This window comes from Paramisgurnus dabryanus, chromosome 22, assembly GCF_030506205.2.
Source record: "Paramisgurnus dabryanus chromosome 22, PD_genome_1.1, whole genome shotgun sequence".
Taxonomy (NCBI): Eukaryota; Metazoa; Chordata; class Actinopteri; order Cypriniformes; family Cobitidae; genus Paramisgurnus; species Paramisgurnus dabryanus.
The window spans coordinates 30,691,102-30,812,658 of record NC_133358.1 but is presented as its reverse complement, the minus strand read 5'-3'; the positions used below and the strand labels follow the sequence as shown (position 1 = coordinate 30,812,658).

General features: G+C 38.2%; 10 protein-coding genes and 1 gene segment (V, D, J or C); 4 read left to right on the top strand and 7 right to left on the bottom strand.

Annotated features, from left to right (window-relative positions):
* The first annotated feature begins 1,554 nt into the window (after window positions 1-1,554).
* Window positions 1,555-2,012, top strand: LOC141281394 (immunoglobulin kappa variable 1-9-like). The segment is given in 2 exon segments: window positions 1,555-1,603; window positions 1,675-2,012. Coding segments are annotated over 2 exon segments (387 nt in total).
* A 1,502-nt stretch (window positions 2,013-3,514) lies between these two features.
* On the bottom strand, window positions 3,515-5,431 carry LOC135740634 (Ig lambda-2 chain C region). Its single transcript, XM_073813135.1, has 2 exons — window positions 5,275-5,431; window positions 3,515-3,964 (listed from the first exon to the last, which is right to left on the bottom strand). Exons 1-2 carry the CDS (start codon window positions 5,429-5,431, stop codon window positions 3,645-3,647), a joined length of 477 nt encoding a protein of 158 aa, XP_073669236.1. The 3' UTR covers window positions 3,515-3,644.
* Window positions 5,432-10,639: 5,208 nt separating this feature from the next.
* stub1 (STIP1 homology and U-Box containing protein 1) lies at window positions 10,640-16,482 on the bottom strand. Of its 2 annotated transcripts, none has more exons than XM_065258858.1 (8): window positions 16,346-16,482; window positions 15,536-15,770; window positions 13,827-14,025; window positions 13,562-13,727; window positions 13,401-13,479; window positions 13,251-13,307; window positions 12,309-12,425; window positions 10,640-11,704 (listed from the first exon to the last, which is right to left on the bottom strand). In XM_065258858.1, exons 1-8 carry the CDS (start codon window positions 16,348-16,350, stop codon window positions 11,579-11,581), a joined length of 984 nt encoding a protein of 327 aa, XP_065114930.1. In that variant the 5' UTR covers window positions 16,351-16,482; the 3' UTR covers window positions 10,640-11,578. The 2 variants fall into 2 exon arrangements, with proteins under 2 accessions (XP_065114930.1, XP_065114931.1); XM_065258859.1 differs by having other exon boundaries at window positions 16,222-16,475.
* Window positions 16,483-18,530: 2,048 nt separating this feature from the next.
* Window positions 18,531-21,145, bottom strand: LOC135740486 (kelch-like protein 10). Its single transcript, XM_065258873.1, has 8 exons — window positions 20,935-21,145; window positions 20,331-20,820; window positions 19,847-20,290; window positions 19,547-19,744; window positions 19,264-19,413; window positions 19,028-19,144; window positions 18,858-18,949; window positions 18,531-18,734 (listed from the first exon to the last, which is right to left on the bottom strand). The coding sequence occupies exons 1-8, from the start codon at window positions 21,078-21,080 to the stop codon at window positions 18,611-18,613; spliced, it is 1,761 nt and encodes a 586-aa protein (XP_065114945.1). The 5' UTR covers window positions 21,081-21,145; the 3' UTR covers window positions 18,531-18,610.
* A 2,301-nt stretch (window positions 21,146-23,446) lies between these two features.
* Window positions 23,447-29,639, bottom strand: luc7l (LUC7-like (S. cerevisiae)). 3 transcript variants are annotated; one of them, XM_065258857.2, is made up of 12 exons: window positions 29,440-29,501; window positions 28,156-28,222; window positions 27,785-27,866; window positions 26,255-26,349; window positions 26,059-26,157; window positions 25,867-25,977; window positions 25,559-25,702; window positions 25,305-25,481; window positions 25,132-25,220; window positions 25,004-25,033; window positions 24,438-24,602; window positions 23,447-24,108 (listed from the first exon to the last, which is right to left on the bottom strand). In XM_065258857.2, the coding sequence occupies exons 5-12, from the start codon at window positions 26,152-26,154 to the stop codon at window positions 23,985-23,987; spliced, it is 936 nt and encodes a 311-aa protein (XP_065114929.1). In that variant the 5' UTR covers window positions 26,155-26,157; window positions 26,255-26,349; window positions 27,785-27,866; window positions 28,156-28,222; window positions 29,440-29,501; the 3' UTR covers window positions 23,447-23,984. The 3 variants fall into 3 exon arrangements, with proteins under 3 accessions (XP_065114929.1, XP_065114927.1, XP_065114928.1); XM_065258855.1 differs by lacking the exon at window positions 27,785-27,866 and having other exon boundaries at window positions 29,440-29,592; XM_065258856.2 differs by lacking the exons at window positions 27,785-27,866; window positions 28,156-28,222 and having other exon boundaries at window positions 29,440-29,639.
* Window positions 29,640-30,280: 641 nt separating this feature from the next.
* fam234a (family with sequence similarity 234 member A) lies at window positions 30,281-38,462 on the top strand. 2 transcript variants are annotated; one of them, XM_065258841.2, is made up of 13 exons: window positions 30,359-30,379; window positions 30,874-31,019; window positions 32,155-32,429; window positions 32,506-32,613; window positions 32,715-32,882; window positions 33,226-33,371; window positions 33,486-33,618; window positions 34,600-34,732; window positions 34,825-34,965; window positions 35,042-35,123; window positions 35,205-35,351; window positions 35,514-35,601; window positions 36,956-38,462. In XM_065258841.2, the coding sequence occupies exons 3-13, from the start codon at window positions 32,180-32,182 to the stop codon at window positions 37,192-37,194; spliced, it is 1,635 nt and encodes a 544-aa protein (XP_065114913.1). In that variant the 5' UTR covers window positions 30,359-30,379; window positions 30,874-31,019; window positions 32,155-32,179; the 3' UTR covers window positions 37,195-38,462. The 2 variants fall into 2 exon arrangements, with proteins under 2 accessions (XP_065114912.1, XP_065114913.1); XM_065258840.1 differs by lacking the exon at window positions 30,874-31,019 and having other exon boundaries at window positions 30,281-30,379.
* A 2,348-nt stretch (window positions 38,463-40,810) lies between these two features.
* On the top strand, window positions 40,811-42,838 carry cox6b1 (cytochrome c oxidase subunit 6B1). Of its 2 annotated transcripts, none has more exons than XM_065258871.1 (4): window positions 40,811-40,961; window positions 41,494-41,612; window positions 42,389-42,489; window positions 42,579-42,838. In XM_065258871.1, the coding sequence occupies exons 2-4, from the start codon at window positions 41,507-41,509 to the stop codon at window positions 42,630-42,632; spliced, it is 261 nt and encodes an 86-aa protein (XP_065114943.1). In that variant the 5' UTR covers window positions 40,811-40,961; window positions 41,494-41,506; the 3' UTR covers window positions 42,633-42,838. The 2 variants fall into 2 exon arrangements, with proteins under 2 accessions (XP_065114943.1, XP_065114944.1); XM_065258872.1 differs by having other exon boundaries at window positions 40,945-41,074.
* Window positions 42,839-43,250: 412 nt separating this feature from the next.
* katnip (katanin interacting protein) lies at window positions 43,251-63,658 on the bottom strand. Of its 4 annotated transcripts, none has more exons than XM_073813165.1 (27): window positions 63,528-63,658; window positions 61,309-61,433; window positions 60,522-60,685; window positions 60,344-60,441; window positions 57,268-57,369; window positions 55,829-55,918; window positions 55,526-55,745; window positions 55,298-55,426; window positions 55,030-55,223; window positions 54,380-54,456; window positions 53,843-53,930; window positions 51,560-51,769; window positions 51,344-51,481; window positions 49,730-50,618; window positions 48,415-49,134; window positions 48,045-48,253; window positions 47,609-47,687; window positions 47,338-47,515; window positions 47,062-47,227; window positions 45,783-45,988; window positions 45,639-45,691; window positions 45,353-45,463; window positions 45,112-45,251; window positions 44,926-45,027; window positions 44,501-44,661; window positions 43,954-44,039; window positions 43,251-43,771 (listed from the first exon to the last, which is right to left on the bottom strand). In XM_073813165.1, the coding sequence occupies exons 1-27, from the start codon at window positions 63,537-63,539 to the stop codon at window positions 43,713-43,715; spliced, it is 4,806 nt and encodes a 1,601-aa protein (XP_073669266.1). In that variant the 5' UTR covers window positions 63,540-63,658; the 3' UTR covers window positions 43,251-43,712. The 4 variants fall into 4 exon arrangements, with proteins under 4 accessions (XP_073669266.1, XP_073669267.1, XP_073669268.1 ...); XM_073813166.1 differs by having other exon boundaries at window positions 51,560-51,766; XM_073813167.1 differs by having other exon boundaries at window positions 55,042-55,223.
* A 1,865-nt stretch (window positions 63,659-65,523) lies between these two features.
* Window positions 65,524-72,093, bottom strand: dcun1d3 (defective in cullin neddylation 1 domain containing 3). The gene is made up of 4 exons (XM_065258861.2): window positions 71,691-72,093; window positions 70,362-70,433; window positions 66,954-67,518; window positions 65,524-66,878 (listed from the first exon to the last, which is right to left on the bottom strand). The coding sequence occupies exons 3-4, from the start codon at window positions 67,388-67,390 to the stop codon at window positions 66,380-66,382; spliced, it is 936 nt and encodes a 311-aa protein (XP_065114933.1). The 5' UTR covers window positions 67,391-67,518; window positions 70,362-70,433; window positions 71,691-72,093; the 3' UTR covers window positions 65,524-66,379.
* A 70-nt stretch (window positions 72,094-72,163) lies between these two features.
* lyrm1 (LYR motif containing 1) lies at window positions 72,164-74,899 on the top strand. 3 transcript variants are annotated; one of them, XM_065258867.1, is made up of 5 exons: window positions 72,164-72,284; window positions 74,053-74,210; window positions 74,287-74,347; window positions 74,440-74,471; window positions 74,589-74,899. In XM_065258867.1, exons 2-5 carry the CDS (start codon window positions 74,061-74,063, stop codon window positions 74,700-74,702), a joined length of 357 nt encoding a protein of 118 aa, XP_065114939.1. In that variant the 5' UTR covers window positions 72,164-72,284; window positions 74,053-74,060; the 3' UTR covers window positions 74,703-74,899. The 3 variants fall into 3 exon arrangements, with proteins under 3 accessions (XP_065114939.1, XP_065114942.1, XP_065114941.1); XM_065258870.2 differs by lacking the exon at window positions 72,164-72,284 and adding an exon at window positions 73,731-73,859; XM_065258869.1 differs by lacking the exon at window positions 72,164-72,284 and adding an exon at window positions 73,889-73,971.
* A 127-nt stretch (window positions 74,900-75,026) lies between these two features.
* On the bottom strand, window positions 75,027-106,339 carry dnah3 (dynein axonemal heavy chain 3). Its single transcript, XM_065259094.1, has 61 exons — window positions 106,221-106,339; window positions 105,785-105,883; window positions 104,516-104,730; window positions 104,336-104,452; window positions 104,141-104,252; window positions 103,872-104,064; window positions 101,904-102,099; window positions 101,698-101,820; window positions 100,566-100,761; window positions 98,570-98,749; window positions 98,135-98,268; window positions 97,615-97,711; window positions 97,339-97,517; window positions 97,058-97,242; window positions 95,901-96,024; window positions 95,671-95,827; window positions 95,353-95,497; window positions 95,033-95,244; window positions 94,840-94,931; window positions 94,650-94,764; window positions 94,192-94,308; window positions 93,862-94,041; window positions 93,645-93,781; window positions 93,148-93,349; window positions 92,934-93,026; window positions 92,747-92,857; window positions 92,513-92,627; window positions 91,267-91,465; window positions 90,803-90,911; window positions 90,563-90,676; window positions 90,294-90,470; window positions 89,846-89,937; window positions 89,546-89,765; window positions 89,316-89,450; window positions 89,124-89,235; window positions 88,791-89,032; window positions 88,611-88,711; window positions 88,359-88,464; window positions 88,134-88,263; window positions 87,739-87,975; window positions 86,649-86,752; window positions 86,238-86,532; window positions 85,909-86,088; window positions 85,704-85,827; window positions 85,461-85,617; window positions 85,228-85,371; window positions 84,482-85,148; window positions 84,203-84,368; window positions 82,594-82,810; window positions 81,280-81,462; window positions 81,005-81,203; window positions 78,790-80,931; window positions 78,423-78,648; window positions 77,418-77,662; window positions 77,194-77,310; window positions 76,972-77,129; window positions 76,695-76,862; window positions 76,162-76,304; window positions 75,878-76,082; window positions 75,596-75,733; window positions 75,027-75,489 (listed from the first exon to the last, which is right to left on the bottom strand). The coding sequence occupies exons 2-61, from the start codon at window positions 105,881-105,883 to the stop codon at window positions 75,136-75,138; spliced, it is 12,132 nt and encodes a 4,043-aa protein (XP_065115166.1). The 5' UTR covers window positions 106,221-106,339; the 3' UTR covers window positions 75,027-75,135.
* Window positions 106,340-121,557: the final 15,218 nt, after the last annotated feature.

The following is a 121,557-nucleotide window of genomic DNA, read 5'->3' as shown; positions in this document are numbered from 1 at the left end:
GAAAGCGGAAGTTACCTGTGGCGCGCGGCCGGCGAGCTCCGTCCGTGTCGTATTTGTAAACGGCGGGTTATGACTTAATATCCACGGTCCGTATTTTGTTGTTTTCACATCTGTGGCAAACGGTCGTGAAGTTGCTCGTGACCAAACAACGGCGGCGTCAAACGGAACCTGCGCGGTTGCACATTAGGCTTCACAGATGGTGTGCTAAGGACGTCGGCAATTTGGCAATTAGATGGTAAGCTGTTTTAAACAACTTTGGTGAAGAAATGTGGATGTTAACTTCAGGTGTGCTCGACTTTTAAGCAACATGTGTGTGGAAACGTCCGTAAACAGTCTGGGGGAAACCGCGTCACCTGTATAAAAAACTTTCTGATTGGCCCGCCCGATCTGTCAGCGCGGTCTGACGTCATCTAAATGCCGGTAATGCTATATTTTCCGTTCACACACAGCGCTTACCGGCAAATTACCGTTAATCTTACAACCTATCTTACTGGTAAATTGGGAGCACTGATTTACCGGAAAGGTTCTGTTCACACATGACATGTTAACTGCAATTTACCAGTAAATTACCAGTAAAGACTGTATGTGTGAAAGGGACTTATGTCGTACAATGAGAGAGGTTCAAAGACGGCCGTTTTCCTGGTAGTGATGGGCAGTCCGGCTCTTTCCATTGATTCGGCTCTTTCGGCTCAAGCTCCGGCTCTACATTTTAGTGATGGCAGTCCGGCTCTTTTCATAGATTCGGCTCTTCTGGCTCGGCTCCCTTAGAAGAGCTGGCTCCCCTGCCTGCGTCTGAAGATTCGGCTCTGCTCGTTCGCTACAAAGAATCAGCTCTTAGAGCCGCTCGTTTGCGAACGACCCATCACTATTTCCTGGTCTTGCGTCCAAAGATAACCTACGATAGTTTTCTGGCAGTGTCAGAAATTCGGCATGATCACCGCACAGTGTGTTTGCTGCTACGACCTGCACGCCGGTATTTGTTTACTACGAGCGCATGATGGTGACGTTGCGCAACGTGTGACGCAGCCGCCGAAGCTTCCGTGTCATCATCGTACAGTCTACATGCTCTCGTACCCGAGTTTAAACTATACATGTCGCACAGTGTGATAAGTTAATGATCTTATAAGAGGACAAAAATCGTGCGGTGTATTCCGTTCTTTAAATATTCTGGGGGGGGGCATGAGGACTGGAATTGAGAACCACTGGTGTAGTAGATACACAATAGATATGATATATAAATGAAGGTAATCAACTTCTCAATTATTTTATTTCTTATAAGAAAAAATCTACTCTAGAAGGATGATGTATTGATCTATGACAGGACGATAATTAATTCAAATATTGTAAGACAAGAATCCACATAAATATCATTGGAAAATAATAAACACGAACACTCAGTGTATAAAGTTGTGTTGTGATGTCATGAGATAAATATTTAAATCAGTGCGAGTCTGTTTGTATATCAGATGAGATGCTTCAGATCTCTGAGAGTTTATAGTGCTGTGAGTTTAACACTTCATAACTCAACACAACACACAAAACTAAACATCAACAATGACCTTCACCATCATCTTCATCTGGACACTTTTATTCTCATTACAAGGTAGAATCATACATATTTACTTTATTTATAAAATGTGAAAGTATTTAATATAATATTTTTATTTCTTTCAGGGTGTAAATCACAGATCACAGTAACTCAAAGTCCTTCAGTGAAACTTGCAGCACGAGGAGACTCTGTTACTCTGAGATGTTCTCTATCACATGATACTTCAAGCTGTAGTCCACCCTGTGTGTCTTGGTACTTACAGAAACCTGGAGAAGCTCCTAAACTCCTGATATATCGGACCAAAACCCTTCAGTCTGGAACTCCATCAAGATTCAGTGGCAGTGGATCATCTGGTGGTACAGATTTTACTCTGAGCATCAGTGGAGTTCAGACTGAAGATGCAGGAGATTATTACTGTATGAGTGCAAATGTCGTCAGTGGTAGCTGGATGTTTACACAGTGATAAAGAGTCGTACAAAAACCTCCTTCATTTAGACTGCACAGATACACCTGACAGATACTGCAGCTGTACACACACACACACACACACACACACACACGCACACACACGCAAACACACACATAGTTGTTATTCATTGTCTCAGTGTCTAGTGTAGCTTGAATGTTCAAAGAATATACAGTTTGTAAAAAAAAGAAGATAGAGACAGAATTGCTGTAGTTAAGACTTTACAGTATTTACAACACAACATCACTGCAAGATAACAAACATATTCAATATTGCTGCCATTTACAGTATTACAGTATGTAAAAACAATACAAACAGAAAAGCCACAGATGAATACAGTAAAAAAGAAAATCTCATCATCTAATCTCTATAGTCTTTCTATTTGGCCACATTTTCTCATCCACATCACACCTGATATCTTCTCTGACACAGCATCTTGGAAAGAATCTTTTGCCATTTCTGACATTGTTCATTTGTTATGTCTGGGAATGCATGATATACTGCATGAGACTGGAGGAAAACCTCTCCTTTGTCCTGGTGGTCTTCCACTGACTCGTGCAGGCGTTTCTCTAACTTTTTGTGTTGCTCATTTTACAAGATTGACCCAAACAGGTCCTCTTTTACTGTATTGTATACCATGTCATGCAATTGAAATAACCTGAGTGTGTTAGATGAAAATAAACTGTGATTTATATATTTGCATACTGTAAGTTCAATCCGCTGTTTCAATCCCAATGGAAGTAAATACGGGGGATATATTTGTGTTTCAATTCATCATATGAACAGCTGTTTACTTTGACTATAAGTCAGGTTTAGCACATGATGTTATCTGTTTTGATATGCTGTGAAAGCATTTGTAAATTTGAAATTAAAAATGGATTGTTTGGGCTTGTTTGAGCTTGTGTGTAAAATAATTTTAGTACTTAATTTTTTGTAGCTTACACAGACAGATGTAGTGCTAACTGTGTTAAGTATTATAAGTATTGAAAAATCAGTCATCAGCAGTCGTAAAAAAACTGTAAAGCTTCAGTGAGCGGTGAAAGATGACTGATGAGAAGAAAATTGCTCAAGATGTTTAGAGAAGAAAAACATTGAGAAGAGTTGAACACAACTGAATGAGTCTGTGATCATCATATAAATAATACAGGTCAAGTGTTCATTGAATGAATTAAATGATTCAGTTATTCAATGTGTTCATTGTCAGTGAAAACTGAACCGATTCATTTCAGAGAGTCAAGAGTCAAAGAGTGAAACTGAGAGTTCAACTCATATTTACATCATCAGATTTCTGTTCCTCTCTGTACAGAGCAGATGTTCATACACTTACATGAGTCTGATGTCTCTGTTACACCACAAACATCAAATAAAGCACTTGTTTCATCATTTATCTGCAGGTGTCTTCATGCTTCATTGAGTGAAGTTTATTTAGAAACAAACACACGAGCCAATGATCAATATACTCATTGTTCAAATTCAAAAGAAATCACAAGACAAAGAAGCAATATTTAATATTTCTTTATTGAAAAGCAGACAGAATGAATAAAGCAGAGCCCCAGACTGTTGTATGAATAGTTGTCCACTGTTGATGTGAGACATGAATGAGAAGAAGAGATGAGAAGAAGAGAGGATCTACTCAGAACACAGATCTTTCTTCACTTCTCCAGTGACTGTCTGACCTTCCCGACTGATCTCACAGATCACTGAGTCTCTGTTGATCCATTCTTGTTCAGTGAGAGTCAGACTGCTGCTCCAGCTGTACAGACCGCCGTCTTTCTGTAGGACTCCAGCTCTGTTCTCCTGAGATCCTGACATCTTCCCATTCACTTTCCAGCTCAGACTCCAGTCTGAAGGGAAACCATTGCTGGCCACACACATCAGTGTTGCTGTCTTCTTGCTGGAAATCTCTTCACTGGACGGCGGCAGGACGATCACTTTAGGAGCAGACACACCTGACATACAGAGATACACAAAGCAAAAGATGAAGAGATTAAAAGAAATCAAATAAATCCATAATAAAATATAGATTCTGTTTTTGAGTTTAATATCATCTCATCAGTTAATATCATTTACTCTGTTAATGCACTACACTTATTATAATACAAACACAGTAATAATAAAACAATATTTTATATGAATATTTGTTTCCTGTGATTCAAGTAGCAGCAACAACAAGGTCATGGGTTTGATTCCCAAAATCTGTACAATATCTTCACTGCATTGTAAATCACTTCATATTAAAGCATCTCGTCAAAATACCATAATTTCTTGTCAGTAGTGTTTAAAGGTATAATATTTTTAATGTGATTTTATCCTATAATATTGAATCTTATAAAGGTTTATAAAAGAAGTTTGTGTATTCATTTGGGTCTCACTGCGCTTGCGTGGCGTTCTGTGATAAGCGGATTAATTGCAGTTTCATCTCTTGTTGTTTTGTTATGCGCTGACTTTAATTTGTGGAAACATCAAAGCCAAAGAGATTTGCTCAACTTTTTAATCAAACAAATCTCACTTTGGAGATCTGATAAATCAGCAAAGCAATATAATGAACAATATAACACACATTATTTATAAATATTATAAAGTTACCTTTATCTCAGTTTTTTGTTCGAGCAATGTTTTTAATTTCTTTATCATTAAAATGAATACTGAATTTATTTGGACAGTAGCAGAGACTTAAGATGTCTTTTGTTAACACGTGTTTATATGAAGCGAGTCTGCGGCACCAGACAAAAAAATGTTATAGCCCGGATCTCGAAATGTGTTAATAATGATTAATCAAATGTAAAATTTTATAAAAAAAAAATGTATTTGACCATGTTCTTAAAATTCAGCATTTTTTTTCTCAAGAGTTCAGTCTAGAAAAAATCATAATACAACACTTTTAAATGTAAAACCCATTAACATTAAACATTTGGAATGACCTCAGTGTATGAAATAAACTTGCCTTTAATAAATTTTCCATGTGAGAAATTATAATTTATAAATTCTTCTTATTTAGACTTTTTTTCTGAAAGACTAACACATTTAATACTGCATGATAATTATTTTAATATTGAGGTGATTTTTCCCCTCAATCAATGAATTTAAACAATATTATGTTTTATCACTAAATTACATGCAGACATCAAAAGAAATCCCGATTGAAAACGCTCTTACTGAGAACTAAAAATAATAAATTTAAGAGAAATAAATGCTTCATAATATAACTGCATACTAAAAATCAATTTAAAGAAAGTTATTTTATATTTTTTGTACTCACTGCCAAATTCCAGTCTCGTGCCGGTGCCGAACGTCCACCACAGTGATAGAAACAAACCAAACAGCTGTACAAAAACCTCTGAACGCTTCAATAACTCTGACTCTATAACAAACACATTTAACACAATGATTAAACTCTTTATAAATTGAGCTCTCATATGATCTAATATTTATGAAAAGGTTTCACTACAAAAGTTGATTGTGGATTCTGAATTAAAATTCTTGTAGATGACAAAGTCCATTAAGAAACTTATGATAGCTGATGACTCAATGTGTCAATAACATGGACAAACATTTTATTAATTGAATAAAGTTTTTAGCTAAACAACAAAAGAAATGACTGAAAATAATAATTTAATACTTTTTTTTTTTTATTAAACTCTGTTTTTTATTGAAAGGTCTGCATTCAAGTTCTTTCGTAAAATGTCACTAAAGGTAAAATAAGAGCAAACTGTTCAGTCTGTAGTTTCCCTTCAAAAAGTGTAAAAGAAGTGAAAATAATAAATGAAATGAGTGTTATTGTTAAAAGTTATCAGTCATATTCCTAACATATGAAACCGATTGAGTTTATTAAAATGTTGTGTGTAGAGGAAGTGATTTTGAATAAAGAGAGGAAATGTTGAGAGGTTTAAAGTCTGGATGACTCTGTGATAAACTTCATGAGCTGTTTTACACACAAACACACAACCATGACTTCATTCATCTTCATCTGGACACTGCTGATCTTTATTCAAGGTATATCATTATTATACTCTCTGATCATATTAATTCATGTGATGATTTAAATGTAGATGTTATAACTGTGATGAATGTTTGTATCAGTTACAGATTGTCAAGCTGAGATCACAGTGAATCAATCTCCATCAGTGACGACTGTTAAAGTAGGAGAGAAAGTCACTCTGAACTGCAGGACAAACACAGATGTTCACTGTTGTTATAGTGAAGGTAATTCATATTTGAGTTGGTATCATCAGAAACCTGGAGAAGCTCCTAAACTCCTGATATATGCTACAAGCCACCTCGAGTCTGGAACTCCATCAAGATTCAGTGGCAGTGGATCAAACACAGATTTTACTCTGAGCATCAGTGGAGTTCAGACTGAAGATACAGGAGATTATTACTGTAAGAGTGGACACTGGATCAGTAGTAGCTATGTGTTCACACAGTGATAAAGAGTCGTACAAAAACCTCCATCAGTCAGACTGCACAGATACACCTGACAGATACTGCAGCTGTACACACACACACACACGCACATGCACGCACGCACACGCACACACACACGCACGCACACACACGTATTCCCTTTTATATTCTAAAAGCTCTCTTGAAATCTTTAACTTCATAGATAACTAAAGTCCCCAAGTGAAAGTGTTCAGGTCCACAGCATTAAACAAACAGTAAATGTGAGATGTGAAAATCAGATTTGCATTGGTAGTGTTGAGTGATTCTGATCCTCTCAGCTCTGTCTCCTGTTAACATCTTCAAACCACATCACCTTTAGTTTACTTTCATCTGGAAATCCACTTCTTCTGTAGTAAAGGTTAACACTTCAGCAAAGAGCTTTGATGAATGACACTGATTAATGAAACACTTCAACACAAATGTGACATGTTAGGACATCATCTTCAGGAGAGAGCTCAGATCAAACATCACAGATCATATGAAGCGCTTCATCATGACTGATTCTCATTTCTTCTCTCTTCTGTCTGAAGGACGAATCAAACATCATGAAAATCACATACAGGCATTTTAAGATTTTTGCCTTTTTGTTTGATGCTATTAACACCGAATTAAAGACTGAATATCCTGTAGAGTCTCACCTGATCATCACCCTAACATCTGACCTGAGATCAGTGGACTGATGCTTTCTGATCAGAAACTGCTGTCACATCTTTAAAGTTCTCACATGAGTCTCATCTACTGAATCTCATCATTACTGTAAACTCTTATTATCTGTCTCTTATCTGTCCTGTTATATTCATCAGTGATGAGTTTATCTGCTGTTTACTGCCCTCTAGTGACAAACTTTATACACTAATGTTATCATTGATGACCTCTCAGCCATTCCCAAACTGTGGTCCGTGAGGGTACTGCAGGTGGTCCGTGTAAAGGCAAAATAAAATATAAAATAATATATTTTTTAAGAATATGTAGGCCTATATTTATATATTGGCAAATGGACTCCAATGGCTTTTCCTTTTGACAACATGTTTTTATTTTTATATATTTTATTTTATTGATGGATATTTCATGTCTTGCTGTCTTTTGTTTTTCATTCATTTTTAATTGCTCGAAATAAAGAATTCATTCATTAATTCATTCACAGCCTTCACTCTAAAAAAACAAACGGTGCTATATAGCACCAAAACAGTTGCTTTGGATCGTAACGATAGAAGAACCATTTTAGTGCCATATAGCACCGGTGAATAACCAGTGAAGCACCAGTGAAGCACCAGTGAAGCACCAGTGTAGAACCATATAGGGGCCATATAGCACCACATATGGTTCTACATAGCACTATATGGTTCTACACAGGTGCTTCACTGGTGCTTCACTGGTTCTTCACCGGTGCTATATGGCACTAAAAATGGTTCTTCTATCGTTACGATCCAAAGTAACTGTTTTGGTGCTATATAGCACCGTTTGTTTTTTAGAGTGTATATCCAAGTGCTAGTAAGCCTATTTAGAGGTGTAGATTAATTCAGGACTTTGTGTAGACATATTTTATTTAGAGTTTATAAGGTGGTCCGCAAAAATGTTTGATTACACATAGTGGTCCACACACACACAAAGTTTGAAAACCCCTACACTCTAAAAAAACAAACGGTGCTATATAGCACCAAAACAATTGCTTTGGATCGTAACGATAGAAGAACCATTTTAGTGCCATATAGCACCGGTGAATAACCAGTGAAGCACCAGTGAAGCACCAGTGAAGCACCAGTGTAGAACCATATAGGGGCCATATAGCACCACATATGGTTCTACATAGCACTATATGGTTCTACACAGGTGCTTCACTGGTGCTTCACTGGTGCTTCACTGGTTCTTCACCGGTGCTATATGGCACTAAAAATGGTTCTTCTATCGTTACGATCCAAAGCAACTGTTTTGGTGCTATATAGCACCGTTTGTTTTTTGGATGGGTTCATATGTGGTTTACAGGGGTTTTTGATAGCACACAGACACCAAAATGATAAATAACACAAATGTGCTTTACCCCCAGGGTATCTTCATTCTAAACACTGCTTTTACCCCGGGGGTAAGGAGCGTTTGTAATTTAGAAGTGGTGTTATCTCTGAAATAAAGGGTTATAATTAAAGCAGGGTTAACCCCACATTACCGTGTCAAACATGTACAGTGTGAAATAAAGCAGGGTTATAATGTTATTATGACTCAATGATCATTTTTGTGAACCTGGCCCTGCTGCACTAACAGCTCCTAAAAAGATTACAGCTTTAAAGCATTTCTCAGATAAGAAATTATTTTTTTAAACACTTTGTGCACCTCCATCAAGTCAGTTGTGCACAACATCAAAGCAAATTCTCATTGTTTTGGTACAATCATGCAGATTATTATGTACAGTTGTCAGCTGATGTCATTTTCATCCAAATACATTATACTGGTTTCTAATCTTACACCTCAAAACATTTAGAAATTAATTCAGCATACAAGGCAAAATTGTTGATCTTTGCGTTACAATCTGTTACTGTAAGCATTTTGTCCATTTTTTGTAATCTTTAGTAAATGTGAACTGAATTGATAAATTCAGTCAAGTGGATTTTAAAATTTTGAGTTACGGAAATTTCTTACAGTGTACAGTGATCCTTTCTAATTTTGTAATTTTTGATTTATACTGTAAAATATGATTTCTTTTTTTTAAATCACATGTGTGCAATTTTTTACAGAAAAAAGTGAACATGTGAATCCGTCCACATATAATAACTGTGAACACTTCTTATATTGACAACAAGGCTAAACATTTACTTGTCCATGAACAATGACACAAGGACTTGCCATTTTGATTGGACTGACATAAAAATGTACTTTTGATAGATAAACTATGAGAAGATTTTAAAACAAATTACAGGCTTTTGCAGGACACCCATGATATTGTGCAGTTGGTACAAATTGAGAAATGCATTCATTATTTTGCAAATTTTAAAAATGATTTGAGAAATCCTCCAAAGAGGCTGAGAAAAAGTGTAAATGATTAAAATGCAGAACAACAAAGTGTTTTCTTTTTCATATCTGCAGACAAAAGCTGTAAAGAACACACAATCAAATTAAAACCATAAACAAGGACAGAAAAGCAAGGGCAGTGAATGTTTAGGACTTTTAGAGCTTTTAAAGACTTTTTAGGGTTTTGTCAGATATGTGACCACTCACCATTTATATCTTGTCCAGGATTTTTTGTTGCTGAGCTAACCAGTGTTTTTTTCTGTCAGAATTTAATAATTGTTGATCTGGCGTCTACTTATGTTCCTCTGTCTGTCTGATGGATTTGTTGTGTTTTTGGATGTGGTCTTTATCCCTTGCATGGAGATCTCTCTGAACCGCATGCTTTCAAATGCAAATGCCACACTTAAAATCAACTCCAGACCTTTACCCTCCTTCATTTATGAGGAAATTATTTAACAAATAGACAATACCCGTATATAAAATAGCTTTAACGTTAACTGTCCCATTACTTTTGGCCGCTTTAAAAGGGGGGTCTCCCAATACCCTCATCCAACTTTGTAACAAAACTTGTGTCATTGTCCAAATATATATGCGCCTAACTGTAATACTAATATAATATATTACTTGGCAGTATATCAAATGAGCACTACAGTATATCAGAGTATGCTGTATTCATAAAAAAGTTGATGAAAATGTTAACACTGACAAGTACATCATCGAAACATACAGTAGTGCCAACTCTTACACAATGGCTATGTTTGGAATAGCATATTACAATATTAATCCTGCAATATGTCGTATTCAGTAACATAAAAAATAGCATATCAGCAAGACCAGCATATGATGTGTTTTGGTGATGCTGGTGACCACCAGCTAAACCAGCACCAGACCAGCATGGGAATTATGCTGGTCTATGCTGTTTTTTTTCAGCATGGATTTCTCTTTCTCTTGGATTAAGTATTTTTATTTCAGGAATGATAACTGGATGCCACTTACCAAATTATTCATTGTCTGAGGTCATGATTTGTTAATTGTTGCCCATATGCAATTTTTAATTTTCAATATTTTTACATCTTAATATTTTATAATTAGCATTTCTGAGGACTAGGTGTAATTGACTAAGAATAATCTAAACTCAACAAAGCAGACCATGGATATCTTATAAGAATAAATAAGACCAGTTTTGGTGTCATAACTATAATTCTGTATCACCACTAATAACTCAAAGAAACGTTTTACAAAAGAAACAACACATTTATTAACATGCATTCAAACTAAACTTGTTATGATTCAGTATTTGAACTGAATCTGATGGACAGTATAGGAACCGTAATATTCGGTTACTACTAACAAACTAAAAAATACTGCTACTAAACAAGAAATGTGTGTTTGCACGTGTGACAGATAAAGAACATTCAAAACAAAAAATAAAGTCAGAAATAATCACTTACCCCTCTCGCAAATACACACGCACACAAAGTGAGACGACACATACGATGATGATGATGATGTAAGCGTGAATGTGAGAGATTCTCAGTTCATTTCGAATGATTGGCAGCCATAGATGAATGTCTAAATATACGTGGATTATACGCTGATTACAAACCTCTATAATCAACATCCAACTCATATAAGAAATCTTATATTAGAAACAATCGACGTGACTTGCATATATCTCATTCATTCTGCATCTAGACCTCTATTGTGACATCTAAACAACACACAAACACATCAGCCTGTGTAACGTCTTCTCTTTTCTTAATGATTATTAGTGATGTCTTTCAATAATGAAATTACACCACTGAACAGCAGGATTACTCAACTGTTCAACTATTATCATGACCGCAGCGCTGCAAACATTATCCGATGTTCAGATCGAGAGCAAAACCAAATCTGATCCTCAGTAAAATCCCATGAAGTCTGTTAAAGAGAGGAAAGCGCTTGTGTGTTTGTAATCTTGAGTCAAAGGGTTGGAGACGGAGGGTACGAGTAGACCTGAGGGTGCTGACGGTCCTGTCGGTGAGATCTTCCACAACAAAGCTCCACTGATTAAAGTGCATGAAAATAATCTGTGTGTCAGACATCTCTGCTGTCCACTCGTATGTGTACACGATGTGTGTTTAGTAGTCCTCCACCCAACCGTTCTCCTGGATGAAAGCGTCGATCACCTCCTTCATGGCCAGATTGGGGATCAGCTGATCTTGGGTCAGTGGGCTGCGGGTTACTGGGTCAAAATGACCAACACGCTGCAAAGAGAAGGAGAATATTAAAGATCAATAAAAGAAAGATGAAAGTTGCTATTAACAATGGTGAAACAAACAGATTACACAATCACAATCTCGTGTCGGAAAAGTGAAAACTTGTATCTTCGAATAAGCACCTTTTGTAATATTGCCTACCTATGACATATTGCCTTATTGTTTTATAATCCTTGTAAGTTGCTTTGGATAAAAGTGTCTGCTAAATGCCTAAATGTAAGTGACCAATCAGAATAGAGATCAGAATATCTAATCATCTCTAGAAGTCAGAGCCGATGGTGCAGTGCTCCAACATATGGTGGACTTTTGGCAACCCGAGTTCAAATCCCGGCTCCAGGTCCTTTGCAGATCCCATACCCCTCTCTCCACATCGTACATTTCTAACATAATGACTTTTAAATAAAGGCAATAATGGCCCAAAAAACTAAAAAAATCATCTGTAGAATAAGAAAAGGTTTTGAAGAATTGATTGATGAAGAATACACAGGCATCACTAGGACAAGCATTTCTCTCCTGTGATTTCTTAAGTCATGTTTGGTACAGATTTGTTGTCATTGTTTTTTTTGTGATTGTGTTTGGAGAGTGTGTGTACCTGTAGATGTTCCTCTATGTCCTTGCGGTCGTATGTTATGCCGCTGGGTGTAATGCAGGGCTCTCTCATGAGTTCAAAGCTGATCTTCCCACACAAGTAATCTGGAATCTCTCGCTTCTGCACACGGACACATCGTATCATACAACTTATATGAATGTTGTTCTCAAATGATTAGAGACAAACTATTACAGAATTGTGTAGTCTAACAGTAACCTAGTTGCAGAAAACTTTTTTTTTATTGTGAAATGGTGACTTTCCATTAAAGGTCCACTGTGTAGATTTTAGCAGCATCTAGTGGTAAGACGGTGAATTGCAACCAACAACAGAACAGCTCACTCCACAGCTCACCACTCTCTTACGAAACACATAAAGAAGCTACGGTAGCCTCCTCAGGACAATGTCATCATCTGAGACAACGATTTTATAACTTTATTAAAGACTTTTACACACGTCAGGTGACCTATAAATGTGGTTTTGCAATACATTGCCTGAAAACCACCTCATAAGAGTGTGAAAACTTTTGTTTGTGGTATATGGGGGTTTTTGCGCATTTGATGTGTATCAAATTGAAGGGTAAAAGAAATGCAACTAGAGTGTCAACTTTTGGACACTAAACCACACTTAAAATGTCTTAATTTCAATTAAAATATCAAACCAAGTGGAATAGCTTGACAATCAGTCAAGCCAGCGATTATAAACAGCTTTTATGCATTAAAGGATTTTAAATCGGCTTCTTTGCCTCTGCCGTCATGCATTTAAAATCCTTTAATGCACGGAAAGCCGTTGATTATCCTTTATTTAGTGAACGGCAAATTTCCAAAAGCAATATAAACATTAAGCAGATAAACATATAAACCGTGAAATAAAATTACTCATTTCATGATTTCCATTTTTGATCAAGCACCCCTGTAAATCATTTTTTTCTAGATTATTTCTCCATACCTTTCTCTTTTCATCTACTTGAGAGAAGAGTTCATCCATGTCCATCAAATATTTATCCTACACAAAGCACAAATAATTACATCATTTAATTAATCAGACACATTTCGAAGATGCCTCTTTAACCTATATATTTATATGCACATGTCTCACATGTTTGGATTTGTTCTTGCTAATTTCACATCCGTTCTGACTGTCTTCTGTCTGTTTTACTTGGCATTCATCTGTCTCTCTGAAAACACACATAAGAGATGAATATTAAAACACAGCTTTATTTAGACGATCATAATGACATAAAATGATTCAAGCGTCACCTCTCTTTCTCTGCCAGTATGAGTTTAGTGAGATACGCGTGGAGTTCGTTCTCTTGGTTGATTCGCTTTTCTTCGATGCTGTTCCAGCGTTTCTTCTTAGCAATGCGAAGGGCACTTGGGATATCATCTCCAAAATTCAATCGCTGTTCCTTGGCCAGGTTATATGCTGAAAACAGCAGTTAGAAAGTCAGACATGATTTCAATCTTAACCTTACTATCTATACAAAACAATTGAATTTATGTTTAAAGATAGATGTGTGTTTACCTCTCTGTAGATTGCCAATAGCCTCTTCATAATTCTCCAGTTCTAATTGACACTGGCCCAGAAAAAAGTGCGCCTTCACTGATTGGCTGTCAAGTTCAAGGGCGTGTTTACAGTCAGCCAATGCTTTATCATGCTGTTGTAGCTTCACGTAGCACAGCGCTCGGTTAGTGTAGTACACGGCCACTGATGGATTTCGATTCTGCACGCATCAACAACAAACACGTTCAGTAAAGTGAAGAGGATGTCTATGGATATGTACTGGTAACTCAAATGCCACATAATGGAAACATAACATACATCATTTAATAATGAAATTGCCATGCCCACAAAATAGTTACATCAAGAGTTATAATAAAGGTACAGTATGTGAAATATTTTTATTGAAATATCTGAAAATTATGTGTTATATATTTTTCACATGCATGCTTACATTATCCCAAATATTTTAAATTCAGACAATTTGTAGATTTAACCCTGGTCATATGATCGCATGTCAATGGTTTCATATCCAGTTTATAAGGGCTGCACAATATCTAAAAAATTTTCATTACTTTGATAACAGTATATGCGATAACTTCAACTTCTTTTACAGGTCGGTCATTTGTGTGTTGCATGCTTAGATTGTCCAAATTAGACCAATCAGAAGGGCCCTTACTAAATACCCACAAAGTAGATCTAATACTGTTATACTATTAGCTAGACGCAAAGAGCGGAAAATAAATACCGGTATGGCAGTAGTAGAGACAAGGGAGGAAAACGATAGCTGAATAGACATCTGAAATATTTTTTTTTAATCTGAATTAGATTTAATTACAATCGAAGAATATGTAACTACCTGTCTTTTTCAATATGATAATTACATATCTAAATGATTTTTTAAATAGCTAAAAAATAGCATTTCTCTAGGGCAGTGCTTCTCAAATCCAGTCCTCAGCCACCCCCACTCCCAGAACATTTTAGATGTCTCCATGTATAAAACACCTGAATTAGTTTATCAGCTTGTTAGTGTGTTAAGGAAAAATTTCAAACATTCTGAAAAGAGCCGGATGAGTGTTTCATATAAGGAGACATCTAAAACATTCTGGGAATGGGGGCCCGAGGACTGGAGTTGAGAACCACTGCCTAGGGAATACAGGAAAAATATTTTTAGCGAAATATTCAACAGAAGAATTGCATATTGTCTCAATATCGTGCAGCCCTACAGGTTATCCTCGGTTTCTGCCATAAAAACCATACTGCACTGAGCGATCCGCCATTGACATTAAAGTATCGTAAAAGCGATTCAAAAGCACTACCGTTGCTTCACTTTCGTCTTGTGATACTTTGATGTCATGCACCAATCAATCTGTGCAGCGTATATAAGAATCACTTTTATTAAGCGACACGTTGGGCTTAAATTATAATTTGACGTTTATAGAACTTTTGATTTTTGTTTATAAAACGATTCCTATCCTCAGGTCCTTGCTCTTTAATGGCGTCAACAAGCTACACCATTCTTGTTGTTTAGTGACCTCTAAGTGGTGAAAATGACATATTGTGCCTTTAAGCAACATTTATTCAAAACTGACTAAAATGTATTTGAATATAGAAAAAGTTGATATTTTGACAAAGCTTGTGACACAAGATGTAAAGACCACTCTCCAAATCTGGCAATCAAATACATTTATGGGTTTAATTTGTCAGTGTGTCATCTGTGATTCTTAACTCACAATGGCTTTACTGTAGCAGGTGGCGGCCTCCTGGTATTTCCGGCTGAGGAACAATCGGTTCCCCTGCTCCTTGAGCTCCTGTGCGGAGGAGCTTTTCTCCGGGCTGCTCGCCATCTTCTCCACTGGCTCTATGGTGGCCTCTCCCCCCTGCTTACCAATCCTGTTCCCCGTTTCTTCAGCGAACACCGGCCTCTCCCGGGGATCCAAATATCTGCCTGGGCCAAAACCGGTTACACTGCAGAGAAACGACACACATTACATATAAACACATGACTTCAATAACACACATGAAAACGACCGGACCACACATAACACACACACAGTGGCACAAAAATGTGTACTTGTGTACATTATACACATATTAAACACTAAAATAACTTACACAAATTTACAGTCAAACATACCACACAAGTACCACACATCTGACAGCTGTGCCAGGTGATTCATAACTACACCAGCAAGACTGTAAACATACAACTCGTGATTTTATCAAAATCAAAAGTCTATTATTACAAATTATATGTAAATTCATCATGACTAATAAAGAAACTCAACAGTATTGTAACTGACAAATATGGAGATCGACAATGACTTATACGTTACCAGTTAGTTTGACATAAACAATGAACACTATATAATCACAGATGTTATATTTTAAGTTCCATTTAAACTTAAATCACGCGTACCGGGTCTGATTGCTGGACTGACGCCTGTCGTTAGCAAACCGGTAGCGACACTGATGCTTATGCGAGTATTTTTATCCTTTATCGCAATTAAAACGCTGCCAAACTCCCAGTCCTGCACACTCACGGCATCAGGATGAATAAGGTGTGACGTTTTCGTCGGAGATTGTTAAAAGTGCGACATTTTATTCGGGCTGGCGACAAGCTAGCATGATGTTTGGGTTGTTTTGACTAGGCTGTCACTGTGACGTCACCGGAGATGACGATCAACAGACTCAGAACACCGCCCATTTTCCGGTGACGCAAGAAATTACGACTGGTATATTTTTTGTGATAAACAATAATTAAGGGCATTTAAACCAAATAACTCGAGTGCACGTATTACTTTGTAAAATGGCTTTTTTTTAGAAAACAATTTAAAAGTTTGATATTTATATTTTCATTGAAACCATGGCCGCCCATTTAAAAAAAAAATGTGACGTTCCCTAAATGGATAATTAGTTTTTCAAAAAGACTCATTTTGTCATCCGCGTATATAATTAAGTTTTGACAGTTTAGATTTAACGTTACTCAAAGCCGCGAGACCGCTGATGCAGAATTGACAGTGTTGCCAGATCCAATTACTAAAAATCCTCTTTAGAGGTAGTGTTTTAGCAATCAATGGGACACTTGGGATATTTATAAAGTGACGATTAGGTGTATGTTTCTAATATTTATTTCTGAAAGATACGGTTTGAACTTACTTTGTTATTTATGGCTTTTTTTGTTTTGTTTTTTGTACTAATATCTGGCAACTCTGTGTGACCAGCGCCTTAACTGACAGTTATGATGTGATGGTTAATTAAATCAAAGAAGGTGGAGTTTTTGTTTACATAAGCCGGAGCGCGAGCTGCAAACTACAGAGGAGAACATCTGAGCGATGCTTCAGGTTGTTAGCAGTGGTGAAAGAGCAACATGCGATGTAAGTAGCTACTGGCACTTTAATATTTTAAGGCTTCCAAGCGTACCTCCACTTTCTCATGTTGCTGGTCGATTAAGGCTCAAAGGGCGTTTCACTTTATGCAACGCTGCACAGAACGATTGCGTTTATTACGTCAGAGTATCGCGAGAGCAAGTCGACATGTAACAAAATGGCCCGCCTTTACATTGCTCTCGCGATACTTATCAGCATACCACGCAGCGCAGCACCACATAAAGTCGATCACAGAAAGCGTCAAGGTCTGGATGAAAAGCACACAGACACCCTAAGAAAACTGCAAATTTAAGTACCCGTCATTAATAAGTATTCATACCCTGTAATGTTTGCCCTACTGAAAAATCCAGCTAAGACCAGCATAAGCTGGTAGCTGGTTTAAGTTGGCAGTAGCTGGTTTAAGCAGATTTTCTCAGCCTGGCAAAGCTGGTCAAGCTGGATCAGCTGGTCTTCCACCCTGACCAGCTAAGTCCAGCTAGACCAGCTTAAAAAGTGACCAAAACACAGCTAGACCAGCTTTTTTACACCAGCAAAACCACCTAAAACCAAGCTGGGAGACTAGCTAAAACCAGCTCACCAGTTTATGCTGGTCTTAGCTGGATTTTTCAGTAGGGTGTACAAGCCTGCATGACTCATGAGGTTTGCTGTGACAGTTTTTAATAAAAGAGAGTAAAACCATTGGATATTTAACATAAACAATAATATATTTATAAACAGAATATAATTATATGGTCTTGACATGCACATCATCTGCAGTTATATATTTTGTAAATAATAGTAATAATTTAATAACCAATACAAGATGCCAACCTTCTAAGCACCCCTGAATCTCACTCCAAACCTAACTCAAAAACTGGCAGACCTGGATTAACCATTTGGATGGATGGTAACAGCCTCTGACTCTAATCTATGGGCTGATAACCACTGATAATGCCCATTCAATCAAGTGATAACATTGTGATCTGGGCCAAATATTACCAACAAACCATACGTCAGTGGAAGGCTTATTTATTCAGCTTTCAGATGATGTATAAATCTCAATTTCAAAACTGTACCTGTATTTCCCAAATCACATAAATTAAGGTAACAAGATTATCAATATTTCTCAATTTTAACACATTTCATGGTGTCTGGCATTGAGAGTTTTAAAAGCATTGCTTTGGCTTGTTGACCATCTGATTCAGACATGATTTTAAAAAAGTGATCCAAAATCTTTTACACTAAACTTATTTCAAACAGCAGTCAGTGTTTGAACTCGTAACCATCTGATGATCCACCATGACCTTAAACCACCATAGCACATCATCCCTAAAAAGATTCGTATTTATAACATGTGTCCTCTTTTTAATGCATTTATTTTTGTCCTTCAGCACATCATTGATGGCGAAATATTTCTGTCCATTGCCGATGCTGGGTCAATCACTGACAGACTCCTGTCGGAAGTGAGTCCCGATTGGCGGTGTACTTGATCACTTCAGGTAACCCTGATAATATACAGCAACTCAGAGCACTGCGGCTTATTGTCATGTCACATACCTCATACCTGTGTGCACCAAAAAAGAAAAAAGTATAATTGACATTTGCACAAATGAAGTCAAAGACAAAAAATTTGGTCTTTCAAGGCATCACATCAAGCTAGATCATCTCTAGTGTTTGTGTATGTTACCAGTAATTTGTCTCCCAGTTGAAACACTCCACATTATCAGTGGTGCTTGATCCATTAAAGCCTCCAACAGCGTAGATCCGATCTTCCAGCACCTGGAGAAATCAGGTAAAAATCTCAGCTCAGGTTCAGAAACACAGCAGACCGCAGAGAAGTCTTTAGACACGTCTTACCTCAAGGCCAAAGTTGCTTCGCGGCGTTATCATTGGTTCAATGGCCCGCCAACTATCTGTGTCAGGGTTGTAACGCTCTACACTACGCAAACGATCAGCGCCATCAAAACCACCAACCTGCAAACAATAAATAGGGATTTAGATACACAAATAACATAAACCATATTGTTTCATGCATTCATTTATAAATATCTTCCTGTGTGCAGTCTATAATATGTGCAACAGATAAGACTCACAGCATAAACTCGATTCCCATATGAGATCACACCGAGACCACTGCGGCGGTTCATCATTGGGGCGATGAAACTCCACTGGTTGGTCTTGGGATCGAAGACTTCTGCTGTGAAGTGACAGTCATTGCCAGAAAACCCTCCACAGATATACACCTGCCACACAAACACAGAATACATAATAGATTTCAGCTTGCCCTTAAAATCACTGAATGCCATTCAGAAGTAAGTGTCTCAATATTAGACCAAAATCTCTTTTGAAGAAGTACATCTTTGGTGCATGTCTTACTTTGCCATGTAGAGTTACGGCGGCAGCATCACTACGGTGTTCGTTCATGGATGCTATGTGACTCCACTGGTTGGTCTTTGGGTCATACCGTTCGGCTGAGTTCAACCGTATATTTCCATCGTAGCCACCCATGGCATATATGTGACCGTCCAAAACAGTAACGCTTACATAGCAACGCCGCTCATACATTGGAGCCACCTACAACACACATATACAGTTTTATCTGCTTATGTCTCCTGCGTAACATGACTGTGTTTCAAATCCAACTTTACTTATACATAAAAGACCAACAATACCCACCTCATGCCATGTCTGATTGGTGATATCAAATTTCCTGACGCTGTTGAAATAATTCACACCATCGAAGCCGCCGATGCAGTAGACAAAGCCGTCCAAGACAACTGTGCCATGATAGGCTTTGGGTGTATCGACCTCTGGGGTTAGATTAACCCAGCAGTCTGCCCTAACATCATATGCCTCGATCTTATTGGTTGGACCACCAGTGCTCCATCCTCCGATCGCCAGCAACACTGTTGGAGGCAGACGCGGGCGCATAAGCTGTTTACGAAGGTATTGGCTGGAGAGTTCAGATATGTTAAGGTTATACAGGGCCTTTGTTGCACTGTCGATGACATGTGAGCAGAATTCATTATCTGTTACTAGTGGATTGCTCTTCACGTTATTTTCGTAATAATCCGATGTCATCAACCCCATCCGAACCTGAAACAAAAGCGAGACGGTTTGCTTAAAGCTTGATGCTCGTATAGTAGTAACAATGTCTTACCTTTGGCAGAAGTGTGGCGATGTGTATTTTTCTCTCTTGAGGGTCGTGCTCAATCCAGCGCAGGATGGCTTCGAAAACAATCTCCTCCTCTTGAATGTTTAACTCATCCTGTCCAATGAACTCCTCGAGATGTTTTAGTGGAAGCTCCTGAAGTTCTTGAGACAAAACCACCACGTTCTTAAAGTGCTCCAGGATGTAAAACATTGCTTTTTCGTGAAGTTTGGAGCAAGACTGGAAATGCTCGGTAAACATAAAGATGCCAATGCAGTTTTCTGGGCATAACTGCGACTCCAGAAACCCACAACAGGCGTCTACCAGATCCTTTATTAAAATCCTGTCCGCCACCACCAGGAGCTCCTGGACATTTTCTTCAGTGATGGGAACGGATCTTGTGTATGCGTGTTGAATAATAAGGGACATTATCTGTGGAGACACATCTGATATCTCATAGAAATGTTGACCATTGGACCACTTGGTAGAGAAAAGTGCCCTGTGGAGGAATTTTAATGGTGACAAACTTGTTACAGATAAACAAACAGTTCAATCATATTAAATAATAAAGTTTTTCCCAAATGCATTTGTGTGTTTAAATGTCTGTCCTCACCTAAAATATGGGCTGCAGCCACATAAAATGATCTTATGCACTTTAAACTCTGTGTCTTTCACCCTGATGATCGCATCAGTGTGCTCGCCCTCCAAACGCACTTCATCAAAGACGCTAAAAGCTGTAAAATTTATTTCATTCTCCATTTTGCTGACACTAACTGAACTTATTGACTCAATCTAAACTCTCTATAGTAAAGTCTGTAGTGACATAGTTCATTTAACTCTCTATTATGATGTCATAGTTATAGAATATACAAACATTCTATGATCAGTTTGTGTTTATTTTCTGTTTGTATTTTTTTCTTATTTGTAGTTTTATTTAAGTTTTGGGATTTATTGAAGACTTTTTATTTAGCTTACTTATAAATCATTGGAGTATTGGATGTCATTACCTTTATCTGTATATAATTAGCATGTTCACCACTTAACCCTCCTAATATGTTTGGGGTCAAAAATTAACCTCAAAGCAGACATCTCTGAAAAAATATGCTAATTGTATTTTTAAACATTTAAATCTACTTTTTGACTTGAAGTTACTTTTGGGGTGGTTTCCCGGGCAGGGATTATCTTAAGCCAGAACTAGGTCTTAGTTTAATTAGGAAATATAACTAGTTTTAACAAACATGGCTTACACTCTAAAAAAACAAACGGTGCTATATAGCACCAAAACAATTGCTTTGGATCGTAACGATAGAAGAACCATTTTAGTGCCATATAGCACCGGTGAAGAACCAGTGAAGCACCAGTGAAGCACCAGTGAAGCACCAGTGTAGAACCATATAGGGGCCATATAGCACCACATATGGTTCTACATAGCACTATATGGTTCTACACAGGTGCTTCACTGGTGCTTCACTGGTTCTTCACCGGTGCTATATGGCACTAAAAATGGTTCTTCTATCGTTACGATCCAAAGCAACTGTTTTGGTGCTATATAGCACCGTTTGTTTTTTAGAGTGTACTACAAACATGACTTTTTGTGCATTTTGAGGCAAAACAAAGGGCATTGATGTATTTTAAGATATGTCAGTTCAAGTAGTTTTCAGTTTGGACAGCTCTTACATTTATTTTAATCTACAGTCTAATCCCTGTCTGGGAAACCACCCCTTAGTAACTTTGAAAGAAAGTGTCTGCAAAGTATATACATTCAATTTTATTTATATAGCGCTTTTCACAATTGGTAATTGTTTCAAAGCAGCTTTACATTAATAGAAGCAGGGGGAAAACACAGAAAAATTGTTATGAATAAACTTTACGAGCAAGCGTATTAATAATGTAACGTATAGAAGAGGGTACGTGTACATATAGTACACACAGTATTCCTGTTAAACTGATCTAATGGGTGTTTTTACAATTAATATGTGAAAAACTGGTAAAACTGGTTCGATACTATTTTTTTTTTTACCAAATATACTCTAAATTGATATGCTACAAAAGATACATTTTCATAGACATGTATTTATTTAATAAACAATTTCTGTATATAAAAAAATTTAAAGTTGTGTTTTTCCTACAATTTTATTTTAAATTTGAAGTTATTTAGCATAAATTAAATGAAATAAATCAATTTAATAATAATTCAATTATAAAAATTGAACACTTTTAAATTAACAAATTAATAAGACAGATTTAAAAGTTTCTTAAATTCATGCTTTAACATTTTAAATATTTAAAACTGTGAATTTGAAATCTTTTTTATTTTAATTTAATTAATTTAATAAATAGACCATTTTAAAACTTTTTAATTCATGATTTAATACATAGATAAATTAATCAAAAAATAGTAAATAAGTTGCTTGGCACATGGTTACCTTAGTAAACAACTTGCATAATAATTATAATCTTTAATTATAATTTAGAAAGTATTAAAATTGAATAACCACTCCATGATGCCAACCCCGAGGAAAAGTTTCCAAGCTTAACTCAAAAATTGGCAGCCCTGAACTGTACTCTGGAAAAAATACCTTGTAATGTAAACCTTGTAAATAAATATTTTGGTTTCCTAGAGACAAGGGGAGGTTTGGCAGCCATCTGTATTAAACAATGTATACATTAATTTCACATAGTTCAAATCATGGCTAAAGCGTATCAAAAACTTCACTGAGATAACATTACTAGGTTAATATACCTATTTATTTAGCTTGTTTTTAGAAATAAACTACTCTAAAAAGACTTTGTTGTTAATTGATTCTTTGCAAAGGTTCCTAGAAGTTACGCTTGTTTACGTTGTTCCTGCTGAAACCATCTATAGAAATTCAAAATAGCTTAACATTGTTAATATTACTCAAATATTGACATTGGATACAGATGGAAGATCCAGCATTTGAAAAACACATGGTAACGGAGTGTTTATGCATTTTCTCAAATCTAATAATAAAGGTTTTCATGTGCTTTACAACCCAATACAATGTCGTATGGCTAAAGGGAATAAATGCCAGGCAAAAAAAAACTTTATACACTAGTATTTTGCTTAAAAGTGAAAGCTCTCAGTAAAGACCCTCCAAATACCATTTAAATTCATAAAACCATTTAATGCACTTTGGACAACATGACTCAAAACAGCATTAGAAAAGACATCGGAAATCTGAAACAAAATGCAGTGAAAGATCTCTTTATATTTGTTACATTTCTACTTGTGTTAGGTCAGTCTCTCTGTAAGGGAAATACTGCAGCTATATTCAAGGACAGGGCACTGAACGCTGTTCTGATGGTGGTTAAAAACTAAAATGCGGTACCTGCAAAACATGCCCACATCCATTCAGGACAAACGGTCAGAAAATGAAAACCCAATCCCTAAAAAGCGACACAAAGGCAAAATAACAAAAATATGTAGTTGTGCAAACGGAAAAACAAAAACTCAATCCAGTCACACAACACTTCATTCACTGTACAGTCAGACTAAATCTCATTGGACCGAAATATCAAAGACAACAATGATTGAGGAAAAATAACATGGGCAGTTTTCTACAGACAAAGCTCAATGTGATAAATAAAAACGTGTTTAACATTAGCGAGCAACGAGTGTTTGTAGTAATAGAATGAGATGAATCAGATCTCTCCGGCCTCTCTGTCATCATGGCGCCGGGAATCTGTCCTGCCGTTAAGCCCATCCGACCTCCGCTCAGATGAACTGTGCTTGCTGTCCCTCTCACGATCGCGGTCCCGTGAAGATCTAATACACAAACGCATAGTTAATACAGGGAAAATAGGATAGTGTGTCTTTGTGAATATGCAATGCATTTTCTGAAGCTTTGAGACTTCAATAAGTTTACAATATGTTGTTGTGGTGTGTTTTGGAACAACTTCAACATTACAAAACCTTAGCTTTCAGAGTTATAAGCTACTCATCATTTAAGTAATTCACTGAAGTAGGCAGGTGAGCCCCTAATTTAATACAGTTGAAAGAACAGAAGCATTTAACTTCAAGATGACTAATATTCACAAAATTTCAAAGGGATTTAAAATCATTAAAATCAAATAGGCATTCGAAAAAAAGCTCACTTGTGTGAATGCTCTCGGCTGTGGCGTGATCGAGATCTGGAGCGAGATCTGTGCCTCCGGCGTCTCTCGCGGTCTCTGGAGCGAGAGCGGGACCTGCGACGCTCCTTCGATGCGGAGCGGGAACGCCTGCGTCTGCGCTCTCGATCACGCTCACGGGAACGAGACCTACAGATGAACGAGAAAAAAAAATGGAATCAGGGGAAAATCATTTCAATTTGTCTGCATTATTACTCCTTTATTGATCCAATCTAGTTTTTTTCCTTGAAAATTAGTTGTGTGATACTGCAGATGATTTTCTCTTCTTGTATGCAAACCTCCCACAGCGCTCCTCATTTGCAAGTTGTTTTGAATAAAGCGTTAGTTTAATTACTAAATGTAAATGAGAGATCCTTCCAGTCATTTGTATTCCAACAAAACGTCTACCCAGTATAAAGACAATGTCCTTGTAGCAGAAAAATTAAAGATATAATTCACACAAAAATGAAATTTATACATGTTGAAACAACATTATTTTTAGGTAAACCAGCTCTTAAAGTTGATATTTTAAGTGAAATTAAGGAACAGACCTTTTGCGTTCTCTGCTCCGTGACCTCGTCCTACAAAGAGAAACTTTAGATGTTATGTTATTTTGGAAATATGGCTCAACAGTCCCACGACTTAGCGTTAATCGTTAGTATTTTGTAAGCCCTCTCACTTCTTTTTCATTTTCTCCTCTTTTTCCCTTTCTTCTCTTCTCCGCAGTCGCTCCTGGTTTCGTTTCTCTTGTTTCTCCAGCACAGTTTTCTGAAGAGAAATAAAAGAGAAACGTTAATATTTTAGCAGATGTTGAATTGAAATAACGCTGATCTGAAACAAGCGGTCCTTTACCTTCAGTTGTTCCAGCTTCTCTCTGATCTGGATGAAGCCCAGGTGAAGTTTGCCACCGAAGTGGTCAGCAAGACGTCGATCATTGTCGTGAAGCCCCAGGTAAGCGGAGCACACCTCGCAAACACGCAACTTCTGCTGCTGGAAACTGGAGGCGGGCATGGAGTTCCTGTACTCCTCCTGCACATAAGACACATACATTTTTACGGTTGCAAAATACGTTAAGGGGTCTTTAATGCATAAAAAAAATAACTAACCTCTGCATCCTTCTTCCTAGTTCTGACTTTCTCCACCTCCTGCAAAAGTTTCTGGGCCTCGTCCACATTTCCTTCTGCGCCGAGCTGCTCGGCTTTAGCCAAGAGCTTCCCGATCTCCTCGTTTAACTCGTGAACTTTCTCAGCCTGACAAACCACACACAATAAAAATGAGACGAATAATTTCTCCATAGCTCATACACATACTTAGAGTGAGCAGCGTTATGATTGGGTGAGCTGTAAAATGGAAGATACTGCCAAAATCTTAATAGGTTGACATTTTGTATTGTCCTCACAGGCACAACTCTCACCTTTGCAGCGACCTCAGCGCTGATCTCTTCTTGTGTCTCGGCGAGACGTTTCTTTGCCAACTCAGTCCTGCGGTCACAATCAGCAATAAAAGTCTCCAGGTGATCGACCGCCTGCACAAAACAAAGTCACGACAATATTGAGACTCTCCATCTTTCACGTCAAGAAAGATGACTATAAATGATGGCACTTACGTCCAGCTCAAAGAACAGATCTCTCTCTTTAGAGGCGATCTCATAATCTGCTCTCAGCGCTAGGTCGTGTATCTTAGAGCATTCGCCAAGGTCCATACGCTGAAACACACAGAAAAACCAGGCAGCTCAATAACACATACACATGTATTCGGAAGTGCTGCATATTTATAAAATTTAGTGCAAACATCTTCCTTACTGTTCCAGAGAGGATGTCATGCGGGCAGCAGTCAAGTAGATGAGATTTGCAGACGCGTTCGTCTGTGAATTTAACTCGCTGTCTCGATTCATCGCCTGCAAGGACAAAGCACATAGTTGACATTGAATGAGATAACACAAACACACACACTTCTGTGTGTCTCTCACACACACACAGCGGCGCTACACACTTAATATAGCGGCCAAGGTTCAGAGTTCTGCCTGTTCCAGTAATAAAATCATGAGATCTCAGAAATATTGAGTTAAGACAGTGTTTTTAGATGAATATAATCTGCATACAGTCTTTAATTAAAATACACAAGAAATTAAACAAAACTATCTTGTGAGTGCATGATCATATTTAACTGGCTCTTTAATAAGCGTGCTTAAAAATTAAGTGACTAAAACTGATCCTAGACCAGCTTATGTACTGTACTGTAGGTTTATTCATTGAGATAATCCCTATTTGTTGTATATAAACTGTGAGTACTTTTTTAAAATTTTGTGAATGCATTAGAGCTGGGTGATATCTTAAAACTAATATTTAATAGACAATAGATTTGCTTAAATCTGGAAAACATGGAAAATTGTATTTATAGGCCACATCATATTACATGGTAATACAGCAATATTTACCTACCTATACAGAAAATACTTAGTCAAATGGGTGCTTAATGTTTATGTAAAGACAACACAGACATCATTAACATTTCAGAATTGAAGATTTAACTTAAACTAGTCAAATGGCACATTCTTTAGGCAACTTATTGGCCAAATAAAAAGCACATTAGTAATAGACAAATATTTTGAAGTGGCCGATATTGAATTATATCTGCATTGGCCAGTAAATCTTTATGTTGCTTAAAGGAAAACACCACAATTTTTCAATATTTTACCTCAACTCGGATGAATTAATGCACATCTATCTTTTTCCAATGCATGCACTTTTAATCTTTGTACAGCGCTTCTTGAATGTGTTAGCATTTAGCCTAGCCCCATTCATTCCTAGCTCCAAACAAAAGTGTTGTGCCACCATACTTACTCGTGTAACTACTTATGTAACGGTCTTTAAATAGGGAAAACATGGAAGTGTTTGGTGGATTATAAATTGATCCCTGTTTGGATCCTAAGAAATGAATGGGGCTAGGCTAAAAGCCAACACATTCACGAGGTGCTGTACAAATATTAAGTGCATGCATTGAAAAAAGATAGGTATGTATTAATTTGTCTAAGTTGAGGTGAGAACATAGTAAAATATTGAAAAACTGTGGCGTTTTCCTTTAAATTTGTTGTTCCTAATGAAAGAGACAGTAAACCATAAATATTTAATTTATCACCCAGCCCTAATTTATATATTTATAAATCACCAGAGCAAAAAGATATACAAAATAACAGCCATATGTTAGAAAGGACTGGTGAACAGAAGTGTTGGATAATCTAATGTACATGAGCAACCAATACAAGATGCTGATTACAAAAAAATCAAATGAAAGAAATCCAAAACTAAAGTAAAAGGTTAATTTATACACACTGCGAGATCTCTCCCATTCAGTACCCCATCCTGCGGTCCAAGCCTCTAAAAGTTTAAAGGGAAAACCTTTTCTTGCCCAAACCTGTAATGAGGAAGTTGGGAATGATACACAAGAGCAAAAGTGAAGACGTCGGCGGAGGAATTTGCTTTTTCTTTCCTTTTAATTTTAGTCAACTGTGTGAGATTTGAGGAAAGCTGCTAATGCAGAGCTTCAGTGTTTCTACAGCCGACCTGGGCAGAACCTTCGTATCCTCTCTTCTCACTCTTACGTTACCAACTAGCGTGTTGTGTCAAACAGTTACTGCTGGAAAGCAAACAGTATTGTTTCGTTTTCATATTCATAACAGCTTTAAAAAGCATTGGTGACTCACGGCTCGATGAACATGAGGATTTTCTGCAACTCCCTTGCAGATGTAGGCTGGCAAAGATACACTGAACCTTAATGAATAGAATAAAGGGGCCACAATTGTTCAGTCTGTATGAAACAAATGTACGGGAAGCATATGAATTCATCTCAGCAAACACACAGACAGTCTCTTCATTCACACGGAGGGTGAGATTTCTTACAGCCAGTACAACTCCATTCAACATAAGCGTATGTGCACATCATGTCCCATCATAAGCAAAATCGTCTCTATTTGAACTATGATCAAAACTCTAACTCTGAATCTAAATCCTCCAGAATTAATGTTTGCATCCAATGTTGGGGAAACAATATCAACCAATTATAAAAGTTTATACAATGCTAATACTATTGGCAATAATAACACTATTTACAAAACACTAATAATAATAATAATAATAATAAAATATTTAGGGCTGTCAAACGATTAATCGCATACAAAATATATGTGTATGTCCTGTATGTAATTATTATGTATAAGTATATATAAATACACATTCATGTATGCATTTACATGTGTGTATCTCTTTTATTTATACATTATACATTTTATATATATATATATATATATATATATATATATATATATATATATATATATATATATATATATATATATATATACACACACTTATAAAAATTCTTAAATGTATGCATGTATTTGTGTGTATTTATTTATATACATAATATTTACACACACATTATGCAAACACCTACTTTTATTTTGTAGGCGATTAATCGCTTGACAGCACTACATAAGGCATACTTCTTTGGAAATGACAGTAAAAATCCCTTCTATCTAAAATCAAACTTTTATAAATGAGCCTCTCTTTCAAAATGTACAAGTTAGTAGATTTTTCAATTTAAATATCTGAGCTCGAAAAGGATTTAACCCTAGATTACTTCAAACTAGACTGTCCTTACAGTTAAACCAGAAGTCATTTCAGACCAAAAACTACGTAAAATGTCTGCTAAAGACAAAATAAATGACTAAATGAAAGCAGCATGTCACTGAAAAGGCCCTGATGCTGCTCTATTAGCATTAGCTTAGCACACGCGACTGTAACGTCACCACGTTCCCCTTGCATGGACACAAACATTAAACTGAGGCATTTATAATCTTTGTTCAGATAATCTTAAGGTCCTAAATAACTAAATCTCTATTTATTTACGTTTTGCTTGTTATAATGTGATTGGGGTTTAATCTGAGCGAGAGGCCTACAGAAATCCTTTCAGAGCCGTTTGCACTCACCATCCCTCGACGTTCCCATCAGCTGATCCAACAGAGCTCTCATCTGAGCCTGGGCCGACATCTTGCCACTGCTAACTCGTTTTTTGAACAAGAATTATGATTTTACCATAAAAACACAATTTAAATCATCGGCGATAACCACCGTCTCCCTCTTCACTCACCGAGTGAGGAATCGAACTCAAATGGGCTGGGGGCCAATCAGAGTGCGCCGCCGCGTCACTGTAAAAGGGGCGTGTCATTTATAAACAAAACCGTACTTCGTTTCTCATTCTGACAAGAGATCACATTTAAACATTTAAAGGCTGCGTACGTCACCAACACTTATTTCAGAATATTAATAATTATTAAATAGACTATTATTCTTAGTTAATTGTAAATTGTTGTAATATGCTTATAACTTGCAAATGTAATGCTCATTTAACAAAAAAATAAACAGGGCTTGATGACGTATGCAGCCTGCATATGCGACCTCCGGAGGCTTCATCCTTCGGATTAAAAATGACTGGCTGACACATCTCATTATGGGCCAAAATAAATACACAAAACAGTGTTTTTATTATTATTATATTAATAAAGAATTATACGTATTTTTAACAATTAGCAGGTCTGGGGATTCACAAACAAACAACATAAAGTTTAAATATAAACTGAAAGCTATTTCACTGTAAACATGCTCATTTTAAATTTGTATTTAAAGCTAAATTAAATTGTTTTATTTTATAAAACTTGACAACAGTACAACACAACAATAGTATTATTACCGGAGTGTTACTTTGATGTAATTAAGTAATAGGGATAATTTATTTGTTCCACAATTTGAATGCATTACATGAGATTTACTGAAGCTCTATTTGTCCCTGACAGGCTGCCGTACGCGGAAGTGTTGTTGAAAAACCAGCAAAGCCTAAAGGAAAGTACAGCAGGATCTGTCACTCACCAGGTTTGTTTTTAACGGAGTTGTGGTTTTCGGGAAAAAAAACGAGTGTCCGTTTGCTGAGCTAGTAAATGTGGCTAATTAAAGTTAAATAAAATCAGCTTTCAATCTTTTAAAACTCTAAACTTAAAATAACAATCATTATTTCTGTCGCTACAGGGAACAAACATGTTAATTCACCTAATTCATTTTAAGAGTTAGGTTAAGCTAGTTGTCTCCTGTTTAAGCTGTATTTAGTTAGTGACTTGAAAATCACTTCTCTCCAAGTTAGTCAGTGTGCAACGTACCTGTCTTATTTGTGTCAGTATGGGAGTAAAATAACAATAGTAAGATGGTGTTTTAATGCACATTTGTATATGTTTATAGTTTATAAAGTGTTTCTGTAAGTTAGGTGAAATGTTTCCAGACAGGGGTCTTTTTTGTTTGTCACCCTGCTTTCTCTGTCTCTCTTTAGTTAAACCAGCTTGCTGCAGCATGACCTTTGTTGTTGCTTTTGTTAGGTTTTTTGACAACAGTTCTGATCACACACACACACACAGAACACCCTGGACTGTTAAAGAAACAGGATTTGTTGTGTGTTTGTGACTAGATACGCTACACTAGATTTTGGACCAGGGCTTCAGGACTTTGACAGGTTTAAACTCAGGTAGGAGGGACTTGTCAACTATACTAGTCAACATTTGAAGTGAATGAAAACTTTTTAAAAAGTTGTCTTCAAATTTTGAACAATACGCATTCTTGTCTAAGGACAACTTTGATGATCCACTTCAAATGTTGACTAGTGTAGAACAATAGGTTACCTTTCATTTAGTGACAAGCTTTAGATAGTAATTAATCAACACTAAATTGTATTTATTATTTAGTCAATTTATTACTGGATACTGGATTTAAATACAAACCACTATTGAATAGATTAAATCTGACAACAAGACAAAAATTACTCTGATATACTGTACATATTAACATGAAGTACATTTTAAATCTGAATAACGTGTGAGTTTAAGTGAAGATTCATGTGTAAATTTTTTTAAATGATGAATAGAAAATAAATATTTAAAGCAAAATCATTACAAGGCTTTCTGGAATACTTGACTGATTAAAAGAAAATTATGAAACTTTTAAACTGTAAAATTGGCTTTTGTTCGAGATATTTTATTTTCTGTTCTTGCGGTGTTGGGTGTTACTTGTTACTAAGTAATTACTGTAAATTAATTACTTTTCCCTTGAAAAAGTAAAGGAATACTCTTATTTTTCCAGTAATTTTATTAGAGTTACTTTTGATGAAACTAAATACTTATTTAATACAATAGTGCAAAAAACATGCATTTAAACATTGCATTATGTTTAAATGCATGTTTTATGTACCTGGAGTATATTTAGGCAAAAGTTGTTAATAGTGAGAATTGGACCCTAAAGTGTGACCAGATAAATTTATGTACTTTTGTATGTTTCAAGCCTATCTTTGTAACATTTACTAAATAGGATTTAGAAAGAAATTAGTAATTAAATCATTTTAGAGAGAGTTATTTGTACAGTAATCTAATTACATGATTGAAAATGTAATTAGTAACTAGTAATTCATTACTTTTTTGAGTACTTGCCCAACACTGGTTGTATCACTCCGCACTGAAATAAATAATTTAATGTAATATTTCATAACCACTTATTCATTTATTTGTTAGCACGCATATAATGTCCTATGACTGTGTGTCTAGGTCCTGATAACCCTGTCTGGGTGTGCTTTTCAGTACTGACCAACTAACTAGATATTGCATTTACAGTGGTGCAGAGTTTAGCTGGTTTGAGATGACAGACACATCAGGGCATGGTTTTGAGGAGGAGCCTCTAAAGGGCGAAGAGGCAGAAGAGGACGTGTCTAAGGAGAAAAGCTGTGCGGGGAAGCTGGGTTTATCACACCTGACAGGATGGCGCACAGCTATCTTTCTTCTCTCTCTGTTCCTGTGTTTGGCCGTCGTCTTCGCCTTCTCATTCATCCTCCCGTGCCCCGTGCGGCCAAAATACGAACCCACCTGGAACAGCACGATAGGCGGCGCAGGTCAGATAGATGCTCTTTAAATCCACCTATGCTTGTGGAAAGATATGTTTTCTTATTGAATGTTTCTCTATTATAGCCACGTATGATTTCCTGTTTGTTGAGGATGTCAGTAAAGACAAAGTCTTGGATATCTTCTTCATGTATAAAGGTTCTGAAGCCAGTCGCAACACATGCATGAGTGAAGGTGAGGTTAGACGCAAATGCACATGCAATGCTTATTATTGACTCGCCATCATGTCGAAACAAATCTGAATGCATTGAAAACAATGAAGGTTTGGTTTTTAGATTTATCCCCTCCATGTCTGGTTTTGATGGCTGTGGACGGGACTGATGGGAAGACACTTTGGACACGGCCTTTAGCGCCTGAATTTCATTGGGTGGAGTGTGGAGTGAAGGGAACTGTATGTCTTGTGGCTCATGCGAACAATCTGACAGCGATCGATAAATGCAATGGTACTGAACGCACTTAGATGTGGACATTAATTGTAAATGTGTTTTTCCTAATGCATGACCACAAGTAAAATCATTTATAGCCCCTAAGTCTAAAATCATCCTGCAATGTAAAGAGCATTCTTTAAAAATATAACCTTTAATATTAACTGAGTAAAATCATGTTGAAGATTGAAATCAATGTGAAATCAAACTTTGATGCTCCTAAACTTATCATTTGATACTTTAACCTGGATTTCACAGACAGGGTCACATATGTTATGCACAAGCTACCCACCATTATCATGGTAATGTCATTTCATACATCACTCCTTGCATGTGAAATGTGATTTTTCCACCCAATAAGGTTCGATCATGTGGCAACAGCCGTTGTCGACTGTGAAGAATGCAAATCTTCCTTTGATCAGCGTTCCGGATCTTAACGGAGATGGAGTTGAAGACTTTGCCTTGCTGTCCTACAATCCTAAAGTACCATCACTCACTCCCATACCGGTACCACACACACACACAACGCAAATATTGTATTGTGGGTTTGGATCAAACAATAAATCCAAATTAATTACTTATCACTTTCATACTAACTCGTTTGTTTCTCATAATCTTTAGACCGAGCTGCTGTTTTTCTCGGGTAAGTCAGGTGAACAGATTGGCTCAACGGTGGAAATCGATACAAATGGAGTATTTGCTCATCTGCAGTTTTACACGTCCGACGAAGCTCCATACCTGCTCGTACTCACAGGTGTGTAACTAATAAGAAAATCTCAGGGTTCCCACAATACCTATCAACTCTCCTGTTTTTCCCAGGATTCTCCCATATTTTTCCATTCTATCCAGGTATTATTCCGATTAAATATTTTCTCGTATTTCTCCCATATTTTATTAATCTTTCTTAAAAAAAAAACACTGGGTGTATTTGATATTGAAGTTTTCATTTATATGTAATCCGCTTGTTAACTTGTGACGACAGGAATACCGTTTTCAGATCCAAGCATTCATGGACTAAATTTAAACAGTTGTTTACTGGCACTGTTTATTAATTTCATGCATTTAACAGGGTTCCCACGGGTCCTTGAAATCCTTGAAAGTTTGTGAATCTGGGGAAAAAATGCAAGGCCCTGGGAAGTTTTTGAAAATATACATACATAGAGACAGGTCATTGAAAGTGTTGAATCTATTTTATGCAAGAAGTTTTCTGGGAAAAAATCCATATCATTCCCTGTGTAGTGTAGGATAATCATAAAAATGCCGTCTTTGGCAATATTTCAGATAGCGATATACTTCCTGGCTCTTTGTCGTTAAGCCTCACCATTGGTTGAATTTGATATACGCATTCAGGCGCACTTAACCCTAGAGGTGTCCCCAAAGTGTCACCGCAGTGACGCAGCGCGAGTTCCCTTGAATGGGAACTGTAACAACGTATCCTAAAAGGTAACACGATGTAACCTTGCTCTCATTTGAAATGTGTCCACACATTTAGTCCTTGATTTTGAGGGTATTGGACCTGGAAAGCCCTTGGAAGGTCCTTGAATTTGAAGTTAACTAAGGTGTGGGAACCCTGATTTAAGCTAGATTTTTATAAAGTCACAGTGTACATTACATTATCCAGACTCACAACATCCCAGACACAGGTCATGGAAATACTGCTTTTTAGTTAGGGAATTTGACATGGAAACCCATACATCTAGATTAACTCTTTAAACTCATCTCTATCTCTCTGTAGACTCCGGGCTGTATGCGCTGAGCTTGCAACGTTTGGCGGCTCGAGCTAAAGCAGGTTGGGAATCCAAGCTGAAAAAAGACAAAAGCTGGGAGAAGAAAGCTAACCCCCATACTGGATTCATCCCTCTTTATCTGTACAAATATTTATTTAACGTAATAAAGATCAGATTACCAGACTGTGTAAGACCCAAACCTTATTCACTGTTTTTCCTGTTGGTCACTGTAGGTCGGATTCTCTGAAGGGTGTGCAGGTTGTTAATGTTGAGCCTGCCGCATCGCTGCTGATCCAGACGGGATCAAACGTGTCACTGCTACACACAGACAATCTGCAGATCGCATGGACCACCAATACCAGCAATCTGCTCAGGTGTGCTACACATTCAGATCAACTCGCACTCGTGAGAGGTGTTTGTATGGTAAACTTCTCATTGTGTGTTTTCCAGTGTACCAACATTTGGCCAATTTGACAAAGATCGAATAGTAGACATCATGATGGAGGAAGATCTCGGCAATGAAACCAAAAGAGTAAGTCCTCTATTTCTTTACCCAGACATGTCATTGTGTGACATACCCAGCTTGGTTAGCTGTGGTGTGTTTGTGTTTTAGGTGATGGTTCTCAGTGGTCGCACTGGTGAAGTCCTGTGGGAGATCAATATGTTATCCCGGACACCGAATCCTCATCCGGCATCTGTGCTCACGCTAAACTCATTCTCTGTGTTCATGCTGTGGGGAAACAGTTACAGCGACCAATCCGTAAGACATACAAACACATTTAAAACATGCTTTTAGTATTTAAGGTTAAGAGTATGAGCAATAGTAATAATGATTGCATTTGTAGACTACTTGTGAATTCAGAGATGTATGGACTGTATATCTATTTACTGATGTTTATTTGTTTGCATGTATTGAATTAAGATGCATTCATCGTTTCTGCTGCATCCTCTTCATTCCCAAGTTCTCCTTGAAAGAAAAAATACAGCACAGAACATCGTCTCCTTTAAAGGTATGTCACACTTATGGTGTAAACACCAAGCAAGAAATCAACAATTTGCATGAGTAGGTTACATTCAAACTCAATGCAAAGACGCAAATAGATGTAAACTCGCGCTGGGCGATGCGAATGACACGAAATGGCGGCATGCTTCCTCAAATGCGTCTTTGAGCAAGTTGAAAATAATTAACTCAAGTGAAAAATTGTCTTATTGCGAAGTTAAACTCCCGAGAGTAATCTAGAGCGAGGAATGTGACCAAATGCGAATTTAACTATTTGCGCCAGTAGATTAAATACAAAGTCAATGCAGAGACCCGATTAGACGCAAACTTACGCGGGGCGATGCGAATGATGCAAATTGGGCGTGTGATTGCCGCGAAATGCATTATTCGCCTCAAACGCATCTTTGCGCAAATAAAAAATATTCAACTCGAGCAAAAAATTTGCATGACACAAAGTACTCCTGCAAGTAATTTAGAGCGAGGACTGCGATGCATTGCTTTGGTGTGCACGCAGCATTAGGGCTACACGATAATGAAGAAAATTTTGATATACGTTAACTTGCTAAATCATGCAATATGTGATACAAAAATGCTTTAAGTTTTCAAATCTATTTGAATAATAATAAAATGCAATGTGCATGGCCCCGCCCCTAACACAATCGCCAGTATCCATTCAGGTTGCAGCGGTATTTGAAAGTTTCCGCGAGTGGGTGTGGTTTCAGCACAGTCAGCAGACACGCCCCCACCATTGGAGAACAGAATCCTGCCTGTTTATCCAAGATTTTGATAACTTATTTTATTTACTTGGTGGTTATGTTCATCATTCAAATTTAGCTGGGTGGTAATAACACATTTTTCTGTGGTGTGACAAACGGAGAAAACTAAATGCAAAGACGCGAATAGATGTAAACTCGCGCACAGCGATTTTTAAGAAAATTGTGATATACAATAACTTGCTAAATGATGCAACATACGATATGTGATACAAAAATGCTTTAAGTTTTAAAATCAATTTAATTAATAATAAAATGCAATAAGCATGGCCACGCCCCTAACACAATCGAGAATGCCGTTCTTCCAAGATTTTGATAACTTATTTTATTTACTTGACGATTTTGTTTATCATTCAAATTTGGCTGGGTGGTTAATAAGACATTTGTGTGACAAATGGAGAAAGCATTTAATATCGGACTCAGTTATCGCAAACCATTGTTTTTTTTTGTGTATCGCGATATGCGCTGAATCCGATATATCTTGCTGCCCTTCTCGCTCTTTCTATACATACATTTTTTAAAAATAAATATTTACATTTTGCACATTTTAAGTTAAAAACATTGGAAATCACTTTCTACATTTCTGTGTAGCAACTCTGTTAGAGCGAGGGCGTCACGCCTGTTACCTCGTCCTTACTGGACCGGATGGACACCTGCACACAGAACCAAGCGGGATGGAGTCTGTGATTCTTACTAAACGCAAGATCAAGGATGACGTATCGGAGAGTGAAGCTTTCAGCGTAGTACCTGATGAACCGGTCTCACAATACACTGAAGATTCTGTGAAAGAGGCATTTTACAGACTCCGCTTCAGTGAAGCCCTCTATTGAAACACAAAGTATATAATATGTAGTTACACACTAACATCCCCAAAAAAGAAACACTAGTAGCTGTATGTAGGACTTGCACTAAGTCTCTGTTTCAATACAGAGTCTTGACAGTTTTACTTGAAATATCTGGAAGCATGTCTCACATCCTTTATGCTGTGCATCTAAGTTGAATTATGCTGTTTAACATCATGACAATCATAAACTACTGTACTGAAACAAAGCATTTCAGACATCTAGATAAAGTCAGGTGATGCATTTATATTCACAATTACTAGGGTTTGTGAACATCATGATGCAACGGCTCGGACACATTTCACCCCAAATCAAGAGGATAAACCTAACACTATAGAAATGAGGCTTGTGTTGTTTTCCTTTGTAGTGTATTAATAATATTTTTCCCCAAACACTATTGTGTTGTGTTGTAGTGGAGTGACGACTTTATGAATGCTTAAGATTTATGCTAAATATCTGCTTTGTGTTTCTCATACACACAAAGCATTCAGCTGCCTACACTTATATCACAAAATAAGGCACAGTCGTGTGTGTCTGTTTAGACAAGATGGAGACGTGGTGTCCTATTAAGGGGTTTATTTATTGTCAAGTTAAGGTGTGTTGTAAATGTCTTTCTGTTGTTTTTTCTTTATTATATTTCCTAAATTTTTAGGCACTTAAGACTAAAATCTCAGACTTGTTTGGGATTATCATCACATTGCTGTACATTTAGTGCCTTCAATCAACCTGAAAATCACTAGAGATGCTGTTACAAGTTTGCTAATAATGTGCAAGTTATATCTGTCTGTCTTTCTGTCTGGCTGCTGTTTTATATACATAATGTGGATTTAGTTTTAAAGTGGGGCTGCTTACATTTCTTTGAATCGATGATGAATGATTTTCACTTTATATAGCAAAATCAACGCAATATGTCTTCAGCTTACTATGCATCCTCACATAATGTCTTCGTATTGGTGGGTCATTAGATGCCTAGAGAGCAAAGAAAGATCAGCTGTACCAAAACCATATGCCTTTGAATACAAAAAAGCCAAATTTAAAGAATAACACTGTGCAGTTGAAGATGTTCATGATGAAAATAAATTATAGACATTTATGCTTGTAGATATAAATGGAGTGAGATTATTATTATTGATTGATTGGTTGATTTAGGTACACGGGTTTTGTAAACCTGTAGATCAGGTCTTACATTTTGTTATTTTCATTTTTTGAGAATGTTCTATCATTGTTAAAATCTGAAATAAATGTCATGTGCTCAATTCATGTGTTGAATCTTTAATGCAGAATCTTTAACATGAAATCAAGACGACTTTTTTAGTTTCTTGGCACTTTTCTGGTCAAGTTGTCAACAATTCAGTCTGTTAGGCTCAAGGCTCAGTCTGTTAATGGTCAACCCTTTTTGCTTCCTCTTAAATCTAATTTAAATGAGACATTAAATCTAGATTCATATCATTAAGGTTACAGCAATAATAGCAAATAATAAGTGTCACCATTGGGATATGTGGGATATGCTCCAATTCTGAGTCTAGAGGTTTCTCAGAAATGTTTGCTGCTGGAATTTCAGGAGGAGAGTAAATCTCCAATACAAAATGACATTCAGCTCTGACTCTTATCTTCTGGTGTGATTGTGAAACACTCACATTTTATCTTGCAATAAATTCCTGATGGATAAACCCCTGTCCCACCCTACATTTTCTTCATTGATGAATAACCTGTTTGATAAAAATACAGAAATTATCACCTATTTAAGTTACATACACTATGCAAATTGGAGGACCATAACACACATTACAATAATTGTTTTGTTTTAATTGTAAAGTCGAAAGTTGGTTCATTTAGACTGAGTATTATTGTCAGTTCTTTCATTTATAATTATGCATTATAAAGTTTACACATTAACAAAATACTGATAAAATGAGCTGTCGCCCTGTAATTCTTTTTATTTTATTTTAATATTTTTTTCATATATATGAGTTTAACCTATAGCAGTACCATTAACAGTATACATTAATACATAACAGTATACATATTAACTTAAATAATTTACTTAAATGCATTTGGGGCAGTTTCGCAGACAAGGTTTAGATTAATCCAGGACTAAGCCTTAGTTATATTAGGACATTTAAGTCGTTTTTACAAACAAACCTTACAAAAACTATACTGCTGTGCATCTTGAGACTAAACAATGACACATATATGTTAAGATACAGTATAAGGTGTTTTTAAATTAAAGCAGTTTAAACATGCATTTTAATCTGGGACCAGGCAGGGTTAAGACCTCTATGGAAAACCACCCTATAAAGTAATTGTTTAAAGAGTATGTGCCAAAAATGAAAATTCTGTCATCATTTACTGACTGTCATGTTGTTACAAACCTGTATAAATGTCTTTGTTCTGATGAACACGAAGATATTTTGAGGAATGTTTGTAAACAAACTGTCTATGAGCCCCATTCACATCTTTTTGGAAGTAAATGGGGCTCGTGATCGGTTCCTTACAAACATTTTTCTAAATATCTTCCTTCGTGTTTATCAGAACAAAGAAATGTATACAGTTTTGTTACAATATGAGAGTCATTCAATTATGACAGAATTTTAATTTTTAGGTGAACTGTCCCTTTAAAGCTATTAAAAAAAGATGTGCTTCCGACTTCCCATATATGGCATGGACTTGTGACGTTGAATATGTATAGATCTGGGTCACGTGGTGTATACTAGTACCGCGCAAGGGAAGCTGCTCTGGTCACGCGCTCACTGTTTGATCCTGGGAAGGTTTACGTGATGCTTCCTAGACAACAGAGCTATTTATGAACGAGAACAGATCGATTTAATGATTTTTCATTTAAAGAACAAACTATATAAAAACTGCGCAGAGTACATTTCTGATTCACGGTCCGTTTACGACCCGCGCGCAAAACGAGCGCGTGTATCATTTTCCGGTAGATACTCACAGGAAATAATGCTTTTACTGTATGAAACCTATCGTAAATTTGTATTTATTTGAAACTACAATTGTTTAAATATGGTAATCATCAAGTATGCATGGTATTAATATCTGACACCAGTACAGTTCTGTTGTAGCGACTTTTGAGTCTGCATGCCCAAAATACTTTCCATTCTGAAAGTCTTCCCTTTGTTGATGCACGTAGGCTATACACTGTTACTAAAAATGGACTATGATCCGATTTTATTTGACCTCTTGTCCATACTGACCTCGGGTTTACTCTTAAAAATGCACACTGAATTCTGATGGTGGGATTGAACAAGACACGTGAAGCATGGCTTGAGTCCATGTAAATAAAATATAAACAAATATATATGTACACATATATTTATACATTTAGAACATGCTAAAAGCCTAAAACTTTAATATGTTAATATATACATAAACACTTTTCCAGTTGCATATCAACCTACCAGTTAAATATTAACCTGTTGTTAAATCACAATGCATTTTCCAAATACATAAATCCACAAAATGTCAGTATGGAAACAAGTGTATTTAAGCTTGCTTTTGCGTTATTTTGTCTATTTTTAGTAATACATGTCTCTAAACATGGGCGCGTGGTGTTTGCATTGTTACGCGCATCACTTATGGATGATATCGCATCCGTGGTTTCAATGTGACCTGCGCCGCCATAGTGAATGTAAAGGACTGCACGCCAGCTCTCAAGTGCACTTAATATAACACAAAGCAAGTGGATGAGGATTGTCAGACACTGAACAAAAGTCACGTTCAACAGCCGTCACCTTCAAAGGGTAAAAAACATTTTACAGATATCTTTGAATGCGCGCGTCTATTGATATAATCATAATATTTACTAATATTGTGCGTTTTATCAGTTGGCAAAGGAAAACCGAAAGTGGGTAGAGTAAGTGACAAGATGCCAATAATATATCAGATGGAATATGTAATAAAAACGATAATTGTGTTTGTTGTAGCCTATTTTAAAATAAATGTAACATATCAGATGTGATATTGTACTTATAGACGCGTAACAGTTAATTCACCATATATTTGCTGTATATAACGCATGGCTTGTCCTCTATATAGCTATATGTTTAACTTTTTTATTCTCCATACATATATACCATAAATAATGTTTTGATTCTATGATGAGAATCTAAATCGTGGAGATATTTGGGCAGATTCTTAAATATCTTTGTTTTACGCACACTTATAAGGTGTAATCCATTGATCTAATGCTTTGAGATAGTATGCGTTTATTTAAGTGTCTATTTTCATCATATTAAATGCATGATTGTTTATCGGTATGTGAATGTGTTACAGGCATCAGTTCGTAATGGCAGATAACATCCAGGAGAAACTGAAGGAGTACCGCACAGCGCCGTTTGATGCGCGCTTCCCCAACCAGAACCAAACCAGAAACTGCTGGCAGAATTACTTGGGTCAGTCCAATTATATCATTTAATAGACAAATAAGTCAAAGTATTCGTGTAAATGTTTTGGCTTCCTTATGCTAATGAATGTTTTGTGTGTGTGTGTAGGCTACTTCCTTATCCTTTCCTTTAACAGAGTGGACATTTTAGAAAACAGGTTGCATAGGGTTTATACTAATTACTTGTTACTAACTTAGTATCCTTTAGTTTTTTGTGTTCCTGTAGCTCTAATAGTAAAACTTAGTGTTAGCAACACAAAGGTTGTGGGTTCAATTCTCAATTAATACTTGTATTCTTTGAAAGTAATGTAAGTCACCTGTCTGCTAAATGTACTGAAAGTCTTGTCAAGGTATCCAAGGTAGATCTGGTTATTCAATTGCATTTTCCTCGCCATATTCATGTACATTGGTGTAAAAGACATTAGTGTGGCCAACACTGCATTAAAATAAAAGGCAAACACTGCACATTTTTATAAAAGAATGAGTAAATAGTCCTATACCGCAAAAAAACAAAAACATTTTTAAATATATTTTTAATATATATATATATATGTATATATAAATTTGGAATATGTTTACAAAAATATGTTTTACAAATTTATATTTTGGCCATTTTTTGTATATTTTGAAAATTGTATTTTAAAAATGAATATATTTTTAAGCATTTATTTCAAACCAAGAAAATATATTCACATCCCATTTGAAGAAAAACTTGTATTTTTTGCTGTAGGGTTCTGGAACTTACAGCAGAACAGTTTATAATAATTAATTTTTAATCTGTTTTAGATTATCATCGATGCCATAAAGCCCTGGATGCCAAAGGTGTAGACACAGCCCCATGTGACTGGTACAAGAGGGTCTACAAGTCTCTCTGTCCTAATTCCTGGGTAAATATTTCCTACTCAGTATCTAAAACCACGAAGCAAAATTGTGCTTAAAGGCAACCGATTGAATGTTTTATGTGTCTGACGCTCAGATTGAGAAGTGGGACAATCAGCGGGATGATGGAACGTTCCCTGGCAAAATCTGAAGATCTCCAAAGTACCTGCATCAGGGGAACCCAAACCCGTCCGTCTGTGGCATCGTCTCACCTGCAGCTGAGCAGGGCCGCATTACTGTCTGTTCAAATAAATGCACCTGACCAGCTGAATGATGAGAGAGAGATTAATACTGTCATTCCTTATTTAAATTAATGTACTGCAGATTCTGCATTAAACTCAGGTGTTGCTATGTGAATCTATTGTGGTGTCGTTCTTTGAGTTCCTGTCAACAGCAATGTTGTTTTACAGGTTCTTCATTATGGCAGACAACTGCCACTTTTAATTTGATTGACAGTTTCTGGTAATCATGTTTATTGTGTTACTTTAAATAAATTTAGTGTTATTAAATTTATTTGATTTTAACCTAAACAACACCCCCAGACTGAACCAATAAACCTTCACTGTAACTTCTAAAAGTCTCCTAAGCGATGCAAAAATGTGAATGATTTCTTCATCACTTTTGCTGACGAAGAAACACTTTCCATTATTAAGACAAAGACACAAATGGACCACACTTGTGCTGTTACTATGCTAGTCTTGATTTTGTGAAGCCTTTTTCTATTGAACAACAAAAAAATTCACAACAAATTATAAAGGAAAATGTGTTATTTAATAATAATTACATCTGCTTTAATAAGAGGTAAACTGGCAGTTGCATAATAAATTTGTACAGTAGTGTCTTGAAATATTGTGAAATATTTGTAGAAATATTGTGAATACTTACTCTCTGTCAGTTTTGATGTCTGGACAATTTGACTTAAATATTAAAAGTAGACATAAGCTATGATGTTTATATAGTAGTCATCAGCAGTATAAATGATATGAAATATGATGGTGCATGGTATTTTCTTTAAAAGGACACTTTAAACAAACTTTAAAATAGTTAGGTATTGTACAGCTACTCAAAAATAAAAACCATTATACAGTAATATCATACATAAATTACATATGAACACCAGTGTGTGCCAAAGTCACTGAATCTTCCAAATATTGGAAGAATAAAGAAAAACAAAACCTGGTCCTGTAAACTCTTTCATGATCTGTCTGGATCAATATTTTCTTTCCGGCTCTTAGTATCGCTGCTTTCCGTGTTTTCGTGCATCTGTCATGCAGGTTTTGGGCCGCAGAGCTGAAATAAAACATGTACAAAACTTTAATGACTTTAATTTAAATGACTCTAATCTTGAGAAAAATTTTGATCTGTCTTCAAAGGTTACAATTCAGGCTTTTTATTTTTTAATTGCATTTTTAATCATATGTCCTCATTTGCATAGTTAACTAAACGTGTGTTTTGTATGTGGTTTTGTGCACCTGGGTCAGCTGTTTGTTTCTTCTTCTGTTGGTAAATGATTTGATTTTCATTGGTCAATTTCACATCCTGGTCCTCCACATGGTTGCTGTAACGACAGATATTGAAGTGAGTTTTACTCTATGGAGACATAAATGTCTCGAACACCAAATCCATCATCGGACAAAAATGCGGTCTGAACCCCAGACTATGAATGAAGGTCACAGGTTTAAATTTGATGCATAACTACAACAAACAAACTTTGCAAAAAAGTTGCATAACATCAATTAATGGAAACAACATCATTTTCCCAGTTTATTATCAATATTCAGAAAATATTGCAAAAGGTTTTGCACAAATCTGTACCGCAACCCAAGCTAAAGAGTCTGTCAACGGCAGCTGTTTGTGTGGATGTGAATTGATGCTTACTTTGACATCGAGTGATCTTCTTCAAATGGATTTCATCCTTGGTTACACACATACTGATGACTGCACTGTAGTCAGTCTTTATTTAAAAGCGTCTGCCAAATGCATACATTTAATGTAATGCAGATTCTGGTTTCTGTATACCTGATAATTGTGTTCTTCTCTCTGTTTGTGATGTGCGTGTTGTCCGTGAACAGTATGGTGTGATATGGTACAACAGGATCCAGGGTTGGCAGAATTCCCCGCGAAACGTTCTTTACACACTCCAAAATCCCATTATACACCAACAGATCATCAACAAGGAGCTAAAAACACACAAACATAAACAGCAAAGCAATGCACATTAAGAGAGAGAGCCAATGAGGCGACACCCGTCACGTACAAACACCGCTCAGAATGCTCACACCTGGGTAGGGCTGTGATTCTCATGCACATCTCATCAGTAAAGCCGGTTTGGTGATTACTACACAAAGCCATACTTCACAGAAGAGCGTTCAAAATCATGGACAAATCGTCTCCGATAATGTATGCGATTGCCTAGCTTCTACACCTGGATTAACGTAATTTACCCCAAATTCTTTGACTCCTCTCTGTGGCGTTTTGGAGTAATTCCATAATTTAATCATGGATACGGTTACTGGCTTGTCAAAGATGACATAGACACGGTTCACCTGAGAAAAAAACCGACAGAAAGAGAAATCATCAGCCAATGAAAACACCTTCACATTACCCAAACAAACAGTGTGTCTCCTCACCAGTCCGGGCAGCACGGGAGCGAGCCACATATGTCGCCCATCATGTGCGTTATTGATACCGTCGATCAGTTTGTCTGGTGTGCGGACGTCTCCGATCACGTTATCTAAAACATTCACACTGTCTGGGAAAGCGGCGATGTCTGCGAGACGTCAAAGAACATGACACAGAAAGTTTGTGCTGTTGTTGGACACCAAAAGACTTGAAATATAAGTTAAAGACCTATGAAATTCATAAGGATACTGTTTTCATTCAGTGGTATCTTCTGGTCATCCTGATCGTAGAATTCCAAGCCGTTCAGACCGATGTAGTACGGGTCGCCCCACGTGGTCAACAACTGCAGCTGAAATATGACTAACACACGTGCAGTCAAAGAAAACCACCCGTATGTGACAATACTGAAGCACAAATAAACTGAGATGTAATAAGAAACATGAAGGGTTTGTCACCAGATCAATACAGAGCGATGTTTATTACGGTACACAATTGTTCTTCTAAAGAAAGCATAATGAGATGAAGATGAGGATACATCCACAGGGCATCAATGGAGCTTCATAATCCATACTGGCGGACTCATCTCCACTAAAAAAACACACACAAACACATCAGCTTAAAATGTCTTGGGCTTTGTGTCTAAGTCATTATTTTATATTATTCATCTAAAATTGTGTACCAGTGAGTGTGTGTGTCCTCTGTGGTCCTGCTGGTCCCAGTAAATGATTTGTTATGGGAAGAACCGCTGGTGTTGGACTGCTGATAGTCTATGAACAGAATCTCCTGTGCAAAATCAAACTGGCAGTTCCCGGGTCCCTTCCGAATGAGAAAGCCCTCGAGAGGAGAAACACAAACTCCATCCAGAAACACCTGCAGAACTTTCACCTGAGAGAAGACACGAGACGCAAGAGAAGTACAGCACTTAAAACGCTTTTTTCTAATTTATGATGCCCTCTACAATATAAAGACGATAACCACATCAAATAAAAACACAAACACATCTACCATGTTCACATCACTATCATAAACATTTAATTATGTCTATTTATACAAAAGATTCCAGCTGTAAAATCTGATGACCACAAGGGGAGGCTTGGTTAAAAATAGTTTACCGTGTATTCACACCAGACGCGGTAGAGGCGGCAAAGACACGTTATTCATTTACTCGCTTCATTTGCACGTAAAATAGTCCTTCGAGACATTCATGCAAAAACTGGGAGGTGCTTCTGCGACTCCGCTCGCTTCCTGTAATCACGTCACTACTAGAGCAAGCTCCTTATTTGTTCACGTGGCACGATTTTCCGCCAAAGTTTAGATTTTTCAACTTGCGCGTTTCCCGCAGCAATGCTCAATTCACGTCGCTAAACACCTCATTCGTGCCGTGAGACCTCCAGACGCACGTAAACGCGTCTTTAAATTGACTTAACATTGAAATCATTCGCATTAGACTCTCTATTCGCGTTTGGTGTGAACACAGCATTAGGCTTCGACAATTTTACCACAGTAAAGTGTTATTTATTGTCAAGCGTAGATTCTATGCTGCAACTTATGTGCAAGGCTGTGCTTAGCCTGACGCGCTCCTTGCCAAAATTGTATCAATGGGTCCGTTCTGTGTCCACGTGAAAATTCAGCGTCGCATTTCATAAGCATTTCCGCATACGACGGTAAGAACAAAGATGGGCCAAGTTGAGGAGTGATTTAACTCAAACTGCAAAATTAAATTAAACATCAGGAAAATAAGTCTATAAATCAACAGCACTACATTGTATTATTTTAAATGTTTTGTTTAAATCAAATTTTATGTTTTAAAATATTTTATGTAATAAATTTTCTTTGGGAGGGGCCACGAAGGGGGGGCGCACACCGAAAAAGTTTCAGAATCATGTTTTTAAACCACTTTTAAACTTTTTTTTGTAAAACACTGTAACACCTCAAATAGCCCCAGATTTAATACTCACCCCCCTGTAAGAGTCTTCAGGAGATTTATTATAGTTCCATATTCGGAGTCCAGCGATGGTGTGCTGCTGCCCGAACCGCAGGGTGAGTTTGTGATCATAACCAGATGTGTACGGTATCAGCCACATGTGCTTATCATCCATTGTGATATTCACCCCATCAAATAACCTGAGAGACAGAGAGACACAGAGCGAGAGAGAGAGAGAGACAACACCCCAAAACTATTTTAATATGAAATACAGCTTGTATTAGAGAGAGAGAGATATGGGTTCACTGACTTATCCACAGTTCGAAGGTCATTGCTATATTCAGGGAGGTCGTTTAGGTCACGAGGTGATGCGGTTACCATAGAGACATCAATAGGGATACTATCACCCCCTTTACCAACAACCTCTAACCCTGTTAAACCTATATAGTGAGGATCACCCCATGACATCACCAGGTTCAGCTGCAGGGCTACACAAACACACAACAGAATGAAGTATTAAGGACGTATATGGGGCCGATTTTGGCCAGAATTGCAGGCGTTTGTGTTTTTTGGGTACTAACTGCTGCCCGTATAAAGTCCAGTTGTCTCTTCTCCAGCATCGGCACTTGATTCTTCGGCAAGAGTCTGGTCCAGTCTCATCTGACACCAAACACATCACATAAGATTCAACATTTAATGACTTTATACATCCTATATATTACACAAAAATACCAAACAAAGAAACACATTTCATTATATCACTTATATCAAAATAGTCCTAATTTGAACAAAAACTACATTCATTGAATTACAAGAGTCCATTCATTAAAAAGAATCAGTTCATTAGAGTCATTTGTTTGGGAATCAGTCAACACTCATCACGCTATGCATATACTGTAATACTAAAAAACACAGTAAGAGTAATTCAGTTCATCATTCAATCATAGTCCATCATTCAGTTATAGCATATTTCTACTTCAGTAGTATTACACACAACCTAAAACAAACCCAACACACCAGAGAGTTGCTTTCTCTAAATCCAGCCTGTGTAAAGGGTCTTTCCTCTCCTTCACCATCAGCCGTCCGCGGCCGCTGCAGTTCTTCTTCCTCTACGCCCGAGCCGCCCATCTCCGGTTCACCCCTAAACGTGTCATCAAACTGAGCCATCGCCTCCAAGATTTCATCATCCGTCGTGAAGAGAATAGTGTCTCCAAACTGATCCAGTGCTGAAGAAAAACATGACCGGAGGTAGAGTCAACATATAACAGTCAGTGACCTTTATGTTATTTGCCTTAACATTAACCAGAATTAAATTCCAGGCAAGATTGCAGAAAGGCTGCATTATCTACGAATCATTCCCAGATCAACTTCAAGCCCTCAATCATACCTCCTGAGAGAGTTCCAGAAGCTTTGGCAATCTCGCCTTTGAAAATGAAGCGACCGTCAAGAATCATTTCAATTTCTCTCGCTCCTCTGAACGAATGTATCCTGGATTTGTTGTAATTCCAAACCCGAATCATTGCCAGGCAACACTTAACGCCAAGATCCATGGAGATGACGTGTTTACGGCCAGGGGTGAATGGAGCCAACCACAGGTGCATGTCGTCCTGAGTCCTATTAACACCATCGATCAGGTTGGTAACAATGCGTGGGTCTTTCCCATAAGCAGGAAGGACGTTAATATCCGGAGGGTCGGCCGTGACGTGGACGGGTGTGACCGGCTCACCGCTTGAAGTGAAAATCTCGATCCCGTTGAGCCCGACGTAATGCCGGTCGCCCCACGTAGACGTGATGTTAATGACGAGATGACGTCCTTGCGGTAGAACCGGGATTTCGAAGTCTTCGTCTGGGTCACGTTGGTCTTCTTCAAGGTCATCCGAATCTGGAAGCATAGGGGCGGATGGGGGACGGGTGGTGGTGGGGGTCGGGTGTGACTGGCGCTGAACGAACTCATCAAAAATATCTCCCTCCAGTGCCATGTTAGAGATTCGCCCGCGTTGACATTGGTTGAATTTCGTTAATGAGTCCCAAGATTCCATTAATGGATCGTCCGGTTGACACCAATGTTTCGGTCTTCTGTTGTGGCCAGACGCTGCGCCACTTTCCTCTATGATAATAAGAAGAAACATTTTTATAAATGTTAAACGTGTATAAGAGAGAATTACAAACAGTGACTTGGTATTTTATGTAGTTTAATGCTGCGTTCAGACCAGCCGCAGTAGAGGCATCAAGCGCGAGTGATTTCAATGTTAAGTCAATCTAAAGACGCGTTGACGTGTGTCTGGAGGTCTCGCGGTGCGAAAGAGGCATTTAGCGAGGTGCTGTAGATGCAATTCCGCCTTATTCACGCGTCACGTTCACGCAAATGGTGCGAATTGAGCGTTGCCGCGGCAAACACGGGAGATTTGAACTTTGGCGGAAAAATGTGCTGCGTTAACCAATCAGGAGATTGTTCAACTAGTGACGTGATTACAGGAAGCGAGCACAGTCGCAGTAGCCCCTCCCATGAAGCAAATTTCCGCGTGAATGTCTCGATGACTAGAATTTCAAGCGCTGCTTTCATGCGAAAATGAAGCAAGTAAACTAAAAATGTTCAAGCGGCAAACTAGATGCGAATTTGACGCCTCAGACAAGATTTACATGCTGGTTGGCTGTATTAGCATTAGCATTAGCATGTATGTGTAGTGTTTTAAGAGAAGCACCTGTTGCATTAAGGTCACTGCTGGAGTTCATTTGTTTTCGGTTTTGAGATCTCCTTCCACTGACGGGTCGTTCCGCTCTCTTGATCCGTTCATCCCACAGGTCCAAATCCCGGTCCAACCGATTATGCGAGTGTCGCTCTGTGTACAATCGTGAGTCCTCTTCCAACTCTAAACTCTGATCTTTCTGCCAGTTTACCTCTGATCTACAGTGTAGTCCCAAATCTGGGCCGAATTCACCCGATGTTCCTCTTTGAACCCTCTGGCCAGATGAATCTTTACAAACGCGCACTGGATTGCAGGATATGTCAGGAATCACTGAGGGTTTGCCTTCGACTGTAGTCTGAGGTTGGAGCCAGGGTGGGAGATCTCGCTCCTGACAGCCTTCAACTCCGTCCGCCGTGGTCCGATTCAGCGGCTTAAGCCAGTGTGGTATCCGACTTGAGGACGGCTGTGTGGTCACAGTCTTTAGTCCTGGATACTCATCCTTCTGCTGGGTCGGCAAAGCGAGGTCTAAAAGAGTAGAGTCCATGTTTAGGGAGTCTCTCTGCATTGCAGCCCCAACGTTTCCGGGGTTAACCGGGTGAGCGGCGCTTTTATCTGATTGTTCGTCTTGATCCTGGCTTGTTTCTTCTATTGGATCAAAGTTGGAATCTGATTGGCTAGCATTGGACTCTTGAGATTTGGTGTTATTGTCATGAGGGCTCCGGTCTTGCAGGGTTCGTCCTGATGACAGGTTCGGAGAGGTGCACTCTGGGGGATGTAGTTGTTGGAGTTCAATAGAGTTGCTGTAGTCGAAAACCTGATTCCCACAACCTTTCTCCAGCTGACCCTCAAACACCAGAGTGCTGTTCACATACAGACGAACATGACGAGCACCCACATCCAGATCCTATTAGGAAAACATAAGGATATTTTATTGGATCACACAAAATGGATGTGTTACAAAAGTAAAGTTATACACAAACAAGAAGAAACAATAAAGCTGTCACAATACTATATGAATGATACATTAATGTTACAATGAATTGTTTATCGATTTAAGAGTTTCTGTTGCAATATCAAACTGAATTCTCCTTCATGGATGAATGGATCTGTTGAATGAGTAATATAATAATTATAATAATAACGTAAAACCACTAAATATAAATAATACACCTCTCCTTTGTAAGCTGTCTGATGCCGTATCATTCAAAGCCATACGGTGACAATGATGTTAGCATTAGCAAATAATGCTAAACAGTACTACATAGACTGCTAGTAAGATACGGCTAATGCAACATAGAGCAACACAAACACATTCACATAAACACAATGTGTGAGTCTCAGCCTACCGTTGTAATAATTCAATCTTCCTGTTTTAGTTCAGTAGACAGTGTGAGGTGACCAGACTGTGTGTGCATGAGATAAACTCAACTAATCCTTACTGCTAATCTCAAGCTGCACCATACACACACGTGCGCACATGCAAACGCACACACATGCACACGCACATACACACATACAACACTCTACATACACACACACGCATTTATGCACATAAAACAACTCTTGCACATACACACATGTAGACACATGCAAACACACAGTGCGCGAATCCAGTCCTAATGAACTCACACTGAGATTTCGGTTATAATTCCAGATTTTAATTCGGGAAATGCTGAAATCCGGAGAGTGATCCACATTCCTGATGATGAAGTACAACTGGACGGGTGGGTGAAACAGACACTTCCACATGTGTCGCTCTTTTGTCGTCTAAACACAAAAAAGTCATTTAGAAATAAAATCTTTTTTGGCATGTAAATGAATCTCATATCTTATACAAAGACATACTTTTGTTTTTCCGTTGACGAGTGCGGTGAGATTTCCAGGCTGTTCGGTGTTCCGGATGTCCAGGTCGTGTGGAGAGACGTAGAGTTTTTGATTTTGTGGACAGAAGAACTGAACTTCTGTGAGCCCGACCTGACCCGGGTGACCCCAGTTTGACAAAATCTCCATGGTAACGTAAAGGCTGGATGTCACCTGCATAGATGCTTCTTCCTGCTAATGATAAAACAGAGACAATAGTTTTAATCAAGCAGCTATTTGAACTTGTTAACCAATAGTTACCTATGGCTGGTAAACTGTGTCTTAAAAACTAGTCTAACCACCTCCTAGCAATTAGTTAGGATTAATCTCTTACTTTTATTTCTTAATTTAGTTATGACCAGCCTTGAAATTTGATGACTAACTTGCAAAACTGGTGTAAGCAGTTTATGCAGTTTGTTAACATTTGCCACATCAACTTTGTTTTAGAGGTAGAATAAGTTGCCGAATGTAGCATCTATTTACATATAAATCTATGGTCTGAGGTGGAGCGAAAGAGTAGAGGTGGGGACTAATTTGCATATTCATATATATTGTCCAAGATGTGCGATTAAGTAGAGGCTAGACTCATTTGAATATTAATATATATGGTCCGAGATGTGCAATTAAGTAGATGCTAGACTCATTTGAATATTAATATCTATGGTCCAAGATGTGCGATTAAGTAGAGGCTAGACTCATTTAAATATTAATATATATGGTCCGAGATGTGCAATTAAGTAGATGCTAGACTCATTTGAATATTAATATATATGGTCCGAGATGTGCAATTAAGTAGATGCTAGACTCATTTGAATATTAATATCTATGGTCCGAGATGTGCGATTAAGCAAAGGCGTAGACTAATTTGTATATTCATATCTATGGTCCAAGATGTGCGATTAAGTAGAGGCTAGACTCATTTGAATATTAATATCTATAGTCCGAGATGTGCAATTAAGTAGAGGCGTAGACTAATTTCCATATTCATATCTATGGTCCAAGATGTGCGATTAAGTAGAGGCTAGACTCATTTGAATATTAATATCTATAGTCAGAGATGTGCAATTAAGTAGAGGCTAGACTCATTTGAATATTAATATCTATAGTCTGAGATGTGCAATTAAGTAGAGGCTAGACTCATTTGAATATTAATATCTATAGTCCGAGATGTGCAATTAAGTAGAGGCTAGACTCATTTGAATATTAATATCTATAGTCTGAGATGTGCAATTAAGTAGAGGCTAGACTCATTTGAATATTAATATCTATGGTCCGAGATGTGTGATTACGCAGAGGCGTAGACTAATTTGCATATTCATATCTATGGTCCAAGATGTGCGATTAAGTAGAGGCGTATACTCATTTGCATATTCATATCTATGGTCCAAGACGTGCTATTAAGTAGAGGCTAGACTAATTTGCATATTCATATCTATGGTCCGAGATATGCGATTAAGTAGAGGCATAGACTAATTTGCATATTTACATTGATGGCCAAGATGTGCGATTAAGTAGAGGCTAGGCTCATTTGCATATTTATATATATGTGGTCCGAGATGTGCAATTAAGTAGAGGCTTGGCTAATTTGCATATTTATATCTATGGTCAAAGATGTGTGACTGAGTAGAGGCGTAGACTAATATGCATATTCATATCTATGGGCCAAGCTGTGTGACTGAGTAGAGGCGTAGACTAATTTGCATATTCATATCTATGGTCCGAGATCTGCAATTAAGTAGAGACTAGACTTATTTGCATATTATGTCTATGGTCTGATATGTGCGATTAAGTAGAGGCAAGACTATTTGCATATTCATATCTATGGTCCGAGATGTGCGGTTAAGTAGAGGCGTACAATATTTTGCATATTTATATTTCTATGGTCCAAGTTGTGCAACTAAGTAGAGGCTAGACTAATTCGCATTTTTATATCTATGGTTCAAGCTGTGCGACTAAGTAGAGGTTATTACTATTTTGTATATTCATATTTATGGTCCGAGATGTGTGATTAAGTAGAGGCTAGACTAATTTGCATATTTAAATCTATGGTCCAAGATGTGCGATTAAGTAGAGGCGTATACTAATTTGCATATTTTAATCTATGGTCCAAGATGTGCGATTAAGTAGAGCCATAGACTATTTTGCATATTCATATCTATGGTCCGAGATGTGTGATTAAGTAGAGACTAGACTATTTTGCATATTCATATCTATGGTCCAAGATGTGCAATTGAGTAAAGTAGATAAACCAGGTCTTTTTTCACTCACGTTCGGAGTAAAGCTCCCTCGGTCAGTAAGACCAGACTGATCTACAGTATCGATCCTCTCCAGAGCCTTCAACAAACATTTCTGCTGTCTGAACACCAGAGAGAGAGAGAGAGAGTTAGTAAGAGATAGTATTGGTGGAGAAATACTATAATCTAATGGTACATACACACAGGACAGAAGCGTTCACGCTTGACGCAAGGCTTGTCTAAAGCGTGGCCAAAAGCCAATCACAGTGGCCAGTACACATGCCCCGTGCTTCCATAAACGTAATTGGTTGGCTCTGCCTAGGTTATTTGCATAAGGCGATCTGATTGGCTAATGCATGCGTGTCCGCTTGAAATTTTGAGAAATGTTCAACTTCTGCCCCGAGCAACGGCAGTGACGGGGCAATGACGGATCCACACTTCAGTTCGCCAACGCATGATGTCACCCACTAAACGTAAATGGGAAGCATCAACGCTTATGCCCCGTGTGAATGTATCATAAAAGAACACATCACAAAGCATTATGGGTATATAAATGTGTATGTTACTATACCTTGGTTCCATGATAGCGATTCTCTGCATAGCTCTGATAACCCCATTATGATCTTCATCGTCATCATCTTCCTCATCCTGCTCCACAGAAACAGACAAACATTAATCATTTTCTTGTCATCTTAAGTCAAAATCTGTGTGTATATAATTTAGGTCTATCAATATAACATGTCATGGGCCAAGATTCATTATCGTTCATGAGCACAGCGACTGTACCATGACTAATTACTTGACTGTAACATGTTAACGCTGTTATTAGGGCTGGGTATCGATTCAGATGTTCCAGATCGATTCGATTCCGATTCTCGGTTAAATTTTTGATTCCGGTTCTCAGGTAGGTTTTTATACTCGATACTCGATTCAACTCAATGAATATAGATTTAATACACATACTATATTAATAAAAAAGAACAGTGAACAGCAGTTTACAAGTGGGTAATTAATAAAAAGAAATTAAAAGCCACAACACGTCTTGCTTGCAAAATCTAAAATGCTTCCATTCCTCCGTTCAATTTTTGCGGAAATAAATATGAAAAAAAAAACGATTCTGCTCTTTGAGAATCGATTTTTAATCGACCACGTTTTAAAAAACGATTAATCGAAAAATCGATTTTTTTGCCCAGCCCTAGCTGTTATTATTAATACATTTACATAAAGCCGTACAGATGTGTGATGGCGTGCACTGCTCTCTCCTCCCCGCTCACGTGTGTAAACTCTGTGATCAGGTGTTTGTGTGTTTTCTCTCTGCAGGGCCTGAAAGACGCTGGCAGCCGTCTCATCCGAATCTCTCTTCTCCTGCACTTTACGAGTCGCAGAAAGGGGGCGCTCTGTGCGACTACACGACCCTATGATGAAAAGAGAGATTATTTACAACTACAGTTAACTATCACAAGTGTATAGTGTGAATGAGGTGTCTCACATGAAGCGTCGTGTCTACTCTCAGACGCTCTCTCCGTTTGTCTCCTCACAGCGACGGGTTTGGTAGGGATGTACGACTCCACGTTTTCTTTTCTTTTAGCCGAGAGAGAGCGCTCAATCTTTCGCCCACCTATGGACACAAAACACAAAAAATCTTAAAGGAACCGTTCACAAAATGATAGCAGGTAGGTAAGTAAATACAAAACTGTCATTTTTTTGGGTGAATTACCTTGAGGGGAGGGACTAAACTCCAGCATGATGAGGTCACCATGGCTGAGCTGCTTGTTGATTGGCTGATTTGTGGGTTGGGCAGAAAGTGTGATGTCAGGAAGGCTGTCACTGCTCTCTTCTCTTTCAATCTGTTCCTCGATCCATTCCTCATCCGATTCTTCTCCAGCTGAGTCTCGAGTGGTGCGGCCGACGCTCACCTCCAGGCTTCGTCGAAGTGCCTAACACACACAGTCACCATATTAACCTAAACTAACACACACAAATCATTAATGATAATAAATATTTGTATTTGTGTGCTTACCTTGACCTGATCAGGATTGAGAAGAACCCTGTCGACGGTCTCTGGTTCACTGCGTGACTTCAGACCGAATGTGCGTTTTTCTCGAGGAGACTGACACAGAGAATCACACCGGCATTATAACCAAACATCTGAAACACATCTATACCTTTAAAACAGTTTAAGGGGTGGTCACACTAGACTTTGAGCATACAAATATTTTTTAGATGTTACTGTGAATATGGGCGCTCATCTTTGCGACACATGTCTCCACGTCATACGAATTCGTAGGTCAGACTTCTTCACACGAGCTTGCATTTCCGATCTGGCGTACTCGCATTGGTATGAATGAAAGTCAATAGAACTTAATGGTACAAAAATTGTATTGTGACCGCCCCTTTAGAATGGCTACTAGAGCTGCACGATATATTGAAATTATAAACATTATCAGAAAAAATTGCATACCGCAATGGTTTTCAATAACTGAATAATTCTAATACTTCAAAAGGTTAAGTATAGTCTAAGTTTTTAAGTTGCAGATCACCAAGACAATTTTTTCCAGAAAAATGTAATGTGCATGCTGGTTATATAATTTCTTTTAATTTCACAAACTTAAAGAATTGTTATACTGTATCAAGTTTTTTAGCAAGTTAATCACATTTTTCTTCAATTTCCTGCAGACATAACGGTTACTGTTATGTTTTAGAAAAAAATTATATACTGTGCAAAGTATATAAATGAAAATATATTTATATGATTGTTAGGCTTGAAAGTTCTAATCCTCATCTAATTTCATTGAAAGACAAAAATAAGATAAATATTATATTATTTTTTGGAACTCATTACCGTATATTATTTTGAAACAACATGAGGATGAATAACTACAAATTTAACTTTTGTGGCTAAAATCTTTTAAAACACGCAAATTGTGATGTAATACTTTTAAATGCATATTAAATACTTTATCTGTATAGTAGACATCATACAGTGTTAACTCTTTCCCCGCCATTGATGAGTTATCTCATCAATTAAAAGAAAACACTTCCCTGCCAATGACGAGATCTATATTTCCCCTATTATCCACTAGGTGGCGCTCTTATCCAACTTATAAAACACTGAAGCATTCACTGACTTAAAAACTGTAAAAATCTGTGTTTGTTTGATCATCATTAAGAATCTGATGCAATTATCTTATTATTATCTTAAAAATTTGTATTTTTGAAAAAACCTAACCATATTTGAGAGGTGATAGAAAGAAAACAAATGAAGATAGGATTAAAAGTTTTTTATTTTTGAAAGCAGAGGGTCTGTTCTTTCATTTGATATATTGTATGTTTAAATATTTAAAGAAGAAAATTTTCTGGATTAAACTTTTGTGAAAATCATAAAAAATCCTGCTGCTGGATGGCAACTTTTTTTTAAACAGTGGCAGGGAAAGAGTTAATTTTGTAATTAGTGCTCACCTCCATATTAACACTATCACACAGCTCAAAGTCATCTGAGTATTTGTGTTCTGGTGAAATCTTCACTTTGTTTCCCGTCTCAGTGCAGATATACACTGATTCCTACAGTCACATATAAACACAAGGAGAGATTGATCAAGTTAAGTTAATATGCTAGTTTCAAATCTTATTGGTTTTTATGCCTGACGATACGAAACACACATATGACCACTACTTATAACACACATTAGAACTAATGAGATTTGGCATTAAAGAAGATATTTTGGTAAATGATGAAGACGGTATCCATTAAATTCCATCATAACAGCGGTCTGCTTACAATCATTTATCAAAATATCTTCTTTTGAAATTTATACAGATTTACAACAACATGATGATGAGAAAATTATGACAGAATTTTCATTTTTGGGTGAACTATCCCTTTAAAGCTAGTGTAGGTAATCCTGTTCAGATACATTTTTTATTATACTGGGTGAAATGGTCCTTCTATCCTGAGAGTAGTCAATACATTATGTGTTCAGAAAACGGAATGAAAACAATCAGACCTCTGTAGCAGCTGCAGGACAGTAAAAACTCCGACCAATCACTGCCATTCGGTGCGTGTGTAAAGAACCAATCAGATGCCTTCATGTCTCGTGGCCCAGCCCCACTGCGCGCGCTGCCCTGCGTGCACTAATCACGTCATCGTCACCCTGAACACTACACCGAGTAAGCAGGAGTTTGCGGCACCGGCACAATGGAAGATAAAAAGCAGCCAAAACTACCACTGCCAGCTTTGCTGGTAACTGCTCGCCCTAATAAAAAACCTAGAAAAAGAAAATCTGAGGCAGAAAAGGCTGCAACTAAACAGGTACTGGATAAAGCCAGAGGACAAACTCGCGTAAACATCGGTGGAGCATTTGAACGGTGGAGACAACTGAGGGAGCTGAAGGGCCTGAAAAGCGATGCCGAGGTTGCGGTCTTTCTGCTGAACAGGTAATAATTTGTTTTGCTTCGGGGGGATTTGTTATTTCCATGATAAATGTTACGTTAGGCAACGTAGCTATTTTTGTAGCTAGTATTAGCCCAATGCTAACATTAGATTCTCTGTCGGTGTAAATCAGTTGAGTTACAGGTGAATGAGACATGAAGTCGTTTGGTTGATGCCTATAATGTGTTGAAATACTCGGTTTTCCTGTGACCTGCAGCTGACTCCGACTGTGGATGCGCGTTCATGTTTGTGGGGGCGTAGCTTTGGACGGAGTGCTGACGAGAGGGGGTGTAGCTTAGAAGAGGTGCCGTTTTCTAATTTTGCTAGCTCTCAAACATTACCTACCCTAGCTTTAAGTTAGGCTTTTGCGAACTGGAGTTTGCAAACCCCTGGTGGTTCGCGGAGGAATTGCAGGGTGTTCGTGAGTTGATGAAAAAAATAAAATACAATTAATTAATACAATCCAAATCATTCAAAAATAAAAATCTAAATACTCATAATATAATATATATTTTATTTGTTTATCATGTGACCAATAACACTACAATATATCAGAAAAATTAGAACTCGTGCAAAATGGACAAATACGTTTCATGTGGCCAAGGCCGCCTTAATGCACGGGCTTACCTGGGCTGAAGCCCAGGGGCCTCCCAAGTTCAGGGGCCTCCCAAGTTCACGTTCATATTGTTTTGCAACTTGTCAGGTTATCTGTCAATCACTCTAACTGCACGTTACATGGCTGCTGATTGGTCCGTGGTAACTTACTGTGAAATAAAATATCAGACGTAACAGATTTTTCTATTCCGCGTAATGTAATTAAGTGCGCGTTGTCAACTTGCCATTCCTGCATGTTAGACTGAGTGTGACAGAGAAACAGGAAATAATCCACCATCAAATGAAAGAGTAATTTATGAAATTTCATAATAAGCACTGATGTGCAGGTCTCTCTCTCTTTCGCGCGGGCGCGCGCTCTCTCTGTGCTCGTGCAGCTGAGTCTCTGGCATGCAGAAGTCTCTCCAACTGTGCGCAAGATACGTGCCGCGGCCGCCAAATAAAGAAAGGAGTTCCCGAACATATTAATGCTGTTCGTTGTTATAAAGTTTAAGTTTATTCGCGTTTATATCAGTGCGCTGGAGCGATGTAGTTTGACGCGATGTAAGCTCACAGTACACACATCTGTTCGTTTAAAAAGACCACGCAACGGTAAATGTGCAAGTCAAAGCGCGACAAGACCATCTCAAATGATCATCCCCTGATCGCACCATTCATATTTATAATCTCCTTATCTAAAGATCTTATATACAGGTATGTTCCCTGTCTGTTTTGTGCATATTCATACGTGTTCGTACGTATGCATAAATACTAAATACAATGCATACTATATCTTCAATAGCCTACAAAATAAATAACTGATTAAAAAACAAGATTCTGTCTATAAAGACGTATCTTTTGTTAACATTAATGCATTTTCACTTTAAAACTAACTTTAACTTCTTATATTTTTAAAACTGTGGTGAGCATTTAGTGAGTGGCAATTTTCTGCAAATTTGTATATTCCAGAAACTATAATAAACATAAAGATATATAAGCATATATACTCTCATACATTTTGGTTTTATTTTCACCACAAGTTGCTGTGTGTGGTTGTTAAATAAAGTGTCTTGTGTTTATGCTCAAGTGGGCTCAGTGATATGTTAATAATGATATTATGGTGTTTTCTGGGTCAAAGAGGGAAAACTCACTGTTGTATGTATTGAAAGAAACTAATGCATTTTGTGATGTAGATTTCCTAGATATTACACTTTTTTTTTAAATAAGACTATAAATTTAGGGGATGGGGGGCCTCCAAAACCCCTCAGCCCCAGGGCCTCACATTAGGTTAAGGCGGCCCTGCATGTGGCAATAAAAAATAAATGCTTAGACAAAAGTTTAACATGCAAATGTGCTATTAAATGGTTTGGGTGGGGGGTACTTGAAGTAAATTATTTAGGTCTTGACAAAAAAGTTTGAAAACGCCTGATCGAGGATGAGTAAATTATTAGAAAATTCATATTTGGAAGGACAATTCTTTTAACAAAGCCATAAAGGTTGATGTGATGTTTGTACCTGCACCCATTGTCGTCTCTGTGTTTTCTCGGGTGCTGTTCGACTCCGTTGTTTTTGTGAATCTGGATCAGACGTCTCTTCGCTCAATCTGGAGGAATCTACAGGAACACAGATACTTTATCTGACGCAGCAGGTCACATGAGGTTACAGTGTGTTTATCAGTGTATCGAGCATTTACCCGCGGTCCGTGTGCTCCTGGTTGCTGGTGGAGGTCGAGTGGCTCTCCTGCAGGATCGGCTGCTGTTGCTCACATGAGCTCCGTTGATGAAGAGGTTAAACCCCTGCTCCAAAAGCTCCAACTCCTCCTGACGGGGATCTTTCTTCTGCAGTCGCCTCAGAGCCCTCACACACACAAAATAAGAGGTTACGTAATGCTCAACCCTAAATCTCTGTTCACGCAGATATGGCTCAGGTAACTTCAATGCACGCCTATGAGATTATATTGTCTGAAATAACATTAACAAGTCCAAAAAAAGGAAAACCTCATTACTCGTTTAGTAAAGTGTCGTGTAGCATTATAAAATAAAGCCCTGATGCCAGATGTCTATTAAATTAAATAGCATTATAACATGAAATACATAAGATTTTCACTGCTTGTACATCTATGTCAATAATGTGACAAATCAAGTAAATCCTGAGATGTAGATGAGACTCCAGAATGATTCAGCTTTCTGAACCCGTACCCAACACCGTAAAAAGATCACACGTTGTCTCACAGGAGCCCATTAATAGCAGCTGGGGTTAAAGGCTACACAACACTTAATGTCACTCAATATCTCTGTCCAATTAAAGCGGCCCGTTAGAATTTCACTCAACTGTATTATCAGCCAATCAGAGCAGCTCATTAATGGGTCCAATCGTACATTGACACGCAGACGTTTGTATGTGTTAGACTCTCTGTCTGTAATAGTAGCCATGTTTTAACCTGAGCTCGGCATACTTAACCTATTTTTGTGTTATCTGACCTGTGTTTGGTGAATTTGTGTTCGAGTGTCTCATCCAACCTGTTTTTCTGCTGCAGGTTGATTAAATATTCATCCAGTTTCTCCTCAGTGGAGGAGCGTTTTCCTCCCCTGCTCCTCCTCAGCTCCTGCACAACACACAAACTCAGTCACCTTCATCTCAATGTGCTCCTCATGAAAATGAACTGCACCCTGATTGCAGTTTACATGAACAAATGTTGATGAACCTCTGACACAAACTACAAAGATATAGAAAAACAGCAGAGAGAGGCAGATGTGAAACAAGAGAGGCAGATGTGATACAAAAGAGAAAGATGTGATACAGATGTGATACAAAAGAGGCAGGTGTGATATTAGAGATACAGATGTGATACCACAGTGGCAGATGTGATACATATGTGATAACATATAAGCGAGGCAAATGTTATACAGATGTGATACAACAGAGGCAGATGTGATACATATGTGATATAAGAGAGGCAGATGTTATAGAGATGTGATACAAAAAAGGCAGATGTGATACAGATGTGATAAAAGACAGGCAGATGTGATACAAATGTGATACAAGAGAGGCAGATGTGATACAGATGTGATAAAAGACAGGCAGATGTGATACAAATGTGATAAAAGAGAGGCAGATGTGATACAGATATGATAAAAGAGAGGCAGATGTGATACAAAAGAGGCAGATGTGATACAGATGTGATACAATATAGGAAGATGTGATACAAAAAAGGCAGATGTGATACAGATGTGATACAACAGCGGCAGATGTGATACATATGTGATATAAGAGAGGCAGATGTTATAGAGATGTGATACAAAAAAGGCAGATGTGATTCAAATGTGATATAAGAGAGGCAGATCTTATACAGATGACGTGATACAAAAGAAGCAGATGTGATACAGATGTGATAAAAAGAGAGGCAGATGTGATACAAATGTGATACAAGAGAGGCAGATGTGATACAAATGTGATACAAATGTGTTACAAAAGAGGCAGATGTGATACAGATGTGATAAAAGAGAGGCAGATGTGATACAGATGTGATACAAGATAGGAAGATGTGATACAAAAAAGGCAGATTTGATACAGATGTAATACAACAGCGGCAGATGTGATACAACAGCGGCAGATGTGATACAACAGCGGCAGATGTGATACAGATGTGTTATAAGAGAGGCAGATGTGATACAAATGTGATACAAGAGAGGCAGATGTGATACAGATGTGATACAAAAGAGGCAGATGTGATACAGATGTGATAAAAGAGAGGCAGATGTGATACAAGAGAAACAGATATAGGTGTGTGAGACTGGAGAGAGAGAGAGAGATACAGATGAGAGAGAGAGAGAGAGAGAGAGAGAGAGAGAGAGAGAGGGGAGAGAAAGAAAGAAAGATGTATCAGAAAAACAGGGAAACAGAGAAACAAGTCTTCTAGACAATAGACAGGCAGATGTGAGACAGACAGGGAAAGCCTTACAGATTCTGAGATGCTTTTCAATTACAGCACCTGGACGCTAAAGAGGAGATTAAGAAAAGAAGAAAGAGCAGAGAAAGAAAGAAGTGTAAGAGTGACAATACTTTAAAATAAACAGCATTTGTTTTTGTCATATAGCTTACTGCATATGACCGCTTATTGCATACACATAAGCAACAAATGTATTAAAATTATTCATCAAAGTACAATGTAATGTTTTTAAATCCTTTGTATATTTAACAAAGGTGAAGAGATATTAAACAGGTAAAAATGCTAGGAAGATTACTGGCATAATTTTATACAACATTGCCAAATCATTAATATACACAAAGTATAAAGTGACAAATTAAATATATATAAAATGAATGATTAATAGCATGTCAAATAGCCTTCACAACAATATAATACCAGCAAATGTATAATGCAAGCAAAAGCTTATCATCAAAAAGTACGACTTGGCTATTCAACAAAGCTTAATAAACCTGATAAAAAAACAGTTTCACATCTTAGTAAAACATCAGTCAACCTGCCCTGGCTTAAGCCATTACTAAAGACATTTGATAACCACTGATGATATCATAAGGACAAACACAAGATGAAAACTAGCCTCTCTGCTAACAGCCCACATAAACTCTTACCGCCGCTGAAATCTAACATTTAAATCACTCTGTCTGCACTAGTGTCCATTTTTTTAAACACCAGAAACAAACCTCTGGGATAAAAGAAAGCTTAAAGACTCACAGTCCATGACATTTCTCTGTAGAAATCGCTCTTCTGTTTGCTCGAGTCTCTCTGTGTTTTTGCGTCCAGTGACGACTGGTAACCAGGAGAGGCGCCGACCAATCACAACGCGTTGTTGAGACAGCTCCCGCCCACCATGAGAGATGGCGACCAATCACATTGCGCCTCCCAATGGATGCTGCTGCGGTCTTGTAACGGAGAAGAACGACGACAAATCACCGCTCGCCGTTGACACCGCTGGGGCTGACGTCGTAACGTATAAAACTATAAAGTTATGGTGCGTTCCAGGCAGGTTTTTAAACCCGTGAGTTACGACTTCAAAACCACGACTCACGACCCTATGCGTTCCAGGCAGCCTGTAACTCGTGTTTTTACAACCTTCTACCGGTGAAAGTGCTCTGGAACGGCAGTCAAACCCGTGACTTCCCACCCGTGAACTCGTACTAGATCGATGTACTCCCAGTTCAAAGTCGTGAGTCGTGGTTTTGAAGTCGTGAGTTACGGGTTACAGGTTGCCTGGAACGCAGCATTAGACCTGGAAAGTAAAAAAAAACCTGAAAAGTTTTAGATCTGAACAGGTTAGAAAACGCTTCTTTGATTTTAGACAATTAATTATACATATTAATGATCTATTATTTCAAATGTCATTATTTTAATTATTTTGGATGCATCACATGAAAACATAAAAGTCTGTAATGTATTTGACAATCTAATTTAAGACTAGGCTTATAAATTAACTTTTAATAACTAGAAATTAACAGGACGGAATCTACCAGACAACATAAATCATCTTAGCAAGCAAACCTGCTGCTGTCATAAACACCATAGAAGATCGCTTATGGGTCATTATTTTTCAGCTTTTTTTAAGTTATATGTTTAATTATTATTTTAATTTATTTGTAAGAGTGTTTACACTAACATAATGGACACTAATACAAAAAACAGGAAATCATGTTTTTCACTAAAGTGTCTGCAGTTGTAAATATTAAAAACTAGTTATAGCAGTCTAAGTTTATAAAAAAAAAAAATGCAATAAAGTATATATTTTATATTTAAATCCCATAAAAATTATTTTTTTTACTACCAAAATGCTAAAAAAATAATGCCATAAGTCTCAAATAGTTCTGATTTAAGTTAAAATCACAAAAAATTGGTTTTTGTAACACTTTTAGATGTCAATAGTTTGCTGCATACTCACAAATTAATAAATTATTTCCACTGCATAATTTTTTATGAAAAAAAAAATGTTTTAAATTCTATGAAAACCAAATTCCAATGATTTATAGTTTGTCAAGATTTGTAAAGATTTATAATAAGATAGCACTGGTGGCCGCCATTATGCAAAAATGTCCCACCTCTGGGACAGTGACAGTTAAACGGTTAAAAAATTAAAAAAGCAAAAAACAAATGACTTTGGACTCCAAATGTACCTGTGATTATATAATCACCCATATACTAGGGTGATGTTATTCAGAAACTGGCTTTTGATGGTTAAAGATTATCAGCCTTATTCCTTGCAAATGTTCTAATTCCAGAAGTTGCCAGGAAGCTTCAGATTTCACTCTCTTCCTGAAGTGCGCAGATTTGAAAAGCTCTGAGTCCCTGATTGGCTAGCTAATCTCTACGTTGTGATTGGACTGAATACCTCTGACATCAGCCGGACATGTGACGCTCCTTACCATGTTTGAAAGATTCCCTCACAATGCAATGCTAACAGGAGTAAACTTACCGAGAGGAATTATGATAATGGCGGTCTTCTACAATCCGTGTGTTTGTTGTAGTTCAAGAAAAGAGATTTACACTGGAGACGACAACTTGCGTCATAATTTACTTTGAGGTTTGTACCTTTTGCATATCGTTAACATGTACTAATACACACTTACACACCAAAGAAAATTTAAAAACGTGAATCAGACAATAGGTGCTCTGTAAGATAAACTGGTACTCTAGTCAGTAAACATTAAAGGTCTCTCTCAGAAAGCATAAGAAAAGATGTGAAAAAATCCAACTGCAATGCTGAACACATTTTTTTTTATTCATTATAAAGTGTTTCATTTATATAAAACCAGACACAAAAGACCAAAATGAAATCACTTTGAATTAAAAAAGCAAAATAAAACAAAATAAAAGCGACCTCCGAGTGCAAATGAACCTGTATTTCTCCCCACACACATACATACACACACACACGACTGACTGATGGAAATTAATATGACTGATAGAATCAATGAATGCAAGGGACACATAAATGTTAAAAATTTAAATCAAGTCTGATTAAGCAGGAAGCACATGGAAAATGAGGTTTTGAGGGCATCAGTACACAATCAGTCTGATGTTTAATCTAACCAGCAGAACCACCACACAACAAAACTGAATATAACCGTTCAAATACACTTAAAACCGTTCGTCCCTTATTGTATTTATGCTGGTATCTCTGTGTGTGTCTGTGTGTGAGTCTTGCATGAATGAGTGTGTATTCAAGCTTGTAGGCAGCTGACAGGGTTCCCTTTTCTTTGGCGTGTTGGTCACTCCCAAAATATGAGCAATGCGATCATGAGTGTGAATCTCTCTGGAGGTGTGGTGTGAGAAATGTTAAAACAAATTAAATGAACGATGGCCAAAAACCAATAACTTAAATAAAAGTGCTTAAAAAATTACTAATTTGGAGCCCTTTCATTAAAACAGAAGTCAAAGAGCGCACTGGGATACCCAATGCAATAAGACCAAAAAATTTAATATTATAACAAGTCACAAATTAGGATGGAGAGTGACAGGCTCAGAAACATCTCCGCACGTCATAGTCCAGAATTCACCACCATCCCACGCCAAAAAATAATACAAAACAGACACGCTCAAGGTCCTGCCCACATCGACGCGGTCACACAGTCCGTCTCCGTGACGTCACCCTCTCCCGCGTCTCCGTTCGGTCGTTCTCGCCTGCGTCTCTCCGTTTCCCACTCCACGAACGAGTCAAACAGGCTGGGCCACGCTTCGTCCTCGCTGTAGTTGCTGAGGTCCTGCCCGATGCTCTGCGTGAAATTCAGAAACATGTTCCAGGTGTCGCGAGAGATGCCGCGCACGCCGCACGGGTTCTCCGACAGGAAGTCCAGCCAGCGCTCCAGCACCGGGGGCGTGTCCAGCGTGAATACGAGCCGCCACAGCGCGATGGCAATGGACCGCTGCAGCGAGCGCTGACCCTGCTCGGCGTCCAGACCGAACTGGAAGGTGAAACGGTAAAGATCCTTGAAGCTCTCCTCTCCACGAGACTCCTCTAGCAGCACGGAGAAACGCGAGCAGATCCCCGGTATACTGTCGGCATGAATCGCCTTACAGCCATCCACGAACTCCCTCCTAGAACGAGTAAAAAATATAAATTTACAATCTTTCAGATGTCAGATTGATCATTTAAAAATCAAGATATAATACCTTGTAAACTTGCACATGGTAGCAGCCTGGAACTTCCACGCCAACACCAGAACTTTGAACTCAGCCGGGTCGACGCACAGATCATTGCAGAACCGTTCCATTCCCTCCTCCAAGATGGCATCTTCATGTTCATCTTTATAACCCAGAAACATCTCCTCGATTCGAGCGATGGACAAGCCTTCGCCGTCCTGCGTGGGTGACTCTTGACGCACGTCCCCCACTGATGTGAGCGGGGCCACGGGGCCTTCCACGGTGACCTCTGACTCTTTGGTGCCGTTGTATATGACGTTGAGTGAGGACTTGCCGGAGACCTCCTCCTTGTGCACGCTGCCCGCACCTCCGCCCTTCTTTCCATGAGATTTCCCAGCATCCTTTTCACCACTTTTGCTGCCTAAAGAGGACGTGGGGTTTTTACATTTAGTCACACACTGACCCATGTCTCTCACGTGCGCTCTCTCTTGTATTCGTGGCCCTGTCCGTTTCCCTTCGGCGAGGTCTTCCTTCAGGTCCAGACGGCTCCTGCTAGACGCCGCTGTGCAGGCTGATTGACAGCAGTCAACATGCCCTAAAGATTCAGAATCACAACAACAGTGTGTTAATATCTGCCAGAATGATACAGCACTGATGCTCAAAATCACACAGATCAATCAAGACCAAGACAAAATATGTTATGTTGGCTTAAAAAAGACGCACCCATCCATCCTTCAGTTGTCACAGCATCTATCTATTAGGGCTCTAACGATTAATCGTGCAAATGCACGATTTCTCAATGAATTAATTTTTATGAATTACGGTGAAATCACGGCACATCCAAAAGCCAGAGGGCGCTCTACTGCAGAAACTCCATTTGTGCCACAGAAGAACAAACACTACTCCAGGAAATGTCTATAAGAATATTTATATCGCCGTTCTTCAAATTGTTTCAGGTATTACCCATCTACCCAACTATCTACCCATATATCCATCTATGCATCTATCTATCCATCCATCCATCCATCCATCCGTCCATCTGTCTATCAATCCATCAGTTTGTCACACCATCTATCTACTCAACCATCTATCTATCCATCTATTCATCTACCCATCTATCTATCTATCTACCCATATATTTTCCCATCTATCCACCCATCTATCCATCTATTTACCCATCCATCCATCTATCTACCCATCCATCCATCTATCTACCCATCCATCCATCTATCTACCCATCTATCTATCCATCTATCCAGCCATCCATCCGTCCATCTGTCTATCCATCCATCCATCAGTTTGTCACACCATCTATCTATTCATCCATCTATCTATCTATCTATCTATCTATCTATCTATCTATCTATCTATCTATCTATCTATCTATCTATCTATCTATCCATCTCTCTACCCATCCATCCATCTATCTATCTATCCATCTATCTATCCATCTACCCATCTATCCATCTACCCATCTATCTATCCATCTATCCATCCATCTGTCTATCCATCCATCCATCAGTTAGTCACACCATCTATCTACTCATCCATCTATCTATCTACTCATCCATCTATCTATCAGTTTGTTAGACTATGTACCTATCCATCCATCCACCCATCTATCTATCCATCCATCCATCCATCAGTTTGTCACACCAACTATCAATCCATTCATCCATCCAGTTTTTTCAGACCATCTATCCATCCATCAATCAATTTGTCACACCAACTTTCTATCTACCTACTCATCTATCCATCCATCCATCCATCCATCCATCCATCATCCATCTATCCAACCAACCATCAGTTTGTCACACCATCTATATACCCATCTATTATCCATCCATCCATCACTTTGTCACACCAACTATCTATCTATTCATTCATCCATTAGTTTGTCACATCTGATACACCATATATCTATCCATCCATCAGTTTGTCACATCTCCATTTCTTCAAACAGTTTGAAGAAATGTTGGTTTGAGAAAACCTTGTCTAAAATTTAAAATATATAAATAACAGTGATTTTATTGATGTGCAGTAACAGTGAAGTTTGCTTTAACACTCAGCAGTCATAACAATAATAACATTTTTATATGAATCAGGATTTTCTTCACACTGTGTTTTAAATCTCCTACAACAAATGACACACTTCATCTTCAAATCCTTATTCAAATTCCTGTTCTTCCAAATTGTAAATGTGAAAAAATGTTCCCACAACCCTGTCATCATACTTCTTAAGAACAACAACAGTGATGTGAAACTATATTACACATTCATTGTTCCTCATTTCTTCCTCAACCGTTTCAAGCACTTAGATGTCTAGATGAACCCAACTACTAATTTTTTACTCTATGACAACTTCTTTGACATCTCTCCGAGTCTTCTTGGTCACATAAAGGAAAAAATAAGACCATCATCATCTAAACATCTTATAAGCACAGAATTCTTCATAGAAAGTAATTAAACAATGTAGGTTAAATTACACCCTGCCACTCAATGAGAGGCAGGGCAGGACATTAACTAACCGGCGTGGTGAAATCTTTTCTTTATAGTTGTTAAACTAGTAATCAGTGTGATAACATATGAAGAGCTTTAATTCAGAAGTGCTGATTCTCTGAGTCACAGGGTGGACCAAAAACTCCTCCTGCATTCTGATTGGTCACATAATCCACTTTGACGCATGTATTGCCAAATACTCTGGTAGTCCATTTAGAGCATAAATGACCACAAAACCATGTGCGAGTTACACAGACTGGGTCACATGATGTGTAGACAGTCTTGAAGGAGAATTTTTAGCAAGTCTTCAAGTATATGCTGACTGTATTACGTCTATAAAGAAGCAAGGTCAAGTTTTTCATTATACTTGTACACATGTTAATAAAAGACTTTGATTTGGTGGTGCTAAGGTAGAGATCACTGTTACAATAGCTCATGCTTGCGGTGTGGGCGCTGGGCGGCTGTGTGAAGGTTTGCTATGGTTATGCTGGTCAGCAGTACTAGTGATAGAAAACCAACAAATCAGTTACAAAATCAGCAGCACACTTGATGTGCTCATATCAGAGCTTGGATGCTTTCTGGTACAAATAGAAAATCTAATAACAGCTATAATGTGAAATGCACAACATCTGGTGGAAGGGTGACGCTTAATTTGCATTTGAGCAATGCAAAATTAATTTAATTTGCATCCTTAATTTTTCTTATTTCAATGCAATACAGCTTGGATTCTGTGCAGTGACTACACACAATAACCGGTGAACAGGTGCGCCACATCCATACATGTTAATATATATTGCTCATTGTCACACAGATGGAACGCTATGTCGACCAATCATTATCCAGGAAAGGGGCTATACATCATATACTGACCAATGAAAATACAGCATCCTGTAAAGCTTGGATGAAAACTTCATCAGCATTAGATGAGGACACACTCACCCAAGTCCCTGATCCCTGAACAGACGTGTCATCTGAGAAAACTCCATGGAGACGGCCGTAACATCCGCTGGCCTGTGCGAGAGAGGTCACAAGCGGAGGAAAAGTGAAAGAGACATCAGAATACGATACAGACACTGCAGTCGCACAAACGCACAATGCGGTATATTCAGCCCAAACCGCACAACACACCTGTAAGACATTTTCACACACCTGAGCGGAAAATTGCACCCTAACTAACCAACACCACCATACTAATGATGAGGTAACCTAAATAAATTGGAGCAGGGTTACAATAGAGGTGTTGGATTGCAATTGTGACCAATGCAACGATTAAATGACATATAACCTGACAACGGTCACCGTCATACCTGATGGGGACGTGTCCAGCATTTTGGGGATTTCTTGCTTATATTCACCTTTTTTGGGCATGAAGTCAACAAGTAATTAATTCGATTTCTGTAATCTATATCAGACTCCAGAGTGAAACGGGAAATAAGGTAAAATGTAGGATGGGACCTGATCTTATCCATTGGGAATTAAATGGACAGTAGTCGTAACAGCCAAAATTAAGCCATGTGTTTGGAGAAAAGTGGGTGAAAAAAGGGGTAGAGCAAGTTTGCATTGCAATTAAATAATAATGTGTTAGTATTACCATGGTACATTGATGGTAATACCATGGTACTTTGATATATATACCTTAATAGATCCTATTAATAAGCTTAAAACTGTATATAACCCAAAATTGCATATTAATATCATTATATCTTATTGTAAGTGAAGATATAGGTTTAAAAGAATGCATGCTGACTTTATGAATATTAATGTTTATAACCCTGTCAAACTTATACACAAGCTGGGTCATTCAAAAATGTCTGCCTACCTAAAGGGCATTTTTGGGCATCAGGGGCACATGCCGCATTTCATGAGCATTTATATATTGTAGATATATAATGATAATTTATTGCTATCTTGGTAGTCAGCTCACCAGATTTTGAAACGCATCCATATTTCTCTCTCTGTGTAAAAACTTTTCCTATAAATTATGATGGACTGGTCATCTACACATTAGCAAATACACGAGAAAAACCTATAAACGCACACATTAGTCATAATATGTTGATATGTGGATTTATGTGAGTAATATAAAGTTGAATGTGACATTAAATGTCTTTTAAAGAGCTGATCTCATGTTAGCACTTAGCAGGTTAGCTTCAGAGGAGAGTGTGGCTCATTTAAACCCTCACTAAACTTCATTTTAACACGAATATTTGTATATGCTAAACAGAAACACAAAAGAGACCTGAAATTAAAGTTTCTTTGTTGGTTTACCTGTGAAAAGATGACGAAATGGGTCAGATTTAGCGCATCTCTGCTGTCATGCTAACGCTAAAGCTAATCTCACCCTCCGGCCGAACCGGATCGGTTCCGATTCTCCAGTTATAATCCGAGGAAAGTGACTTCTCTTTGTGTAGTCTTGGTGCTGTTCGTGTCATTAGATGATCATGATGGGTACTTCCCCCCGCATCGCTTCCTACAGACCCAGACCCGAACCAAACCCGCGCTGATTCGGACCGGCTCCGAAGCGAACCACCGCTTTTATCAGGTCTCACACACCTCTGGTTACGTGCTGTGTGGTCTGCGTTGATTCTGAGGGGGTTTACACCGCTACATGGAACGGGGAAACGCGAATCGGCCGCTGATTGACCGCAGTTTTTCCTTTTTGTTTGGGTTCGAAGGTGTTTGCGTAAAAGATGCGCAGACGTCGCTGGCACGAACATTCCAAATATTTAAAACTGCGTAAAGCGTACGCATTGTTGACCGTGTCGAACGTTACGGCTATGAGGACGTCACGAACACGGTGACGTCGGAATGCGGAAGTGCAGCGATGTTCGAGTAAACGTGATGCAGAACAGATTAATATAGGTAACGTTAACTGTTAATATTTATTATACCAGCACGAGATGAAGCTAATAAACAGCTAGATAATAATACGGAAGTAAGGTTGAATTATGCGGTCTACTGTTATTAAACAGTTACAGAGATTTATGTATAAATACGATCATGAAAGACCTCACATAAGCACACACTGACTGAACGAGCCACTTATATTTTGTATGTATGGTGTATATACTGAAACATGATAATAATTGTTTTATTTAATTATTAAAGATAAGCATTGAAAAGAAAGAATGCATATTGGTGTGCACGTTTCAGATACCACTGTCAAATTATATACGTAGCCTAACATGAATGAAAATTTGTTTGATTATATAATTTTTAATTTTATGTTTATATATACACTCACCTAAAGGATTATTAGGAACACCATACTAATACTGTGTTTGACCCCCTTTCACCTTCAGAACTGCCTTAATTCTACATGGCATTGATTCAACAAGGTGCTGAAAGCATTCTTTAGAAATGTTGGCCCATATTGATAGGATAGCATCTTGCAGTTGATGGAGATTTGTGGGATTCACATCCAGGGCACGAAGCTCCCATTTCACCACATCCCAAAGATGCTCCATTGGGTTGAGATCTGGTTACTGTGGGGGCCATTTTAGTACAGTGAACTCATTGTCATGTTCAAGAAACTAATTTGAAATGATTCGAGCTTTGTGACATGGTGCATTATCCTGCTGGAAGTAGCCATCAGAGGATGGGTACATGGTGGTCATAAAGGGATGGACATGGTCAGAAACAATGCTCCAGTAGGCCGTGGCATTAAAACGATGCCCAAATGGCACTAAGGGGCCTAAAGTGTGCCAAGAAAACATCCCCCACACCATTACACCACCAGCAGCAGCCTGCACAGTGGTAACAAGGCATGATGGATCCATGTTCTCATTCTGTTTCTCTACCATCTGAATGTCTCAACAGAAATCGAGACTCATCAGACCAGGCAACATTTTTCCAGTCTTCAACTGTCCAATTTTGGTGAGCTTGTGCAAATTGTATCCTCTTTTTCCTATTTGTAGTGGAGATGAGTGGTACCCAATGGGGTGTTCTGCTGTTGTAGCCCATCCGCCTCAAGGTTGTGCGTGTTGTTGCTTCACAAATGCTTTGCTGCATACCTCTGTTATAACAAGTGGTTATTTCAGTCAAAGTTGCTCTTCTATCAGCTTGAATCGGTCGGCCCATTCTCCTCTGACCTCTAGCATCAACAAGGCATTTTCACCCACAGGACTGCCGCATACTGGATGTTTTTCCCTTTACACACCATTCTTTGTAAACCCTAGAAATGGTTGTGCGTGAAAATCCCAGTAAATGACCAGATTGTGAAATACTCAGATCGGCCCGTCTGACACCAACAACCACCCAACCCTCAAAATTGCTTAAATCACATTTCTTTCCTATTCTGACATTCAGTTTGGAGTTCAGGAGATTGTCTTGACCAAGACGACACATCTAAATGCACTGAAGCAACTGCCATGTGATTGGTTGATTAGATAATTGCATTAATGAGAAATTGAACAGGTGTTCATAATAATCCTTTAGGTGAGTGTATGTATATCTCCTATGTTTAACTTCAATGAAAATTTGCTATTACGTCACACATAGAAGATAAAGACAACACTAGTTAAGGCTTATATAATAAGGATAAGTTAATGTAAATAATTGAAAGTTTTGTGTTAATATCTTATATTTTAGAATGGGGTGAGTGTTGAGAACATCTGTGTCATGTTTACAGGTGTCAAGATGTCTCGTACAGATGTGTTGTCCATGTACAGGAGGGTTCTGCGCATTGCACGCAGCTGGCATGCGCAGTCTGCTTTAGCACAGGACACTGAGGCAGAGAGGAAATACATAATTCAAGAGGCTCGAACCCTTTTCAGACAAAACCAACAGGTGTGGACTGATCTGACATCAGCCGATGAACTGTTGGAGCTGTAATGGATATCATATTTGTTTTTGTCTGTTATAGATCACAGACCCTGAATCATTCCAGAGATGCATAGCAGAATGTGAAGCACGGATAGAGATAGGTTTGGGATTAATGTAGAGTTGCTTTTTACTTTTTTTTTAAAAAATGTTAGTAAAAGCAGATGATGCATCTAAATCTGTATCTGTTTTGCAGGAATACACTATAGAAACCCTTATCCCAGACCAGTGAGTATCGATACAGAAGAGTGATGGGCTTTTCTTTAGCATGAAACATGATGTACACATTATTGGGACTGTTTTTGTCAGATTAGATATATATAACTCTGTATATTCTTTCCTCAGTCGTATCTTCCTCCGATGGGTCTGGCCACACAGAAGGGACGAAATCTGCGAACTCAGGAGAGATTGAGGAAACAAGCCAAACCTGTGTACTTACAGTCTCACGATGAGACCTGACAAAAACACATTTCAACTGTTTATCATCTAAGAACACAAAGTCTGAGTTATTTATAACTAAAACATATTATTCTTATTCGGCAGGTATTCTTTGGTTGATGTTTAAGTGGTGTGTGTGTATATATAAACATGTATTTTGCTGTTGGCAGTATCTGTTTTCAGTCTAACTTGTTTATTAATAAAGATTATTGCTATTAGTATATTTATTTTTTGAAGTTGAATACTTTAAAGGTAAAGCTGCACACAATACTGTAGTTGTTTCTGCATACCAAGCTAAGATCGGAAAAATATTTTGACATCCACAAAATAAAAAACAGAGCAGGGATGCTCAATAAGTTTTATTACTCTATTATAAGTTAACATATGTTAATCAGTGTTGTGGTGTTTTTGCGCTTGGCACATTAAAATGTAAACCCAAATATGTTTCCAGTGTCTAGTTATCTAGTTGGCACAGGCAGGCGACCCCACGGTTGATCCAGTGTTCCTGAGGCCGGTCGGAGGGCAACTCTATGGAGAGCACATAGTTTGTGGAATGGCCAGTGGTGGAGAGAGTCCCACGTCTGGCGCTGGTCTTGTAAACCGGGCAGACGTAAACGTTCTCGTGCAGGAACGTGGCGCTTTCTCCGGGCTTTAACCAGATTACGGGCAGCGGATCGAACAGAACTTTAGGGACGGACTCGCTGATGACCATCTGCTCACGATCCCATCGCGCTCCCTCGAGGAAGAAACCCTGGACGTAAGCTCCGTCATCTGGCTTCTTATCCATATTAGTTTCCTGTTTACACACCTGAAAGAGTTTCACAGACAACACACAAAGTTATTTCTACTTCTATGACCAAACTTGTAATGAGCTTCGAATTCATTCAATGGGGAAAAAATAAATACGCACAAACCTCAAACTCAAAGCCGATGTAGTCGATCGGGATCTTGGATTTGCGGGCGAAGTTCTGAGACACACCGGTGAGAAAAGATTGAGTGAAGTAAAAAGCAGATATCCAGAAGACCACTGGAGGACCGTTATCAATCCAGTCCTAACACAAACACCCATATATAAAGAAAAAAGACCAAATGTTTGGTTAGTAATGAAAATTAGTTCCTAGTAACTGGTCAGCTGTTTTAATACATGCTACTGACTTTGTCTTGTAAAACACACCTGGCTGTAGATGTTTGCTCACCTGTAGAAACTGAAGCCTGGCGAGGAAGTCCGACATGTAGCTCCCGAGAGGTTTGAGGGACGGGTAAGATTTTGCGGCCCACATTGCTGGAACTTTCCCTACGAGCAGACTGTTGAAAACATCCTCCAACTCCGCAGACATCACGACCTGCCCTTTAAGTGCCCTCCGGGTGTTAAACAGGCTGCTACGCACCACCTTTGACAGCCTGGAAATACATCAAAGTACATTAATGCAAAGTCATTTACAGTCAGACAAAATCATCTGTGTGGTTTAACTGTGGGTACCTGTTAAAACGAATGAGTTCCTGCCGTAAGACGGTGTTCATGGACTCCTCACGCAGGAGAGGATATTTATCCGTCACCTTTTCAATATCGAACTCACTAGGCAGCTTAGCCAACAGTCCCTCGGCCAACTCATCTACTACCTCCTATAGACAGAGATTTTGTTATTAGTACCTTGTAAGAAGAAAAATGTGCAATGCGATATACGATACGATAAAGTATGTAAAATCTATTTAAATTGTATTATTTTTATAAAAATGTAAAATTATATAACCAACATGTCTTATCCAATCTCTCTGCATCGATCTTAAACATTGACTTTTTTACGTACTAAAATCATTTAGATATATTGCGATATATTGATCTTGCTACCCATAAACACTTTTGAATAAAATATGTATATTCCATATTATTAAAACTTTGTTTAGATGCCCTTTATTCTCAAAATTGTGCAGAAGTCCCAGATTATTCTGATCGGTGAAGCTGCTCAAAAAAGAAGTTTTGCATGTTCATTACTTTTCTGTGGCCCCTCCCACCTGTGGTGACTTGGCTCCGCCTTTTGTCTGTCGCGGTAGAGTCAGCAACACTCCATCTAAGAGCTGATTGGTCTCCTGGTTGTCTTTGGTGATATTTGCATTGCTATGAAGGCCAAAGACTTCAGGCTCTGCACTGATTGGCAGGTTACGGATATAGTCAACATAACCCTATCATCAAAATAAGAGTTATAATCACAAAACCTATGACATCTTGAAAGATTAACTTTTTTATTTCTTTGCATTTTTGTAATGATGGACGCTTCATCTGTGTGTATACCTGGTAGGGACCGTGTGACGGCACATAGTACAGATCTTCCTCACACACACGATAGTTGTTCTGTTCAATGAGATCTCGGCTGTAGAAGATGGACAGGAGGGACATCAGCAGTCTCCGGTCCTTATCATCAGTCACCCTTCCACCGTAATTACACTCACCTATAGAGAACGCCGATCATTAAAAGCTTAGACACATGATGCAATGTAACCCTGATGTGCTCACCTGTCAGATACGCCAGAGCCTCCAGTGGAACCTCCTCATACTCATCCAGAAACATCTGGATCTGACGAATGCTGATTCGCAAATCAGACTCATTAAACTCGTATGGTATATTCCAACCTACAGAAACAGACAATAGAGGTCATCTGATCAGAGAACAGCAGTACATCTCGAGGTTAAATCGAGTCAGATCGATAATCATACTGCATTACAGAGAAATATCTGACCGAGTGGGCCGAAGTTTCTCCTCTCCTGTACAAGAGCATGAAAGAAACAAAGTCCGAACAGCAGTTTCTGCCAGATCTCTGGTTTAGCGGAGCTGTTGAAGAAGCCGGGGTCTGAGATGGGGTCGCTGAGGTATGAGCGCAGTAAGTTTGCCCTCAGTCCTTTTGGAGGTTCATTTGTCATTTTCACACCCTTCTGCAAAATACTCACTGGAAATTTATCAGACGGATGACTGGTCAACCACAGCCTACAAAAGAAAGTTTAGTTACGATATGGTTTAACTTTAATCAGTAACACCATTTACAGTAGAAAATGTGCTAGCCATACAAAAAATGATGTCCCATTGCAATAAATAATGTCACCCTAGACGAAGTCAGAAGTTACACAGGTATATTTTTAGCAATAACCAAGACTAAAGTCACGTGACTGCAGTGACGCGGCTGACGTGTTATCTGGTGCGCCCCATCTGTTTTTTTTGTGTGTGTGTGCCCGTGCTTTGTTTACAGTCTGAGGGAGACGCACACTGTAAGTTTGAAAAAAAAAAAACTTCACAAACATGTCTGAAGATAGCACGTCATCCCTGTCACTGCAGTCACATGACTTTAGTCTCACGCATGCGCTTCACAACAGACGCGGAAGAGAAGACAATGCTGAATAAAGTCAATATTTTTGGACCAAAATGTATTTTCGATGCTTTAACACATTCTAACTGACCCACTGATGTCACATGGACTACTTTGATGATGTTTTTATGACCTTTCTGGACATGGACACTATACCGTACGTAGAGTTTCAATGAAGGGTCAACAAGCTCTCAGACTGAATATAAAACATCTTAAACTGTGTTCTGAAGATGAATGGAGGTCTTACGAGTTTGGAACGACATGAGGGTGAGTCATTAATGACATTTTCATTTTTGGGTGAACTATCCCTTTAATACATAGCTTATGTGCTTTATTCATATGGATTTATATTAAACAGGTCAGTGAGTTACATGTGATATTGACCTGAAGCTGGTGTGTGTGTTTTCGGGCGTGATGAGCTCCTCACAGATCTTATCTAAAGTGGGCATCCAGCTTGTTGCGAGGTGACAGTTCTGCAGTACGACCCAAGTGCCGTTTTTCAGTGCTTCTCTGATCATCTGTTCAGCTACTGGACCTTGACCCTGACCCAAAGAGATTGTCTGGGTCTTACCGCCGCCCATGTTTAAGTCGTCGGCAAACTTCAGTAATCCTGGATTCAACAAGAGAACACAGAACCCTTATTGAACGTTTAATATTTAATGGATATTATTAGTAACCCTGTCATTTAGCCAAAATTAAGTCTAATTTTCATAAATAAAACACTTTTGGGCACTTTGCTGGTGTATGTTACCTGCAGTCGGGTCAGATCCTGGAGAGAGAACAAAGATGAGTGGTGAACAGCAGTTTGAGTCATTGTAGCTTTCCGCCAGATCAAACGTCGGTGGCTCGATGTACGCTCGGCCCATATTGTCCACGATGAACTGTTGCACAGCCAGCACCAGTTTATCCGGCCTGAAGCAACGCAGCACCACCATGCGATCCATTCCCACCACTGCGTTCCAATTCCCTGGTAAGCTCTCTTCATGCGGATGACTCGAGTCGTATATATGTTTCCACAGTGTAATATTCTCCCGTACATGTTCAAAGAATCCAACCAGATGTGGAAGTTGGGAAGCTCGGACTATCTCTGACCAAGATTTCCCTGATAGCCACTCAGGAGCTGGGTTTGGGTACGGGTTTTCGAGAGCGACACCTCCTGTGAGAAGGAAGCGCCAGACAAGATCGTCCACCTGACCTCTGCCTTGCATGATCCCAACAGTCAGAAGAAGATAGAAGAGGAGCTTGTCTTTCTCAAATAGAGAGCGACAGACATTATGATAGACACGCATGGTGAAGTGATTCAGGATGTTGGATATGCGGATCTGGAGGTCATCGCTGGGAGGACTGTGAGCGATCGAGTGCAGGTACAGATTGATAAACCACGCGAGAGAATACTGATACATCGGATCGATGTTTGCCAGATCTGAAATACAGAAGAACAAAATGGATGACTGCTCCGCAACCGGTCTGTAACCCATCCTTGTTTCATCAATTTCACTTTCGGTCACGCTTGCAATTTTTTGCTTCTCGGAGATGTCCTCTGACAAGATTTTAGATGATGAAAGAACATCGATGGCAGTCTCGTCCTCCAAAATGTTTCCTTCGGAAGAAGAAAGGACCTGCAGGATTCTGTTCTCGATCTCTTTTAACTGTTTGTTGTTTTCTGCACTTTCGAGGATCAGTTGATTCTTCTTCTCCTCCAGTTCCGGTTTCTCCTTTGCTGCAACAATCCCCAACAGCTGATCTTCAAGCCCCAAAGGCGTGATCATGAAGTTCAAAAGGCAAACTTTCACCGCCACCTCCGGTAGGTAGTGCGGGTTCCTCAATCCTGTTGTTATGTAGAACCGAAACTCGCTTGAATATTCCACGGTGTTCTCACCCAGTCTCATGTACTCCACGCCCTGTTGCTTAAAGGTCTGCTTCAGAAGAACCGGCTCTAAAACCGCATCCAGCTCCTCGCCAATGTTTTCGAGGAGGACCGGCGTGCCGAACTGTATGGCGTTCTCGAGGGTACGGATGTAGTTGGCGTCTGAGAGTTTAATGACTGAGAGTTTGTTAGCCTTGTTCATGTTCTTGATCCACTTGTTGGCTTGTCCCTGCGGGTCGATCATGAGAGGCCATCGGCGAGAGTTTGAGACAATGATTCCGTTATCGGTGGAAAAAGAGTCCACGGGTAATCCAGCGATCTGCCAGGTCCGGATCAGCACCTGATTTCCAAGAGTGTTGCCAAGCGTGAAGTCTTTCGAACATGGCACCTTTTTCTTACAGCAGAGCTCGTGCCACTCTCGCTGACAATCCACACGGTAGTCCACGGTGAACGCGCCGAGGTACGACACTGTGGCCGAGGACAACAGCACGTCGCCTGTCAGGTCTGTGTACTTGATGCCTAGCAGTCTTGCCGACTCTGTCCACCTGTCCTTCTCTCCACCCAGACCTCCAATCAGTTTCTCAGCCCGTATAAGTTTCTGAGAACAGAGCTCGATGTTTTCCTCCAGGTCCTTCTTCTTCTGTATCATCCCGTCGAAAGTGTTATTCAGAGCCTGTAGACGATCCTCCACTTCTTTCAGCTCGGCTCGCTTCACGGCCAGCATCTTCATCTGAACGGATAGCTCTGCTTCTGCCGCCTGCAACCGCTCCTTTTTGGGGGCGACGATCTTCGCCACACGCTCGTACACTTCCATGGCACGCACCCATTTGCAGAGCCCTTCGCAGGCAGAAGACACGCTCTTGATTATCGAGGGCTGAAAATCTGGATGGTCTATAAACTTCTCTCTGATTTTCTTGATGTTTGCAGCAGGTATACTGTCCTTGTTGAACGTCTTGAGGCTCTCCAGGAATTTTAAGTCACCCAGAAGCTTCTTCGAGGGTCCCCAGAAGTCCTCAATCATCTTTCCTGTGGAAAAAAGCAACGTAAAGAAGACAGTAGACACAGATTTAATCTAGTATTGTGTGTGTGTGTGTCATACCTGATCCACCAGGATCTTGTTTCCTTTCTGGTCTAATGCCCTTCATGACACAGATGGACTCCATGACAAGTTTGACAGCACCTGGAGGATTCTGCATGGTCTTCAGGACAGTAATATCAGCTGGCTTCAGCGTGTCCAGAGCTGCAAGAGCCGCTTCCAGTGCCGGCATCGCCTCTGCAAGATCCCCCTCACACTCATCCTGTCATCAACAATCAGATTAATTCGAACTTTTCAATTGCAGCTCTTAAAACTCCCAAAACTTCTCATTCGATTACCTTGATGGCTTTAGCAGCGGCTGCTGCGTCATTGGCGACTTTCTCATCAGCGCTGACAAGCTCTTTCTTAGCATCCACCTCTACAGTCTCTTTCTCAATCTTCACCATCATCTGATCAGTCTGCTTTGCTGTCTCGATCAGTTCTGGCTGCAGCGCTGTGAGCTCCTGCTGCATGACAGCTACCTGCACACCCCACATGCCAACAGCACTGTGATTTTATTGTGTGTATGCATCATTTTATATCAGGATTCATGACCTACAGCAAATGCAAAGAGTTAAACCAACAGAGAGTATATGAAGAGTTTGGTTCCAAAACGCAATAAACGCCATTTTTGAAAAAAATGAGTTACTGCCAAAATCAGTATTATATCAGGTCAGTAGTTAAAAGTAAATAATTAATTTTACGCAAAATCCAATACCCGCCGTGATATTCTGTCATCTTTTCTCCCTTTGTTCCCAAAATGCGACAAACGCCACTCCTCCTTTTTTACAGAACGCAATAAATCCATTCCTGATATTACAGCGGACCATTCACGCAATGTAAACAAACATGGCGGCGCGCTGAGTACACGGAATCCTAATTTTCCTCATCTACTTTGTACTTCGTGATCAACAAACAAAACAAAATAATACTTTAATAGCATTGCTAAACCTGTGATGGTTTTCTGTGACGGGAAAGAAACGTAAGCCATCAACATCTAATAATTTCCGCGAGAGGCACTCGGCTGCTTGTTCTCCAGACAGCATCAAGCTTCTCATGCTTAAACATTGACCCCAGAGGATCTTATGAAAACTTTACATTATTTTACTCAAAGTCAACGAAAATCGAGCGGGACCAAAACATTTTACAGCTGATCGCTGTGAAAATGTAAAGAGACGACGTCAAATATAACCGCAGCAATGTGTTCTTAATATAACAAAGTAAGTGTTTTGGTTAATGCCATTAATGTTTATTTTTTAATCATTGTATACCACTAGTCAACTAAATAAATATAAAATGGTAAAGATGAATGCACATTTATACATTGATTTAATAGATTTATAGCATTTTGAAATAAAAAACTGTCATGGATTTATTGCATTTTGTGGAAAAAATAATTAGTTTTTATAATAAATCTTTGAAAATCAAGTTATGGATTTGAATTTCTTATGTTTTTATAACCTAAAGATGCTATGTGAAAGTTTGTAACAGAAAATAGTGGTTTTCATCTTGTCACTTTCTTGGTATAGAAAACACGTTTTTACCGAAATTTGTCAAAATGGATTTATTGCGTTTTGGAACCAAACTCTTCATATATTCTCTCTCTGTCTCACCTGAGAGGCGGCAAAGTCAAGTTTTTGCAGGCCGACTATGTAGCGGTTCCTGAGGTTGTTCACCTCGCTGCGTTTGGAGGTCAGCAATGCTTTGAAGGTTAGGATGAGTTCTAGATAAGAGGTAGGAGTGACGTAATTATGTCTGCGCAGCTGCGAGTAGTATCGCTCTGACAACTCCCTCACACTCTCCTGAAATGTTTTACACATTTCAACCACCCTGAGAGCAAAAGAGATAAAAGGGATGCAATGAATTTTCTTTGTTCAAATTTTTGAAGGCGCCAAACCTCATTCAATTTACAGTCGACAATAGACAGAAATTAATAATATTAAAACAAAACATAAAATAAAAATGTTGCCCTTATTAAAATGAACAATTGTTTTTGAGATCTTCATGCGCGATGACGTTTGATGTCCCTGACAATATACTGTATATAGTCTTATGTAGCAACTTGTTAGCAACTGACCTTTTAAAGAAGCTTTTAAATAGGGGTGTCACCTCCAAACCCCTTGATTCGATTACATTTTAAATTCTAAGGTCATAAATCGATTCTCAATATTTTTTTAAAGCACAAAAAAATGCTATGCCATTTTTAGACTAGACTTTTATGAAACGACCGGTCCTGTCACAGACGCTGCTCTGCTGTGCACGCGCGTTTGCATTCAGCTGAAGCTGTTTTTTTGTTTCCCATGTAAAGAGCAGCTCACGTGGTGTCTCCTGCATCTGCCACGCTATTTTTTAACTGGCTGTAGCTAGCGAAGTTAGAGGAGGTTGACTCGCAGCACTCACATGAGACATGGGGGACGTCGCAGCATCGATGATTCCATTTTTTTATTCGAAGTTCGAGGTTGTGACTTAATTTCGATCGATTTTGATTTAAAATCGTGACACCCTTACTTTAAAATGCTATGACTGGTGTTTTATGTCATAGAATAAAACTTAAAAATATCTTGAGCTTATGTTAGCCCAAGATCTTAATTAACTATTTCCACGCCATTGACGACATATCTCGTCGATTAAGAGAAAACATTTGCATGAAAAAAATTAGTTCCTGATGAGTTTTTATGTTAATATGTAATACCTCGATTATTACCCAATTTATAAAAAACTGAAGCAAAACATTATTTATTAATTTTACACTTCGTGTATGTTTTGATAATCGTTCTGAATCTGATCTAAACAGCTTTTTGCTATTTTTTTTTTTTTTTTAAGAAAAACACCCATATTTAAGAGTTTATAAGCAAAGAAAAAATATAGATAGGATGAAAGTTTTGTTTGTTTGTTTATTGTTGGTTTGAAAGCAGAGTTCTTTCATTTGATATATTTGTATGTTTATATATTTTTGGAATAAAATTTTCCTGGAAGGTATTTTGTGAAAACTTTGTGAAAATCAAAAAAAACTTTTTTACAAAAAAGGAGCTTAACCAAAACCCCATACAAAAAAACCATTGACTTCAAGAAAATGGAATCAGAAGTGCTAAAAATGCTAACTCGCTTCCAATTTTTGCCTACAAAAATATGTCACAATATGTGTCTTGTGTCAGTTTCATGACATGTAAATTGTGGCTCTATCATCTATGAACTGCAATAAACTCTTGTATATGAGCTCACTCGGTCCTGATGTTATCCTCCAGGTCCAGATCCTCAAGAAACTTGTTGGCAACCATCTCCAGCGCATCTTTCGGCCAGGCTTGAAACCAGTCTATGGTGCAGCAGTTGATCAGGGATGGAAACATCCTCAGCCGATTGCGGAAACCCTCCCCAATCGGACTCATGGCTAAGGGATGCACATGAATTCAACTTGATATAAAATTAAATAATTATTTGTTTAAAATAATGGGTAAATAATGACAAATAGAAAAAAACACAATTCACAAGAGCATATCGTACCAAGAACAATATGAAGGTTAGCTTTGACTCTGTCAATGAAGAAGTTATACATGGACAGTGGTGTGATGTCAATCTTCCTCCCTTCCAATTGGACGATTCCTTGAATTTTTTCGATGATGTCAGCACGCTCGTCCGCTGGGAAGATATTCGGCACGTCTCCAGTGTTCAGCAGCATATTAATGTCCTCAACAAAGGCTTCATCTTTTATCTGGTTGTCGCTGAACAGAAACGTGGTTTTCTTCCCTTCAATCCCTGCTTTTATCATCAGGTGTTTCAGGCTGTCGCGCCAGTCGGACATGCTGTAGTTCTTGGTCAATTCGATCTGAAACAGCTCGTAGTCATTAATGAAGGTGGCGAGTTTAGTGACGCTCTGCCTCCCCGAGCCCCCGATGCCGACCAGCAGCAGGTGCCCATTATCTTGTTTTAGCACGCGGCAGATTCTTGAGATGTGTTCGATGGCGAATTGAAACATGACGAGGTTCATGGGTGCTTTGCTGATGTTATTAAACTCTTTAAGGTAGAAGTCCATCACTTCTGTTAGGGCTCGCATATCAGTGATCTCATCGTACGGTTTACTGGCCGAGTCTGGTTTGGCGTAGTCACCAAAAAACAGACTGCGAATGCTGTCATCTTCAACTTTACCAGACAAAGTGAGATGCCCCAGGACCTAAACAGTTTAAAAGAGAAAAGAGTGAATCTTTATTATAATTTTTTTTGTACTCATAGTTGCAGAATGTAGCTCTTACCTTATCAAGGCTCTGTTTGAAATACGCTGACGTCTTCTCTTTAACAATATTAAAAAATAGGTCTCTGTCCTGATTATCAATCAGTCGATCATAAAACACACGATACACCTCATGGATCCATAATCGGATTAATTTATCACCTTCCTGTACAAACACGAAATACAAAACCATACGGATCATTTCTAAGCAATTTGTTTGTTGTGCCTTTAAGGTTTTTTTTTGTGAGGGCTCACCTGCAGGTGTGTTGATGGGCACAGCATTACCCCCCGAATCACTCGAGCAAAATCTCGTAGGTTGAAGATATAGTGAGATTTGGATGGAGTTGGCAGGAAACTCTCTATTGCGTCCTTATACACTGCCATCGTGGCTTGAACCATGATTTTACCCAGCCTGAAACAGACATGCACAAAATAAATGTATACTCACAGTTTTCAGATAAGAAAATAACATAAATGCTTCTGTACATCAACACACACCTGCAAAAAGAGGCGTCAAATCCGTTACTGAAGTGCCAGTCGCTGATAGAAGTGAAGATGCTGCTTAGTGTCTCATCATCAAACGAATCGATCGATAAAATGTTTAAGTGACGTGTGAATCGTCCTGTAAATGAGACGAAATGCCAAATATTAAATATGGAGTATTAAACATCTGCTTCAAAATCATTTGACATCAGACGTTTACCTGTAATGTCATTTCTCCCTCCACCAGGTGGCCCCATCGCTGCCATAAACAGAACATCCTCGATGTCCAACCTGGACGTGTCTTTTTTATCATACCAGTGCCGGTGGTCGATCCACTGCCTGAGCAGTTCAATGGGAGGCTGAGCTCCATACACTTCCTTTGCAGGCATGTTCAGATCATCTGCACATATAGAAGAAACTTTCACTCTTTTTTGGGTCACTTGGATTGTTTTATCCACGTAATAGTAAAGAAGTCTCAAGAAAATACTAATTGTGTATCTATGTTCAGAAAACAGTCTTTTTCTTTTCAAGTAGCTGAAAAGTTCTTACCAACATAGATGATGCATTTCTTGCCCATCGGTGGGCCAAACACTCCTTTGCGCCGGCGGTCCATTTTGGACATGATGATTTCCTGGGTCTGATTGGCAGAGGTCCGGGCGGAGAAGTTGATGCAGTTGGGGGTGTATCTCTCTTTGGGAAGAGACATCAAAAAGTTGTTGTTGATTGCAGACTTGCCCGTTCCTGTGGCTCCGACGATCAGCATGGGTACCTCGTGTGACAGATACGTCCTGAGGAAGAAGAGCTGTCGTGATGTTTCTGCTGTAGGTATGATGAGATCAGACACCTGAGAGATGAAAGAGAGAGACAGGATGAGTGTAAAGTATTTCTTTAGCTGGTCATTACTAAACTATATGATGTAGATGACGTGTAACACATCATGTATGGTAGGTGTGTACTGACTTTTGCATTTGCAGGAATGACTCTGTCCTCTGCGCTGATAGATTCGGTCCAGCTGTTCCACTGACCGTTCCCCTGCTTATGAAAATAGTAATCGTAAACAGTACCTGTGTGGGGAACAGCGCAGACAACCTTCATTCATACATCACATGGATTGAGATGTTAACAGATATGTGAAAAGTATGAAATGTTTGTCAACTATGCAATGCATACTCGAACCACTTAACCCATCCCAGTGACTAGTGAACACACATACACCCTTTAGCGCCCGGGGAGCAATTGGGGTTAAAGTGCACTGCTCAAGGGCACCACAGTCATAACCTGATGGCTGAGAGACTCGAACCTGCAACTCCAGGCCACGACTAGACTACGACTGCCCATATGTATGAATGTATGAGTTGCACATCACTTACAAAACAGTAATAGCTGTCACAGATAAGGGTGTCACGATTTCAATTTTAAATCATCGTTTCTCTGAACTGAGATCTGTTTAAGCTTCACAACAACTTATTTCAGTTGCTTAAGAGTTATGAAAACAGCATTTAAACTTGACTTATTGGGGTATAGTCTCACAATCTTGTCTGACGGTAATAAAAGTGGGTTTTTAAGGTGCAAAGTACTGACAGAAATGTTCATCTGACAGGAAGTTTTGTTTCATCAGGTATGTGCATGTACCATATTTTTCCACTGGCAGCACGACAAACATGGCAGGGCATCTCCGGGTTCAAGGTCAGTTATTATATTTCATAAAAGTCTAGTCTAAAAATGGGATAGCATGTTTTTGAGAAAATCGAACCGTGACCTTAGAAAAAAAAAAGCAATCGAATTGAGGGTTTGTAGAATCGTGACACCCCTAGCCACAGATTATAATGCCAAGTGGTTATTTTTGCACTTCTTGGGACCACTTAAGTTTGAAAAGTAAAATTGAAGCCACGTCATATAAAACATGTGGTTCGAGTTTCAATCACTGTGCCGTGATTTGCACAAGCTGTCATGTCATCACTCATTTTTGTTGTTTAGAGTCATGGCTCGTGTTTGTGCAATACGGCAGCGTTTATATGCATTGTTATTTTATGATTATAAACTAGCTGACCTCTCTCAGGGAAAACATTGTTCTTGGTGAGTTTCACACTCTGGGGTCGCGGGTGATTGGCGATCGCACCCATGATGAGATTTCGGTAGAACGCATCAAACTTCTTCCTGCTGTGGCCGTTGATGGTGCCGCCCAAACTCCACACCACAGCGAAGAGGAACAGGCCCTGCAGCCACAGCGTCACATGCTGACCCGTCATTGGTTCTCTTCCTTCCTGTCCCGACTGATTGATCTCATCTGCACACATAAATAGACATGAAACTCAAATCAAGAGCCATGTATTTTTGTGTCAGCCATATATTCATTAGATTTTCAAATCACATTGAAGTATCAGGTAAATACGTAATTAATAATGTGTTGTTCGTTTAAATATTACTTGTTATGTGTTAAATTACCCAGTAGGCACGTATAGAGACGCATCAGACTATAGGTCAAGTGAATGGGTGAAGTTTGCACTAAGAAACCACACTCATGGTAAATGAAGTCCAGACATGGTTGAACCAGCCAGTTAAACAGATCCATAACCTACAATATAAAACAAACAAGTCATTAATAAACTAAATTAATCATGTTTAAAATAACCTGTTTATACATACACCATGTATGAGTATCATTCTCACCAGCGTTCTGTGTTCGTCTGCAAGGTTAGCAGGTAATGTGTCCATGTAAGAGTCTCTGAAAGGAGTCCAACCTAACTGATGTGGCTCCATATAAATCATACCACACCTGATCACAAACACAACTTTGTCCTATAAACTCACAATTTAAAATAAGCACTAATCCTGTATTTAGTAAAATGACCGGTGTGATTTGACAGCAGTATTTCAGTCTGTGCATGTTAAGGGTTGTGAGTCAGTGTGTAAGTTGGTTACCTGCTCACAGTAGCGGGCGATGCCTGCTCCAGGTCTGCAGGCTCAAAGATCAGACTCAATTTTGGACTCATCTGAATGATCTCTCCACTCATCAGACACAACTTTTAACAACAAAAACGAATTACTTTCATTAGACACACTTTGAGGTGTAAGGTACATGACAGGGGGACCATAACCAACCTTCTTATTATCGTCCAAAACAGTGTTCATGTTCTCAATCCAGACGGCGTCAATAGGCCCATCAAATATGATCCACTGCCGGTCCTCTGAAGTGGACTGGGCCTGCTGTCTAAATGATGTGGCCAGTACACCATCCGACCACTCGTGACTGACGGGATCGAAACATCCGTACAGCTGACCCATCGTGATCGCCTTTGGATTGATGATACGAAAATCTACAGCAAACTCCTCCATCAGCCCTTCTACATAGATTATAAACATAAACAAATGTATTGTGAGTCAGATGGCATGCAGAGGACTAACATATAGGTATATAGTTTCTGCTTTGGTTACCTTTATAAAGATCTCTCAAAGCTCCAGCCAAAACTTTATAAGCTGAGGTTTTTCCTCCCATTGGCTCTCCAACTATCATGAAACCATGCCTTACCAGCATCATTTCATACACCTGCACACACAGACATGCACAACTTCATATTTTTAATAAAACATTTTATAAAACCAATTTTTTTGGCTTAAAATGATTACTTGTATAATTTTGCTGATGAACCATGGTACGGGCTGGAGTTTCATTTTGGCCATGTTGTCATGCAAAGCTTTTAACAGTAAGTCATAATCTGGTTCGGGCAGCAGGACTCCAGGAAACAGATCAGTGATGATGCCCTAAAATAGGGGACAGATGATGTGGAAGTGAGTATATTATTTAGAGTAGAACCGTTAAAGTGAAGTGTGAACCCACGCTGATTTGAATTACACACCTGAAACAGCGGCAAATCCTGCGCCAAAAACTTGGCCATATTGACGTCCATGAGAGCTCTAAGAAGCAACACGCTTTCATCCTCCTGTGGATATTTGAGTTTCAGATTTCCTGCCGCGGTAAGGACTGATTTCACCGCACGCATCCCATAATCGTAGTGAGGTTGAGATGAGAGCTGCTCCGAACACAGACGGTACGTTGCAACAATCTTCTGAGCCAGGCTGACATTTAAACCAAGAGAACAGAAAGTTAAATAAAACATTTTGTTCTGTCTGTAACCATGATCCTGAGAGTGTTTTACCTCCGAGATGCTGTGAATCCCATCGAATACAGCGATATCTCACCAATCAATCCATAATCTGGAACCATCATCGCAACTGTGCGAAACAGGGCCTACACACATTACATTCAATGATACATGTGACAAATATTCTTCAGTTTAATATTATTAAGTTAAAGGCGGGGTGCATGATCTCTGAAAGCCAATGTTTATACTTGAAATCACCTAAACAAACACGCCCCCACCCCTATAGAATCTGGACCTTCTATTGATAGACCCGCCCCACACATACGCAACCCAGGCAACAATGTTGGTTAGTAGACACGCCCCTTACTGCTGATTGGCTACAACCCACCTTTAATTAAGAAGTGCATCTTCTTCATGACTAGTTTCATGAAATCTACGCATTTAAATTGTGATGTGATTGTCAAATTTAAAACTGTTTATTATTAAGCATGTAATTTTTTACTTTCAGGTTATCTGGGAGTTCAGCTCGGCCTGCGTATCCCGGGTTCATGGTAATAAACACACAACATGTTGGGTTCAGAGAGAGCTCGGTTCCCTCAAATATAAAGGTTTTCATGTTGCGCGCGATGGCTTGTTGAATACTCAGAATCTGCTGAGCGACCACAGACAGCACCTCCACCTGACAGAGAGAGTGAGACCAGCAGAAATACTGTTATTTACTGAGGTATACCTGGGCTATGATGTAATAATTCAGCCGCTTGTATCGCTGACCTCAATGCGGTTGAACTCATCGAAACACGCCCAGGCTCCAGACTGTGCCAGACCCTTGAAAAATTTACTCATGGCTTTGTAGTCCAGACCATCAGAGCAGTTGAAGACCACACACTTGATACAGAAGTAAAGCATGCATTAAATTAAATGTATGTAAAATTATATTAAATACATTTAAATATGCCATTCCGTATGTGTGCACGTGTGTGTGCATTTAATTGTGTTTTTGTGTGCGTGCACCTGTTTGGCAAGTGCTTTAGCCAGATCTTTAGTAGTCTCTGTTTTTCCAGTTCCTGCAGGCCCCTCTGGAGCTCCACCCAAATTCAGTTTTAGAGCGCCCATCAGAGTCCTACGGACCAATCAGCATTCAGCATCACATTCAACGATCTTTGAAACTCATAGGCATTTTAAAATAACATCTCGCGCTTACAGTAACCGCTGAATGAATTCAAGGTGTATTATTACAAGAAGAAAACTAAGGCAATGTCCACTAGGTAACTATGGTTAGCTAGGTAACATTTTAAGAATTGGATTGGATGTTGAGGAGTTATGGCAAACCAAAAAGTTTGATGTTTGCCAATATTTCTCTCAGACAAAAAATTAAATATCAAAACGCTGTGATTTGTTTCAAAAGCTAGCTTTGTGATTCAAATATGTTGTTTTCTACTAACTGAAGTACGAGTATGAAGTCTACGAGTGCTTACCTGTAGCAGCGATCGGTCAGAGGTGTGATGACGAGACGCGGTGAGTTCCCGAGATATTCATACCCGTATCTGATTTTGGTGGTGATCATTCTTAGCATGACCTCCTCATCCTCCCAGAAATACCGCAGCTGGGAAATCCACTGGAAATCATTCAGAGATGAAACTCCATCCTGAGCCAGTTTGCTCACCACGTCACGCGCTGCACAGGGGAAAGGACAGGGGTCAGGTCAGGAGTGCATGATATCTGAAAAATGCTTTGGAAAAGAGAGTCGGCCCGACTACCAAAACCAGGGTTCCCACACCTTAGCTAACTTCAAATTCAAGGACTTTTCAAGGACTTTTCAGGTCCAGTACCCTCAAATTCAAGGACTAAATGTGGGGACACATTTCAAGTGAGAGTAAGGTTACATTGTGTTACCTTTTAAGATAAATTTTTACAGTTCCCTTTCGAGGGAACTTGCACTGTGTCACTGCGGTGACACTTTGTGGACGCCTCCATGGGTAATTGGGTCTGAATGTGTATATCAAATTCGACCAATGGTGAGGCTTAACAACAAAGACAGGGTGACGTGGGAGCCAGGAAGTATATCGCTATCTGAAATATTGCCAAAGATGGCATTACATTGACGCAGGAAGTATGGCAAGGGAGACGCAGCGTCTCGTTCCCTTCTCAGGGAACAACAGTTACATACGTAACCCGAGGCCTTTTGGTATGAATCAACATTCACATACAGAAGATATAAGCATTTAAAGCGAACAGTTTAGCACGTGTGCTTAAAAGTCTAGAATTTTTATGATATTATCCTACACTACCTACGAATTTTTTTTCCAGAAAACTTCTTGCATAAAATAGATTCAAGCACTTTCAATGACCTGTATCTATGTATGTATATTTTCAAAAACTTCCCAGGGCCCTGAATTCCCCCCCCCCCCCCAGATTCACAAACTATCAAGGATTTCAAGGACCTATGGGAACCCTGCAAAACACACTTGTAGCCAATCAGCAATAAGGGGCGTGTCTACTAACCGACATCGTTGCCTGGGTTGCGTATTTGTGGGGCGGGTCTATCAACAGAAGGTCCAGATTCTATTGGGGTATATTTCAAATATCAACATTGGCTTTCGGAGATGATAACCCCTGCCTTTAAAATACTTTGAGTTTAAATGACAAGCTCCAATCTGTTTAAATCATCTTAATGTGTTCTGCAGATGTCTGCTGAATATCATTGATTAATCTGACTCTTACCATGGACATCGATCACAATCAGAGCCCCCAGTGTCATTCTCGAACCACTAGACAACTTCCCTCGAACCAGCTCGACTATTTCAGCAATTTGAGCGTTACTTTTTTCAACATAAGTCTGAAATACACATGCAAACACATACATTACCTGTGAAAAAACACTTTTATAGATTTTCAGTCATAATATTTTGCTTGCTATGCATGTGTTTTTGTGTATGTTAATGTGTGGATGCTCACAGTTAAAGTGTTGGTCTGTATAGCAAGAGACACTTCGCTGGTCCAGAAGATACAGGACGCACAGATGACGACCTGACCCGGCCACTGTAACACCCACTGCCTCCTGGGCACCTGAAACAGGTGTTAATACACACATGATGCACTGATCACTTTGTACATATATGTGTGCGTGAGTGTGTTTGTGTACCTCAGGATACTGCTTCATTCCCTGCTTAATGACATCTCGAATGCTTCTCAACATCATGTTTTCAACCTCAAGAAGCCACTTTTCAACCATTCCCTAACACACAAAGACGTATATGCAAAGGATGCAGAGGAAAACGTGTCTAGGTCATACTTTAAATATATATTTATAATTATGTGAGAAAATGTGTCACATTGAACGCTCTCTCTCTCTCTACCTTGGCTTTAACCGGGTGGATGGTCTCTAATAATGGAACGCTCTCTTTCTCTGAGCTGATCATTCCTGTGATCTCGAGGTCAGTCGTGAATTCTAGTTTAGCAATGCCCTCGAAACACTTCTTGAGGTGAGGTTGAACGCGTAGAGGATCCTTTGTCTCAGACAAGATCTCCAGCATCTCATCATTAGACAGGAAGAAAAACCTAGACAGATATAGGGAGCGAGAGAGAAACATATAGTTTAGAAACAATTTATTGTCACTTTTGGGTCCAATATGAAGGACACAACGGCTGCTTGAAAAACTCAAAAGCCCTGTTTGTCCTATGTGGGGCACGTACATTAAACCTGGTTCTAGCAGATGCCGCATAACGCCTGAAGTATAGTTCAGTTTTAACTGTATGCGAGTTTGTCATCAGAATAGTTGCTGGGGGCACTCGGGTTTGGACCGCAGTGTAAAAGCACCCTAAATGTCTAAAACTGGTTCTGGTTGTATCTCACCGAGGAAAGTAAAGTCTTTTCTTCTCTAGGTAGGAGTTCAAGCCCTGCTGTATCTCCTCAAGAAAGATGTTGGACTCTTGAAGGCGAGGCAGCATGTTGGGCTGCTCCGTCGCCACGAGCACACGCGGGTCCTTTAACTGTTAAACACACATGACTGAATGTCAAATTCTGATATTTGTCACATATAGTTTCAGGTTTTTTTTAGTAATCAACAAACCATCTCGGTGACGATGGTCCTCCAGTAACTGTCAACGATGGAGAACTTGCGTCCGTTCTCAGGCATTTGCGCGATGATGTCTTCCGAGCTGAAGATGGACTCGAGATACATCCACATGGCCTGACACTGCAGCATCGCATCTAATATATCCTGCATGTTTTGTAACTTCTCCTCCCACACCTGCAAACATACATTAACTATAATGCAATGTGACCTCCAAAAAACCACACAATGTCATCACTTATTCATATTAAAACATTTACATACAAAAGTTTTGAAGTAGTTAACATGAAGAAAATGAATGATGTGCGTTTTTATTTGTGACATGACCTTTGTGTCGGCCTCGATGGGTTTGATGAACGGAGATCCTCTCATAGTCTGAGTCTTAATGATGTGATCGTCCAACAACAGCTGGATATCATCCACTGCACATAAAACACTCGTACCCTTCACAAACACACACACATATAAGCACAAAGAGAATGAGAGACTGATGGATAAATAATGTTTGTTGCCTTTAGAGTTGTTTTTGTTTGTGTTTACTGTGCTCACCAATAACCAAATGCAAATAAAACGGCTTAGGCAAAACCCCCAACATGAATTTCATCATTCAAAAGTCATTTAAACAAATAATAAATTTTATTTAAAACATTTCATTTTGCCGGCTTCCTAAAAATCACTCATTTTATATGTTCAGGTTTTTAAAATATTACAATTGTAAAATACAAGTGCCATTTTCATCAAATCCTACATGCGAGTGAGTTACTGTGGTATGTATTGTGTTTTACCGTGTCCTTATATGGAGAAAGCCCAAAGCGGAGCTCCGCCCACTCTCGTTTCATTTTAACCAGGGATTTCTCCAGAGAAAATTCCTTACTGGCTGTCGCTCCAATTTCCTCCAGCCTGCAGACAACAGCATACATGACCACGCACAGAAACATGTAACCGAACACAAATTTACCACATCAAAGGTCTTACTTTTCAGAGTACTTGGCCAGTCCGAGCTCCAGCATCTGAAGGAGGGATGTGTCCTTGTCCGGTTTAACATCAGCACCCACAACTCCACTGATCTGCCATCAACCAAAAACATTTAATATATTAAACAAACATGAGTACATTTTACAAACAGTGATACTTTTAATACAGTAAATACAGTATGTGACCGCCGTACCAACTCCCAATGTCTGTCCTTCAAGCCAGGATTACAGATCGCCATCAGAACGGGCAGATGCTCTTTGAATTTGTCTATTTTTTTCTTGAAATTCTCGGTTACACGTCTGGGTGCAGTGCGCTCCGGGAAAAGCTTTGTGAGTTTGTACATGGCACGCCACATGTTTCCCATCTCCTCTGATACGGTCTCAGCATTGAGATCCTGAAACGGACCTGGGAAACACAAACACACATGACAGAAATGACTTGAGATGAGATCTAAATCATGGCTAGATTTCACTGAAATGTCCACAATAAAAACGTGCATGTGACGTGTTTTACCGTTCATCCACACATCATATTTGGTGTGAAAATCGAGCGCCGTAGTCCACAGCTGGTCATATGGTTGTTTCTTGGCCATCAGCATCTGTATAACGGGAAACTCGCTCTGTTGCATCTCCAGCAGGCCTTGCTCTCTATTAATGCCCTGACAAACACACAAACACACATCTTGAGTTTTACTACAGTATGTTCAGTTTTTGATGGCATGTCTATTATGCTCTGGTACTGTGGATACAACATGATAGATGCACATAGATCATTGCAGTTGGGTTGCGAAAGCACTTAACACCAACTTTGACTGTAGTTTAATTTACAAACCTCAAGTTCTTTCACGACAGCCGCAAGGTTGCTGCTAATCTCCTTGAGTTTCTCCACATTGTTCGTCATCGCCTCTAAAGTCATCTTCTCTTTCATCTTGAAGCTGTCCACCTCCTTTTCTATGTCCTTCAATGTCTTGTCGGTCAGCTGCGTCAGTCTGACAATGAAATTCTTGTTGTCAGGTTTGTGTCAGCTGCTTACATTATATTGTGTTTGCTGTGTGTAAACACCTGTTCACCAGATGCAATCCAGCCTTGTGTCTCTGATCATCTAGTTGTGTCTTACTACGCTCAAGTGAGGACAGGATCTTCGTCGGCCAGTGGATCACAGTGCTGAACAGCTTTATATCCTCCGCTGTATAGAGAGAGATAACTTGACTCACCATAAACTCTCATCATCAAAACATCGAGTCTAGTAGGCACTTGCTAATAGATCTTGTGACTACACTATTTTGTTGGCCAAATGTTTTCAAGTAAAATAAATGTTTATTTAAATATTGATGTTTATCAAGATACTAACATCTTGAATAGACTTCCTCTGCATTTTTTTTTTAATTTGTGGTGATTTAATTGTTACCTTAATTGGCCCTAAGCCTATTTGTAACATTAGCACCAAACCTAACCCTTAAAATTGACTGGCTGCGTTTCCATTAAGGATTTGTGCAGTCGAAGCCGATGGTGTAGTGGGCAGCACTCTGACATGTGGTGTTTTTGCACTATTCCCGGCTCATGGTCATTTGCCGATCCCAAACCCCTCTCTCTTTCCTGTCCTTTCTGTAAATCACTGTTAAATAAAGGCAAAAACTGGCCAAAAAAAAAAAAAAAGATTTGTGCAAAACTTTTGTGTTATTTTCTAAATGTTGACAAAAAAATATTGCGAAAGGATGGCGTCTCCATTAATTGATGTTATGCGACTAAATGTAATTCAGATGTCTTGCGATAAGTCATTCCAAAAACCATGGCTATGGGTTTGCTAGACTTAATACAGCGCCGCACAAACCGACATGCAGACTAGGGTTAACTAGCGACGATAGTTAACTAAGACATATCGCTGATAGTGGGCCTTCATGATGATAGTTGTCATGTTTGCCCATGGTTGTGACAGTGTTGCCCTTAGAGTAAATCAGCTTCTTTTTCTGTACACCAATCAAGTGGCAAATAAATAAATGAGTTAACTATTGATAAAAACCTTTTTGCGATATATGGGAGTTTAGGCAAAAATGTCGGACATGTGGATCAGGTACACCATTAACAGACTTGAAACATCTTTATATTGTAACAATAAAAAAAACGACACCATTTAACATTGGCATGTTATTGTCCATATTCATATATGCATTGATTTTCTAATTTGAGCTCTGATAAATATAAAGTTTCCTGGAAGTAACCTGATAGAGCTCCATAGTCGAGCAGAAAGTAGAGACGCTTGACGGCCTCCTCGGTCTCCTGACACAGTTTGCATACGGTCACTTCACCGGTTTGTTTCACATACTGGGTTAACACCACCAGCTCTTCTGTGCTGCTTGGCTTGCTCATGATTCTGTCCACTATCTCATCATAACGATGGCAGATACTGTTTCAGAATGATACATCGACACAATTTTAGCCAATGAAACGACTTTCTTTCTCTTACATAGTAGCCAATATGGCTTCAAAACCAAGGTCTCACCTCTTGTTGAGTTCTCGGGTTTCTTCCGTAACAGAGGTGGTGAGAAGATCTACAAGATGTTCGGCCCTGTCGCACAGATTTTGGTTGAGGTTCACCGCATCCAGACAGAACAGTGACAGCGGTACAGTCACATGCAGAGATGCTACTTCATCTTTGACGTTCTGCACACCGGTTATTGTCTACATGTCACAGAGGTGGAAACAAGGCTTCATAAAGATACACAATTTTTTTATCAGTCAAACAGCAGTGTGTATGTGTACTGTATATACGTTGTACCTTAGTAAAACCCTGCAGTAGGTGTTCAGTTTTAAGAAAGTTCATTATGTCTTGTATGTCCAGTGCATCACAGTATGTCTTGTATACCTCCACATACCTACAATGCACAACACATCTTAGATTCACTACAGACACACTACAATGTGATTTGACAATTGACTGATGATTTAATGGATAGTAAATTCGGTCATCATTTACTCATCCTAAAGGCCGAAGTTTTTTTTGCGTCCATTTTTAATGCATATGAGGGTCCGCGTACAGTGCGCATGAGACAATTTTGTTTATCAAAAGAGTGGGTACACACTGTATGGGCATTGCCAAATTTTTCAAACCCTGGTACCATCAACTGTGTGCTTACCATCTATGATCAAAATATCTTTGTGTTCAACAGAACAAAGAAAACAAAATACAGGTTAAGGTCCTAAACTTAAGGAGAACATGAGGGTGAGTAAATGATGACAGAATTTTAATTTTGGGGTGAACTATCCCTTTAAAGCTTTGTTAAAAAGTGATACTGGACCTCTGGGGTCCAATGGTGTTTCTCTGAAAGATCTCTCTGGCTCTGTTCATGATGTCTGTGACCAAAGTCTCATCAGGTCTCACTGAGCTCAGCGTGACAGTGTCTGCAATGTCGCAAAACAGTTTACACTCCACCTGCAGGGAGAAACGCACATTTGGACTTGTGGTTAAAAAATCTACCATCAGACACCTGGTATACATGCCGATTCACTGATCCCCACTAGTTGCATATCTGTTTTTCATTAAATGTTTACATAAAAATTCACTTTCAAGCTGTGATTTATAATGAATTTAAAACAGAAAAAGCAACCAAAGCAGTCACTCAAAAATGTAACCTCAAAACAAAGCCAAAAGCAAGCATGGTCTTTAAAAATATGATAGAAATCATTTGTAAGCTATGCACTGTATACTGTAGTGTATATATTTGTATTTGTACCCGTGGTATATTGTGTGCGCTGGTTATGATCTGTGTAAATGCTTGCTGTATGACATCCCAGCAGCTTTGTAATGAGGGTTCAAACATGATTCTGGGCTCCTCCAGTCTCAACTTTACCAACACCAGCGGACGCTGTGTGTACTGCAGTTTATCAAAACGCTCTCCAAAATCATTGCCATCCTGCCAGAACACACACATAAATATTAAAAACAAATGCACATTTATTAAAACATAAGTCTTAAATCTGATTGGATGTGAGCACAAACATATGAACTGCATTTTGAACTTAAATGATCAACAATTATGTTTGACAACATTACTTTGTGAGGGAATTGTTTACTGTGAATAGTATAAATAAAGTACTAGTGTGTGATTCACAAGCCACTCAGGGCATGTTAAAATCTATTTGGATTGTATATACAAGCATGCAAATTTCTGTACGTTATACATACAATATAAACACTAGGACTGGGTACTACCCAGCTTGGTACTTTTAAGAGCACAGACTGAATAACGTTGGTACTACCGAGTACTGATTCACATGGAATCATTCGGTACCTAATTTCGGTACCTGTGAACGCATCTGGGCCCCGTGCGTGCGAGAGTAAGCTACAAAAGGTTGGTAGAAAAAAAGAGAGACCTGTGACATCACACAATTATTGTACACTGCAAAAAATTACTTTCTTACTTAGTATTTTTGTCTTGTTTTTAGTACAAATACCTAAATATTCTTAAATTAAGATGCATTTACTTGATGACCTAAGAAAGTTTTTAGACAAAAAACATACAATTTGTGCATAAAACAAGCGAAATAATTATGATAAAAAAATCTGCCAATGGGGTAAAAAAAATCTTGACCTTTTTACTTAAACTCTTAAAGGAATATTCCATTTTCTTAAAAGAAAAATCCAGATAATTTACTCACCACCATGTCATCCAAAATGTTGATGTCTTTCTTTGTTCAGTCGAGAAGAAATTATGTTTTTTGAGGAAAAGGATTTTTCTCATTTTAATGGATTTTAATAGAGCCCAAAATTTAACACTTAACTCAACACTTAACAGTTTTTTTCAACGGAGTTTCAAAGGACTATAAATGATCCCAAACGAGGCATAAGGGTCTTATCTAGCAAAACAATTGTCATTTTTGACAATAAAAATAACAAATATACACTTTTAAAGCACAACTTCTCGTCTAAATCCGGTCCAGCGTGACCTAACGTAAATGCGTAGTGACGTAGGGAGGTCACGTGTTACATATATAAAACGCACATTTGCGGACCATTGTAAACAATAAACTGACACAAAGACATTAATTAGTATCAGTTGACATACAACAATGTAGGAACGGTCCTCGTTCTCAACACTTGTAAACACTGGGGCGGAGTTTCGCGTTCGTCCTCTGTGACCTCTTGACGTCATGATGTATTGCGTGGGGTCACGTTGGCGCATCACGACCGGATTTAAACGAGAAGTTGTGCTTTAAAAGTGTATATTTGTTATTTTTATTGTCAAAAATGACAATCGTTCTGCTAGGTAAGACCCTTATGCCTTGTTTGGGATCGTTTACAGTCCTTTGAAACTCTGTTGAAAAAAAACTGTTAAGTGTTGAGTTAAGTATTAAATGTTGGGCTCTATTAAAGTCCATTAAAATGAGAAAAATCCTGCAATGTTTTCCTCAAAAAACATAATTTCTTCTTGACTGAACAAAGAAAGACATCAACATTTTGGATGACATGGTGGTAAGTAAATTATCTGGATTTTTCTTTTAAAGAAATGGAATATTCCTTTAATTCAAGAAAAATTCAGGAAAAATTTCTTAGCCCATTGGCAGATTTTTTGCTTGTTTTAAGCACAATTCACTTAAATTGAAAAACTATCTTGATTTAAGAACTTTTACATATTTGTACTGAAAGCAAGACAAAAATACTAAGTAAAGAAGTCAATTTTTTTGCAGTGTATAGAGTGCAAAGACTGTCAGATGTTAGTGATCGTCAACCTGATATATCTGGAGAAACTGCAGCAGATCATGCAGTGATGCTATCACCAGACTGCGCAGCTGCAGTGACATCAGCGCAGCCGCACAGTTGAAGAGTTGATTGATCTTTACTGGGGCAATGTCTCCTTTCTTTGGCATTAGCGGCAGCCATGCGTCTGTAAAAGTCTCAAAGAGAGAAACGCAGCATGGTAGCCAACTGCACACACAAACAAACAAACAAACACACACACACACACACACACACACACACACACACACACACACACACACACACACACACACACACACACACACACACACACACACACACACACACACACACACACACACACACACACACACACAAAAGCAAACAAGCAACACACACACACACCAGAGAAAATAGATGAGATATTGAAACTTCTTAGACTTTTTAAACATTTGCTTTTACTTAAAACTTAAACTGTATCTTAATTTTACTGCTTGACTGAAAAATTCAATTACTCAGTAGAGAGATCTTTAAATGCCATCTAACCTATTTTGTTTTTGTTACCAAGTTGACACAATAATGTATGTGTTACCCTTACAGTCCTTTATCAAAACTCTTTCTTTCCTCTTTAATTACACAAACATACAGTATAGTTTAAATCAAGTCTCTGTATAATAAACTAGGATATTGTTTGTTGTTGTAGTTTGTTGTGGCAGCTCTCTGTGTTAAAAGCAGGTCTGATTGCTCTTTTCTCTCATTGTTCAAGCCATCAGGGTTTAAAAGCTTGTATTGTGTGCATGTGTCTGGGTAGTTTGAGAAGACCATGGATACAGACTCAGGAACAAAAGTCACCAGGGAGAAGAGAACAAGTATACAAAAACACATCAACCGTCCAGGACTGTCAGATATACTGTATTACTGTATGTGAGAGCATTAGGTTTCTTTCTAAGCTCCCTTAACTGCAAATAACAAAGCAATTAAATTCATAAAAATGCATTTGTCACATACATCATGTTCGGTCTCTAATGCTTTACCATACTGTGCACAGCATCACATTCAGGTTATTTACACCAAGCAAGAAAAATATGCACATTTGTTTACTCTGTAGCATATTACAAATGTGAAATCTACAGATTCAGAACATAGACACATAGAGAGTCTTACTTGTTAAGCAGTTCATCTCGGGTGGTTTGGCACTGTGTGCGCACCAACTCTTCAAATTCGTCTGGCAGGAGAGGATGATCAACCGAGAGATCGTCCAAGCGCACAAACCTCAAAGATGAGAAACTGCAAAGTTGCAGAGAGACATGAAAATGATTGTAAAGTCCATCATGTTGAACCCTAATGATCGAGGGGTTGCTGATGCTGACCTGCTCATCCAGAGTCTTTGGATGTGAAGCAGCATGGGGTTCACTGTGTTCAGGTTCTGGTTTAGCCAACTATGAGCCTGCTGGTAACTGTCAGACCAGGGAACAGGGGCATGGACGACACAGGACGAGAAGAGTTTGGGAACAGCAGAGATCGACAGACGTACTCTTTCATCTGGATCTAGCAGGATGTAATCCACTGTAATACAAAATAATTCATTTATAAGACATCCTTATGGGGTATACACACCAAACACAAATTCAATGATTTGCACGAGTAGATTACATACAAAGTCGATGTAAAGACCTGAATAGACACAAACTCGCGTGGGGCAGTGTGAATGGCGCAAATTGTGCAGCACGATTGCCCTGAAACAATCCCCTATTTGCCTTAAACCCGGAATACACTGCGGGATTTTTGCCCTTCTATAAGATCATTACCTTATCACACTGTGCGACATGGATCCTTTTAACTCGGTTACGACAGGTATGTAGACTGTACGATGATGACACGGAAGCTTCAACGGCTGCGTCACACGTTAGCGCAACATCACCAGCAATGCGCTCGTGGTAAACAAATACCAGTGCGCGGGTCGTAGCAGCAAACACACTGTGCGGTGATCAAGCCGAATTTCTGACACTGTCAGAAAACTATCGTAGGCTATCTTTGGACGCAAGACTGGGAAAACGGCCGTCTCATTGTACGACATAGGACCACTGATGAAGAGCCACGATCACAGAAATCGCAATGATTGTTTCACGATGGCAATCTTTCGTCTGAGACAGCCAATAATCGTGCAGTGTATACCGGGCTTTAAATGCGTCTTTCGCGTGAAAAAATTAGCATGACACGAAGTGAAATCCGTGAGTAATCTAGAGTGAGGAACGCGATGCTTCACGTTTGGTGTGTACACATCATTATACAAAGCAACTTACTGTATGCTGCATACACACCAAACGCGAAGCATCGCGTTCCTCGCTCCAGATTACTTGTGGGATTTAACTTCGTGTCATGCAAATGTGTTTCATGCAAGTTTTTTCAACTTGCGCGAAGACGCGTTTCAGGTGAATAGCGCATGTTTATGCAGCAATCACACCGCCAAATTAGCGTCATTCGCATCGCCCCGCACGAGTCTTTGTATTGACTTTGTATTAAATCTTCTCTTGCAAATTGTTTAATTCGCGTTTGGTGTGTACGTCCCATTATACACCGCAAAAAAATTATTTTCAAGAAAAAAAATCTTAGTATTTTTTTCTTTTTTCAGTAAAAATATCTAAAAATTCTTAAATTAAGATGCTTTTTCTTGATGAGCAAAACGACCCAAGAGTATAAGTCCAGTTTTTAAACCAAAAATATCCAATTTAATGTATTTTTCTTGAATTTAGTGTTTAAGAAAAATTTTCAAGATTTTTTTGCTTACTCCAATGGCAGAATTTTTTGCTAGTTTTATGCACAAAATCACTTAAATTGGATATTTTTGGTCTAAAAACTAGACTTATTTTCTTGGGTCGTTTTGTTCATCAAGAAAAAGTTTTTTTCCAGTAAAATATTTTTACTGAAAAATACTATTTTTTTTTCTTAAAAATCATTTTTTGCAGTGTAAGAGATCAACGCCACAAAATAAATCTAGAAATAAAGAAACATTAATTATATAAGAATATTAAGCTCATTAGTGTTGACTGTGAGTATTGAAGGTCAAATGTGACCCTGCCTGTGAAAACCCAGCTAAAGACATTTTTTTATTGTGATTTATTGTTTTCTACATAAAATCATCCAACATAATGTAAAACACATATAACTATATATATTTAATTTTGACTGAGTAAGGTCATGTTAAAGACTGAAATCAATGATTGAAATCAAACTTCAAAGACAAGGTTGTAAAAAAGAAAAATGGACAGTGATTACAATGGTATGAAAACAAATTGTCACAGTTTCAAAGTCTGTTTTAGATGTGTTGTGTGTCATACCGATGCTCTTGCGAAGGCTGAAATCATAGTCTCTCTGGACCTCCTCCAGAAGATGTTCCAGAATCATCTGCATCTTTAGCTCGTCGCTGTGGATATGACTGGGCAGCAGCTTCAGGATGTTGGTTATTTGCTCTGGTGGTTGGGGAGCCAACATGTGTCCATGAATCCCCTCAGTAATATAGTAAACATACCTCTAATAGCAAATAATACAAGAGAAAAATTAACATGAATGGATGGATGGAGGATGGGTTGGTAGTACTGACACTAACCCTTAACTCTTTCTCTGTAGGCTCTGCCTCTTCTCTTTGTCTGTCCTGGTGTCGTATGATTTCAAGTTGCTGCACTGGTGACAATGGAGGCCTTCTTAAAATCTCAGGCATTCTGAGGAAAATAAAAATGAACATGGGGGTCTTTGCTGTAAAAAAATTAGCTTTTAAGCATATGTCTTTGTGGGTTTCTTTCACCTTTGTGTTCGTGCTGTAGGTCGCCTGAATCTCCGCCCCACACCCGGAGCATCACAGTGCACTGACGCAAAGTTAAAGTGGGACACTTTTAGGTCAGTGAGTTTATTAAGCGCCACACTGCAGAAACATCCTAATCTTTTATCGTAAAAGTATTTCCGACATGCCTCTGAAGGACATTACTGTAGTTTAAGGATACGAGTCTGCAGGTGACGTCTGCGATGTGACTGACGTCTGTTATGCAGATGCTCTATTTTTAAGTGTTGGGCTTTGAGCCTGTAGTTATTCCCGATTGAATCACAGGGATATCTGTGGAAGCGCAGCTCTTTATAAGGAACCGCAAGAGTCCGTGAATGACTCTGCAGGATGGGTGGATATTCCCGGTTACGTACAGACATCTGAAACAGAACAGAAACCAAGATAAGGGAGCATTCAGAAAGAAATCATACAACTCATCACTTCAAGGGTTAGTTCACCCAAAAATGAAAATGACCCCATGATTTACTCACCCTCAAGCCATCCCTGATGTATATCATTATCTTTTTTTAGACAAACAAACACAATCAGGGTTATATTAGAAAATGTTTGACTGTTCCAAGCTTCATAATGGTAGTAAATGGTGCTTCTGATTTGAAGCCCAATAAAGTCGTTCACAAAAGTAATCCACATAGCTTTTTGTCAAGCATCGAAGGGAATTTTTGTGATTTTGTAAGAAAAAATCAATAAAACTTTACAAACTAGAAAAACTAGCTTAAAAATTTTTACAAAATCACAATTGCCTCATAAGGCCTTTATTAACCCCCTGATGCTCTGTGGATTATTTTTGTTAAGGATGGATGGACTTTATTGGGTTTCAAATCAGAAGCACCATTTACTACCATTATAAACCTTGAAACCACCAGGACATTTTCTAATATAACTCCAATTGTGTTCATCTACTTTACTTGAACAAGTATACAGGTTTGCAGACATCTATATTTCAGACAGTTTTCAAGCTCATGTTTTGACACTTTTATAGGTACAAATGATGTGAGACAGCTTATTTTGTCAGCTTTCTTGGTAGCGTACAAAATGATCCTCTAGTAGGAAAGCTCACTAAATAAGCAGTTCCCTATTTTTCTTACAAAATCACACCGATTGCTCTCAGAAGGACTTTATTAACTATTATTTATTAACGCTGTGTGAATTACTTTTGTAAAGAATGAATGGACTTTATTGGGATTCGGAAGCACCATTTACTACCATTATAAAGCTTGAAAACGCCAGGACATTTTCTAATATAACTCTGATTATATTAAATTATTTTTTGATTAACTAAAAGACAAGACCCAACCATGGTTTAATTAACCTAGACTCAGTGACTGGGTATGACCATATTTGACATAACCATGGGTTAAAACAACCTCAGATTATTTCGAGTGTATGCAGTACTGTGAGACCCTAAACACAAACCTGATAAAGTTTAGACAGCTCTCGGGGTGATGGCTGGGGACAGAGTTTGGGAAGTCCCACAAAAATGCCCGCATCAGGAGGATCTGCTTTTTTATTCATCTAAGAGAAGCACAAGAACACAAGTTCAAGGTTGACAAAGTACTTCACTATTCTAATGTAACTTTATAGAGTTTAATCATCACTTATTTAAAAGCTAAGGTCAATAACGTTACTTGAACAAGTATACAGGTTTGTAGACATTTTTATATCAGACAGACCAGAATGTCTAGTAGTCAAATCACATCACTAGGGTTAATGATGCTCAAATAATGTTTCTCGTCAAGCTCAGTATTTAAGTTAGACAGCATGTAATTTAAACTGACTGGATCTTTCCGTGCTATGTTTCGCTGATGTTTATTTAAAATGTTTTATCCAAAAATCTTTAAAGCTGTCTTACCTTCACCGATTCTTCATATTCAATCAATATTCCCGACCAACGAAACTTTAAACAGATTTATTTACCACATCAAAAGTTTTTTTAGCCATGACAGCCGTAGCCGTTTGAAAATCGCGATCAACGCCTCGCGCGCGTCTATGTGCCTGTCGTCAATATCAACTGTTTCTTCACATCATGGTTACACATCATCCTTAGATACACTAAACATATAAAAACAATATTTCACTTAAAAACAAAGCAATATTTGTATTTAAATAAGTTACTGTACAGCCATTCAAAACAACTGATATTAAAATAGTTTCTAGATAATCAGATAAAACATTAACGTCCTTGTCGTTGTAATAGCGCATTTTGACCGCTCGGTGTCGCTGTTTCACTGAAATGTAGGTCAATATGCGGAAACTGTTGGCGTTTAAAGAATGTAGTGGACTGTGTAACTTATATGCTTACTTTGTTAAAAATATTCCTCTTGTTTATTTTATATTCACATGTTGCATAGTGCTTGTATAGTGAAAAATATGCTACGATTTTACTGATATAAAATGAAACATTCCACTTCATCACAGAAAGGGGGGGCTAGGCTGTAGCACCAGACAAAATGACCAAGGTCACTTGACAAAATCTTTATCATGATTTTAAAAACCTTTTGATTGTGTATGCCTAAATGATTTTATTTATGTTTGTAGGACAAATACATTTGGGCAAACACATTATTTTCTATCATTACAAAACAAATAGATGAATAGATGTAAATGGATGAAGAAAAAGCAGCCAATAATCCCATCACATTTTTTGCTGAGGTGACTTACTTACTTTGAAGATGCTAAAATAAAATAGTAATGATTTATCGTAGATTTTTGAATTATAACATCATTTCCAAAGTTACATTTGTGATATTCCATATTTTTGATTAATTTGCTATTATTCTAAAATGTAGAAAAAAAGAAAATAAAAATAATAATATTCCTAAACTTTAAAAAGGTATGTCTACTGTAAACAGGGAGTATTAATGACCCTGCACCTTACACTTACTCATTAGAATGCCCCTAATATCTCAACTTCACAAAACTAGTTCAGTTTACTGGAAAAAATGCAGATAACAATTTTTGACCCACATATGGACACTGTACCCCTGCAATTCATTTCATAATAAAAGTCTCTCTAAGTGCCTGTTCTTCTTGCCCTGATTTAGATCTTAACATTGTGTATTATTTATATATATAAAACACACTAGTTATACTGTAGGTGTGTTTTCAGGTCACGCTATTAAACTCTTTAAATAAATCCCACTGACATGCCAAAAAAACCAACAAGGCTGGACAAGAGTCATTTATCACCAGGCATCTACAGAATAATCACCTATATAGCCCTATTATTTAAACAAGAGAGAGAGAGAGAGTGAGAGAGAGAGAGAGAGAGAGAGAGAGAGAGAGAGAGATGGATGGATGGATGGATGGATGGATAGATGAACAAATGGATAGGATAGATGGATGGATGGATGGATGGAAGTATGGATGGATGGATGAATGGATAGAAGGATGGATGGATGGGTGGATGGATAGATGGAAGGATGGATGGATAGATGGATAGATGGATAGATGGATGGATGGATGGATGGATGGATGGATGGATGGATGGATAGATGGAAGGATGGAAGAATAGATAGATGGATTGATGGATGGATAGAAAGATAGATGGATGGATGGAGGGATGGATAGATGAATAGATTGTTGGATGGATTGATGGATTGAAGGATGGACGGATGGATGGATGGATGGATGTATAAATGGATGGATGGATTGATGGATAGAAGGGTGGATGGATAGATGGATGGATGTATAGATGGATGGATGGATGGATAGATGGAAGGATGGATAGAAGGATGGATGGATAGAAGGGTGGATGGATTAATAGATTGAAGGCTGGAGGGATGGATAGATAGATGAATAAATGGATAGATGGATGGATCGATTGATAGATGGAAGGATGTATGGATAGATGGATGGATCGATGGATGGATAGAAGGATATGGATGGTGGGATGGATGTATAGATGGAAGGATGTATGGAGGGATGTATAGATGGATGGAAGGAAGGATTGATATATAGATGGATGGAAGGAAGGATTGATGTATAGATGGATAGATGTATGGAGGGATGTATAGATGGATGGATGGAAGGATTGATGTATAGATGTATAGATGGATGGATGGATGGATGGATGGATGGATGGATGGATAGATAGATAGATAGCAGCTGAAGAGAAGTGCACTAAGACACAATTGATTATTGACAGATTTCTTCTTCACACACTGACTAACACACACACACACACAAGGTCATCTGTAAAAGTGATCAGATACTTGTAAGTAATCCAGTACATGCAGCTCAACTAACTTCAGCGCTGTCAACATCAAATAAGCATGACTTCTGTGTTTACTCCTTCCAAACAAACACATTGGATTTCTTATAGTCTACAGTACCTCCACAACTAGATTACAGTCTGAGACTAGACTAGATTACACCATAGATTACACACACACACCTGTCAAGACGACATTGATCGCTACCTCAACTGCACACGACGAGACCGGGAACATTGAATGTGCAGTACATATTCTGTCACATAACTGCAGTTTCACATGCTTGCCAGATTTCTGTACGCAACCCATTAAAATGCAATGCTGTGTGATATAGAGCTTGATAACACATCAGTTCTTGAAATAGAAATGATTATGAGTGGGAGAGTCAGAGAGAAAGAGAGAGAGCAGTGTGTAATTAGATGACTAAAGACTTCATTGTCTTTCATCTATAAGGACATTTTGAACACACCGCTGTTTTAGCATGCAAATACAAAAAGAGACATTCCTCCGCTCACTCGCTCGCTTTTAATCTCTTTCAATACAGTGAGAGAGTCAGACGCTCTTTGTTACTGTGATGCCCTAATAGCTTTCATGATTTCTTAACTACTCTTTCTCAGGACAGATCCCTCCAGGACTATTAGACTTCAAACTATGTGTACAGGATATTTAATTACTTCATTATAGAGGTACACCATCACCCCAAAATCTTGAGATCCAGAACTAAAAGTACACCCAGAAAATAATATTATGTCATCGTTTGAAACTCAAACGGAAATATTCATGAATGTTGTTGTTTTACAATACTGACTACACTGTTAACTCATATTTTGAAGTAAACATTACTTAAACATTTTGTATTTTAGTTCATTTAACTTTTAAGCTTATAAAATCCATTAAACGAAAACATTCAAGTGAAATGAACTTAAAATGATCTGTACATGTTAAAAGGAATACCCACAATCCCTTGCGCCCAAATATTTTGATTATTTATGCTTTATCACAGAATAAAAACTGATAAAAACTTTAACTATTCAAAGGCGGGATGCACAATTCGGGCTGAGTACCAAAATACACTTGTAGCCAATCAACATTAAGGGGCGTGTCTGCCTGGGTTGCATATGTGTGGGGCAGGTCTATCAAAAGAAGGTCCCAATTATATTGGCGTAGGGGCGTGTTTGTTTAGATTATTTTAAATATCAACATTAGGTGTGTTCGACTTCATGTGGCGCTGCGCAGACCGATCGGTGGCTGACTTGAAGCAGTGCATTCCGGTTAGTCATTTTGTCCGACTTTAGCTGGCGCTGCAGGCACGTGACTGTGTCATGTGGTTTTTAAGTACCGCGAGAGCGGTTCGAGATCAGTTGCCTGAGTTAGCCAGCGCAGTTCGCGAAGAGGAGCTGCACGAGCTGTAATGACAACACAGCTGTTTCACGATTGGTCGGATTCACCACATGACAACAATCACGTGTGTTTCGTGTGTATTTTCACGCCCTCGGTTCCACAAATGCTCACAAATCTGTATTTTTATAACAGTTAAAGCTCTTTTCATGTAGTCGCGATGTTATATTGTGTCATCTTCATCAAAATAAAATGGATAAAAAATGTAGACCCCACTACATTGGTATTTAAATAATATATGCTTATGTTGAACTTTATTCTTGTAAAAACAGATGCTGTAAGCCTCTTCAGTTCCACTCATGCTCATACACGTACATTCAAAAGAGTATAATTCACTTTTTATGCAGTTTACATCTTACAAATCATGTTTAATGTGATTAAGCAAGCGAACGCCACGTGATCAGCCATGCTTGACGTAAATGCCGCAAACTATGGGAAGCACAGCGCGTCCGACTTCACGTCTCCGTTTTCAGCTCCTCCCCGCCTGCACGCGGCTAATCTCGCTGATCGGTTACATCCAGCCACAGCCGATGTCGAACACACCTATTGGCTTTCAGAGATCATGCACCCCGCCTTTAAATATTTGTTAATAACATGTCAAAGGTTTAAGCTTTTATATTATTAGTCTTGTTTTGTTGTAAATTATAATATTGTGAAGTCACCATTCAGGTGATCAGTAAAACCAGTGTATAGACGGTTTCAGCAGTAACAACATAAACAAGCGGCTGTCGTGGTCCGCACATAACTTCTGGTAAACTCCGCTAAGAATAAATAACAACAAAGAACTTTAAAGTAGTTTATTTATATAACAAGCAAAAAAACAACACACAGATTACCTAGGAAACCAAAAGATTTGTTATTTTCGACGAGACATTTGTTCAAGAGATCAGTTTAGCAACTAGTCAAAGTTCAGATCCAGACGTGTATCACATCAGCGCACGTGCGTCCGATGAAACCGTCTATAACATTTTATTGTATTTCTCTTCACATTTCTGACAATTCATGTGAAAATCACATGTGTATATTTATGTTGAGAATCAAGTTTATTCAATGACTGAATTATAGTCAATCATTATTTTGTGTTATAATGTCATTTATAACACTAAAAGTAACTTGGTTAACTAAATGGAGATGTTGGATAGAGCAATTGATATTGCAAATTATTTCAAGTTAAATCAACTCAAAATTTACTTTCTGAATTAACCTTCTAAGACCTGAATGTCCAATTTTTTTGTTGTTTGCACCATAATACTTAATTCTGTGTAACTGGAAAAACGTGGACAATTACACTGTTTCATGTTCAAAGAAAAATACTTGGTTATTAGCCTATATAAATTGGTTCTTCCTAACTAGAAATCCGAAAAAAAGGTCTTAGGTAAAGTTGGAATTACTTGAAATTTTGAGTTAAATTTATTCTTGTTTTAGTTCACATTATTTAAACTATTAGGGTAGCAACTTTCCTCCAATGTTTGAAGAAATGTCAACGTCCAGGTTTACAGTGTACAGAAAGTAATAAACCTGTGCATATGACATGTTTACTATTCTAAATCATATGCTAAACAGTAGAAATAATGGCTAATAAGATTGCAGGAAAATGTATAGCACAGATACAAAAATAATTGTTGACATATTTCTGTCAAATGTGGCTAATCAATCAATCAATCTATAGCTCAACGTGTAATGCATTGCAATGACAACTCAAAGGTAATGTGATGAGATATACTGATAAAATGTATGGCTTTAATGTACTGTCACATGAATGTAATGTATAAATGTAATACTGTGAATCTCACTGGGTTCAAGTCCAAGACAAGCAGCATTACATCACACCTGAGTTCAGCTGAGTGAGACGGCCAGTGTGTGACAAGCACTCTGTCTGTAGTATTACACATGAACGAGTAACTTGATAATGACATGAAATATTAACACAATTACATTCCTCGCCCCCAACACAAACACACACATTAATATTAATGCAGCATGGCTTTCTTGTGGATTGGATGTAAACATGTATGAGTCACGTATGACACATGATCATCTCTGTGGATGCTGGCTGCTTTTCTCTGCACTGTCTGTCCTCCGCAGTAGCCGTGTAAACGCAGTGATAGACTGTAAGTGCTTTTTCGTTAATTATGACCGCATGCGTGCGTACCAGCGATGGAAAACTCATTAATGGGTCAGTTAATATTTGATGCGGGTTGTGCTGGTTTAGTTTACGGGTTGAGTGGGAGGAGAGTGAGGAAAAGGAAGCCGCCGCCGTGGTCGCTCAGTGAAAGTAAGAGAGAGGTGAAATAGAGGAGACGAGCGGTTTCATTAAGAAAGAAATGGAAAAAGTTCACCATAGCCAGATAACTCAACAATGTTTGTGTGTGTGTGCGTGTGTGTAAGTTTTTTTCACGGAATACTTAGAATAGTTTTGCTCAACCAGGGGGGCCCTCAATAAACTTTCAAGGGGCCTCAAGATGACCTAAAATTATAAAGACCAAATAAACATTTAAATAACATTTAAACATTTTCTATTCCAAATAAAAATTTACATTTCCATTCAGTCAGGGGTCTTTAGAGTCCAAAAGGGTCTCCTTACACAGAATGTGACCTCTGCATCTGGACCCGAAATCCAAGAATCTCTCAGCTCATGACCTCGTGCACACACACACTTTAAGACCTGTCAAGAGTGTAAAACACTACACTAACAATAAATAAAAAAGAGATGGATGGAGAGAGATAAAGGTCTTTAAAAGCTCGCAGCGCTCCTGATTTCCTCTCGGGAATGACAGTCCTAATGCACAATGACAGGCACTATTTCTGTGAAGAAATGACACAAGCACTGAATGAGACGTCCAGTCGTCTGATGCTGAGTTACAGTGACTCGTGTAAAAGACAGAAAAATACATGAAATAAGAAAGTTATGTAATGGGTAAAGTCTATTATATAGTTATAGAAGTGTTAAATCAGATGAAACAAAATATTTAAAGACCAAATGTCAAAATTTAAGGAACATTCAGGCCCCCGGGACCCTAACGTCAAAATAGCGGTTGTCCTTTCTTGCACAACTTTTTGTAGGTACACTATCAGAAATAAAGGAACAAGAAGGTACAAATGTTAGCACTGGGGCGTACCTTTTCACAAAGTACACCGTCGCAGTAACAACTTTTGTACTTTTTTTGAGTACTAACCACTGCATACTGGGAACACAGCACAAAATGTGTCATTTTGGAGATGCTCTAACCCTGTCGTCGATGTCATCAGTGCTATTCACTTTACTCAATGGTTTTAATAGGTGGCTTATCAGTGTATATGCTAGACCCCCAAATATGACAAACCTTTACAAATTGTGCAATTAAAATGTATTTGTACTGCAGCAACTTTGACGATAAGTCAAACTTTAGCAACTTGACAAGAAGTACTGCCTTACAAACTCCAATAATGAGATAAATGGACTGAAATTAGGAAAACAAAACTAGACAGATACAAAGCGAACTAGAGGCAAACACATCATAAATCCATTTGACAATTTTTTATTTTTCTCTGTAATTTTCTTGGGATCCTAGAACCTCATGGAGCTTTCTTACGTCCCCAGACCCCAGTCGAAAGTCCTGTGCTAGTTTACACAAAATAAACTCCTAGCAGATTTACAGGTCAAAAAATAATAAAAACAATAAATAAAACATAATATTATGTAACAAAAAGTATTATTTTATAAAATTATCATTTGTAACAAAAATTCTGTTTGCTTTATGAATTACCTTTTGTCCTGAAGAATGTATAAAATTCTTATGTTATATATCTTATATAACCTACATATCTTCATTAGTGATTTATCAAATTTTTTATTTTGTTTTATCTTTTATCTTATATTTCTACTTTTAAACGCTCTAAAGTGTGGCTGTTTCAAAAAAAGAAACAATTTGCTGTAACATCAATGAATCAACATGACATGACAGATGCATTAATTAGTTTTTGTGAACCCACAACATTCAGAAGACAATATAACCAAATATTGTGTCATCAGTATTTGTACATTGTATAGTATTGTGAGCATCAGGTGTGTAGCAGCTGTCATTGACTCCCCTGATGAAGGCGGTTCAGACGTCTAACTATAGAGATGATGATGATGATGATGATGATGATGATGATGAGAGAACAGTTTGTGACGCATCACAGATTTTCAGATGTGAGTTATGAAGTAATAAAACGCAACAAACCGTACACACATTATGCAATCGTGAAAACATAAAACTAAATTAATGTTGTTCTGCTAAATGCTGTGGATAAAGATAAAGCAGATGCATTAAACAATTAAAATTATTACACTGGAAAGGCCAACCGTGCCATAAAACCACGTAACTTCTGTTTTGTCTGAATTGTGTGGTGTAATATTAATCTGTTTTTGACTGACAGGAGAAATTGAGATGGTCTGACAGTAAAGGTGATTTCTGACAGTCTCATCATCTCCAGACTTTCAGATTTATACTTTATGACACAGTAAAGGACTAAGAGAAGGGTCAGTGTGTGTGTGCGTGCGTGCGTGCGTGTGTGTGCTAACACTGTCAGAGTTTGTTTTGTTTATTTGCTTTGTGTGTTGACAGTGTCCTGCAAGACACTGAACAGTTATCTGGTGGTTTATGTGTTTGTGTGCACATACAGAGAGAAAAAAGTTGAGACTCCTTACAAAAAAATACCATTGTGATACCGTGGTACACTCTTAGAACAAATGTGTTAAAAACAACACAATAGGTTTTATGCCCAGCTGCACTACTTCCTGAACTTCAGCCATCTGCTTGTTTCCTGTCTTCCATTATTGGACAAACTGATTCATCCAGGTGTGCCTGACCTCAGTAGTCACAACAACAATAATCAGACACACCTGGAGTAATCAGTTTGTCCAATAATGGCAGACAGGAAGCAAGGAGAAACATGGGCATAAAGCCTATTAGTGTTGATTCTGGGACTAAATGCGTTCACTAAATGCGTTGTCCCAGAATCCACCCATCTCTGTGTTATTATTGAAACAACACATTTTTACACAACTTGTGTTATAGTTCAACACAAAATCAATACAAAATGACACATAATGTGTTAAAAGCTTAACGCACAAAGATGTGTAAATCCTTTCTAAGAGTGTACAGTGATAGTATAGGGGAGAGCGGGGCACAACGCTTTTTGGCTTTGTAGTTGGTTCAATAATTTTTTTACACAATCAACACACACATCTCTGCTACAAATGAACACTTAAAGTTTGTTTGTGGATGCAATCGTTATTGTACAATTACACCGAAAGTGACAGGAGTGCAAACGTTACCCCATAGGTGGGGTTTATTGTATCAAAAGGGGGTTTGTTGTTACACCTGCTAGAAAATTGAGTTTAAATAATTCAATAAAAATTCGTTCTATAAATATTATATGTGGATATTGTTTCTATATCTGCTTTTATAGATATATAGATATGCTTCATCTAACCATCATTGTATAAGTTTTTGCACAATTAAGACAAAAAAATTGATAATTGTGAGTTATTTCATGTGATATTGTATTAACAGTTATCATTTTGATGAATAGTATTTACATAGTTTTCATTTCATTATCATTGTATACCTGAGGCTTCATTATAACACTGTGTGACAACTAACCCCGCTGTGTATAAATGTTTTCAATCCCAGCTATAGGATTTACTTACATGTTTCAAAATGCTGTTATGTTTTAGGTAACAAGACCGTGATTAAAATAATATTAGGACTTACACACCCAACTCAGAAATAAAAAAAAACATAAGATGAAGCAATTAACTTCCATGCCTCCAAAACACTCTTTGTTAAATATCTTAACCAAAACACATCAAAACTTTTCACAAATTCACAAGAGATCTTCTGACAGTAAGAGAAAAAGACCAAAAGCACAGCCCTGTATAAATGTAAAGTAGCCGTTAGTTTGAGACCCGCTCACCCCTATGGTACACTATGTTATAAACTGGTACATGCTGTATATGATATTTATAAAAGTTATGCGCTCTGTCCTGGATTTAAAGATATTCTCTCTGCTTCTTCTCTTACTTTCATGATCTTAGCTGACCACTGTCTATTTCTGAAATAACCCTAATAACTTACACACACGCACACACACACGCACACACACAAACAAACAAACACACACACATGCACGAACGCACGCACACACACACACACACACACACACACACACGCGCGACACACACACACACACACACACACACACACACACACACACACACACACACACACACACACACCACACACCACACACATTGTCTTCATGCTTCACAGACTCACCCAAAATATCCCAGTGCACCTGAAAACCTCTGGAAACCTTCATGTGTCCTGATGTGTCCTGTTCCTGTGACCCATCTGTCCTCCAACCACAGTGCTGTTGAGTTGATAAAACCATGAGCTGATAACAGAAACACACACACAACTTTCATTAGCAATATAAGTGAATACCTACTTAAATAATGATCTACTTTACATAAAACAAACTGTGTGTGTGCGTGTGACACCTGGGCATCAGCTGAGGACATGTACTGATGTACTGAGAGAGGCAGGTGTGTGTTTGTGTATCCAGGTTGTATTTCTGGACGATCTAAAAACAGACCTCACCACAACCACCCCTACAGTTGTGTAAAACAGCAAAAATGTGCTTATATATATGAGCTTGTAAATAAACTTTACTTGTTCTTATTTGTTGATTTGTGCTTGTCTGTGCAAATATTTTTCTGTTTTCTGATCAGTTATTTCTGGCTCAGGAGTAAAAGAGTAAATCTTACAAAGAAATGATGGGGTCTTATGGGGCGGCCACAGCATGCAAATATTTTTCGGATATTGCTTCGAATAAGTATGTGGAGTGCTTCGTCCGTCTTTGCTTTCAGTATAGAAAGGTCATGCCGTGATGTACTGGTTTCACGACTTCTTCGCACAGGTGATCAAGCAATCCTGATTGTACAGAGCTTCTCCCCCAGAGAATTGTCTGTCTTTATTGATCGATGATTGGTTTATGTATAGCAAAGGCGGGACTTCAGCTGCCAGAGTGGCCATATTGAGAGTTGCATTTTCCGCTATTCCCATAAGGCAAAAAATACATTTCTTTGGCCACAAATATGTTTTAAATATATGCAAAATAAACATTTTTTTGAAAGTAAATTTAATGAAATATTTTTTTGAATTTAAAAATATAGTTTTAACCTGTATTTCAAAATTATTTCCAGCCTGATCTTACGAGAATTTGTACCTATTTTACAAGTTGGCTAATTCGTTTGAGTTCATACGATGTTTATCATGCAAAAAAGAAACAATTCTCATGAAAAAACAACAACAAAACCAAACCCCTAAGCCCGCACCTAGACCCGCACCAAACCCCAACGTCACAGCGATCAAGGCAAATCATACAAAAACTTACAAATGTGGTCATATAAAAATACGAATTAGCCAACTCGTAAAATATTTACGAATTTGCATGAAATAGTGTTGGTATTTCAGGGGCAACAAATACATTTCTAATTTTATAACCCATCTGGCAAAAATATTATTTCCTTGCCAAAATATTTTGTATAAAATGTATAAAGTATAAGAATAAAATGTATCAAATATAAAAATATATGAATATTTTTGCAGTTAAAAATATATTTGAATCTCTTCAAACCTATTTTGTGTACACTGTGATGTGAATAAAAATGCTTAAAAAAAAATTTATATACATTTTAAAGTATACAAAAAATATACTGGTGAAAAATACATTTTTGTAAACATATTTTAAAATATATAGTACATTTTTTGTATATTTTGAAATATATTTAAAATTATAATTGAGAATATATTTTTGCTGTATGGATTCATAGTAATAGCAGTGCTTGATCTTGTTAAATACAAAATTTTCAACATAACTAAAGGTTAAAACCTAAATGTTTTGGGCTAAAAATATAAAGTCATTTATTATGTCAGCCTTAATTTACAGTTTTAATAAAAATATATATTATCACAAGAATTAAAAACATACAACAATATTGTATTGTCCAGAGTTGTATAGACGGGTTGCACGGCGACGTCACTAACTGGTTGCGCGCGCAACCGAGGGGCAGAAAGAAGAGACGTGCATTGTGTTGTATGCTAGTAGCGGTGTCTGTAAGTCAAAATGCCAAGGAATTTTTGCGTGGAAAATAGTACCAACAGAGTCAGTGCTGGGTGCCTGATGTTAACATACCAGTAGATGCGACTATTACGTTACTAGCATTATAATTATAAAATTATAATTCATACATGTATCACAGTAACACTGCAAAAATAAAGACAGAAAAACAGATACAACTAAAATCAAGTCTTATTTATGTACAAACATTAAAGAACGCTTCAATAATTAAGGTTGTTGCAGTAGCAGATCAGCTCACCAATCGGTCTTTCTGCCCCTTGGTTGCGCGCGCACCCTGCAATGTTTGTAAACTTGCAACCCCTCTATAGTACTTAAGTATTTTTACTTTCCACATAAAAGTACATTTTTAATTATTTGTATTTTATTAGTGTTTTTCTTTGGGAAACATACATTCCAAAACATATTTTCATAATTTTTACTCCACTACATTTCATAATTTCAAGTTTTTGGTTTATATTTAATATTTAAGTACATCTAGAAATTTTTTGTACTTTACACAATTTTTTATTTCACAATTTTTATGTAATTAGGCATTAAATCAATTTTAATATGCAATATATAATGAATACACTGTATGATTCTATGCTTTAGAATGTAGTAAACATTTTTTAGTAAAGAAAAGTAAATTTTTTCCCAAGACAAACACTCTGATAAAGCACAGATGCTTGGAAAATGTAACTAAAATACTTAAGTATTATACACCTCTGGTATTGTCCAATTTAAATACAATGGTTTTTCACATTACAGTAACTTAACGGTGGAGCAGGCAGATACTGTATAACACAGATGTGCTGTATCTGAGCTCCAGGGTTTTATTTAGGTAAGATGATCTAACATAAATCATTTGTGCTCACATACACACACAGGTGTAACCTTATAAAGTCTATTCTAACTACATTACATATCTAATTGATATTTTCTCTTTTAAAGATGTAGATGGTGGGGTTAATTCACTAATGCTTCTTGGATATCTGTTACTTGTTATCTTAATGCTATTGTGTTTTATTGGCTGCAGTCTAATATGATGGCTGACACACGTAGGGTCGATGATGGGAATGTCACCCCTGCGAGGGATCAACCGAGCATCCGACACCCCACCATCACACCCCACACGGGGCCAAACAGACACACACTACACCTTCTCTGAGGTTTAATTTGCACAGGTATAATGTGATCCAGATAAACTTTACAGCACAACCAGACTAGGAGTATTTGTTCACACACAAGATTTTATCTACAAAAAGAGCCAACTTTCAAAGAAACCAAATGAATTTGATCAATGCAAGATAAAGCTAAACTCTATTGATACTTTTCACTACAGTATTACATGTAAATATACCTTAAATTTTTCATAAATCTATTTACATTCGTGAAGAAGTTTTAACCAAATGTTTTTAACCATAAAGTGATATCTAAGATGTCAATATTTGGTTGCCTAAATCCCATGCAAGGTCTCCGTTTAGGCTTTTTAAATACATTTTTTTTTGTTTGGTATAAGCAGATGTTAGATTTTTTGGGAATCTGGTTTCCCAAATGTAATAAGTTAGTTCCAGCGTATTATTTAATACGGTACCATATGGGAGCTGTTAATTAACAGTAGAACTGGAAATTAACAGTAGGTTGTTGACAAGTAGTTTACCATTATTTTACAGCACATTCTTTGATAAATCATATTTACATTTTTGACTAAAATGTCACATCCATAACGCTGGAATTGCTCATCATTATATTGAAGGTATATTATAATATCTGTATACCTGCTATTTGTGGTGCATGCTTTCAAGCTCGCGCATGGACACATCCACTGTGACACAAACAAACAATAAAAGCAGTAACAACAGAACTTACAGGACTGTAAACTTCACAGGAAAAATATCAGAAACATTTGTGACCTTCACAATGGCTCATGATGCTATAAGCATCACATTTAAAATCTACTAACTAGAGGAATTAACAGACCTGCCTGACCAGTGGAAACTATCATTTGTGCCAGTTAAGACCAGCTAACTTTAGTTGGGTTTAAGAGCATGGTTGATCATTTTTAATTTACATTTCATCCATAAAATGATTATGTTTGTGAGGAACATGCATTGGCCAATTTTTAATTAAAACATTTAAGCCTTTATTTCTGATGGTGTATGAGGCAGTATCCATGACAACGGGACTCAGAATAACTAGGGAGATCAGCTGTGTGTCGGTGTAATAGATTTAAAAGTGTTTATGAGAGAGAGAGAGAGAGAGAGAGAGAGAGAGAGAGAGAGAGAGAGAGAGAGAGAGAGAGAGAGAGAGAGAGAGAGAGAGAGGTTGGTTATTGTATATGTATGCTGGTTTGTTCCGCAACTGTTATTTGCTTTTAACAGTGTTGGGTGTAACTAGTTACTAGTTTTTTTCCTTAATAAAAGTAAAGTAATGGGATTACTCTTATTTCTCCAGTAATTTAATGACAGTAACTTCTGATGTAATTGAAGTAAATCTTGTGTATGGACTGTAGATCAATGATATATAATCCAATAGTAGATTTAACATCAACATTTAAAGTCAAAGGTTAAAATGCATGTTTTTATATATCTCTCTTTTAATACTTTAGTGAGTCAATAAGAGTAATTGTAAAACTAGTGTAGTTTACAATTCTCACTATTAACTAGCTGGTTGCATTGTTATTACTGAGATATTGGCTGTTTATAAAACACATATAATAATGCCTGATTCCGCAAAACCTTATTCTACATTCTTCATCCTATGCCTACCAATACTTACATTTAATAAGTACTTTACTAAGTATTAATACGCAGTAATTAGGAGTATATTGAGAGAAAAGTAGTTGATCGTAGATAACAGCAAGAAATGGGCCATCAAAAGTGTGACCAGAAAAACTGATACTGTATATGTTTTTTCCAGCCGTTTTCAAGTTTTCAATCTTTGTATCATTTACTAAATACAATTTTTAAAGTAATAAGTAATTTGTACAGTAATGTAATTACATGATTGAATAAGTAATCAATTAGATTTTTCGAAATGTGCATTTGGACCAGAATCCAGGACCAGAGCTAGATTATATAATATAGTTTATGTGACCCTGGACCACAAAACCAGTTTCAAGCAGAATGAATATATATAGCAATAGCCAAAATCAAAGTTATTGATTTTTTTAAGGGCCAATATTCATTAGGTTATTTATTTATGCAAAGATCATGATCCATAAAGATATTTAGTGGATGCACTTGCTGGTGACTTTTCTCTATATTTAGATTTTTTGCGCCCTCTGATTCTCGATTTTTAAATAGTTGTATTTCAACCAAATATTGTCCTATCCTAATAAACCATACATCAATGGAAAGCTTCTTTAATCATTTACACATTTGTTGTACAAATCTCAATTAAAAAATTACCCTTATGACTGGTTTT

Bases quoted from the DNA above. Each gene is read 5' to 3' on its own strand.
- dcun1d3 (XM_065258861.2), bottom strand. From the start codon at position 67,390: ATGGGTCAGTGTGTGACTAAATGTAAAAACCCCACGTCCTCTTTAGGC. The intron at 66,879-66,953 runs GTATTATATCTT...TACTCGTTCTAG, and splicing joins ACCATGTGCAAGTTTACAAG to GAGGGAGTTCGTGGATGGCT.
- cox6b1 (XM_065258871.1), top strand. From the start codon at position 41,507: ATGGCAGATAACATCCAGGAGAAACTGAAGGAGTACCGCACAGCGCCG. The intron at 41,613-42,388 runs GTCAGTCCAATT...AATCTGTTTTAG, and splicing joins CTGCTGGCAGAATTACTTGG to ATTATCATCGATGCCATAAA. The intron at 42,490-42,578 runs GTAAATATTTCC...TCTGACGCTCAG, and splicing joins CTCTCTGTCCTAATTCCTGG to ATTGAGAAGTGGGACAATCA.
- fam234a (XM_065258840.1), top strand. From the start codon at position 32,180: ATGACAGACACATCAGGGCATGGTTTTGAGGAGGAGCCTCTAAAGGGC. The intron at 33,372-33,485 runs GTACCACACACA...CATAATCTTTAG, and splicing joins CATCACTCACTCCCATACCG to ACCGAGCTGCTGTTTTTCTC. The intron at 33,619-34,599 runs GTGTGTAACTAA...ATCTCTCTGTAG, and splicing joins ATACCTGCTCGTACTCACAG to ACTCCGGGCTGTATGCGCTG.
- lyrm1 (XM_065258867.1), top strand. From the start codon at position 74,061: ATGTCTCGTACAGATGTGTTGTCCATGTACAGGAGGGTTCTGCGCATT. The intron at 74,211-74,286 runs GTGTGGACTGAT...TGTCTGTTATAG, and splicing joins TTTTCAGACAAAACCAACAG to ATCACAGACCCTGAATCATT. The intron at 74,472-74,588 runs GTGAGTATCGAT...TTCTTTCCTCAG, and splicing joins GAAACCCTTATCCCAGACCA to TCGTATCTTCCTCCGATGGG.
- LOC135740634 (XM_073813135.1), bottom strand. From the start codon at position 5,431: ATGAGAGCTCAATTTATAAAGAGTTTAATCATTGTGTTAAATGTGTTT. The intron at 3,965-5,274 runs GTGAGTACAAAA...TCTGTATGTCAG, and splicing joins CACGAGACTGGAATTTGGCA to GTGTGTCTGCTCCTAAAGTG.
- LOC135740486 (XM_065258873.1), bottom strand. From the start codon at position 21,080: ATGGAGAATGAAATAAATTTTACAGCTTTTAGCGTCTTTGATGAAGTG. The intron at 20,821-20,934 runs GTGAGGACAGAC...ATTCCTCCACAG, and splicing joins GGCTGCAGCCCATATTTTAG to GGCACTTTTCTCTACCAAGT. The intron at 19,414-19,546 runs GTAAGACATGCA...TTTGTGTGGCAG, and splicing joins CCGTAACTCTACATGGCAAA to GTGTATATCTGTGGAGGGTT.
- luc7l (XM_065258855.1), bottom strand. The intron at 25,703-25,866 runs GTGAGAGTTGTG...GTGGTTTGTCAG, and splicing joins GCGCTGAGGTCGCTGCAAAG to GCTGAGAAAGTTCACGAGTT. The intron at 24,603-25,003 runs GTCTGTTCCTTA...GTTCATCTGTAG, and splicing joins CGGAGCAGAGAACGCAAAAG to GTCTCGTTCCCGTGAGCGTG.
- stub1 (XM_065258858.1), bottom strand. The intron at 13,728-13,826 runs GTAAACACACAT...TGCTGTTTTCAG, and splicing joins TATTGGCAATCTACAGAGAG to CATATAACCTGGCCAAGGAA. The intron at 13,480-13,561 runs GTGACGCTTGAA...GTGTGTTTTCAG, and splicing joins ATACTGGCAGAGAAAGAGAG to AGAGACAGATGAATGCCAAG.
- dnah3 (XM_065259094.1), bottom strand. From the start codon at position 105,883: ATGAATAAAAAAGCAGATCCTCCTGATGCGGGCATTTTTGTGGGACTT. The intron at 96,025-97,057 runs GTTACTTCCAGG...CTCTCTATACAG, and splicing joins CGACTATGGAGCTCTATCAG to CGGAGGATATAAAGCTGTTC. The intron at 94,042-94,191 runs GTCATGTCACAA...GTATGTTTGCAG, and splicing joins CCATCGAGGCCGACACAAAG to GTGTGGGAGGAGAAGTTACA.
- katnip (XM_073813165.1), bottom strand. The intron at 55,427-55,525 runs GTAATTCACCCA...TTGTGTCCATAG, and splicing joins GTTTAGTCCCTCCCCTCAAG to GTGGGCGAAAGATTGAGCGC. The intron at 54,457-55,029 runs GTAAATGTATTA...TCTGTGGAGCAG, and splicing joins ACACATCTGTACGGCTTTAT to GATGAGGAAGATGATGACGA.